We start from the raw sequence: 143,562 nt of genomic DNA on the forward strand, positions 1-143,562 counted from the left end.
TTTTTTTTTTTAAAGTAATTTTACCACACCTTTCTCAGCGATGTTTATGGTTTTTTTGTTTGTTTGTTTGTTTGTTTTTTCTCATTTATAAATGCATGTAAAACTTGAATTGAAATTGCTGTGCTGGAAATTCACCTCGTCCTGGTACGGGAATCCCCGGCATTCTGCATGTATTACCACAAACCTCACTCCGTGCCGCCTCGACACTTTCCCTGCACATCGTTTGCATTCAGAGCGTCCCTCCCTGCTTCTCAGCGCACGCCGAGCCCGTCCCGCTAACAAGGGCCGGCCCCCAGCTCGTACTTTTCCACTTTGACCCCGAAACGCGGATTTTCGGGACGTCACGGAAAGCCCCGCCTCGCAAAGGGGCGGTGACGTCACGCCCAGCTGCGCTCAGAGCCCCGTGACGTCACGCCGCGAGCTCCGAGCGGGGCGGGGGCCGAGGGGCCGCAGGTGGGCACGCGTGGGGCTCGAGCCGTAGCGTTGCGGCGGGCGGAGGCGGCGGCCCGGCCCGGCCCCGGGGCGGACTCAGTACCGGGCGGGGCGGACGCGGCGCTGTGGGCGTGCGGGAGCGGCGCGGCTCGGCTCGGCTCGGAGCGGAGCGGCGGTCACCTCGCGGCTCTCCTCTCGCGGCGGCGACGATGCAGGCGGAGTCGGGAATCGTGCCGGACTTCGAGGTGGGAGAGGAGTTCCACGAGGAGCCCAAGACGTACTACGAGCTGAAGAGTCAGCCGCTTAAAAGCAGGTGGGCGGCGGCGGCCGGGCCGCGGAGGACGCGCTGTCCTGGCGTGGATCGGGGCTTGGGGGAAGGGAACGGGTTGGGAGCGGCTGCGATAAACGGCACCGGAGGGGAACGTCCTGCGGAGCAGCGCGTTAAAAGCAGCTATTGAGCCGGTGTTTCCTGCAAGAATGGCAGTTCTGTTCGGCCTGCGCGGGGCGGGCCCGTCCCCGCCGTGCCATTATGTAAAGGGCATTGTCGGCGGGGCACGGGGCCGGCTGCTCTGCACTGCTTTGCTCCGCACTGCTTTGCTTTGCTCCGCGCTGCACTGCACTGCGCGGTCCCGTCGAGTTCCACAGCCCCGGCCGGGCGGGGACAGGCGCTGCGATGCGCTCCGTGCTTTGCGCTTTGGCTGCGCGGTCGCCGCAAGGTCTCGCGTTCCGGGCCGATCTCTTTCATTTGACTTTGAAAGCAGGTGTGTTGTGTGCGAGCGAGCGCTGGGGATTGGAAACTTTCGGTGGTGTGTCAGCTTCTTCCTGAAGTGTTTTTTTTCTTTTTTTTCCCGCAGATTATTCTTACCCAAAGCGGCTATGTCGCTTAGATTTATTTTTTTTCTTTTTAAGAGGAATAAAACCACACAGAGTTCTATTTCTTTTGGTGTATTACTGTGCCCGATTTCACTCGTGGTGCTGGAAGTGCCCCCAGATGCCCTGAGCCCTCCTGCTTTCTGTGTGTCTCCACTCTGAGCTCTGGGCCAGGAGTGAGCCCTCACCACAGCACCAGGTTCTGCTATGGGTGGATCTCTTTGCAGCCGGGGCTGTTAGCTTGCTTTCACAGTCACGGCTTGTGCTTCTGAACAATGCTCTGCGTCCGGCTGTGTGTGTAGCTGGAAAATGAATGGGAAGGTAAATATTAAAAACTGCTGGAATGAAGTTGGATTGCGTTGCGTGTCAGACTGACTTCAGATGAATTCTTGATCGTGCTCTGAGTGCTGAAGAAGCACGGCAGTCTCATAGTGAAAGACGTGAAGGGTGCAGAGGAGGTGGACCTGCTGCTGTGGAGGCAGCTGGGGTGGTATGGGGTCAGTGACCGTGTTGTAGCAGTCACCGTGCAGGTCACCAATTCACAGCTATCAGCCTGGATTGCAGCAGCTTCAGGTTCTGGCTGGTGTGCGCTACAGTTTTGTCCCTTTGCAGTCATCTCCTCTGTAATCTGTAAGTTGTCTTGCACAAATGTTACAAGCACTCTTGGCTCTTGTGATGTGCTGCCTTGCTGTCACTTTGGGCTTCCCTGACTTTCCCCAGCATGTTGGCTGATGTGCTGACCTTGCTGTGTCACCTGCCTTGTGTGCAGCTGTCACCTTCAGGTGAGTCCCAGCAACTCCTGGCCACGCTGGAGCTGAAGAGCCAAGGACCCAGACATCCCTGCTAGGTCCATGTGAAGCAGAGCCAGACTGATGGAACCTGATAATGAGTGGCAGAAGTTGCTCATAAAACTGCCTGCTTCATAGTGTGCAGATTATAATCTGTGGGGGTTTCAGTAGTCCTTCAGCACTGCTCAGGTCTGAACCAAGCCTGACAGGTGGTCGTTGGGGAATCCAGCATCACTGTGCTGCTTTCTTCTGTAATGCAATCAGAGTAATAGCACAGCACGGGGTTCAAATGGTGTCATGATGGGGCTGTAGCCACAAAAACTGCTTTCTTACAGTCCTCTCTACAGCTTTACCCAGCGGAACAGGTGGAACAGAGGCAAGCACTGGTATTAGGGGTTGGGGCTTAATAATGATCTGCTACTTTCCCTGTTGAGAACTGCTGATTTCCTAGCAACATTCAGGGCTTTCTCTGATGCTTTTTAACAATAAGAAGTGAGAAGCATCCTCGGCTTACTCACAGCACTGAAATTGTGAGTAGATAGAAAAAGGCACACCGCTCAGCAGTACATAGCAGTGCCAGTGGCTCTGACCCTAGAAGAAATGTTTTATTGGCACTTGAACTTGGTCCTGGCTGCCTCTTGTTCAGGTCGTGTTCTCCTCGCATCCTCCCCAGTTGCTTGTTTTTTGGTGTATGACATCCAGCTCGATATTCCTTCTTTACAAGGAGAGTGGTTAGGCCCTGGAACGAGCTGCCCAGGGAGGTTGTGGATGCCCCGTCCTTGGACGTGTTCAAGGCCAGGTTGGACGGGGTCCTGGGCAACCTGATCTGAATGTGTGTGTTTGGTGGCCCTGCTAGGCAGGGGGGTTGGAACTACATGATCCTTGAGGTCCCTTCCAACCCGGGTGATTCTGTGATTCTGTGTGATTCTGTGATTCCTCCTTGTTGATGTGCTGTCTCGGTTAGTCTATCCGTATTTCATAATTCAAGTCTGCAATCCAAAGCTGCCAGGGGTCCAATAACAAAAGCTTTTTGCTGTAAATACTGTACGAAGTTAGGCCAAGCCACAACTGAATACTAGAGGCCAGGGAAAAATGTCAGCAAAAAGCTTTAATCACAAGGGACGAAAAGAAGTCATTGGACAAAGATGCATCATTTCCAACCACGTTTCCTAAGCTCTCCAGGTCTGTAAGAACCTAGCTTCTTGTACAAAGCGCTAGATACACTTAGGGTTCTCTGGAATTTGGTGTGGTTGAACATCTTTGAAAACTAAGATGATGGTTTGGTTGCTTTGGTTTCTCCAGAGTGACTCCTCGCTGTGGGAGGAAACTGGATTTGAACTCATGTCTCAGTGGCTGGGCATGGTTTCCTTCCCCCTCTTCACATTTGTACTTCATTCCTCTGCTGCCTTATTTTTGGAGACCAATTTGTGAGTACACACTCTTGAGTACGTACGTGCCTGTGTAATGAGCAGGTAAATAAGGTTTCCTTTTTGGTGTAAGCAGTGCACAGTGAAATGGGTGGAGTTTTATTTTCAGACAATCAATTGAAGAAAGTAATCAGTGATTGCCAGAAATAAACACAGATGTCACCTCTGCACGCAGCCACCAGAACACAGTTACAGTACATCTGTCACAGTGCTAATGTGGTTTCTTTAGAACGTTTGACTTTTTAAAGCTCTACTTTGGGTATCAAACTGGGATCTTCAAGGGAGGGCCTCACAGCCTACTGCTGTTGCTCGCAGTTGCTATAGTATTTACTTTGTCCTCTTGCCTATTCTGCATGCTGTTACCACTTATTGACCCTGCTCCTGCCCTGTTCTGTACACGTTTTCCTTTGGGTGGATATTGATCGGGTACCACTGAAGGCACAGCTTGACCCACTGAGGTGCACACAGTGCACTGAACTGACCCAAATATGGCCAAAAATAAAAGACAAAAAAAAAGAAAAAAAAAGATTAAAATGATCTGTTTTCTTGAGTCCCTGTAATGTGTGTGCATTGGTGTGAGCTGCCTCTGAAGTGCCAGGACATAATTATCAGCTGTTGTCATTTACTTCCTTGCTCTAAATAAAGCCACATACCTGCAGTTAGGTTGCTGCTGGTTGTGCTATTTTCTTTTACCCTTTTGCAGCCAGTTTATATTCAGACTGGTTTGGAACGATGGCAACTACTGGAGTTATTTTTAGTGGAAAAAAATGATTAGGAAATGCTTTTAAGTTGTGTGTTAGTTGTAGAGGAAGCTTGTTCTTGCTTTATGAGCAATAGCATTGAGCTGTAGAGTTTGTCATTGCTGCGGCAGTGATGTAAGCTGTCGGTACCTTACTTCCATCTGCTTGTACCTCCCCTATGCCTGGCTGGGATCCCCTGGAAAGCACTTCACTTGCTTCCTCCTGGTACTGTGCTGAGCACTGAAGACCAAATTTAATAGCAGCTTTCCTTGTAACGCCCTGTGTTTGTTTAGGAAACGTTAATGTGACCAGAGGCAAACGTTTCTGAGATGTGTGCTTACTGTGGAGCCCAACAGGATTCTTCTGAAGTGCCTCAATCTGCAGATGATCAAATTTAATTTTGCAAATGATCTTTGCAGCGTGATTAAGTTTAAACTTGATTACATTGAGGCTTCTCAGCACTGAATTTGTGCTTTACTGGAGGTAGTCTTCATAGCACTGCTATTTACGGATCTTATTTGAGTGTTTTATATTCTGGTTAGGTTCTGCAATGCAGTTTGTTCAGGCTACTGCTTACATCTGTTCCAGTTGTGCAAGAAGTGGAAAATAGACTTTATTTAGAACTGGTCACATGTGCTCCCATCCAGGAACTGTCTCAGCGTGCTTAAAAAAATAAAAATGTATCTTGGAGGAACAGATTTAAAAAGTTCCTGAAATATTTTTCAGACTGTTATGAGGATCGTTATGTATTTTAAACTGAAAGGTAATAACGTCTGAGTTGGAAGTGGTATGAAGCTGGTGTTGGCTGAAGGCAATGGTAAGGGCAGTGGGAGCAGAGCTGAGCTGGAGGTCTGTGTCTTTGAAATGTCTTCCGTGGTGTTTCTGTGAGTCAGTAATCCCACCTTTGTTCTGCACCTCACATTCTCTTCATTGGAAGGAAACCCTGTTAGCCAAATATTCTTGTATTCTCTTACTTTGGACTTGAAAGGAAAGGCTGTAATTGGCGTCTCTGTTGTGTAAACATATGGAGACAATAAGAAGTTGCACAGAAAAATGGTGTTTCTTTTGTATTAGGAGCTGGTACAGATCTGTGTAACAGAGCATTTTCCATTGTGAAAGATTCCTGTGACCTTTTCTCTTTAGAGGAGCTCTCTCTGCTATTTGCAGTAGGCCTTTGCTGTTTAGCATGAAAACAGAAATAGCCCATGAAATTCTGTTCAGCATTTGCTTTGATAGGAGTTATTAAACGTTACCTTTTCACTTCCCCAGCTTGCTTTTCTCAGGAGAACTGTGCTTGGCTGCCAAGCTCATCATGCAGCACGCAGATATTTTGGGATGGAGATGACTACACTGACTCTGCACCTTTGGGCAGATGCATTTATCAAACTATTGGCTGCATTCGTTCTGAGTACACACTCTACATGAAGTAAATCCGTGCCTCACTGCTGAGCCTCCCTCGCTGGCTAAGACTGATTTCGACAACCCAGGTTACAACTGGAATTGGTCTATTCTTCCATTTTTCATTCTGTGCTGTGTGTTTGTATGTTGCACTCTTTGTGATGGTCTCAGAGGGCTGTTCCAGAACTCTTGGAGGCAGTGTGACCAACTCCTGCTGCACTGTGTGATCAGGATCTAGAAGAAGAGAGCGAAAGATACCCTTGGATGCATTATCTTACTAACAAATTTTTCCCATCTGTACACTGCAGGATTAGAAGTTTAATAGGAAGAAATCAGTACAGCTGTTAAAAATGAGGGTACAGGAGACAACCCCTGTTTCTTTTCGTGTTCCCTAACGAGCCACTTTGAGATGTTGGGAGTGAAATGAGAATAATCTTCTGTTTACTTTTCTGCTAAAATTGAAATTGCACGCTGACTGCTAATTGTCTTTGGAGCACAGTCTGCCATTTCAGCTCCGGGAACAAAATGAGAGTCCTGCTTTCATTAAGCTGCTCGGGCCCTTGGCCATTATTGTCTGTCTCTTTCTATTTAAGATTCTAAAAGTTTTCAAAATATATTATGGTAGTGTTTGTTCTTGATAAAATTTATTCTTTTCCTATCATTTTTGCCGGATCAAAGACGATGTGATGAGGCAGGGTAGCCTGGCAGATCTTGCTGTACTGTTAACTACTACATCCCTATATATTATACTGGTTACTGTTTTGCTGCTGGGAAGCACGAGGCAGTTACTGATTTGCATATAATTTCACACTTCATTTCATTTGGGGGGGAGAACAGCTTAGGAAAAAAGCATCATATTCTAGACTCATGATAAAATAATGCTATTGCTTCACCTGCAGCAGCTGTAAAGTGCTGCTGCTGATTTGAGCTTCAGGACCTAAATAGTGCATTCCCTATGAGGGCTGCAGTGTGCCCTCAGCCTTCGTGCCTAGGGATGGCAAGAGGCACAGCTTTGTGTGCCTTCTCAAAGCACTCTGTCCTGGTAATATTGGCCACAGTGTCACCTTGTGACTCACAGGAGCCTGGCTGTTGATGTCTATGGGCTTCATCTGAAAGTAAGGATTTTAAAGAGGCCGTTCTTCCAGCATGGCATAGGTATTGCTGCTCCACGTGAAAGAGTTGTGAACGTGGATAAGAAAGGCTTAGAATGCAACTGCTAGTTAATACTTCAACCACTAACAGTGTGCTTGGATGACGCTCGCTTTTTCTGGTAGCATCTCTGCTGCAAGGGCTGCTGTGTGTGTTTGTGCTAGCAGCTCTCTGCTCAGCATGCAGCCATGGCCGGGTGGGTTGTGCTTTTTCCTTCAGTGCTTGGTGGTTCTGAGCAACTAACATGCAGCCCCTTGCCCTGCCCTGCTGCCAGCAGCTGCTGCGAGGACCGGCCAGGCAGGTTGAGGGCAGAAATGTGTTGCTGCTGTATATAATTACAGCTTCCAGCGTCAGCCAGCAGGGCTGCTCGCTGCGATGATTGGTGCCTGTACTGCTATGTAAAGCAGAACGCGAGCTTAATGCCGGGTTTGGGCTACTATTTTAATATTGTAATTAGCAGCCTTTAGCAGTAAACAAGTTTTTTTTTTTTTTAATCAGTTCCATGAAGATTATGCTTTCACAATTTAAGCAGACGTGCGTTTGCAGACGTGGGGAGTTTGTTTCGGGAACTGTGTATTACTTGGAGGAGAAGAGCATTAAGGACAAACAAATACCCTGTTTCTTTTTCTTTTTTCTATACCCAGTGTATTTTGGGTTTGGTTTTGGGCAGCTGGAGGGTGATCCTGTAGTCACTATTCAATGAGGATGTTTCAGCTAAGAACAACTGACACGTTTGAGGCAATGTGGCAATCTCTTGGATTCATCCTTTTAAATGCTTCCCAAAAAAAACGTGAGCTAGTTTCACAGGTATGTTCTGTTTCCCTTCGTGGCTGATCTTTGGACACAAAATGAACTTAAATCTCTCTCAAGCTGCTGCTTTCATTGGTTGCTGTGCGTCAGGTTGGATATTAGGAAGAATTTCTTCTCAGAGTGGTGAGGCACTGGCATAGTGGTGGGATCAGCATCTCTGGAGGTGTCCAGGAAAAAGGTGGATGTGGCACTGAGGGATGTGTCAGTGGCCGTGGTGGAGGTGCATTGGCGTTGGATTAGGTGATCTCAGTGGCCTTTCCCCCCTTAGTGATCCTATTATCAGTAGAGTTGTGTGGCTTGTTGGGCTGAGCCAGCCTGGCTTTCTCCACCTACTGGTTGCAAAGAGTGAAGAGACAAGAGGGCTGAAGTTGTACAGAGCAGGAAGGTTTGTATCTGCTCAGAATTTCATCGGTGTGCATGCAAGGGTGACGTGCCTGGTTTGGCCTGCTGTTCCATTAAATGATTTACTTGAGATGAATTTGAAGAGAAAAGGACTTTGCATGGGGAAAATTAGTGTTTTGGGTATATGGAAAGATGCTAATCAGCTTTGAGATATTTTAAGCGCTGGAGGCTTGCCAAGTTGATGTGTCTCTAAGCATTAGGCCAATAAGAGGTACTGTAGTTTCAAAGTGTGGATGCTATGACACCATTCCTCTTCTTCAGCACAAAGTGCTATGCAAAGAGTAGAAACCTGGCAGGGCAGGGATTTTGGGATCAGAGAAACCAGAGGAGTAACGAGAAAAAGAAGTGGGAACCACTGGAATGTTCTGAATGAGGGATGCTTCAGAGAATGGAGAAAGGGATGATTAACGATCTTTACTAATCTTACTCCCAACCATCCTGTTGTAACATGTAAACACATACAGAAAATAGGAGTTACTGTGATTCTTTCCGGGCTAGAAGAAGGCAGCTAAAAGACTTGGGATGGAGCTAACTCAACTGTAAGCTGCTTCAGGGTGAGGAAATGGGAGCAGACACTTGGAGCTGCCAGACACTGAGAGGTGAGGAGTGGGGGCAGGAGGGGGCTGTGGTCCTGGAGCTTCACACTGCCAATCTGAGATAGTGCCGGGAGCTGAAAGGGGATGGTTGAGAGATCTGGAGTGGGAGAGCCGGGCTCAGCCGTTGTGTACGTTCATTGCTTTTCAGGATTCTTTGAGGTTTCTCTAAATAAAGAAGGAGAGTTTGTGTAAAGCAAGATTTATTTTGGAAGTGCTTTTTCTGGACGTGACCCTGCATGGTGATAAAAAACAAGGCTGTAAAGTCAGAGTAGCAGTATGGAGGGAGAGGGCACAAAGCAACCCCTTCCTTCTTACAGTGCCTGTGTACTTCACTCTAAATAAATAAGTTACAACCTCGGGGTGTGAAATCAGAGATGAGATATGCCAACGTGCAAGAGGGAGATCTTACAGAGAAGCAAAGGGAGAAACTTGCTCTGGGCTGCTAGGAGCACAGAGAAGCATGAGGTCTCTGCAGTGGGTCTCTTGGGATGCCATTAACTATTGTTTGGGTTTCTGCTCTGCAGTCTTTGTTTGTACCAAATATTTACAGTTTTAGCAAGCTCATCCTGGACATCAGTTTGCCTAGTGAAGGAATGGGCACGGTTATGAGTTGTGGGGATTTCTTGTTTATTTATTGCTGCTGTAAGACGAATGTCACTATCTGATATTCTGCCCTTGGAGAAGGCACAGTGTAAATCTGTTAAGCTGCTCCTTTGTTTGTTAGTTTTGTGCATAATGAGTTTGGAATTTAAGATTAGTGGTGTGCTGTGTAACTGCTTATTTTGTGACCTCATCCTCCCGTTCTGCTTGCCTGCTTGTCCACCTGTCACATCCTGTTGGGCACCTAGGGCTATGTTCCTTTGGTTTTGCATTGCATCATCTCATTTTTGTGTGTTCTGCACCTTAGTGGAATTGGGGGGGGGGGGCAGGGAAAGGCAACAAAAAAATAACAACCAAAAAAGAACAAAACCCCCCCTGCAAAACCAACAGAAAATACACCCATGTGAAGTGGGTGTTTATATTCATTACAGAATGTGTGGGGAAAATGTGGCTTCAGGGAGCCATGGAGTGGTTTGTGCTGGAAGGGAACTTTCGGAATCACCCAGTCTGGTCCCTGTGCTCCAGGCAGACACATCTCTCATCGGACCAGGCTGCCGGTCTCACCAAACCTGAGTCAGCCAGTGGGGGATGTAAGGATATATACTGCAGACAACCAGTGAGCCATGGCTTTTTCAACGTGCGTCTTCAACAGGAGCTGCTCCATTTTGCCTTGTGTAATGTTCATTGGGCTGGTAGGAGCCGGAGTGGCTTAGGAACACAGTGAGCATCCACCTGGGATTGTTCTCATCCTGCTTCAGAAAATGATTTTTTGGAGTGGAGCAGCTCTACCAGGAAGCATGGAGGATGTGCTCACAAATTAGATCTTTTTCAGCCCCATCTGTTCCTTAAAGGCTGTTAGCCAAGTTTCAGCAATTGGGGTCACAGCTTGAAGTACAGGGAGCTGCGTGAGCCCTGAGTGGTGATGTTTGCAGCACAGGCAGTGGGATGAAGGCAAGACATTCCTAGAGTTATGGGAAGCAGAGGGGTTAGCAAGGGGTGAGGAAATTAACTCTGAAATTGGTGATTGAAGGGCTTCTCTTAGTGGTATGTATTAGTAGAGAAGAATATGAGGAGTGAAGGCACATACAGGTCACTTCTTGAAAGCACTTCACCTTTTAGGAATGTGCAATAGTGTGTAGTGCAGCAGGAGGAGCCAGAATCTGTAAAAGCAGGTAATTTCCAAGGAGTGAAGTGAGCAAGACAGGAGATAGACCATAATCTTGTTCTGTCACAAAGTTGTTGTTTTTTTTTTTTTTAATTTAGCTTGTTGCACAATTTACAGTTTCAATCTAATTGCAAAACTGTTCTGCAAGTGATAATTTGGTTCCCAGCTAACACAGCTTTTGTATTTACCACACAAAGTGGCCCCTGGAGCTGCCGGCCCTACTGATGCTGGGGCTGGGCTGACTGTTTTGTGTGTCACAGAGATCTGCATGGAACCTTTGTCCCTTGGGATCATCTGGGAGGTAGCGGCGCTGCCTCGTGGTGATGCTGCAGGCAGAGATGTCAATCTTGGAATGAAGTTCTGCTGTTGGATTTGAATGATTTTAGGTGCTGTCGTAGCATTACCCGATGCGTGTTTCACATCTATCATTTAATACCTTTGCACTGAGGAAGACCAGGTTTATGAAGTAACACGATGTAGAAAGTCACAGTATCTGTTTTTGTTATTGTTTCCAGTGTTTTTATTATTTATTACTGTGTTTACTTCTTTCTTGTGGCAAGGACTCTCCCATCTCTTGAAATCCCAATTTTGCAATCGCTATTCCCTGTATTGAAGTGCTTCAGTATCAGGCTGTGCTTTTGGGAAGTGCTATATTTGGCTGCTTGCAGACTCATCCCAAGTACAGAAGACGTTCAGTAGGCGCCATTTGACTTCATGCAGTGCTATCAGGAACACTTGGCTTTGGGAGCTCTGATGGAAATGTAGTTCCTATCTTCTATATAGGAGAAATCAGTGATGAAATTAGAAACTGCATGCATTTGGTGAGATTTTAGTAGCCTGCAGAGCACCCTTTGCAGCAGAAAGATAGGTGCTCTGGAGCTGCAAGATGGTACTGATTGTATTGCATTTCTGCTGGAACAAAAATATAACTGGTTCAGCATTTGCACGTTCCACTTGTGTATTGTTTTCGCTTTATTTTGTGCATTTAGAGAATGCTGTGCTCGGCAAACTGCTGCTTTAGTATTTTCTGTGGAATGGAAACCATCTGGATAATTTAACTGAATTTTATCTAAGGTCTTGGTAACAGGCTCTGTTCTGTTTCTTGGCATCTTGCTTGATGAAGATGAGAATTCAAGTTAAAATTCAAGAAGTTAAATATGGGCTGGTTTATGACCCGGAGTTTTAGAAGCAACTTCTGCTTATTTGAAATCTTAAAGGTATTCAACATATTAAAATAATGCTATACGGTCTCTCCCAAAAGCGTTTTCCCTGAGCAAATGCCTCCTGTAAGGCTTTTTCTTTCTTTCCCTAATGTACTTTGAATCTTTTGTGTAGTGGGACTTGCAAGTTAGGAAAGTGTTCAGCATTTGTGCTGCGGCTGCTTTGAAAGAGAGCTGTCATAAGCGCATGCTAAAGTTAAGCATATGCTTAAAGGCTTTTCTTAATTAAACTGCAGTTCAGAAAAACCCTTCCATGTCTTCTTTATTTCAGACTCCGAATTAAATCAATTGGCTTTGTACTCATAGGTTTAAACTTGTTGCAGCCCTCGGGTAACAAATATGTTGGAGTCCCCCACCCCTGATCCAGCAAACCTGTAGTGCAGGAGCTGTGCTGCTGTGCTGAGGTTTCAACACATGGCTTAAAAATGGTGTTGGATTGGAAGATGAGTTTTCAGTGTATGGCAGGTTAAATCCAATGGACTTCTGGGCCTGACACCATGATTTGGTGTGTTCTACTTCCATGTGTAAGAAGGAGAAGTAAGAAATCATCCTAGGTAAAGATAAATGCATTACCTTTGTGACATGAGATGCTCAACAGGAAGACCACCATCAGTCAGACTTTTTTTCCCTACAGAAAGAGTTAAGCACCCATTTAGTTTCTGATGTCCTGATGATAATGTTGGCTTGTGTTATTTAATTTTATTTTGAGTGAGATGAAGGGAAGAGATAATATTCTCAGCGTTGGTAGATTGTAGGCGTTGGGGGGAGAGGCAGTTAGATTTGCCTAAATGGTGATGAATGATTCTTTGAATGCTTTGTGTGCCCATGATATTGATACATTCTGGTGTGGGGTTCATCCAGTAGAAGGAGCAGTTTGTGACTGCAGCATTCTGAATGGGAGCTTTGCTGCTGGCCTACTCTCAGATCTCATATGGAAAGGTTCTGCACGTTTGGAATAGAGCTATTTTCAAGAGTCGTCAGATTTTCCTGGTGGCTGGAGGAGTCGTTTCATGGAGTCCAGCTTGGAGCCACATCTTATTGGCATTGGGTTCTTCCAAAGGTGGAGACCTCATGGCTTCTCTAGGGAACCTGTTCCAGCATTTGTCCACACACAGGCTATAGAACTGGTGTATATTTGTTTATTTATTTTTGCTTCTCTTGTGCCTATCTCAGGTAGAAAATACTTGTTGAATTTTCTGTTGCTGTATTGAACTTCGTAGTACTGTAGGTTTGAGGGGGCTGAACCATTTCACCTCAGTTGTGCTGTTTTAGCTTTGCTTTTGTAAGCTGGACAAGGGGAGTTATTTCTTAATCTAAGCTGTTGCATTTGGTCATTCAATGAAGCTGTTGTCCAGGCATTGGTAAGGTGGGCAATCCTTGTACCCTTTGCCTCACCTTGGAGTGGCTTCCTTGTTTTGACTCCATCTTGGTTGGTTCTTCAATGTGTTGTTCTCCTACATGGCAGAGCTGCAAAGCATGCAATGAGCACTTCAGCTTTGATGCAGAGGTGTCCAGTGCACAGAGCTGTGCCTCAGTGCTGTTTGTGCAAAGCTCCTGACAGATGCTCATTGCCTGTGATGTTATCAGCACTGCTTAACATGTGTAATAATTCCACAAGGTTGTTGACTAAAACATTTCAGCTCTTTGATGCACCAGCACTAACTTGTCTGTTATGAATTCATATATGAAGTTAAAATTGCTTTTAAAATAGTAAACATGAACTTTGGCTGTTTCTTGCTTAAGAGATAATTCTAGAATGTGTTCTTCAGTGCCTTTTGTAACATGGAGCTGCTTCTGTGTTCCTCAGGACAGCCTACAAGCTTTGTTCAACAAATAACACATGCAGTTGAGTATCTTGACTGTTCTGGCATTGGTTATCCTGTGTGAAACTATCCAGGGCTGCATTTTAGTGTTTGGTGCCTTGCTTTTGGCAGCTTAGGGACCAGCAAACTGGAGAGCTTGCAGAAATTAAGTGCAAATCTTTAACAGGGCTGTTGATCACAAATAAGAGCCGGGTGCTGCGCCATGCCATTGCAGTCTTTGCTTGGTATCACAGCAGCGAATGTGTGCTGACTGTAAAGGCTCCAGTTAGTGCTGTATTGTCAGGCTCTGGCATGTTTTGGTAACTGTAGTTGACTGGGAATAGCAGAACATGGAGTATGGAAAATAAACCATGTTTATTGCTCCAGTTTTTGTTCCTTCTGCATTTCCAGTAACTGTTGAGAAATGAGCAGAAAATTCAGGGTGGGTGTTTTCCCAGAGCACCGCATTCTGGGAGAGAGGGCTGATGTCTTTGTGCTGCTTAGAAGCTCTGAGGCAAGCTGAGACCCTGAGCTGGGTGGGCTCAGTCCTTGTGTGAGCTGCTGCTTAGTAAAGCTGTCTGGGCAGTTTAACTCTGCAGTACTGAACTTCAATTAAGTTGTCAGGTGTAGCATTGCTTTAGGCGTTAATAGAGTTTTACTCTCACTTAAAAATCTGGTTTAGTAATTAACCTCCATGTTATTCTGAAGTTCAGAAGTCGTTTGTTTAGTGCAGCAAATCTAGTGCCGTGTGAATTAAAACATGGAAGATGTTCTGTAATGAGAAATGGAAACAGGAAAGTGCAGAAATTGGATAATACGCAGTTTACAGGGAACTGTGCTAGATGCTCAGTTTTTAATTAAGAGTTTAATTCTGAAGGCACTGCTTCGCTTCTGCATTTGGATAGTTGAGGAATATTCTGTTTTATATAGGAACTGAATAATGGATTTCACTTGTTGCACACTGACTTGTAGTTGCACTCAGTCAGTGGTACAGCTTTTTCTGCAGTGTGCTTTTGGTGACAGCACAGTTGCCAGGAGGTGCAGTGTGTTCAGATGCTGGATGCGAAGTGCCAACAGGACTGTGGAACTGCTCCCACAGTTCTGACTTTCCCCAGAAAATTCCAGGCTTAGAGCTGGCCTATTATTGCAATAGTACCCATGGCTCTATGCTTTCCAGGACTGGAGGGATAACATCTCATTGAGTTGCTTTCTTGTACCCCAGCATTTCCCTCATACTGTTGGCAGGCAGAGTGAGATGGAGAGGAGCTGGGGGGGGCAGGCAGTAGCAGCAAGCAGCTGCCATGCCAGTGCAGTGCTCAGGCTGCAACTCTAAACGTGCTCCAGAGCAAAACATCCTCGTGCTAAATCTCCTCCAGTACATTTCAGAGGTAAACATGCTGGAGTTGGAGGTTCAGTGTTCTCCCAGCCATGTCCCGTATAGCATGGATACGTGGAATCCAAGCCTCAATCATTTCTAACTTCTGAGTGATTCAAGGAGGGAAAAAAATATAGCTTCATATCTGTTACTTAACTACTTTACTTCAAAGCAGTAATTTGGGGTAAAAGTTCATCTCCTGCTTGCCAGCAGGACTCTGCACTGCTCGGGGCGTGACTTTGGGCTACACCTGGTGTCCTGTAGCTATGGGCTGCTGCTGGGAGGGATGGCTGTGCCCAGCTTTGCCTCCAGCCACAGGTCTGCTCCCTCCGTGCTGAAGAAGTGAGCAGCTGGGGCAGCTCCCTTCAGCTGTTTATCTCTCCGAGGCAGTCGGAAAGGTCTACATGTGCCCAAAAAAGCTTTGTTTTCCTTCAGCTCACAGCACTGTGCTGTGGCTGTGCAGTGTTAAGACCCAACCTTCGGAGGATTGAGGACCATACATAAAATTATAGAATGGCCTGGGTTGAAAAGGACCACAGTGACTATCTAGTTTCAACCCCCCTGCTATGAGCTGGGTCCCCAACCACCAGATCAGGCTGCCCAGAGCCACATCCAGCCTGGCCTTGAATGTCTCCAGGGATGGGAGAGTAAGTCTTCTCCTTCCATAGCAGCTTGCATTTACATACAGTTTGGGACATAAAATTGTACCACTGATTTAAAATCAAAGCAAAAGGGATCTGTGGTTACAACTGGCCTGTGCTTGGTTTGTACATGGCTGAGTGTTGCTGCCTTAAAGCCAGTATTCCTGTGGGAAGCATGGTGTGTATCATGCCTACATTCAATGAAATGAATGAGTTTGGTTTGATGGCTTTGTCATTGATTTTTAATGTACTGAGTCTCCTAAATGAGAGAGTGGTAATGCCAGCATTCTTGGTAACCTGACAGGGCTCCCTTCTCAAGCTTTATGCTGCTCTATAGGCGTCACATCCCAAATGCAGTGAATCACTGAGCTAATCATCTTATGGCTCGTGCATAGTTGAGTTAATTCTGTGTAATAATTTACTGATGTCAGCTATGCTGTGGTAGTTATCTATGTGCAAAGTCCTGGTTCATAGCAAATATGATGTAATGCTCGCTAACACAAACCTCTCTGGCCGTAGGCTAAGCTGTCTTAGTACACGTTTGCTGTGATCTAACAGCACACGTGGCTGTGCTTGCTCCTCAGCTGCTGAATGGTAACTTGTTAAACCAAGGTGTTTAGATTGGCTGCTTGAGTCTCCCTGCCACCATCCAGATTTGGAGTCAGTTGCTTCGATTGTAGCTGTGATGTCCAATCCATCCTGTGTTAATTTGTTTTCCACAGGAGACAGAAAATGTGTATAATGGATGAAACAGGATTGAATTCTTTCAGTGTGTAGCCATGGCTGGTAACTGTGGACTAGTTTAGCAGGGTTCACATCTGTGTTAGCTTTCTGAAGACAACATGAAGCTATTATGCAGTTACTACCCACTCCAGGATTTGCACATCAATTAGGAGAGGCTGCTTACTCATGCTCCTCAAAAGTTGTGCCAAAATAGCAGTTACATTATGTCAGAGCCCATATTTTCATCCAGGACAATTAATCAGGATGTAAACCTTGTTACTCCTCAGTAGCTTTGTGTATGTGCCTGGGACTTTGATACAGGGTGCTTCAGAAGGTTCAAGAAGGCTCCTCTGCAGTTGGCACACATCAGGGAAATTATGATGAAATGTGATGTTATTTTTCCAGCAGTATATCTGGGAAGTTCCAACAAGAAAGTTCTCTATAAACAGCTTTGCTCTGCAGTTGTAATTTATCCTACTTTAATACTCAGGATCCCTGCTTGGGGACACCTGTGTTGCTGTGAGGTGTATACGAGCCAGGGGTAGGGAGGTGCTTCCCAGCAAATCTGCAACCTGAGAGGAAGGAATGGGAAACAGATGGCTGCAGGAGGACAGCATGAGGCAGTGCTGCCAGTGCAGCAAGGAGTCCTTGCTCCCTGAGTACCTGTCAGCATCCCATATAGGTACCTGGCACATGTGTGCTTGGCATTCTGCTGCTTAGATCCTTCTTTCAGCAGCTTTTATGTTCCAGGTTGCCCCACGATCCCTTTGGATCTTGTGGTTTCCTGGTTGTTCCAGGAAGTCATCCATGGTGATGTAATGCTCCTGCTCTGCTTGTGTGTGCCGCAGAACCATGTCTGTTTACTTTCTTTATGCAACGCTGCATATAAAAGTTCTGCAGGCAGATCTTCAGTGCTGCATGGACCTCTTCAAATTAATAAAAGCTGTGAATCAAATCCTGGCTTTTGCTGAAGCTGGTGACTTGCTTGTAACGTTTCTTCTCAAATTTCAAGAGTCTGTGGTTCTGGATGCCAGCCCTGTCTCCTTGGGCAGTCAGTAAAACTCACTATGGTTCCGAGGCTGATGGTAGCAGAGCTGAGGACAGATGCAAAATGTCAGTTCAGATGTGATGCGACAAGGCAGTAGTGCATTTGGAGAAGTGTCAAAACCTGTTGTAATGGAAACAGGAAAATAGTGGCTTTACTGAGGCTTCTGGCCTTAGACAAGAACCTGGAGATCTGCCTCGTGACCTTCCGGGCTCTCTGCACGTATGACCTGCCTTATGTGCTGTATCAGAGCTTCTTCCAAAGAAAAGGAGAGGCTCAAAAGTAATCCCAGGAGCTGTGTGTGCCGAGCCGTGTGCAGCAGGACAAGGGTTCTGTAGAGGGGAAAAAAAAGCACTGCCATGCTGAAAGCGTGGTCTGAGGTCTGTTCAGTAATTCTTGATCCTGATTCAGTCTTCTGTCTGCTTTGCCAAATGCCTTGTAACGCAGGGAAAATGATAACTCAGAAAAGATGATGTGCAATAAAAATAGTAGCGCTTGCTCCAAATCCTCCATACGCTGATGGCTGGATTTTCAGGCGGTAGATTCCAGTGAGGCGTGCCAACAGGCCGCATACCTGCCTGTGATGTGGCCCTCTTTCCATGAAAAGCCATTTGGGTTAGAGACAAGGGTGAAGTCACCAGGAGTCTGTGGTATCTCTGTGAATTAGATCCAATCGTGTAGCTTATTAGAAGAAATGAAGCAGCATACCTCCTGAGGTCCTAGATGAGATTCTTGCTTTAGGAATCCTCTCCTGTTTCCATTTATTTCTTCCTGGTTGGAAAACTCATAGTGAGTGTATATAAATTCATATCATTAGAGACCATCTGGAAATAGCTATAGCAGACTAAATTATGTCTACTAAAAACTTTCTAAAGATCTTTTCTCTGAGGGAAGGGAGGATGGAAGCCTGGAAAAAGAAAAAAAAATAAAATAAAATAAAAAAATCCAGACCATTAGATCAGGGTTCAACTATATGAAATTATGGTAATGTTTTCATTTGGAAAAAGCACAGAGAAATTGAATTATGATTGAATGCAAATGCTGAAACATTAAAATTCTACTTAGCCTGTGGCTGTTCACTTAGTTTATTCTGTCCTGCTACCTTCAAAATGCAAACAACCATAACATCGTTTGACCTATCAGAATAAAATGAAGTATAGGAAATGCAGTAATACAGGTTTGCGAGGGAAGAAGTAAATTTAAGCAAATAGTCAACTCCTGGATTTGGTTGTCCCAGAAGGCTGTGGAGGTATTAGTAGGTTCCAAAAGGGATTGGGTGTTGGAGAGGCACTGGGGAGCAGAGCATGGGCAGCAGGCAGGTTTGTAGAATTGTAGAATGACTTAAGGTGGAAGGGACCTCAATGATCACACAGTTTCAACCACCTCTCATGGACAGGGTTGCCAAGGTTGTGTGCTTGTCAGTTGGAGGCAGGGTGCTGAGCTGGGTGGAAATGTGGAATTCTACTTATTTTGTGTGTTGGCCCAGCATCTGGAATTTGGGTACCAATTGACTGAGCTCTGGCAGGTTTGACATCTGGTTCCTTCTTTCTTCAGTTACTTCAAAATCAGGAACTACTCATCGAAGACTGGACTTAATGAATCACTGCGAATGCCTGATTTGTTGGCAGCTACATGCCACCCAGCTTCACATTCTGTTCTGCTGCCATAATTTTAACAAAATATTGGAACTATGCTCCCCCACCAAAAAAAACCAAGCAAGTCAAACCCAAAGTATTCAGAGATCTGGGAACTAATATGCAATCCTCCCCCAGTTTATTTGTACCAAGTGTTTGGGTAGGCCTTGGTAGTACTCTCAGCTGCAGAGCAGGTTTTAGTCAAGAAAAGCTTGGCTGTCATTTATTCTGAGGAGGTAAATGAGCTAGCTAATCTGGGACTGATGAGAAAGCTCGTCTGAGTTGAGAACTCAATCAAAGACATCTGAATCTCTGAGTCCGCATGGAAGAGGTCTTAGATGCCTTGCTTTAGTTGGGGGATTGGTCATTATCTTGTCAGTCATGTTTATTAGTTTGGGTTAGAGTTTATTGAGATGGCTCTCATGCCTTGCTGTGCTCATCATTGCATGCACAGGAGGCTTGTGTTGTCTCTTAGGGTATTATTTCCATTGTAACTGAAATCTTTCCTTTAGCTACCCGTCAGATTTTGACTCTCAAAGCCCACTTCACTGTACCTCAGCATATATGTTAAAACAGCTTAGCTCAGAACTTCTGAAAGGCTGTGTGTGGAGGGAGGTAGAGGAGTAGAAGGTATTTTGTGAGCATCTCCTGCTCCCCTCAGCTTGGTTGAGATACCTGGAAGGAATTTTTGCCTTCAGTGGAGAAGAACAAAGGAGTTAAGGTGGGTTGGCCTCTCTTGGCCAGGGATGTGGTAGATTTGGTGTTGATATGCTGTGTCCAAGTCCCACTTCAAATTTCAAGAGCATAAACTTTAATGGAGACTTAGAAGTAGAACAATTAAACCTGAACAAACAAAGTACATAAACAATGTCCAATCTGTTTAAGCTTCTCTTTGAGAAGGAAAGATCAGATGCAGATAATGGAACAGCCACGGGTGTATTCAGGATGTGTAATAATGTTCTCCAAGAAATTAAACCTTTTCCATCATTTGAAAAGCTGCCTTGCAGTTTGAGGTGCTGCCCCATCTTTTGTCACTTCCGCAGCATCAGGGAGAGAAATCAATCTGTAATCCAAGTAATCTAAATATAGCACTGTTAGCTTACAAATGAGACTTCTGATGGCTTCAAAATGGATTCTGTAATAAAAGGAAATGTATTTGACGCTGCCAGAATGTACAGTCCCACCACAGGCTTGTGAAATAACTGTTACAACAAAAAATTCTGGGCTGTAACAAAGCTTGTTGACATGTGCAGGTTACTGGAGGGTATTTCTGACTGTTGCCATGAAGATGAGTTAGCAGGAAAAATACTTTCTTTGCAACTGCCGTGCAGCCTTGTGTGTACCATCAGCTTTTGCAAAGAGGCTTTAAAAATGGTTAAAGAGGGAAACTGCCTTTAAAAATGTGTACCAGAGTTATGAGCTGTGGGGGCCAGAAGGAAGGAAGTGTGAGTTGGTCAGACAGCCAGAAGCAGCGTTAGCCTGTGTCACTCTCAACTGACTAGAAACTGTTTTGCTGGAGTACCTGGGTTGTTTTTTTCCCATCGAAACCATAGGTTTTGATTTCCCGGCAGTTCTACAAGTGAAGGTTTCAGTTACTCCAAGCATGCTGGTAACACTTGCAGCTGGTCACTTAATAAAATGTTGCAAGAAGAGCTCATGGCGCTCTTCATGTAACTTTCAAAGATGCGACTTCCAGCCATTGGGTGAGATTATAAATCCAGATTTAGAGGTGAGGTTTGCGCTGCTCACAGTTCTCTTTTTCACAAAACCTTGGCCAAGTGCTGAGTGATTGTTCTCCTTCCATCTGGCAGTATTTTCACAGCCATTGTTTGTAAGTGCATGGAGGGCTCTGGTTCTGCTCAGTACAATAGAGACATAACCATAAGAAAAGGCATTACAACCGGGCATACAGTGCTGTGGTTTCTGCTTGGCTTGCCTTGAGAGGCACTGGAGATGCATCAGGGAGAGCTTCTGCCCAGCATTGCAGTGTCCAGAAGTAAACTGCAGTGGGAGAACTTTGAAGACCACTAATCTTAGAATGAAGAAAAAAAAAAGTCTGCAACCAACTTTTTATCCTACCTACCAGAAGATGTTTTTCAGGTTGAAATGATGTAGTTAAAAGAAGTACTGAAACTAAACTCTGTGCAGTCTGTTTCTATGGGAGATCAGGCTGTGCTGTGCCTTCTGCTGTGCTTTTAACTTGCACTTTTCTGATGCCCACGCACAGCCCTGGATGATGCTGATGAGCCCAATGCTAGAGACCACTGCTTGGGCTCTGCTCCTTTTCTACATGTGTCATCATGGCCTGTTGCTGATTTGAGACACGGTCTTATCTCTGGCTGTGGCAGTCACATTAATACAAGAAAACGCAATGAAAATACCTGCTTGAGTTCTCAGAGATGTTTCAAGTTATGTAAAACTGAATTTAAAATAGTAGCCTTTTCACAACATTTGGGGCACGTGTTAGTGAATATGAATTTTCAACGCAGTGCCGGCAGAGTTACTTTAACAGATGCAGAACTGCATTGCTAAGAATAGTTTCTGCAGTTATCTCCCCACACAAATTTTCTCCTCAGGCATTTGCAATGTGCTTATCTGCACTGCAGAAGGCTGCATGCATCTTCAGATTTCTTTGTTTTGTTTTGTTTTGTTTTTGCAGAAACTAATCTGCAAGCTTTCTGCTCTCCGAGGGTATCAAAGCATGCTTTTCTGAGGCTGCACTGAGTTCCAACTGATGAATCAGAACTCTGCACAGAAGAATTTGGATATAAACACAATAAGGAAGTTTAGCAATAGCTTTTTTATTCTTTTTTTCTTTTCTTTTTTTTTTTTTTTCCCCATTCTTGCTTTCCCTTGGTAAACAGCAACACTTGCTGGCAAGAATGGGAATAACAGATCAGTCTGGTTATTTTCAGTTGTTTGGTTCATATATGATAGTCATCCAGCTCTTCTGCAGCTGTTAGCCAGTGCAGAATTTACCTGGTGAGGAGGAAAGTGATGCCTTAGCATGAGATGCAGCCTTCATATGTCTCCTTAAGGCCACCGAGCAACAGAAGTCAAATCTGCAGCTTGTTTGAACACAGCTGAATTCTGAGTTTTCCCACTAAAAGACATGGAGTGCTCTCATGAGCGAAGCAAACAGAACTCCATCCCAGTAATTTCACAAAACTGTCCTTAAACAAGAAGGGAGGTGTTAATTGAAGGCTGCCTCTCCTTGTTCTCTAGGCAGCAGAACGTTATAGGGTGTGAAACTGTGGTTTTTAAGCAGAGTTAATGAGGATAGACTCGGTGGTTACCAGGTGCTGTTGGTTCAGGCAGTGCTGCTGTTTTCCAAGTGCTGTAGTGGGGTCTGAGTGCCTTAGTGGGGGTAAGTGCTTTGCTGTGAGCAAAGAGCATGTGTGAAGAAGGTTATCTACTTATGGGCCCCCAAATGCATCTGTGCTCTTAGGGGAGCATTTTCTTGCTGCTACTGCTTTTGAAATTTTTTTTAAGGTAGTTGATGATAGCTGGTTGAACTGATGATGCGATTTGCTCTCATCTCCTCAGTCTGATATCTTGTTTGCCGGTATCATCAGCTGTGTGAGGCTCAGCTTCCTTGCCTACCTTCCCTTTCTCCAGGAGTTTCACTGAGTTTTTTCATCAGTTTAAAACTTCATTTTTCCCAAAGGTGGGATTGGCACAGGCTGACATGGGAGGGGATGGAGTCACTGTCTCTTGGGGTGTTCTGTAGATGTGGTGTTGAGGGACGTGGTTGGTGGAAGTGGTAGGCATTGACTGACGGTTGGACTTGGTCATCTTACTGGTCTTTTGCAACCTTAATGATTCTATGATTTATCTTGCTCAGTTATTACACGCTGCAACAGCATTTGCAGCAAGATTTCTTAAAAACAGAAGGAAAATGTGCTGGAACACTTACAGGATTCTCTAAACTTAGAACCATACCCAATCCGGCAGTAAGTGTTACACCCTCTTTGCTCCATAATAAGTGCCAACTTGCAGACCTACCCTTGCATCCAGATTTACCTCCCAAGTCACTTTACGCAATGGCTTTGGGAGCCAGGTGTGGCTGGGACAAGGAACCTGGGGTCTGCTGTGCCCAGAGCTGCTCCATGAAGGTCTGTAGGACTTCCCCCATTGAAACAAGGGAGTAGGAGTATGGGGAAGCAAAGGGAAGTTTGGGATTTTCCATATTCTTGTGCTTAATTTAAAACAGTGATTCAGACAGCTGAGCAAGACTGGTTATCTGCTCAGCTGTAAGAGAGGAGTTGCCTCCTTTTGTGCCAAATACCTCTGAAGATGCATGAGATGGCAGAAGACAGCAAGATCCTTCTGGAATCCAGAACAGAACTTCGGTGATTTTAAAAAATTTAAAAATAAAATTCTTGTAGACTTTGACTTTATATCTGCTAGGAGAGATCAAGGTTTATGATAAAATCCAGAAAATAAAGCCTTTAGTCAACGAGTATGCCATTGTTGAGGGATAGCTCTTTAATTTCTGCCTGATCTGGGTGATTTGGTATAGTGCATCCAAGTGTGGAGCCCCCAGTGCAAGACAGACAGGGAGCTGTTGGAGAGGGTTCAGAGGAGACCACAAAGATGAGCAGTGGGCTGGAGCACCTCCCCTACGAAGACAAGCTGAGGGAGCTGGGCTTGTTCAGCCTGGAGAAAAGAAGGCTGCAGGGTGACCTCATTGCAGCCTTTCATTGCCTGAAGGGAGCCTACAAACAGGAGGGGAATCAACTCTTTGAAAGGGTTGATAAGTGCAGGATGGACGTCAGGGGGAAATTCTTTACAGAAAAGTGGTGAGGTGCTGGAACAGCTGCCCAGAGAGGTTGTGGATGCCCCATTCCTAGGGGTGTTCAAGGCCAGATTGAATGGGGCCCTGGGCAGCCTGGTCTAGCATTAAATGTGGAGGTTGGTGGCCCTGCATGCGGCGGGGGGTTGGAGGTTCATGGTCCTTGAGGTCCCTTCCAATCCTGGCCATTCTGTGGCCATTCTGTATGTTTAGTTCCATGGGAAGGTTACTATGCTTGGGTTTGTTCCTTTCAGTAGCTGTGGTAACCCATAATGATAGAGTGCTCTGTCCTGTAGGTCTGAGATAAGCATTGAAAATCTTCATCTTGCTCTGAAACATGATACAAATGTAATAACTTCAGAAGATGGGCTATAGATTAGCAAATACTTGGTGAGTCATACATTCCCCTTGCTGCTTTCTTCTTTTGCATGTCACAAACATTGAGGAAAGCTCATTCATCCTAGATAGGCGTGAAATCCATCTCTGATGCATAGGGTTGTGACTCAAGGAATGGAAACAAAAAGGCCACTTGGTGTAATGTCTGCTGCTGTGCTCTTGCCAAATGCCTTGAGCAGAGGGGGAAATCTGCTGTAGTTTGTTTGGAAGATGCTTTGAAGATTATAGATCTCTTGCATATAACATACCTCAATTAAACGTGATTAGGAGTGTGGTAAGTAATAACTCTGCTATGAGGATGAAAAGAGGATGAGAAAGGTGAACAGCAGGATGTGAAGGTATTGGTTGGATACATGGGAGAAGGCAGCAGAGTAATGGGAGCCGTGTTTCAGAGGAAGTGAGGCAGGGCAGCAGCTGGCAGTCTGGTCACACAGGAGCATTGGCTGGGGGGATCTAAAGCAGATGTGAGGGATTGATTGAGAGCTGATGTCAAGGTGAGTCTCCACTTAACCTCCTTGTGCTATCTTAGTCCCCCTCTTTGCTTTTTATGAGACTTTGCCCCTTTCTAATACAGTAATTGAGTATGTCAGATATATCTGTGGCCTGGAGAATTTGCTCTGTGACTTCCCTCTTCTGAAGCCCAGGCTCCCTATGCTTGCTGTTCTGTCCTGGAGGGATTCTTGCTTGAAGTTAAAGGCATGTTCACAACTGCAGTAGCCAGTTCACCTTCTTTCCTATTCACCTTCTGAGGTCACTTTTCCACATCAGTCTCCCTTCACAGCACTTCTGAGGCTCCTTCCTGAAGCTTTTGCTGTGTGCTCACCCACCCTGTCCAACTTTTTCATCATCCTTATCCTCATGAGCGTTTCAAAATGGTCGTGTTAATGAACTGTGCTGGGAGCTGAGGGGCTGGCAGCAAATTGCTGTCGTGTTTTAGGGCTGTCTCAGTGGTGTACAATAACACGTTTTCTTTACCGAATGAACCCATGGTGTTCTCCAGTGGATGCCTTTTACTCCAGCTCTTGCCTTGCTCACCTCTTAATCTCTTTCATCCTGGCAACAGAGGGCTGCAGGAGCAGCTCTCAGGGTGTTCTTGCATGCTGTATTGTTTGAGCAGTGGAGATGCTCTTGTAATTTGCGGGGGGCAGACAAACAGGCTGCAGACTGCTGTGATTGCCCAGGAAATGTTCTGCCAGCTCCACCCTTTCTTCCTGATGCACAGCACTGCCCACTGATCCAACACTGGGCTGAGGTGCAGAGAGGAGCAGAGACGTGGGTGAGTCATCTCATGAAGCCTTCCGACAGATGCAACTCCCTGCCTCTGCCTACCTTGCTTGCTTTTCTAGCACTGCTGCCTTCTGCCCCATCTCTTCAGTACCTTTGCGTTGCTCTTTCTCTTCAGAGCATCTCATCAGTCTTCCATTCTTTCCTTCAAGGATTTCTGGTTGCCAGCAAGGAGGGTTAATTGGCAAGCAGAGTTGCTCCTGGACTTGTTGCAGCAGAAAGCATTGCACAAAATCAACAGTGCTGATAGAAAACAAAGGGTGGGTTCTGTGATATAGAGTGTAGGGAGGAAGAGTGAAAAGATAATCAGCTACAAAGCTGTAGAAAGCTTCTGTCTGTTGATCTTGTTGCATCATAATGAATTTACAACTGATTTTAGTATGGAAAAGGTGTAGCTGACTATTCCTCTTTCCTTCCAAGGGAGGAAGAGCTCTATGGTAATAATTTTTGACTGAGTCTGAAAGAAGAAAGCTGTATTAAGAGGCCTTCAGCAAGTCCATTTTGGCTTTGGCTGCTCCCTCCGACTCTTCCATCTCTGTAAGGAATGATGTGTGGTTTCTTTTTGCAATGTAAGTGTTTCAGGGGGATGCAACTTCATGGTGGAAACTATCTAATTAAAATTATTAGGAGCTGTGTTTATTTATAACATGTATGAATAATTATTACTCAGAAAGTCTGAGTGTTATTTTCTTGGGAAGTCCCTCATTAGAAACTCTGCATCATCGAGGGTGAGCGGTACTGTTACTTAACTGGTTTCGGTTCACAGCTGGGCGAGGAGCAGAGGGAAAGCTGTAGAGGCAAATGTAACACGCTGCAAATAAGAAAACAGATCTTCCAGCATCTCAAATATATGCTGTAATTATTTTGCCTTGTAGTCCGGAGCTTAAGCTCAGCTAGTGCTTAGCATTTAGGGCAGTGGAATGCTGAGTGTATGAAGATGCTGCTGGGGGGGAGGCAGGAGCAAGCTGGGGGCCTGTGAGTGTGTGTGTGTGTGTGTTGTTTTTAATGCCAGTGTTGCTGGAGCACCCTGAGCCTGCCACGCACTTTATACCAGACTTTGTACTCTCAGTGAAGCTATGCTTGGTTTATATATCCAAATAGTTGGCCTCTTTCCATTTTCTTTAGAACAGGGACCATTGTTTGTGCTTGGACAACAGTGGCTGTGTTTTCTAATTCAGAAAGTGCCTTTATCATTATTTCTGTTTTGCAAATGTGGAAACAAGCAGCAAAAGGGAGCACTAACCCTCAGGTAATATGGAATGGCAGCAATCAGGAACTGAGCCCTTGTCCTTGCCAAGTCCTGTTGTTATTTCATCTATTAATAGAGTCACCAAGCAAAACTCTCCTGTGAGCCTCTGTAAATGAGGGTGCTATTACAAAATGTTGCAGAACATAAACAACCCTTCCCCTGCACCGACAGAGCTTACTTGATCCTGCAGTGCAATACCATTACCAGTAAGCAGGTCCTTAGGCTTACCAGCAGTGACCAGCTTTGGTGGGTAGGAAAAGCTGAGCTGGAGTGATGGGGCTGGGGAGCCAGAGCAAGCAGCACAAACATAGATCAGGCTGCTGCTTATTCATGGGGACACTGGGGAAGGGTCTTCCTGTACTACCTGTCTATGGAAAGTTCTGAGAAGTGCTTTCCTATGTGGTCCTTTGCCCACAGTGGATAGGAAAGTAAGGTGTTCTGACCTCTCTCCACCTTTATCCTCTGTCAGCCTGTTTTTATGGCCACAGTACAAACCAGCCATAACATGTGCTTGTAGCTGGCCTCTCTCTGTGATTTATTTGTGCTATGTACACCAAGAATTGCTTGCTCCTGTGGCTAGTGGTGGGATCACTAGCATTCAGCATGAAGACATGAGTGCTCTTAAAGCCTGGCCATGCCTCTGTAATAGAAAGGAAGGTATTCAGATGTAGTAACTTCATTTAACCATGTTTCCATCATACAATTAAGGAAAACTTGTCAGCTGGATTGTAAGTGAGGGCTTGATGGATTTAGGATTATTTTTTTCTATAAATGATCCATTATTTCCTGCCCTCCCTTCCCCCCCCAATAGAAATCAAATTTAAGCAATGTTGGTTTTGCATCTAGGATCTGAACTTCTGCAAAATATATTGAGAAGGCCTCAATTAATGTTTTTATGGCTAAATTATTAGTTCCTAATGAGAGTTCAGTTGTTTCATAAGAGCACCTTCTTCTTAGCTTATACAGCCAGTGACAGGTGAAAACTCTTGGCATTGTTCATACTGGTCCATCTGTTGATGTACTGTGGAACAGCTGCCTGCTTAACAGTATTTTAGATTTGGTCTACCTTTAAGCAAGCATTTTCTGATAGTGTTCTTTTAGTTATATGAACAAGTAGATGCCAGAGGTGGTAGACCTGCAGTACGACTATGCTGAGCTCACGATGGAAAAATAATGTTTGTTGTCCTTTCCTTTTCCGTGCCCTGTTTCTGTCTTCTGTGAGAAACAGCAAAATGAAAAGGGCTATTTTGGAACTTGGATGGTAGTACCTGTGGGCCATAGGAAGAATTTGCCCACTGGAGGCTTCCTTTTGCCTCAGACCCCTCCCCAGAGTGCTTCTGTTGATCTAAGAAGCAGTCTCTGGGATTGCTCATATCCTGTGATTATCGGGGCTGTGAGAACATTGCTCTGTGTTATTGCAAGAATATAACTTCTGATGGTTCAGGTGAGTGGACTTATTCATCAGCTGCTCTTAGGAAGTGCTTTGTAGATGTGTCCCATGGCCATCTGACCTGCTTTCTTATGTATTTGGGGAAGGTGAAGGAGATGTGTTGAACACTGTTGAGATTGAACAAGGGCTGTTTGCTTTGAGGCACTGAGTTCTGACTGCAGACTCTTGAAGCAGTTCTAGTTGTGGATGCTCATGTTCGTTCCATGTTGCCTGCAGCCTGCCATCCTCAGCTTGGGGCAGAGAAACACAGAGCTGGGAGAGCAGAAGGGAAGGAGAGAGGAGGGTGGGCTTGTTTTTTCCTGATAAGACTAAGAAATAAGACACATGGTTTGCATGGGGTTCATTTCTTCACCGGTTTGTGGTCTATCTAAGATGAAACCAGCTTCAGCAGCGTGCCACTTCTGTGTTGCTATGAAGTACTGAGCAGACACGCTCTGGGTTTGACCTTGTCTGCCTGAGGACATGTTGCTCTGGGTTGGATCATCCCCCTGTGAGCACCAGAACTATGCTTCAGCCCTGCCCCAGGATGAGCTGCTGCTGGAAGGCTCCCATGAGCCTGGGAGCAGCTGTCCTTGGGGAGCAAGCTCTGCTGTCTTCAGCAAGGAGTTCTGTTTGGTTTCTGCATGAAATTGGAACCCTCAGTATTGTCACAGTGAATGCACTTTTAGCTTGAAGTGTGTGTAGTTTGCAAGAAGGATGCTGGGAGTTGTGCTTGGTATGGCAGTGCATGCTGAGCAGAGATCAAGCAGCTAAATGTCAGTCGTCCATTCTTAAGCTTCCAAAATTTAGACTTTATTTGTAGTCTCAGTCCAGAGTCTGATTGACTTTGTCTTTATTTTTTAAATCATCACTAATATTGGCATTCTAGCCAGCAGCAGTGCATTGAAATCAAAGGCAAGTACCAGGACAGCGGTACCTCCCTCAGTCACCGATGTGCTAAACAGTAACCGGAGAGATGAGAATGTTGTTCTCAGGAGTTTGAGAAGACTTGCTGTCAAGACACGGAGCTGTGGACCGGGTGGCTTGAATGACATGGCCAGATGGATGCTGGGCTCAAGTGCCCCTGGCTGCTGGCAGGGTGACTGCATAGCTGAGCACTTGGTCACCTTGTAGGTGAAGGCTTTTTTTTTTTCCTTCTCATTTTCTAAATGAGGCTTGCTAAATTATTCTAAGTGTATGAGGTATTGCTTGGTTTTTGTCTCATAGGAACAGTAGTTAAAAAATGCTTAACAACAGGATTTCTCAGTATATACTTTGGTCTGTGCTGACCTGGAATTGCTTACTGAGTCAGTGGTGCACCAAGGCTGGCCTCTGAAATAGACTGTCTGATGCACCCTCTGCTCCGGTCCCTGCTGTGTGTTTGTTTCCCTTAAAATGCTGCAAGGAGCACAGACATAGCTGGAGTCAGGGACAGAAATAACCATGACATTACATTAGACTTGGGCACCGTTCTGACTGGTGGGCTTTGATAACTTTGACATCTAATATTTTTAAGCAGACTTCAGTGTTTGAATTCAGAGAGCTGTAGCCTCTCTTCACTCAGCTTTTCGCTCTGCGGCTCTTGGTTCTGTCTGTATCCTCCTCTAAGGTCCCATTACAGAAAGGCTGTGCTTTTCCATGTTCATGCAAAAGTGGTGGCTGTGCGTGATGTCTGAGCTACCAACTGCACGTGCACTTCTTGCAGAGAAAGGTCACGATTGCACAGATTTTGCACTTGATTGTAACTGCTGCCTTACTAAAGCAATTTTGCAGCTCTTCTACCTCCCTTCCTGCATTGAAACTCCTAAATTTAGTAACATTACAGCCGGAGGATTAGAATGGTGCTGTGAATTTGTCACAACTCATTTCATTGGTATTGTGCAGATGCAGGCTGTTAGATGGCTGTTCCCACTCTCTGCTTGCATTTAGGGAGCTGCCAGGAGCTTGCTGGCAGCATTGGATGACCAGTGCTGCTCTGGATCCACATTGCTTCTGTGCCACCCACCGCACACCGGAGGCTGGATTTGTGTTTGCAGTATCGCTAGCTGCAGCCTTTCTATTTTAAGCATCCCTGGCATGCTGTAGCCTTTCCAGAACATGATTTATAAGCTTAGGGAAAATGAAAGATGCATCCACCAGAAAGTAGCAACCTTGCGGAAGTTTGGATGTACATCAAGTTTCTTTGAGGTATACCCTAAAAGAACTGACTGCTGGTTATGAATTATGACTGCTGGAAGATTTATAGTGCTTGTAGAAAGGCAAGAGGAGATTCTGATTGATTCTGCTTAACAGTTCTGATGTATGTATATTGGTGAAGTACTTCTGTTTTCAGTGCTCTGTAGCTATTAACTCAAAGCCTTGAATGCAGTGCATTGATGATGTGGAGTAGCATTTGGTAAATGAGATTCTCTGCCATGCTCTTGGAACCTGTAATTTTTTCTTAAACTTGTTAAGGGGTAATGAAACAGTGATCTTCAGCAGTGGCACTGATGTGGCGTATCAGCATGCTGAAGGACTTGTGTGTTGTTTGAGCAGGAAAAATGCTGAAGGCTAACTCACCAGACATTCATTTTGAGTTGGGGGTGGTGAGGGAGGGGTCCCAGCAGTCTGTCATGTTCTGATGCTCAGCTCTGGCCTGTCAGTGTTGGAAGGAGGCAGGCAGTGGGAACTGCTGTCTGCATGTGCTGTTCTGCACCAGGTCCTGGTGGTTGTCAGCAGTACTAGAAGTTGAGATCACATCTCCATTTAATTTCATTGAAAATGTTTGGATAGCAGGATCCTTTGACCTCTGGATGTCTGAAAGCTACAGTAGTTCAACAGGCAAACTTATGTATGAATGGCAATGAAAATATGATAGCAAAGACCCTCGGAGTAGATGGCCTGTGTGCAGTATGGTTAGTGATAAACTCCTGGGTCACCTATGGGCCATCAGGGAGTCTTGTTGCAGCTGTGAATGTTTGTGTGTATCTCCCTAGGGGTGATGTAACAGCTGTGCTACATTGTTTTTCATCCCTTATGCCACGGGTGAAACTTTTGTAACTTGTGTTAATAAAATGTTTCCATGCTTCTAAGTAGGTGATCTGTTACTTAAGAGACAAAGGCTAAGCTTCGGTGCCAAATGTAGACTCTTACAGCATCGTAGGTAGGCTGCTGGGTCAGTTCTGTGCACAGGAAAATGTTCTTATCAGAAGGAGTGGCGAGGCACGGGCTGCCCAGGGAAGTGGGCTCACCGTGGGAGTCATGGGGAGAGGTGGCTCTGAGGGATGTGACCAGTGGGTGGGTTGGTGTTGGCCGTGGGGATCGTAATGGTCTTTCCCAGCCCTAATGATCCTGTGATCTTCTGCTCTTGGGCACGTTCCCAGCGCAGAGCCCTGGCTGTGGCAGTGTGTGAGCAGTGAGCTCACACAGCAGGGCCGTGCGGCGGTTGTGCCCCAGCTTGCAGAGGGCCTGGCAGCTTGCGGGCTGCGCTGCTGCACCCGAGCGTGGATGTACAAGGTTTCAGAGCACCTCACCCGTACTGATACGTGCAAAAAGAGTTTGGTTTCCTATTAAAAAAAAATTAATTGCCGTGCAACTTTCCACATTCTGACTTCTCAGTTTCGTCACTGAATATTTTCCAGGACCCATTTTTTTTTTTTTTTCCGGTAACGATTTTGGTTGGAAAAGCTATCGCCTGTTTTCCTTTGCAGCTCAGTGAGAAGTAGTTAACGCTGTGAGGAAAAACTCATTTACATTGTTAGAACTTGCGGCTGATTAAGTTTTCGGTAACAAAGATTTTTTGTCTAAGTGCTCACAAAATATGTGTGCGCACTTCAGCTGTGTTTGAGTGCACAGAGATTAAGGCAGCTATAAATAGCATCTTCTGTGACCCTGCTGGAATTTTTGCTAAGCTTGGAAGCACTGAAGTGTGTGTTTTGTCAGATTCAAATCGTGAACCCTAGAGAAGAGCTAATGAGTTCTTATTCTTCGGCCCTAATCTCTAACCTGAGCGCTCTCGATGCGAACAGTCTGAAACTGCAGCCCCAGCTCCTGCTGCCTTATTTGCTCTGCTTTGCTTGCTTTGCTCATTGGGTCATTTTCTGCCCCAGTTGATGTGTTTATGAAAATAATTAATTTCAACCCATATTAGCAAACCCATGCCACCTGTTCAGCGGGAAACAGTTCACAAAACCTACTTTATTTCCTGTTGCACAAGCTTTTCCTCTTGGATGCCTTGTAAACCATCCGAGTGAAATGAATGGCTTTCTCCTGTTGTTTGCTTAATGAAGAGGTGCAGCTGGGAATGAATGGTACCTGATAGGCCTAAGCTGTGCTTTAGCAGCATTCTGGTTCTGGTGAAGCATTTCTGTGCTTGTCATACCCACGGGTTGGCTGAGGACGTTGGCTCGGTTCTGCTGCTTGCATTCAGCAGCACAGGCAGCAAGCGCACGGAGAGAAAGCCCTACTTGTAGAAAATGGGTGAAGGGGCATGGAGACCCTCACCTAAAGGTCATGCTGTTACTGTGGGGCCGTTGGGTATGGCTTTGTATCTCTGGTCTGGCAGCTGTCCAGTGTTTGTGGGTGAGTTAATCATTTCTGGTGGGGCAAAGCCAGCCAGCGTTGCTCCCTGCGTGGCCCCGGGTGCGATGGCCGTGCCCTCCTCTTGCTTCCTTGCATTGCATTGGGTTTGCATGAATCTGTTCGTACTCATGTTTGTTGGCTCTTCTTCTTTTTTTAGAAACAAATCTTACCCACAGCAGCTCTGTATCCACAGTGAATGATGGAGACATCAGTGCTCGTTAATGATTCACTTGCACGTTCCTGGATTGCAGTTGCTCAGCAGCTTGTGTTGCTGTTATCTGCAGGTGTAGTTCTGAGAGCCATGCTTAGCCCAGATTGCCATGGATCCAGTAGGATTATTGCAGTGAAGGGCTGTCTGGGCTCTGCCTCTGTGATGGGTAACTTGAAGTATGTCTCTGCAGAGCTGCTTCTAGGGATCTCTGCAGGCTTGGGGAAGTCGTTTGCCTCTGAAACTTGCAACTTAAACGATAGCTTAAGTCATGTTGGTGCTATTTGAAGACTACTTTTAACAACTGAAAGCAGACAAGCAGACTTCAGTTCTGAAGTAACTCAGTTGCTGAAACCCAGGCCTGAAAGCGATGTGTGGGGTGACTGAGTATAGCCCTTTGTCCTGGTTGTGCCCGTCATATCCTCTCTAGATTGGTGGAGTTATGCAGGCAAGGCTTGCCTAACAATTGAACTTCCTATTTTGTAACAGGCATTGTTGTAAGCTCTTTCATGGTGACACTGTTCAAATAAACTTTTAAAAAAAGAAAGAAAAGGGCTCTCACAAGAACAAGAGGATGCTTTTGCTGCCTCTGCCTTAGTTGCTTCCTGTTTAAAAAAAAAAAAAAAGAAATCATTCACCGTGTGATGCTCAGTGACAGCCAACCCAATGGTAGAAAATAATCTATTGGGGGGAGGGGGGGGAAAAAGGGCGAGAGGCTTCAGGATGCTTTTCACAGCATGGAGATGCTCAGGCCTAATTTCAGAGCAGCTTCCCAGCAGCACAAAACCAGGTGCAGAGCGGCCCTAGAGCTGCAGCTGCTGTAGACAGGGAGAAGATCCTGTGGTGGAGGGCTGCAGGAAAAAAGGCTTGGCAGACTTTCTGATAACAGAAGTGATTTGCAAGGCGGTTACTTTTACTGTAGCCAGTTTTGTTGTAGGGAGAAAAAGTTTGCAGAAGGGAAGGGTTTTCAGTGTCACTTGTCCTCCTGAGTTTGTTCATCCCTAGCACTGGGGCTTCTCACAAGAAGCATGAAAATCTCTTTAGATGCTTTTTATGGGGAAAAAAACCTCAAAACCGTCAACCTGAAACTCCCTACATATAATGACATTTTATAAGCACAAAAGCTGATTATTTTCTTCCTTATTTATTTTGCTCTTTAGGTGAATATGAGATTGCTTCACATTGTGTTCATGTGCAGGGTTTGAAAGCTCCATGCTAAGCATGGAGAAACCTATGAGAAACCTTTGGCCCTGCACGTTTTCTACGAGCATTTAAACTCCTTTTTGTTTTAGTTTAGTGATAAAAGGAACAAAGCTATTATTAGTGACCACGGGCATGGAAGTTTGCTATAGCAGCAGCACTTACTCATCTGTTTTCATTTGCAGAAGTCTTGTAGTGAGGACAGGCAGAGGTAGCAGTGGGGCGGTGGGGTGAGTGCTAGCAGTGGGAGCACAGCTGGGTCTGGGAGCTTACTGGCACCTCTTTGCACAGCCCTTTGGTTTGGTGGCCATCAGCATCACATCTGCCCCTCGCCAGCCCCTGCCGTGCCAGATTGTAGAGTAAAAGGATGAGCTCTTCAGGTAAGTTCTCGGTCATTTGTTTTTTCTGAGCTTCTGTGTTGTACAGCAGGGTGCTGCTCCTGGCTCTAGTATGCCACTGGGCTTACATCTGAGCTCATGTGGTTGGCTTGCAGTGTAGACAGAGCTGGAGTCCTCTTGGTTTGTGTGATTTCTATCTCTGTACTCTCATCAGAAAAGAAAAAAAAGTGAAAATTATCTGACATAAAAGCACCAAAACCAACAAAAACCAGACCTTGATAAATGTTTCCTTGCTCCTTGCTTTGTTTCCTCTCCGCAGAAGCTTAGCAAGCATGCACATGGCCTTCTTATGTGCTTTAATGTTCAGCCATTTGGTTCCATGGTTCAAACTGTTGTGTGTGCTGTGAGCTGCAGGGCTGATGCTGCCCATGCTGGGGATTCACCTTGCCTTAAGACTGGTGCTCCAGGTGCTCCAGTGCAGTTTTCTCAGGTGTACTGAGAGCAGGTGAGTTGGATGCTGAAAACACAGAATTAAGAATGAAATAAGCCTACTGATTCCCTCAGTTTTGGAACAACGTCCCCAGTTACTTGGTTATGATGTGCTGAAGTCAGCTCGAGTTCTGCATTGTAATTAAACGCTTGGTGAAAGTTTGCTGCTTAATAAACATATTTAAATCAGCCTCTTTGTTTCCCCAGTCCTTCACCAGTTAAGAATCTGGTCTTGCAACCTGACTTTAAATCCTCAAGTTACCAGGACAAATACCTTGAGAAATGTATCTTGAAAAAAGGGCAGAAACTTTTCCAAGCAACTCTTGAAAATTGGTATTTGCTCAGATGTCTGTGTGATGAAGATGCTGAATTCCCAAAACGCCCCTTAAATGTAATGAACCTAAACAGAAAGCAGGAGTGGAGGATGAAAACTATTTGTGCGTTGAGGTCTGTTGGGATGGCTGAGCAATGGCGTAGGAAGTTCCAAGTGTTTTTCTTGTGTCCGAGATGATACTGTCAGTGGTTTTAGATAGCAGATAAGCAAGGGGGAATAACAGCTGTTTTATCAGGCTGCTTACAGACACTTGAAATTTAGCATGATAGCTGAATGAAAGGTTTTATCTTGTATTTATGGTTGTTAGCTGCCACGTAGGGGTATAGATTAAGTAATGTAAGTAACTTTTGTTTTATTTTTATTAAAATTGTAGATGTCTTTTTCATGCCTTTTTTTTCCTACAAAATATTTATTCACAAAACATGCCTTCTCTCTTGCCTCTATGGAATAATATTTTGCTCCCAGGTGCCAAGATTTCTGGGAGTAGACTGATAGAATGGGAAGAATGTTACATTTGGTGGTGTATTTGCAGAGTGTTTAGCAGGGCTTTGTGATTTTTTTCAGGAGGATTTTCTTAATCTGCTCAGTTTTTTTTTCTTTTCATTCTTCCTTTTTTCTTTTACGCAAAAGATTTTGAGATCACAACAACTTCCTCATCTTCTTCTCGTGCATCTGAAGGTCCCCAGCTCCCTTTGAAACAGTTACAGTTACCCCCTGTAGTTGGAATGGGGAAAATATCTGATGTAGGCATTCTAAATGGCTTTTGCCTTGTTTGGATGCTTTAAGTTCTAAAAGGCTTCGCTGCTGAATGAAAATTATGTGGATGAACCTTGGTCTAGAATGCATCACAGTTATCTGCCAAATCTTTTGTTTTGGGTGGGGAGAAGGGGGTTGTTTTGTTTTCTTGTGGTGATGGAAAACGTTATTGCAGAAAAGCTCTTGGGTACTGTTTCATGAAGGGTAGTACTCCAGCAGTTTATGAAATGATGGCACCGTTGAACAGTGCCATGAGAATATGATAAATTGGTTAGAAATCTTGCGTTCTGAAGCAGCTGCAGCTGAACTGAGAACGTACAGGCCCACTGAACTGAAAGCATATAGGCCTGTGTCAAACCAAAGTGACTTCTTAGGGCTTCTGGAGCACAATTGCTGTGCCCCTCAGGTGGGAAGTGATCCTACTGCCTGCAGTCTGGCACTTACATGGGCAGGGAAAGAGCTTTCCAGCCCCTCACGCTGTGATCATCTGCATTTGTTGCCGTTTCAGCCTTTTATCGCCCTTTGTCCTAGCATTATATTGAGGTTTTCCTTAAATAAGGAAGGATCCAATTTATTTGATGTAATAGCTGTAGCATGGTTTTATTGATTGTAAGATACCTGTAATCAGTCTTCAATGCCTCCCTTGCAGGTGCTTGATAATGCTTCATTGTAATGGTTCTGCAGAAGTGTGTGGTGAAAGCTGACTTTTGCCTTGGGCTTTTTTGCTCTCGTTTAAGGGGAATTTTTGACTCTCAGCCTGGAAAAATTTAATGTGCTGGCTCTTTGGTAGTGCTAAACCTGTTTGCTTTGGAAAATTTGCATCTAAACATTCGTATGTTAAAGACTAGTTTTAAGCAACTCGTATATAGGCATAATAGAACATAAAGCAAATAAAACGCATTTATTTCAGTTTAACACTGTGTGTTTTGTAGGTCCTGTCAGTTTGAATTAATGTCAGTGTTCTAGGATAGTGCTTGCTCTACCAGACAAGAGGATGTTACTCAGATTGTGTAGTGGCATTTTGTATACTTCTGAAAGGAGGAAAAAAAAAAACAAACCAAAATCCAAGAATAATTCAGATTATATTGAAAGAGCATTGGAAGCTGATGTTATTTGTTCCCAGACTAGAAACAACATGGCCAGTGAAGCTGTTCATTCTGTTCTGACATTCATTTCAAATCTTGACTGCAAACCTGGTATGTCCAACAGAAGGGAGATGTTAAAGATTTGGGGTTTTGTGCTGACGTGGAATAGCAAATGAAAGGGGTGTGGTAAGACTCTTGAAGGTGAGATGACTTTTAGTTCTCCTTGCAAAGCTAACTTCCTAGGAAGGAATTGAGAGCTTTCTCCCTCTATCAGAAGCTGTAAGTCAACACGTTTATGACGTGCATACAACTTTTAAAAAAACATCTGACTGATTTTTAGCTCTCCAGCTGGCTGTTAGAGGTGCTCCTGGCCTGGCTGATGTGTGGAAACCGGGGGAAGCCTCAGGGAGAACAAAGTGTGGTTGGAGTGCTTTTGTTGTTGTGCTGTTCCTCGGGTAAAAAAAAAGAAGCAGATCTCTGCCAAAAATGGGTGACCTATGTGAATGTTTGGTTTAGAGAAAACTTTCTGGAGCTGACTTGGCAGGCCAGTTAAACTGGGTGGTGTGGTGGGGTTGACAGAAAGAAAATAGGGACTGAGACAGCTAGCTCCAATGTTAATGAAATCAGATTCTGATTTGCATCACCTTCTCCCAAACTTTTCTAACTCTAGCTTCCTTTGTGCACTCTGATGTCAGTGCCTTGTACCTCTTGCCGGGCTTTTTTCTTTTGTATTTAAGAAATACTGACTTGGAGAAATCTTTGCATGACAAAAAATGACCATTATTTGTATTCCGTTTTCAGACCTCTTTTTTACTGTTTGTGCTTGAAGTCGGTCTTATCTTTGACTTAGTCATTTTAAATGTGTGGCTGCACCAAATTATGGCAGCGCTGACCAACCCCCCCACGTGTTGTTTGGGGCAGAAATTGGGCAAAAAGCATACCAGCCAGCCTTAGGAAGTGCAGTCAGCTGAACTACAGGCACTTGTTTGCAAAGCAGTGATGTAGGTACTCAAGTTGTTTCCACATGAGCCAAAATGAAGCGGTTGCATTTTTTTTTTTGAGACATTTTTTTATTTAGTGCTGCAGTTCCCCCACTCCTGAACTCTGGCTCACTCGGCTGGATCAGTGCATGGGAGAATGTGGGCAGTCCCAAAGCTGATGGCAAGAGTGAAGAGGATGGTTCCAAGAAATTGCAGCACGAGGACTGCTGACGCTTACTTTCCAGCCTGTCCAGCATGCCAAGTGAAAAGAGTAGTATTTAATTTAATTAATGTCTGAAACTTGCTGCCAGCTCTAGAAGAACATCTTTATGTTGGTGCCACCTGCTAAGAAGCCTGCTCACCTTCCAGAAGTACAGCGTTTGGCTGTGCTGATGTATGTACAGGCTACAGTTTAATACAGTGCTAAATTCCAGCACTTCTTCTCTGTAAGTGTGCTTTGTCCTGTGTCTATCCCATTGTGGCCTGTGGTCGGAGGGCATCTTCTATGGCCTGTGGTTGGTTACTGGCTGCTTTGTTCTGCAGTAAGATTCTTGAAGCAACGCATGTTGTTCCTTCAATAGTCCTCCAGCTGAAGACTGTTTCAGGACTGGACTTCTCAGAATATAACTGGTTCTAGTTTAATCTTACTCATAGCTGGTTCATATCACTTGGGGTAATGCCAAGGTTGTTCTTTTCTGGGTGTTTGTTTCTCTGCAGTATTTATAGACAGCAACACTCATTCCTGTCAACCTCCCTGTTTTGTAAGATTAAAATGCCAAACTTTTCTTTAGCTTCCCACTATAAAGTGGGCTCCGTTCCTCTCGTTCCTTGTTCTTGAGCAGAGTGCCCGGGCATGAGCCTTTTTGCCCATGAAGCCTTACACAGGTGTCATGTACCAACAACGCCAATGTTTTGCTCTTCTTTCGTGTGACCTTGCCTGATGCAGCCTACAACTCTGTTTTTGATTCCGGTGTTGCAGTGCTGGACGTTTATGATATTAGGAATTATTTTTTCTGTCCTATTGAGTTTAAAATTCCTCATTGAAATACTGATGGTGCAGCACAACCTGGAGTGCTTTGGAAAACCTGAACAGAGTTGTAGCAGCCCACCAGAAGTCAGGCTAGTTTTCTCATACTGCTGTTTCAGAATAAAATGCATGGTGGGGTTTGCAAAGGATTAACTGTTGCTCTTGAACAAATGTTCCAGATATCAAAGATGTAAGTTAGGGGGAGTTTTACTGTGATTGGTGTTCCCGAAAAGTGTCAGTGGGTCCAAGGCTGGAGCCTTAGCAGTGGTGTTAGATGCAGATGGCTGAGGTTACTAGTGAAGAGATGGAAGAGCTTATGTTAAAAGAAAATAAGTGGGAATAAAAAGGAAGATCAGGGAAAGCTAGCAAGCAATTCAGGTGTGTAATCTGGTAAGGAGTTAAAATACTGCTCCTTTATTTGGGGAGAGAAAACAGCAAGGTCACTCCAATGTTCTGGTGAGAAATCAAGGTAGTGGCCAGGGAAGGGGCTGGTGGGAGCTGCAGCATTTGTCAAAATGTTTTATTCTCTGTAAAATGAATAAACATTCAAACCAGGGAGAGGAGAGCAGAAGCAGGGAGGGTGCAGTTAGAGCCTATGTGCCCAACTTGATGCCATGGTGCTCCTGGGGCAGTTATGAGTGCTTTGTTTACTTGGGGTGATGAGAGTGCTTCACCCTTTACCTCTTTACCCTTTTTATCCACGCTGCATAAGACTGCAAATAATGCAGTGCAAGCTGACAGGCTGGGGGGAAACAGGGGACAAAGCTCCATCTAGTGTATAAAATGAGACATCTGAGAGCTAACAGAAGAAGAAATCCTGCAGAAGATGGCTTTCCATACTCCTGTTCTGTGGTTTTTGGAAGTCTGTGAAGTAGGATTGCAAGCACCTTAACTGTGCAAGTGTTAAATGAGTAACTATGGTGTTCTACAAGCAGATATGACTTTTGCATGAGTGTGTTTATATACCCTGGCACACAGGGAGGTTCGTATTGGATTTAGTAGCATTTTAAGTTGTCTGTAACATCATTTCTCAAATATGTTCCTTCTATTAAGGTTAGGAGTTGTGAGTCTAGACTATACGTCTGCCAAGAGAAGGAAGGCAAAGAGATGCAGAAGTATAACAATATATAAAGACAATACTACTTAAGGAAAAATATATTTTGACTCTTCCTGACTTGTGCAATCTTAAGTCTACAGCAAATGGTAGATAAAATGTGTTGTCCATTTATACTTGCATTACTGTCTGCCCTTAAAGACAAAACAAGAACGAGAAATCATCTTGTTTGTTCTAGAGGTTGCTAAAAATAGGCATGTTTTTTTCCCCCTGAGTACTTGGAAATCCAATTGTAATTCCTGAATGGGACTCTGCAGCAGCCTTTAAAAGGATGGGATAGATATCCTCACAGAAACCAAATCCAAATGTACTCCTCCATAATCACAGAATGGACAGGATTGGAAGAGACCTCAAGGATCATGAATCTCCAGCCCCCCCGCCACAAATATCCTCCTTGTGTTAGATGCAGATTTGGCAACTAACCGTCAGTCATCCACTGATGTATAGTTAAATTGAGCAAATAGATAATGGCTAAAACAGGCTACTGTGATCTAATCCAGATTTTCTACTGTAGATAGTGAAGGAAACATTTTTTTTCTTAATTTCCCATGATGTTCCATCCTTATTCAAAATCATGTTTCCTGTCCTGGTAAAGAGTTGCCAAAGACTGATTGGCCAAACGTGTCATTATGGCAGCGGTGGCTCTTTGAGGTCTGTGGGAAATTCTGAACCCTTCAGGAACCTGTGTGTTTTCTGCCCCACTGTCAATATCCCATTGACTGCAGGGCTCAGGCAATTCTGGAACTGTCCATAATCTCCAGGTGACTTTATTGCAGGTTTGTAAAACTGGCTGACTTATGTAATGTTCTGTAGTCCTCTGTTGCAGCCTAATATAAGAGAAGGTGAGGATTGCTGCACAGTGTTGGTGTGTTCTCCCACAGGTACTTTGCCAAGGTCATAAGCAGTAAATACACTAGATTAAGCAAAACCCTCATGCAAGAATTCATTATTAACTATAGTCTTTGCAGGATTTATTAGTTATAAACTAAGTGCCTGCCTTTAATATTCTTTGTCCTAGTAAGTAAGGCAGATGTGGACTTCATGTCCAGTGAAGCATATTCTGGCACTTACCCCTGCTTGCATGATTCAGGAGTTTGCAGTAGCTGCACAACAAATATAGCTGTATCTTTGAATAGAACTAGCCATTCAAGTACTGTGCTTCTGGCAGTGCAGAAGGAATTAAGAAGGTCTAAGAAAAAGCTTGTAAATAATTTTGACTTGGCAGCTTTTTTTCAAGAGGAATTCAGTCGCTGCAGTTTGGAAAAGTGAGAATTGGTGTTCATGCAGCAGGCCTGTGAGCACGTTACACAGGTGTCATGTCTTAGTTGTCGCAGGACTGCAAAACTCAGCATCTGCTGAATGGTTTTAATATAATCTTCTTGTAGGACTGCAGCTGCATTAATTTCCAATAATGTATTTGGTTGCACAGAGTTGTTTCTGAGGATCTTTTCTGATGTCTCTCATTAGGTGCAATGTAAGTCGCTTGCAGAACAGAAGGAAAATACCAAAATAAAATTAAGGCAGTGCAACAGCAGGCTGTATTTATCAAGTTCTCAAGAATACTCCTGAATAGACTGGGGAGGATCTTTTCCTATATATATTGGCACTTTCTAAAATCAGGAGGTATAAACATTGCTTACATGTTACTTTGAATGAGACTTCATTTTTAATTGATTATTTCTTATTTCTGTTATTTACATGCCATGTGAAGTATAAGAAATCATCTTCTTTCCCTCTCCTTGATGTTATTCATGAACAGTTTCTGACTAGAAACAAGGTGCAGAATTTTTTTTTGAAGAAGTTTGGGGAATTGGCTGAGCATTCCTGCAGATGCCCATTCCCCAGTAGTCCAGACGTTCACAAAAGTCTTTAGTGTTGATTTAAAGGCTGTGGTTCATCTAGATGCCATGAACTTAAAATAGAGCTATGGCTGTTAGACAGCAGATGAAGAGGTCCTCTAGTCCATACTTCCACTGCCTTTTCCCCAGCCATCTTGTGCCAGCTGCAGAGCAAAACCCGAGGTGAGACTGACATGACCTACAGCATGCACTTGAGGGCTGTAAGCACACAGAAAGGATGCCCATTTTGGGAAATCCCTGAGCTGGGAGTGGTTGGAGCTCCTTGTTTAAGGAGGCCTCCTAACATTCTTGACTTGTTCCTATCCTGTTTCTGGTTGCTTATCAAACGAGGTGCTCTGCTAGACAGACTTGGAACCAGTCCTTAGCAGGGAAGAAGAGGTGGAGCAGTGGATGTCATGCTGAATGTGGTTCTAATGAGGATGCTGCTGGATCCCCTGATAGTATTGCAGCTTTAACTGATAGACTGATGGCTCCTGCTTTCTACAGGAGCCTTGATTTGAGATCACCTCGCATCAGGGGTTTTGCTGATTGCATTAAATAACCTGCACAGAGGAGTTGAAGGCCATCTTTTCAATAGTTGTTTGCAGTTTTGCACTGCTTCCAGTGAATGAGTATGGCAGAATATGCTTCACATCTGCCTTACCTGGCCTCAATTAGCATTTGTAAACATCACTACTACTTTTTTTACGTGGACAGCTAGAGCTTTTTCCACCTTGCTGTCTGCACTGTGAATACCCAAGGCAGCAGGAGTGGTACATCTGTCCTGCTATTGCAAATTGCAATTGCAGTGTAAATATCCAAATGATAAGTGAAGCAAATGTTGCTGAATGAAGGCCTTTTTTCCCCTCAGTAGTTCAGCCTGTACAGTAAAGTAATCCTCTTTGTCCCAGTAATTCTTCCACAAATAGCCAAAAAATGTAGAACTATAAGTAATTCTTAAAGACTGCAAAACTAAGTTTCTTTAAAACAAGTGGACGCTGAGAAATTGTTTTCTGCAGTCTTTTTAGAAAGAAGTTGCTGAATGCACTCCCTGATCAGATCCTGTAATGACCAACTAGCCCTGTGGCTACAGATTGAAGTGGAAGTTTGCTTAATATCTATCCAAGATGATTTTAATGCTGGAGTTCTCAGTGATGTTAGGGTTTTTTTCTCTTGCATTTCATATTTGCTGTAATGAGCGATTCATACACGCTGATAACAGACCTGTCACAAGCAATGAAAATTCACTTTGTGGTTTTCATTTTGAGCGTTGGGGGTTTTTGATCATTTAAGGCAAATCTTCCATAAACACTTTCTCTTTTGCTTCTTAAGATCCTGTTTGCTCGGCATACCAGAAGGAGGATGTCATCTGTGCGAGATGAGATTTTAGGCTGCCCTCTGCATTCTTTGGAAAGAATTAACTAGTGCATTGACAGGCAGAGTCAGTAAGAAGAAAATCAGGGATGAGCTGCGAGATGTTCAGATTGGGAATGATTGAGTTCCTGCAGACCTTGGAAAGCCTGCTGGGTTCTCAGCTTGAAGAGTTTCTGAGCAGGTGAACAAGGTGTACAAACTGTGAGCACAACGTGTCTGAGCTTTGTTTGCTGTGGGTCTTTTGTATAAGCCTGTGGGCTGACTGTGAGGTTTATACGTCGTTGTCTAAATTTAGATGCAATGAGAAAAGAATGTGAGGTCTGATTTTGGGTCTATGTAGTTAAAAAGTATCAAAAAGTGTGGTGATGTACTTCATCTTCCCTATTGGCGACAGTGTTATCTTCTCTGTTTACCCAGATAAAAGCAAGCAAATTCTGCATTGCAAAATCAAGAACTACAAAGATTATTAATGGAGTGTTATCTCCTGGCTTTTTATTTTATCACTTTTTGGTTGTTGAAGCTATCTGTTTTTTTGTTGTAAAATGTCTTGCGAATGTGTGCAGAGTTCTTTAGAGAGGTAATACAGATAAAAGGCAAGCAGTGTCCGAAATAGCTCAAAAAGTCTTTTGCAAGGTGACTATTCACTCTGTCAAGCAAAAGGTAAATCTGCCTTCTGCTTTTTTTCTTTCCCTACACTATCTTTCCTGTTTGTGATGAACTTCAAAAGTTTGAGAAAGAGAACCAAACACAGCCTTGTAGCGATAGGACAGGGACGGATCGGTTTTAAACTAAAAAAGGGGAGATTTAGATTGGAAACTTTTCACTGGGAGGATGGTGAGATGCTGCACAGGCTGCTCAAGGTAACTGTGGATGCCCCATCTTTGGAGACATGCAGGGCTGTATGGGGCCCTGGGTACCCTGAGCTGCTGCCTGATATAGGGGTTGGTCAGCAGGAGGTTGGAACTTCAGGGTCTCTGAGGTCCCTTCCAAACCTAGGTGCATCTTCACTGAAGAGAAGTTTGGATGTGCAGGATATCCCCCCTCAGAAAGCAGGTTGTCATGTACCCATCTGTTCCCTTTTGATGATAAAGATCCTGAGAAAACCATTCTCTTGTCCACCCAGCCCTCTGATGGTGTTATTGCCCTAATCACGCTCCTTTTAATTAATGAATGGGCTGAGTGCTTTAGCACCAGTGCATATCTCCTGCTCCCGGGGATGGGTGTGAGGGCAGGGCAGGCCCCAGCTCTGTGGTATGGCCCCACAGCACCGCTGGGCTTTTCCTTCGGCTTCCCACAGCCCTCGTTGGAACACATCTGTTCCTTGCCTTGGGCGTGTTGGCAGTTTGTGCAATACCCAACTCAGAGTGCCTGGGCTGCCTGGAGCCTGCTGGGGCCATCTGAAGCATCTCCTCAGTAGATGCTTGGTTGCACAGGCTTGCCTGCACTGATCCCAGGGGTTGGTATTACCAGGGCCTCGCTTCTGCCTGGTCCCCCCCTCTGGTGGGGATCAAGTTTCTAAGCTGTATATATACCAGAAGCTGTATATATACCAAAAGCTGTGTCCCCAAGTAAATGGGCATTCGAGCAGATCAACTTGTGGCATTTTATTAAGTCAACACTCATGTGAAAGCTACCTCCAGAGCTTAATAATTATTTACTGAGTGGTGCTGGGTCATGAGTGAGGTTTTCATTAAGTTCAGAAAGCATTATGCTCAGCAGCATGTGAAAGTGTGTTTTAAAGACAGGAAGAAAAATGGAAAACTACTAAGTGGTGTGCAGCTACTTAAAAAGGTGGAGGGTTAAATTATCTTTACGTTAATAAATGAAGGAACACTTGGAACCACAGACAAGTGCACCTCCTAAACTTAATATGTGTGTAACTCAGCCTTGAGCTCCTGGTCATGGACCTGCATGGAGGGCAGTTGAGGGCTTCACTTCAGACTGACTGCTTGGGGGTGGGCATGTGATGGTGGGCAGGCCAGGGTTGGAAAGCTGGAGGGAGAGAAAAATGTTGGTGTTGATGATGATGGAGCAAAACCAAGCAGCGTGTCTCTTCACACAACTAACCTTCAAATGCAGAAGCCCTTAATAAAGAGGGTTGAAACACAGTTGTTGCTTTACTGTAAAGGCTGATAAAGGCCTCTGTGCTGCTTATGTAATTGTCAGGCTTTCTGCTCTGCCCTTGACAGACAATGAAGGACATTAAAGGGTGCCAACTTTTTTTTTTTTCACATTGATACGTTAATTCAGTGCCAACCAATTGGCTTTCTGAATGAATTGTCACTGTAACAATCAATTATTAAATTTTAGGAGTGGAGCATGAAGCGGTGCAGGGAAAATGCTGTGGTACTTTTCCTGTAAGTAAAGTCCATTGTGATGGCTGAAGATGGAAGAGAAGAGACTTTTCTTTTGTATCAATCTGCTTCCCCTTACGTTGATTTTGATTTTGTTCTCGTATGGTATCTTTCTTTTTTCTGTTACCTGTGTGGCAAACAGTGATGCTGACTGACAGGTTAGGTTAGGTGCTGCTAACATATACACTACTGGCAATTGTGTCCTGAGGTGTTTGCTGCTAGAGGGACTGCAAATGGTATCTGTATAGATAAACCTAGTTTTGAGAGAAATGGTAGCACTCGTTGAACAGGAGTGTTGGAAGGGGAGCTGTGTTAGTTGCTTCTGACAGTGCCTTCTGTAGGTCAGGCCAGATGTTTGAGTTGTGTTGGTGAGCTTTCATCTGCTTGCTGGAACGATCAGCCTAGCCTTGAACTCATGTCAGATACTTCAGTGTGGATGCCTTGCTTTTCTTTGTAAATAGTGATGAATGGAGTAAGGATAAAGGCGTGAAATACAGGTATTTAAATCACATACTGTTTCTGCTCTGATCTCTGGGAGATGGTGCAGCTCCATGGGTTTCTGGAGGTGCTACATCTTCTGCTTTTCTCGGCTGATCTCAAAGATGAGAAATCATTACAAAAATGTCAGATCTGGATGTATTTCATGGTGCCTTCAGAACGTCCTTTACTGAATATCAACTTCACTGACACATGGGTCAGCTGTGCACACGCTTAGCTGAAACATTTCAGGTATTTATTTGTCAGGTCCTGTCTGGAGCAAAATATCCCAGGCTGTTGCTAGAATACAAGAGAATGATGGGAAAACAGGTGTGTGGGATTTATTTTTTTTTTTAATAAAAAATAATTTGGAAAAGATTTGTTTGAGTAGTTGGCATATGTTTTTAACTGTTGTAATGTTTTATTCCAACTTAAGGGCCTTAGACAAAACTCCAGTTCCGGACTTCTTAACAAGTACATGGATAGTGCAAAGTATTGTGTGTAAACCAGTAGAGTAATGCATGTAAACTAGAGATCCTGTTATTGAATTTATAAGGATCTGAAAACAAAACTGCCTAACAAGAGACCAGTTTGGTGTTTTGTCCATGGGAACAGAAATGAAGTATTCAGTACCCATCTGGAAAGAGGAATGATGCTTTAAAATATATGGTCTCTTTAATCACTTGAGTTGATAGCAGTGAAATTAAACTTGATTTTAGTCTGACCGGTTGCTTTTTATTATGCAACAACTATCTGCATTATAATGTATGCATACAGTAACTAACATTTCCCAGGCATCTATGCAAAGGATATGTAATTAAGATTTATTTGTTAAAATGTTATCACTTAATGATTAATTGAATTGGCATATGACATTCATAACTATTAACTCTGCCTGTATTACACTATGCTTATTAGACTGCTAATAGATAACTGGTTTAATCATACGTCAATTAAAAGGATGAGTCGGTTTCATTTATTGCAATTAAAGGATATCTGTAGACTGTGTTTGCAGGAAGTATCTCAATCACACTGAGTATCAGTTGCCCGTCTGGGTTCTGTTACTGGCTGTGTAATGCCCAGCTGAGTCAGTCCATGTATGTGAGCTCCAAAGCCACGTGTCTGGGTTCTGCATCGTGCTGCGCTGTATCTCTCCGTGCTCAGTACTGAGGGAAGATCTGCTCGTGTGGCAAAGCTTAAAGGTCAAGTAGCTTTCAAAGTATGATTTTTTTTGGTATGCTTTTGACTATGCCTTTGACACCAGTATTGAATTTTGGTTTATGGCTTTTTTTTGTTGTTGTTAGAAAACTGATTTTTCTGAGAAAGCTTTTCCTCTTTGCTTTCCAAAGAATACGTGGTGAAGAAATCCTGACTGCCTTCCATTCAGTCGATGCATCATGCTGCTGAGAGGAGTGGATGGAGTGGGGGATGAAGGCTGAGTTTTGCATGGGATGGGCTTAGAGAATGAAATACTGGGGGAAATTTCAAACGCTTCTGTTTCCACATTTCTCCGTGCTGCTCTTGCTGATTTGCAGCAAGTAGAAGGAAAGCTGTGTCAGCTTAGTGTCTAGGGGGGACCCTGCATAGACTAGAGACTTCCTCAGGTGATACATAATGGCAAATCTGAACAGCAGGAGCTGCTTTGTTTGTCCACTTTCCTCATGAACTGGGCATTCTGTCTGGCAGGCAGTGCCTGATAGCAGCACAGGGCACTTCATGTCTGGAACAACTCGGTTGGTCTCTGTGCCATGTAACATTGCTGTGCACACACAACACAGTGATGTGCCTGCTGAGCTCACTAATGCTGTTAAGCTGCATTGCTTTCTGGCTTCTGCTTTGCAATAAGGATGAACAGGACATTCCGTAATCTCACAAGCTTGTTTTCTCCCTCAGCTGGCCCCAAAATCTGGTGGTTTGGATGGAAGATCAGACTCTTCTTCCTCTGGCCAGTGTCTGCTCTTATTGTGATGGTTGTTAAAGAGTACATTGCTCGTTCTTGCGTTACCTGTTAATTACACCTATGCTATTCTTTTTTTCCACTGAATAATTAGAATGTTGAGCAGAATTGCAGTAGAGCCTGGAAAAGTATTTGTCTTTTGGGGAAGAATTTGGCAAAACAATATCTTCTGGGATTTTTTTCTCTTTTCTTTTTAAAGACAGTAGTTATACTTTTCTTTTTAATCAACGATTCAGGGGTGCACTATCTGCAGGAAGTTGTAGGGATGGCTGTAGACCCATGTGACATGAGTACAGTAATCATCTGAGGGAGGTCCTCACAGGGATTATTGGAAATGCAGTAGAAATCCCTTGTGTTCCCTAAAATTTTAGATACAAGAAGTAGCTGCTGAGGTGGTTTTATTACTCTGGGCTTTGTTAGGCAGAGAAGCAGTTCAGAACAAGAGAAGCTGGGAGGAACTGTTGGGTTATCAACTTTGCAGCATTAGGCGTCTGTAAAAAATGCCAATAGTACCCTAATGAGAAGTGTGCTTAAACTGACACAAAGTTTTTATTTAATGTGAGGAATGAGTCCTTACTTAAAAGCAGCATTTCAGCACTTGTTTTGTGCTTGTCAGTAACAGTGGACCATTAAAGTGAGGTGTGCGAGCAGAACCATTGGGAGTGCAGGGAGGAAATGTTGGCACTTCAGTTATACATGTATATAGTCCATAAATATACCTATACTGGGGGGTGCAGGCACAATATCGTTTTGTTTTACTGGTTGGATGTATACAATCAGAATGATTTGGAGACCTTTTTGGAGCTCTGTAATTCTCCTGGTTAGGGAAATGCATGTTTCCAATCTGGACGGGGACTCTGAGTGGCTCTGATGTTTGCTCAGATGCGGAGTAGCCAGGAAACTGGCTGCAAAGGTTCTGATGGGAGAATGCTGTGTATTAATTGGGAGGGTGGTGTTTGTGCAAGTATCACAGTCGTTGACTTGTCTTGAGCAGCTAATTAGTGCGATTATTCCACAGCTGCATTAGTTTCACCACAAAGGTTTTCTCTTGTTTTATCAAAAGGATCAGTGTCTCTGTGAATGTTTCAACCTGACAGGTCTTAAATAGTGAGGCTGTCTCCTCCCTCTGCTCCCTCCCTGCCCCCAGAACGTGTGCTCTGGAAGAGCAAAGTTTGATCTCTGGTGAGAGTAAGCATGGGTCCTCCTTTTGCATTTTCACTGTGAGCACAATACTGATCCTAAACAAACTGCACAAGCTTTCAGCAGTGCTCCTGTTGGCCAGGCTCTCAGTGGCCACAGTCCTGAGATAAGAGCTGGAGGGATGCTGGGCCCTGAGCTGCCCTGTGAAGCTGCCACAGCAGCATTGTGCAGGTAGCACTGAAACTCAGGAGCCAGAGGTAGAGTTTCCCTGCTGGTTTTCAGGCTTGTTGTGTATCTGTTTGGTCCATGGAGTCATGGTTTCCTAGGTGCTTCTGACTCCCCTCCCTTAAAGGATGCGTAGATTGGTGTTTACTTGCCTTAAGAGTTCCACTTTATAGAAATGTCTTATAAATGGAGTCTTCTGGGGGTGAACAAAATGATTGATTGTTTAAGAAGATGTCTCTGCATTTACAGCAAAGTGCTGTGCTTGCCCAGAGTTGGTGGTGATAACCTGAATGGCTCAGCGGGCTTTGGGAAAGGTTGCTGCTTTCATGGAAGAGGTAGATTTATTTATTCTGAGCTAGATGATTAGACCTGGAGTATTGTCTGTAACTCTCAATGAATGCAATTAATTCTTTACATAATTATTTAAAAAATTATGAATATGAGTGCCATAAAAAAATTATGAATATTTTTCTCATGGTTGGTCGCTGTAAAACTTGAAATAGTGAGGCATGTTTTCCAGCTGGATATTCTGGATATTGGTGTTTAGAAGTGGTTGGTTGCAGTCAAGTTAAGGCAGCACAACGCAGCTGCTAAGTACCCTCAGTAGGTCAGCCATGCACCCGTCTTAGTGCGGCATTTCCGTTTGGATTCTGCTCTGCGGTTCTGCAAACCCTGAGGCTGGGATCAATGGAGCCACTGGTAGAAGCTGAGCCATCTCTCTCTGCTCTTCCCACAGCAATTCCGAGCATCCTGGCGCTTCCAAGCCTCCCTTAAGCTCCTCCAGCATGACCTCACGGATCCTGCTACGGCAGCAGCTCATGCGTGAGCAGATGCAGGAGCAGGAGCGTCGGGAGCAGCAGCAGAAGCAGCAAGCAGCCCAGTTCATGCAACAGAGAGTTCCCGTCAGCCAGACACCTGCCATCAACGTCAGCGTGCCCGCCAGCCTGCCCCCTGCCACGCAGGTACCCATGGAGGTCCTCAAGGTACGTCGGGTCCCCGCACTCCACACTCACTCTCTCCGAAATGGGCTTTATGCAATAGGGATGTGGGAGAAATATTTCCAGCACCAAAATCTTGCAAATAAGTTTCGCTTCGGCTTGATTTGCACATTGGTTTGGTGTCCCAGTATTCAAGATTGAAAATCTTGTTAGCTTGTGGCCTTTTTCTTTTCTTTAAACTTCAAGATCTTGGGAAAGAGGTTTTGTTACAAAACTCCTGTTTCTGTTGTTTTCCCATTGGAAGCCATTGTCCGTTCTTTCTGACGCTCAGTGGTTTTCAAAAGGAAGAAATTATTAATAAATACTCAAGTCAATATTTCATTTTACAAATAATGAAAAATATATACGTATGCTTTTAAAAATTGGAAAAAAAAACCTTGCAAAAAGAGGTTTCCCAGAAAGCCTTAATCTGAAATATGGTGAGTTTCCAGCCCCTTGCAACAAGCCTTGGTAATCCTTTTTTGCTTAAATGACTTGTTTGCTGTTAGTAGCTGTGGGTTCCTTGTCCTACTGGAAGCTGTAGGAGCTTGTTAGTATCTCTCTGTCAAAGGGGATGTAGCTTGCTAATTACTCAAAGGGAAATCTTGAACAATTAGAAGAAAAGAGATAACTTCTTGCTCAGAGTAAGTTCATTTTGACTAAAGCAATGTGGAAACATGTTAGTAAAAGAGCATAAAAAGTAAAGGGAAAATATGATGATAGATTTTGTAAGAGTGAAATTTTCATTTATTTTCCAAAGTTATCTATTTGCTTTGCATTATTGCAAATATGCAAATGCAAATATCTCTTTTCCAGTATCTTTTTATTGCAGTTTTATATTTAGTAATTTTTTCAGCCAATAAGCATACTTTTACCAGATAAGTTAACTGGGTTGCAGTACGTTCTTTTGTTTTGCCCATCACTGTTCTATATTAGCGATACATATTCGAAGATTTAAGCTTAAAACAGAGTTGCAGGCTCAGTATTTCAAGGCAGTCTCAGTGTGACTGTTTTATGGAGGAGCTGCAAGTTGTTCTCATTTACTGAATCCGCATTGTGGTGTTGTGTTGACAGTGCTGTTAGCAATACTTGCAGGAATATCAGAATATACTCCAGCACAACCCACAGTGTAGGAGTTAAACTGATTATCAATTATGTATTTAATTTTTGAAGGAAGTGCCTGTACTTTGTGCATATGTGCACATATCAAAGAGTCTGAAACTGACTGGGAGAAGCTATTTTGTTTTAATGTTTGTGCATCCTGAAGTTGCTAAATTTCTTTCTTGGTTATGATCCCAGTTACAGTGTGAGAATCTAGCAGGTATGTAGGTGATATCAGTTAGTTCTGTTCACAATATTTTTGGTTAAATAATTGTATTTTTTGATAATTTCATCCTAATTTATCATAACACAAAATGTAGTTGTTTTTTTTTTTTTTTTTTTTTTTTTCCTACTCTAAATCTCTCTGAAAGCTTATAGGAACATGTGTGCTTCCTGATGCTAGGTGTGCAGTAGCTTGAAGTTTTAGCAGTCGTTTACATTGTCCATTTTACTGCTACCTCTTCACATGAGAGAGAAGGGAAGGATGCAAAGGATTCAGACTTGAATCTTTATCTTTTGGGGTCCTAGAGGAAGCATCTGTCCCCACTTCTACCACTTGGCAGGAGAGAGGGCACCTCCTTGGCACTCTCCTTGTGCCCCAAAGGCGATGTGCTTGACCTCAGAGGGAAAAACTAGCAAATATATGCTTACCTGGTTTGTAAATTGAAAACAATGCCTTGCAACAAATGCCTTTCGGAAACAGAACTGTGCACTGAAGTAGTGGTTGGGGAAATGTGAGCTACCTGATGGAATAAAACAGCCTCTGACTGCCTGTCACCTGCATTTACATAGCTAACAGGCAACAAGAGTGAAACCACATCACTGTCATCTCTTGCACAAGGCAAGAGGCTGCTTTGCTGCTTGGCTCAGAAGTTGTGCCTAACAGTAAATGGGGATCTCCCTGGTGCCGATAGGCTGCCAGCCAGCTGTGCCTGAAGTATGCTGTGCTGGTGACATCACTTCCCTGGAGCTGCTTCTTACACTTCAGTTGTTTTTAGCTGTAGACAAATTGTCCCTATGAGCCTAAACAGCGTTTTTAATTAAATGAATAGGGAACTACATGTGGTAGTTCTAATATCCAGATGGTCTGGATTTAGTGACCTTTAAAGAATGAGATAGTGTAAAAAATGCCCTTTTTGTCTTTCAGAAATGTTAATCTGTGAGGCAGTTTCCTTTGAGAGAGCTTTTCCAATGTTACTTCACAGGCCAATACCGCCAAAAGTAGCAGCTGTTTTATGTAGTTGGCTTTGGTTGATTTTTGTAGAACTTAAAATCACATTAAAAGCCCTAAGCAATCAGAAAAATCACTTGGTAAATTTCCTGTTTGTATTCTGTAATTACACAGTGTGACTTGCTCTGTCTCCTATGTTTCCCAGTATTAGGGGAAGAGTACTTGCACATCTGAAGATGGTAGTTTGGGATGACTAGCATAAAAAGAAGCTGAAACTGTTGATGAGCTTGCATTTTGTATTTCCATGATGGTTATGATGTCATCTAAAACAGCACAGAAAGAGTAATTCATATAAACCTATGTCACATTGCATAGGAATCTGTACATTACGTAATGTGGTCATTACGTTCAAGGGTATGTGAATAAATAGGATTTTATTTTATTGAGTAATGACTTCTTATTGCATCATTTCTCTGCTAAGTAATGTAGCTTGGCAAGGTAGGAAATAACCCGTTGGAATTTAAATTTTGTGTTGCTTTGTAAAATGTAATTATGAGATGGACTAGGAGCAGGTCTATTTCATCTGAAATAACATCACTTCTGATAGCAGGAGGAGGGTTTGTTAGGGCTTTCAGTTGTCCTTCTTCACTACTGATGTTAGTTTCACAGGCATAAAGGCTAATTTATCACTAAGCAGCTTCCTCATCCATATCCTAGTGGTTGAGGAGTGATGCCGCAGAAGGATGTCACAAGGGGTTCTTTGTTTCTCCTCTGCTTCTGGACTTCCTTTTTGCTATCACAGAACTGTTTTTTCACCTGTAGTCCTGGCAGCTGACACTTACATGTGGGGAGCATCTACCGTTGCTGCTTTTTGCTGATGATAGCTTTAATGCTCCCTTCTCACCCATTCCCCATCTCCTTTCTCTATGAGCAGCTTATTCTAAAATTAGTGATCTGCCTGCTGAGTCACTGGTGGCATACAATAATGCTTGTAATATGCTAGGTACTTTAAACGTTTATCTGTCACAGAGGACCTCACTTAGGATTCGTTCTGCCTTGCAGCATAGGTGGGTTTCCTCATGGTGGATGTTAACTGCTCCTTTGGTGCTAAAAATACAGCTCTTGACTGCTGTGTGTTGTCATTGTGGCTTGTTTTCCTTAAACATCTTTTCAAATACTGGACCCAGACGCTCTTTGTTGTGTTTTTGTCCTTCCTTCATCATTCCAAGAGTGTTTGCCCATTGTAGGGCAGTGTTTGTGAGCTGACCAACACAAGTCTATTCATCTTTCCTAGTGCCATCCCTGCAATCACTGTAGTTCATTTTCTCTTTTGCTCTTGCAGCAGCTTTTCCAGAGCCAGCAGGAGCCCAGTGGTGCAGGAGCCCACTCTGGCCTCTTGCTTAACCCTCGTGGCATTTTGCATTCAGATTTTAAATGCACCATCATGAAAAGCTCTTTGCATCAGACACCCTGTATTCCTTCGTATTTGAAATGCCAAGCATGCCTTCTGAGTGGTGATAATGATCATGGATGTATATCAAAAAATACCACCTCCTCATCTTTTTTGTAGTATGCTCTATTGCAAACAGTGACCCATGGTGTTGATATTGTCCTTCTGTTACCAGAGAAGGCTGAGCAGTTAGAAATAGTGCTCCTTGTATAGTAAGTACCATGAAACTCCATTGTATAGCAGACCTATCTTACAGTTCTGAAGAACAGGAACAATGGGATGTCAAGATAAGTGCATGGTAGCATCTGCTACAGTAAGTGTGTGTTTGTGGGAATGCTTATCTGATTCCAAGTTAATTTAATCGAACCTGACAATAGGAGATAGTGGTGTGTGCCAGTATGTTAAATAAGTATGGCTTGTATTTGCAGTTGTAACTTAGAGAAGTGATTTGCCAGAACAAGCCTTGGTGAACTACAGAGACAGCATTGCAGAGCCAGTGAGCATAGCTGAAGCCTACAACAAATTCTTTGTTAGGAAAAACCAGCTTTTAACTACAGAACCTCTGAAGTCTGCCTTGCCTTCTAAACCTTTATGTAAGTAGAAGCATCTCTTGGGCTTGCTTAGTGCGTTGTAAGCTATTCCAGAATAAGAACTAATGATAATGTCTGTAGTTTGGACAAGACATGAAATGTAGAATCTTTCCTAATACAGAGGTTACCAGATGTGCAGGTCTGGGTGTTTTCTGGGAAAATAGCACAGTGAACAGAGCAGGAGCTGTAAAGCTGCTGCTCCTCATAGGGCTGGTGCCTTGCACACAGGCAGCGTGTTCCAACAAGGCAGTATGCTGCTGTGAGGATTTAATTGGCACTCTGCATGGGTGTGCTGAAGGACCAGATCTACTTGGTACTTGGTAGCTTGAAATAACGCTCCTGACAAAGATGAAGCATGATAACCTCTCCAAAGGTAAGGGAAACTTGCCAAGTTGGTTCTATTACTTCTTCAAAGTTTTCTTTCTGCCATATTTTCTGATGTCTGAGTTACCAGGCTTTGGGAAAACTGAGGCTCATTATGTGTCAGGGGCTGCTTCGGAACTGCAGATGAGTTCTGAATGAGTCTTCTCAAAGTTTTGTAGGAGCTCAAAGCTGTGGCTGCTGGAAGCACAGAGGAGTTTCTGCAGCCCACCAGCAGGTTGTAGCAGGCTGTACTTTTTCAGCCAAAGTTAATTAAAAAACCCATCTTACTGCACTGTACTGGTTGAACCCAGATCGTGGAAAGGGGCAGTGCTGCTCAGTGCAGTTGTGCTTTTTGCCTCCATGGTTTCCTTGGGCAGAAAGCTGTGCCCAGAGCCCCCAGGGAGCTGGAGAACGGGCAGAGTCATGTGGAGGTCTGGGGAGGCCTCTGTTGACAGCTTTGATAGACATTAAATGTTAAAATGTGAAAACTTAGATCTGCTTAAAGTAATCTTTAGGCATTATGTATACGCACAAATATTTCAGTTCTTCAGCTAGTTTGGCAGCATTATTCTCCGAGACGCTGAACCTGTATAGTGAATGAATTCAAAGTGACAAGCTAGAGACATTCCTGCCATTCAAGAGAGGCTTAAGGAATTTCTTATTGGCTAAATTACAAATATGTAGCATTTTGCCCAGCACTGCATGGCAATTTCAACCTGCCTGACCGTGACAAGATTAGCACTTTTCCTCCCCCTCCCTGGCAGTAATATTAAGGAAAAAAAAAAATAGATTAAGAAGTACCAGGCAGAGATGCAAAAGCTTGAAAGAGCAGAAAACCAGCCTTACCTTGAATGATTCTGTCTGTCATTGGATTGGTTCCTTAATTAGCCCCATGTCCTTTAACCTCTTGAGAAATAAGTAAGGGATAAATTTGGGGATAAAGACAAAGACGTCCAGAGATTTACCACACACCGCTAGGTAATTCATCAAGGAATGTTGGTAATTAGCCCTGCCTCTTTCCTTTCTGGCTCATTTAATAAAACTAGTTGATTTAAAATAATGCCTGCTGGTTCATTATAACTACTTTAAGAACCGAGTTATGAACTTGAAACAAAACCCAGCATTGTGTTGTCTATAAAGGACCTGGCAAGTGTATTTTGCTTTTTGAAAACAAAATAATTCCATTCCTTCCCCCCCCCTCCCCTTCCTTCCCCAGATTATTAAATATTACTTTGCGTTTGGATTACCATTTGGCTTTTAGGGTGTATTTGTTTCTAATGTCTACTATTGAGAGACAGAGAGGAGAAAAACATTCCAAGATCGTGAAGAGGAATATGTCAGCTTGTGTTAAGCAAGCATGGCCTGATGGAATTCGGCTGAAGATTGACTTTACAATAGTAGTAGGCCAGCTGAGGAAATTAGTAGTTGCTTTAACCCTTTATGCCCCTGAGATAGAGGCCAGGTTCATGACTTGTTCTTAAACCAAAAGGTCAGTTGCTAGCCAGTGAGTCTGGTTAGGTCGGTCTGTCTGTCTGCCTTCAAGAATTAAACCATTGTTACTGTAAATCTTCAGTTAATAATTAATGGCAGACCAGGATTGCAACACTCCTGAAACTGTTGTGGGCTTGTGGAAAAGCAGACTGTGCTAGCATTCTGCTTGGATGTTGAATCTTAGACTTGGCAGATCAGAAGAAGGAGTTAAGATGAAGTTAAGGAGTTAGAAGACCTTTGCACCTTTTATCATAGTACCTTTGGGGGCAGAATTGGATATACTGTTTTAGTACAACTATGGAACAACACCTTCTTTGCTCATCTGCCATGCATGCCCTGGGCTGGTGCTTGCTCCTGGGGAGCTTCCACAACTTTTTGTTTCGACCCAGCAAAACAAAACGCCTGATTTTTACATACTTGGCAGATTGTTAAATTAAATAATATGGTGGCCTTTGTAGAATCATTACCATACATTTCCTTGATTCTCAGCAATTCTTTCATTGCCAACTACAAGGTTATTTTGTTGCTTTTGAACACATGGGGAGAGTTGGCTTGTTGGGATAACAGCTCAGCCCTGCAGGCTGTCCCTAGAAGCACTTCCATTGGGTGCCAGTTCCACACTAACCAATTTTTTTAGACTGTTAATGTACATCTGTTGTATAATCAGCCCCGACCCAAATCCAGTTTTTCAAGTTTGTAATGAGGTAGAGCTCAAAATAGAGTATCTTAGATTTTATTTTTTATTTAATACCAGTGTTTTAGAATGTATAGGCCAAATTAATAATTTGGGCGTCCCACATCGTACCCTTATCCTTTCAGCATTTTGGAACAATATTTGTATTGTGGACCTCGGTTATTTAGTGTCTTTGCCTTGTTTAATTATCAGTAGGCTGTGATGTTTCAGTTCTTTGAAAACTCTAGGATAATTTTTCCAATTTAAGCAATTTTTCCTTTTGAACTTGACCCCAAACAGCATGTGTTTCAGCATTGGTATTACAGCAATTAAACTAGTACACAAAAAGCTCTAAGCACTGCAGAACACTTCCAGGAGTCATTCGTTGCATTGCACTTTCATAATCTCTCAGCAGATGGCATTGCTGTTTCCAAGAGCGTCTATTGGGAAAGCTTTCAGATGGTTGTGAAGTTGCCTTTCTAGACTGTTCCTTTCTCTGGCGAAGGCTAATAGTGAAGTGACAGCAGCTGGCCTTCACACGATATTCTGATCATGATGTTTGTGTTACTGTGTTTTGTTTCCACCAACTAATGTCTCAGAGGTGTCTTTAAGCTGTTAACTGATTGAATGTGGAAAGTCTGTGAATTTCTGCTGTTGGCATCCCATTGAAGCAGAAAACCTGTTCAGCAAGTGCAACTTGAATGCTTAAAGGGAAGAAAAAGCAAAAATGATAAAGCAGGAGTGCATTTTCCACTGAACATTTCCTGTCCTCAGAGCTGTGTATGACATGATTGTATTGCATTGAATTATTCTCTTTCCTGCTTTGTGCTACAAATCGTGTTTTGTTGGGTGTTTGTTTGTTTGTTTTTTTATAGACAATGTTAGTGTTAAGTTTCTTTTTAGCTAGTTTGGAGCTTATATGTTGGACTGTGTATCCTTAATGGTAGCATGTTGTACTTGTCTCTGATCTGACTTCCAGTGCATGTAATAATTTTCATTGCTTGTTTCTGACACTGCTGACACCTTTTTTTCCCACCTACCCAGTAACTTCCAGCTTTTGGTGGTGTCAGATTTCTTCTTTCTACTTTTTCCTCGGTACTGGATGTGTGCTTTTCATTTCTAGTTGCATTTAGGACTAAGGACCGAGGCCAGGTAAAACAAACATGTTATGCTAGCCTGTGCTTTTGCGTTGCTGTTTGCTTTCCATTCTTTCTACGCACACCATCCCTTTTGCAAGGTGAATAGAAAATCATTTAAAAGAATTTATAATAACATAACTTTCTGGAAAAAAAAATGAGCAAATATTTCTGTGTTCAACAATTAATGTAGCTTATACAACCCAAAAGCCACTAGACATCTTCAGGCAGCTCGTTTACTGAAAGCTCTGGCTTCTGACAACAGAATTCTTGTTCTTGACTTGATTGGAATCAGCATCATCTTAAAATGAACACATTGACATCAGCAGGAATATGTCTTCTGTGATCAAAAACCCACTAAGTTTCAAAGAGCAATTTTTCTGTCTTGAGGCAATGTAAGTCTTGTATCTATCCATCTGTCCTCTCCTTTTCAACAATGACATAGGCATATCTGCTCACCATAGGACACAGGAGTGTGACAGACTGCTGAGCTGCAGCGGCTTGGGAAGCAGCTGCGTGGCTGTAGCTGGATGGGGCTTTGGATCTCAGAAGCTGCTGAGCACCTGAGCTTCTTTAAAAGAGTCAAGTTCCTTGCTGTAGCCTCTAGAAAATCCTCACATCAAATTCAGAGTATTTTTCCTTCTCTGACACTGAGTTCTTTTCTTTTTTTTCTTCCTAGTTATGATGAAAGGCCTTCCACTGAATTACTGTATTAAGCTACACTTGCAGTGATATTAGAATCATTTCTGCTCTTAATTCAAATCAGAAATGAACTGTGAATGTGAAAGGAAGTTTGTATATTGAGTGAATGAAAGCTTTTATTTCAGACTTTCTTCCTGAAAATCACCTGGAAATTCCTGGTTGAAACAACCAAAGCATTGTGGACTTCACAGATGATTAGGAAGCAAATTTCCATTTGTTTTCAGAGAAAGAGATAAACAGGCAACGACTGGAAGCCCTGTTTTTCAAAACTGGTGGAGCAGAGCTTCTCTTGCTGCTGCTGCTGCAGCCTTATGCAGACTGGGGCTGTTTTATTGATGCTGTGCAGTGCTCTGCTGTTGTTGCACAAAGTTGGTTCTTCTCCCATCGAGAGAAATTCTTAGAAGTGAGACCTAAGTTTAAAAGCAATGCAGCAATCATCTTTATGATCATAACTTGTTAATTGAGAAATCTTCATGTTGAGCAGTCTAATGCTAGTTTACTATTTAACTGATTATTGTATGAAGATTAGGCTTCTTGGAATACACTTGATATCCATATAAAGATTTGTTATGTCGGTAAAAAGCACTTTAAAAAGACTTTGTAGGCTTGTTTAAAATGACCCAGTGAAATGTAATAATATCTTTTCTGCAACCTGGTATTTTCACAATAAATAGTACTTTCAGAAAAAAATATTTCTGGCTGAAGTTTGAAGTAATTTTGAATCCTTGAAGTGTAGCACAAGCTAACAAAATTCTGCTTCCTTGCTCCTACTGAAATAACAGTCTTCTGAAATACCACGGTAGGCTGGGACTCAAAGAAACAGTTTGTTCAGGGAAGGAGTAAAATGACCTTGAATGAGTCAGCAGTTATGTGCAGCAATTGTAAGCTTTCTAAAACGAAATGAGTCGTGGCCCACAAGCACCATTTGTTGTGCAGCAGTTAATGGGCTCCTTTCACATGAAAGTTCATGTATTCCTTAAGGGTTCAGCCCTGTATGGTTTGTTGTGTAAAAGGAAAAATAGTATTTAATCACGCTACTGTGGCTTTTCAAAAGAGTTTGTGCTTTTCTGATCTACGTTGGCTTTTGGAGGGTAGAAGAGTGGTGCCATCTGCTCTAGAGTGCTTCTCACTAAACAAGTGGTTGCTCTGTGCTAAGTGCCATTTCCTATGGGATTGCTGCTCAGAATTGGCTTTCTGCTTTTCCCAGGAGTGTTTGATGTAAGCAAAGAGAGAAATGCTTCCAGACAAGGCCTCTGCCTGAGCTCGAGTTGCTCGCAGCACTTGCCTTTAGAAAGCCTTTATCTCTGAGCTTCCACCTTCTCCAGCAATTGCTATTAATTCCTCTTATCTGCGTTGACTGAAGCTGGTAGGACAAGTTTAGCAGACTGCCATGAATGAACCCATCCTGATCGCTTAGTGTGATGCAAGCAGATCATCTAGATTCTCTGCTTTGGATGCAGTGTGTACAAGGGAGTAGGGGCAGATAACTGTTTGAGAACCACAGCTATTCTAGCATTGCACTTCTCTCTCTAGTGGCTGTAATTCCAGACAACGTGTCTCAGCTAACTATTGCTTCCAGTTGTCTATAAGCATTAGGCATCAGCTGGAGTAAGGTAGAAGCAGAATTGGCAGCCCTTAGCATGAAGGGCTTTTGCAACCTGCTTTTGCAGTAAATTTCCCGTTGTCCCTGCTTACTAGAAGTTTGTTAATTCTTATTGATGAATACTGGTTATGTTTGTGTCAGAGGACACTAAGCAAGGAGCCCTCCTTCTCTCCAGTCAGGACTAGGAGTCCAGCCCGTGAGACCAGTCTGGAGCCAGCCTGATGTGAACATCTTTGCAATGCACGTGGTATCCTCAGCCATTTCCCTGCACAGCTCTGTGTATTGCATTGTGTTACAAATGTACATCAAGCTATGGGGTCCTGGGTATCGGCTGTGAGTAGATCTGCTGGTGTACAGCCCCTAGCCCCTGTTGGCTGTTATGGATGTGCTGGCATCTGCTCTGGTTCCTAGTGCCCTTTAGTTTTCCTGTGTTCAAACTTTCATGTAAAAGAAACTCAGTTCAGTGTGAGCTTATTTGCATTTTTAAAGCATTAAGATCTCTAAAAACTATTGTATCTTACAAAGTAGTGACATACTTAAATGGGTTTATACTTGAAATATAAATAAGATAAGGAAAGTGGGGGGAGAGAGAGAGTTAGCATCTAGTTAGTCCACATCTAATCTCTAATTACATCCATCTAATTGTCCAGGGCCTGCTTGCCTTCTGTTGGGCTGTGTTTCCATCCTGTCTCTTGGGTAGCTAAAACTTCTTCTTATCCATCTGTAGTGAAAGGTATTTCGTGATGTACATGCAGTATTACCTGTATTTTTCCAGTGGCAAAAAGTGTATTTTTCACATAAATGAGGTTTGACTAGAAGATACTGTCTGTTTCCCTTTGAGAACATGGTTCTGTTCCTGTGATAGCATTTCAAGGGTTAAATTAGCATGGGTCAAGTGTGATTTAAAACAGGATTCTTTTGAGACCAAGCCTGGAGGCCCTGGATGTCTCAAGAGACATTTTGATCTTCTGACAAAACCAATACTTCTGAATTTCTTGGCAGTCCTCCTGCAGCTAACCTTTGGAGATCTGGGCTGATAGCACACACCCAGCTTTGTATCATGAATGTGTCTCTCCTGGTGAGATGTTGACTTGAGCTTTTTTTCTTGAAGTTCAGATGAAACCATTTAAAAGAGTTTTCTGTAAAGTGCTTGGGAAGATGGAATTTGTGGCGCTGTTATAAAATTCAGATTCATGTCCTGTAAAGAAAGTTGGCACCAGCAGTACTCTGCAGCAGGGCATTGAGACCTCACAGGCCCTTGCAAGGCTGCAAAGGCTGCTGTTCTTGTAGGGCATGTCTATGTGCTGGAAATGCAGAAGTTTTGGACATCTTTTTTTTATATAACATTATTTTCACAGTCTTTAAGTATTCCTACAGGGAATGTTCTTGTCTAATATCTGTTGAAGTAATGCTTCCGACTGCAGTTTCTTTTTATGGTTGGCTAAACAAGGCTAATGACAGCTAGCTGAATTTTTGTCAAAAGATTTCACCAGTTCAGCTGCTTGTGCTGCAAGTTCTCCTTCCTTTGGCCTGAGCAAGGGTCACTTCTGTGGACAAGAGCTTCTCATTCCACTGTGTAATGAATTATTTATCTACCATATGTGAAATAACACAAGGAGAAGAGTTTTCAACAGCTCATGTCTGCAAGACATGGGAAGGCAGGTGTGGGGAAGGTAACAAAAGTGGCTGAGTGGCTGGATGTTGTTTTTGTCATTATAAAATAGATCATGATGTTATATCTCTTACATATGCCAGGCTTGAGATCTTCAAAGGGTGAAATGTTGCTGTCCTTTATTGAATGAGCCTCTGCTAGTCTGTCTTTTCCTGGGAGCTAGGAAATAACTACCATCTAGCTGTTACGAGAATAAGTTCATGGAGTATGGAGGTGAGCTCATGCAATGTAATAGCTATGTGCCATAAATACATCTTTGTGATACAGAAGTATTATGGCAGTATTCTTTTAGCTCAGATTGAACCCCCCCCTCCCCCATTTCTCTGTGGCTTAAAATTAGAGTGCAATAACAACGCGATTTCTTCTTTTTGTTACCTTTAGTCTCTTTTTAGAGCTGACATCACAGTAGGTGCACCTTCTCTGTGAGTGAGATGTCAGGAAATAGGAAGTGTAATATTGCTTAATGGAACTACCAGGGACATGAGCACTCTGCTCCCTTGGAAAAGTAATGCCTACAGAGCAGGTTTTCAGTTTTGATGCTCTATGGCATCAACTTGGCTGATTGGGTTAATTTTCTCCTTTGGAGCAGTGCCTTGCCTCTCGGTTAGGCCTGCACTCATCTTTGTGTGTCTTGCCAAAGTAGCAGAAAAATGCCAATTCTGGTATTTAGCAGAATGCTTCAGATTGCAGACAGCTGAGTTTGCATGAAGGTGACTTGGATTGTCTTACATTACTGAGTGTGATGATTGAGCACTCTGAGCTACTGAAACTGTTTTATTACAACCCAGTCGATTTTAATACAGCCATAAATAACATTGCACCTCGTTGAACAGAAGGATAAAAATCAAGCAGTTTAGTGGTAAGCCAGCTTGCATTTCCTTCACTTAAATGAAGTCAGCTATTTTTTTTTATAAATAATTTTAGACTATTTCCAGTGATCATATTAGTAGTGTGAATAAAATGGATGCATTTAGACTGCTTTATTCTTTGGCTTATTCAAGTCTTCCATTCTGGGCTGCCATGAGACATTGTAGGCTGTAGGCAAAGTTTTATAGAGCCCAGTAGAGTCTTTCTAATTCTTTATTAACTGTGACATGTAGAATCTCAGGGCAGTTTATCACTTAAAACCGTTTTGAATTAACAGAATCTTCATTCTCTTGCTAAGTTTTTCTCATGGCACTGTCATAAAGCAGATAGCCTCTAAACAAGTGCCTTCTAAAACAAGTGTTCTTTGTGCTGTGTAGCAGTGTGGTACGAAGCAATTTGTTAAAAGAAGTGGTCCTTTCAGAATCATGCAAGTTTCAGAAGGAAGGTTTTTCAGTTAATGGTGTAGGCCAGACACTGCATGCACTGTGCAGTGTTTGTTACCTTCAGTGTTTTGCTTTCAAATGTTGATCGTGATTAGTGACGTGCTCTTGACATTTGCTTTGTAAGTGACCTTGAGAGCATGCTGCCAGCCCTGAAATTGTGTCAGCAATGAGTGTAGCTTCACCTAGATCATTTTTAGCTGTGCGCAACAAGTGGAGATCTCCTGATGTGCAACGTGTCTACAGAGCAGGTTTTTCTTCTTGAATATAATAAACCAAGAATTGTGTCTGAGTTTACAAGTAACTTCTATTCAAAAAAAGAGGAAGATACAAGTATGATTTTCCTTGTTGCTTTTGGCTATTAAATGAGTTTTCATCCAGTGCCATCTTTACATCTCTCTATCTTGCATTCCTTCGCTGAATGTTGAAATTCTGCAAGTAAATACTTCAGTAGCCTGTGGGCAGTATTCTGAACTTCATTCTTATATGCTAGATTTGTGGATTTGTAAGACCTGTAAATCAAGCACTCTCCTTCTTTAACTTCAAAGAGCTGAAGATAATATTCCTCAAACTGTAAAGCTGTCTTGGCTTGAAACTGCATCTTGTAGGCTATTAAACAGAGCAACTTCTCACAAACCTTGTAGCGAACTCATAAGATCAGTGTTGAGGATATGAAATTTTTAGAAAGCAATTTTTGTTTAGTGTGGTGTTTTTTTTTGTTGTTTTTTTTTTTTTTTTTTTTTGCTATCATATACGGTTTGAGCAAAATTTCCTGTTTTACCTTTAGTTTCATCTGTGTGAAGTCACAGAATGGCAGGGTTTGAAGGTACCTTGAGGATATGAATCTCCAACTCCCTGCCACAGGCAGGGCCACCAGGCTGCCCAGGGCCCCATCTGGCCTTGAACACCTCTAGGGATGGAGCATCCACAACCTCGCTGGGCAGCTGTTCAACACCTCACCATCCTCACCACTCTCATAGCACAGAACTTCCCCCTGACGTCCAACCTGAATCTTCCCTCCCTCAACTTCAAACCATTTCCCTTTGTCCTGCTGTTATCTACCCTTTCAAAGAGTTGATTCCCCTCCTGTTCGTAGGCTCCCTTTAGGTATTGAAAGGCTGCAATGAGGTCACCCTGCAGCCTTCTTTTCTCCAGGCTGAACAAGCCCAGCTCCCTTAGCCTGTCTTCGTAGGGGAGCTGCTCCAGCCCACTGCTCATCTTCGTGGTTTCCTCTGGACCCTCTCTAACAGCTTCCTGTCTGTCATGTACTTGGGGCTCCAGACCTGGACACAGTACTCCAGATGGAGCCTCACAAGAGCAAAGTAGAGGGGGACAATCACTTTTTTGTCCCTGCTGGCTACCCCTCTTTTGATGGAGCCCAGGATACATATCATCTGCTTTCTGAGCAGTCAGTGTTGCACGATACATGTTAAGTCCTTGCAAAGACTAAGTAGGTTCACTGGGTTAAAATTTGTCATCTTTACAGCTGATCAACCTTAGAAGAACAGAGCCGATAGGGCAGTGTGCTTCTCACCTGAACAGAATGTCTCCTCACAGCATTCTGGGATTTGAGAGTGATGTTCTTCCTTCTGTATACCTTAAATACGTGCTGTCTCATCTGTGGGTTTTATACTTCCATCCAGGATGATCTCTGAATTGCTTGTACATACAAATGTTCATTGCTTTAAGTTATGTTCTAGTTTGTCAACACACTTCTAAGGAGAAGGGTCACGATTCTGTGTTTCTTCCCTGCCCTGGGAAGCGCAGTAGAGTTAAGCAGTTTAAAGACGTGCAGTGAACCAGAAACCTGGGAGTGCTGGGGTGTGTAGGTCTAGCAGGGATTACTGGGGGCTGGGGGGATGGAGTCAGTAACTGCAGTGCCATGTAACTTGATAGTCTTGTTCAGGTTCTAAATATGTGACTGCAGGTCAAAGCTGGCACTGTGCTTGGCAACCTTAGGAGGAAGATAAAGTTAGACAAACATTTTAACCTCTCTGAAGTGACTCTTTCAAGTCAATAGCAAACTACGTTAGTGGTCCAGATAAATCTTGTGTTGGTCCTGCTGTTTGAAGGGTGGATGATATTGCTTTGGCTATGAAAGCCTTTCCAAGATAAAGAACAGAGGTGGTTTCAGACCATCTGTACTGGCTTACGGGCAACTGAAACGTCTAGTCCTATGGTTCTGCTTCCTTGTAAGCTAATGTCCTGCAGGTCTTGCAAGAGAGCTTATGAAACAGCTTTGTTTCTATCCTTTTGTATAGGGGAGGCTTTCACACCCTAATGTGTGCAGCAAGCAATCTCAAAGATTCTAGTGCAGGTGAGAAGGAGGAGGGCAGAAATGGATGTAGATCTGAAGTGCTCGAATCATGTTATTTTTTTTCTTTACCTTGGCAGTAATTCAAGCTTGCTTTTCAGATGCAGTCTTGCCACTGATACTGTTTTCTGTTAGTCATAAAGCACTTACACTCCAAAGCATGTGGTGTATGTGAAACCTATTGGTGTCTGGCATTTGATGGAATCAATTATTTGTTTGTCTTGAAGTGTAAAATAGTTCCTGATTCTCTATTAGAAAGTATATAAAATAAAAATATGTAGCACATACATCCAGAAGTAAGTAGCAGAAATGTTTGTTTCCTATCAGAAAACTGTTGCTGTTCAAAGGATGAGGTTCTGTCTGAAGACCACACTTGTGAAATGGCAGCTAGCATGTCACTAACCTGCAAATTACATCAATTCCAGTTGTCTTAGGCAGATTGGTTAACCTCTCTTTAATTTCTTTAGATAATGTTGTCATGTGCTTCTATATCTAAAGCACAGTTTTTAAATACTAATTCACAAAATACTTTGTTCTTTTCATCTGCTTCCATGTCTTTCCCTTGGAGGAAAATGTCAAATTACACAGAGGAATTTTTGGTGATGGGCAAAACAACTCCCAGTTCATTCTGGACAATGTGCCTTTTCATTTTTATAACTGTGTGTTGGAAGATGTCTATTGGATGTACTTAGATTGCAATCATACTGCTGGATCTTAAATAGTCTTTTTGTACCTGCCTTGAGTTTTCATGTTCAGAGGGGTTTTATTAAGCATTAATTGATGTCATTTCTTTGCACTGACTATGTCCTAAGATAAAATAATCTTTTTACCTGTTAATAAAAGTAGCTTATCAGGTTTCTTTTCTTCTTGGGCTTTCTGGTCTGTGTTCTTCTAGTCACTATACCTGCATTATAGACTGAACAAAAGGGAACAAATATCCTCTAAAAAGATGGGGGGAATGGTAGAACAGCAGCCAGAGAAGTTATTTAATAGATGTATCTGTTTCTGAATTCTCAGCAACTCTATGGGCAATAATGTGTACTGCGATACTATCAACTGTGTTTTGATTATATTTCAAGTGAAGTAGCTGTTCCATCTTGGACGAGTGATAAGGTTTCCAAAGGCCAGTGGACTGAACTTCTAATGTGAAGCCGCTTAGAACACTGATGTCCTTATAGGGGAAGAAGTGTAGCTGTTGCTTAGAATTTGAATGCTGTATGTGGGAAGACGTCTTTGAGGCTTGTCTTGCTAGTTGAGTTTTGGAGCCAGATAGTGTTCTTCCTGGTATTTCAGTGAAACCCATGATTGGTATTTTAATGAAATAATTGAGGTTGTATATGGTATTGAAGATTTCAGCAGATCAATCAGTGGTGGATATTACTTGCAGAATATTGAACTTGGATTAGAGGCCTTAAGGAAAAGCTAACTTAAGTGCTACAAGAAAACCCATAGGAATGGTTATATATGTTTAAGACTGATTTGCCAGCTGCTCAAAATTGAGTTAACCAGGTATACATGCTTCGAATCTGAATGCAAGAGGCACTGATTCTTGTGTTGTTCTCAGTCTTCTTCTTGTGAAATGAGAGGCACCTGTTAGGACAGCTTTCAGTTTCTATTCATGGTGCTTGAAAAGGGTTTGCTGCTGTTAGTTTTTGTCACCTCCAAACGTGATGGATCAAAGCAGCTTTAAAAAGTAACTTTGAAGGACTGGCCCACATGTTGAGCTGGCTTTCTGGTGCAGTGCGCCTAGCTGAAGCCTTACAAAACATGCTGCTGGATGTGGGTTTAGATAATTTTTCTTTGTGTATCATTGATTGTTAACGCAGATTTTTAACCTTTTTTTAAAAATCCCGTGACATTTAGCTGTCTAAGCAACAAAAAGTTCTATTGAAGGGAGAAAATTGTTCAAAAGGTATTTTATTTGTGATTATTAACTAAAAGTCCTAAGGCAATTTACTTGAAACAAATGGTCTTTTAATAAAATAAAGTAAAATAAAGAAATGTGGGGATGAGGGGAAAAATTCTTCCTCTCATTTGGTTATCTGTCTCCTCTAAATCTCTGCAATGTTCCTGTGCCCGAGCTTGTCTCTACGTAAATGAAGCATTCAGTTGTTTGGCTTTGCTCTCACAGAAAGGTTTAGTGGTGTTTTTGATGAAGGATCTTCTTATGTATGTGATTCAGGCAGCTCTCAGATGTGTTCCTTCCTTGCTTGTGGGGTACCAGGGAGATGTAGGGCATCCCGGCAGATTACTGGCAGTCTCTTGCAGCCGTATCTCACCAGTTGAGAGCTGGGAATCCACAGCTTTGCTGCTTAATTTCTGTTTTGGATTTTTACCGTCTGCTCTTTAGAATGGGTGTTGTGTCCTAGTTCGAATCGGCATGGCCTGAACTCTCTTGAAACACTTCTGCTGGATGAGCTTTGCCCAAATGTCGTGCACTGGGTCTCAGTGTAAACCCGACCAGGCGCTTTTTGGCACAGGGACTGAGTGCAACTGAGGGTTGTGTTATCTGCCAGCAGAATGTGGGAGATTAAAGGAGGAGAAAAGAGGTGACAGAGGAAGGCCTAGGGCACAGCCTGCTACAAAAAAAAAAAAAAAAAGGCAAAAAAAAAAAAACCCAAAAAACCCACACAACATGCAGTTGGTGTTTTCTGTTGGTGGACATCTAGATCTTGGAATTTTTCTGGTCCTTCTCCTGGGAGTGTGAGCGATGCAGGTTTTGTTCTGTGTTGTGCTCTCACCCTGCCTAGGTGACAAGTGATGTCTGATCCTGATAGAGGAAAAGGACTGTGCAAATGCTGTCAAATGAGCAGGGTCTATTGTCAAAGTAATACATTCTAAGATAGGAGTTACAGAAATTAACTCATCTACTGGAGCTTAATTTTTCATCTTCGGAGTCAATAAAGTGAAAAATAGATTTATCTGGGTAGCATAACTCTTACTGGTGGTGATAGGAAAATTGATTCTATAGCTGGGGATCAACAAAGCGAGTGCTGTTCTTATCACAGCAGACTTGTGTGTTGAGTAGTGTAGCGATTTAGCGATCAGATTAAGCTCTCCAGAAATGCTATCTTGAATATGCTTTGCTGTGCAGCAGACTTTGGAAAATAACTCAAGTGGAGTGACGCTGTGCTTTGGCACAGTACTTTCTGTTGGGATAAGGAAGGGCTGAAAGGTCTGGGACTGGGCTTAGTGATCCTTGTGGGTCCCTTCCAACTTCGGATGTTTTGTGACTGGGGGCAGTAATGGGGCAGTGTGGATGAAGGTGTGTGCAGGACGTGGTTTAGCCTATTGTCAGCTGTTCTTAAACTGGGAATCCTCTTCCAGCTGTATGGTAAGATAGAGTTAATGTGGAGGATGAGGGAGGCTGAAGAAGTGGCTCAGCACCTTGAAATCCTCCTGCTGAGCTGCAGGTCCTGTGTGAAGCCGGGTGATGGGTGGCTGTGGCTCCGGGCTGAGGACAGGCCTGTGCAGCCCTGCAGCTTTTCCCAGTGTGCCCCATGGCCGGTGGGTTTGTGGTTGGCTCGTGGGGTTTGTTCAGTTGGTTCCTACTCTGTACTTAAAAACTTTTAACCTTAGTGCTAAAGAAAAATACCATTGTCTATTAGTATGACTGGAACGAAAGATGAATTGCGAGTTAGCCTTGAGCGAACTGTCAATCTGACTTTGATAGCCCATCACTTAAAAGGTCCTTTTATGTTTATGAAAAAGCATGACGTCAAAGCCAGGGGAAAAAATACCAATTCTTAGGGCTAAACTTGCATGGCTCCAAGAAGAGCTCTTGTGAACTGTTTGTTTCTCTACATGCGTGGCTAATTAGCGTAGGTTACTATAAGTCTGGGCAGTGGCATTCAAGTGCTTCTGGTTTGGGGCAGCTTTTTCATGGTGCTTCCGTGCATGAGTCTCTGACTGGAGTAGCATAAAGCAAAGGATACTGCAGTCCTTCTCTCACAATTGTCTAAGTATTATGCTGGAAATGCTTGAGTATAATCATTATCAGGTGAGTTGTTACTTGCAGACTTACTTTAAAATCTATTGCTAAGAAGGCTTAAATATACAGGAAATCCTTTTCCTCTGATGTCTAGTATGCTTTATTGAATTTCTTCCACAAAAATGAATGGGGGACATGCATGGTCGGTTGTAATGGCAATCAAAGTCGCTTTAATAGAACTCTTCAATACAAAAAGCATTTCAGAGTATTATTCTATCTCAGTTTCTCTAACTTTTGATATAGCTGTTAATGATAAAAGAGACATGATAACGTTTCCAAGATATAGGTGAATTTTTTTGCATGAAAAATAAAAGATCTTTCTTCTCTTGCTTACTTAAGGTGAACGAGAATAGTTCAGTGTGATAGTTACATTTACAGATATAAAATATGGAATATTCTATGTTATGCTTGATTTGACCTGAGACACTTCTTGTCTTGCATTGTATTTGTATAATGTGTTGTCTTAATGACTGTATATGATTTAGGCCATATATCTGAGAGATGAATAATCTGGAGGCAAAAATTCTTTTTTTTTTTTTTTTTTTTTTTTTCCAATTAATGCATTTGATATTTAAAAAAAAAAAGAAAAAGGAACGTAAGCTAAATAATGTAATTTGTTCTTCAGTTCAAATTTGGTAACAGATAGCAGTTCATCCAATTTGGTTTTAGTTGGTGGCTGTCAACGAGCAAAACGAGTCCTTCCGTGCTGCTTATTTCTCCACATTTGTGTAAAAATAAGTGTTGTGTATCTGAAGGTCTAAACAGAGAAGTGCCATTCCTGGAGTATCTGTGTAAACTGGGAAGCCCAAGCATGGATTTTAAGTGATAAATCTTGTTATGTAGAAGAGCAATTGGAACTTGTTGGTTTACCATTAAGACAGTTATTGAAACATTATCTCGTAAACTCATTCTTTGCCGCTGAATGTGAATAAGCGAAGCGCTGAGTTCCTTGGAGCGGCACAGGTTTGTACTTTGAATCAAATGCTGCTGGGCTGGTGTGTGTCACAAACATATGGCCAGCTTGGTTCCACATGTTATTACGCTGTAAAACAATAAAGCTCTCTTAACTCCTGTCATAGGTGCAGACTCACCTTGAGAATCCAACCAAGTACCATATTCAGCAAGCCCAGCGGCAGCAGGTAAAGCAGTACCTCTCTACCACTCTAGCAAATAAACATGCCAACCAAGCCCTGAGCTTGCCATGTCCAAACCAGCCTGGTGATCATGTCATGCCGCCTGGAACTGGAAGCAGCGCACCCAACAGTCCAATGGCTATGCTCACCCTCAACTCCAACTGTGAAAAAGAGGTAACGCACTCTCACTGTGTATATTCTTCACTGAAACGGAATCTCATTCTGCCTTCTTTCTGTTTCAAACCATACTTGCTCGTCATTGGGTTATGTTTGGCTCATTTTCTGAACTGTTTCACTTGAAAATGCTATCACTACTTCCCTGTCTCCCTGGTCAATACATTTGTATACAACGTTTGGGCAGAAAAACTATCTGTAACTTCATCTTCTGTGAACTACTTTATCTAGTTTATGCTTATTAAAACTTTTTCTTCTCGCTTGCTTGATGCACACAATGAATAATTGACCTTTGGAGAGTACAAAGCAGTTTTGTAAGCTGTCTCTTTCTGGAATAATGTTATTTATGGCTCATTCACTATAGAGAGAGCAAAGAACGTAACAAATAATAACTGAAAAGTTCAGATCTTTTTTGGTGAGATTGTTAAGGAGTTTTTAGGAAATTTTGCAGTAAAACCTGAACGAGTCTCTTGCTTAGCTGGGATGCCAGATGATCTCAGCTAACATGTCCTTAGATGTTACTGATTTGCTGTTTTGATGCTCAGTGCTGCAAATATGAGACTTCTCTAGCCTATGCGCAGAAGTCATTCTCCATCTTAATCTTTGCTGACAAAAACTGAGGTGGATGTTTTATATGCTCAGGTGCAGAAGGGAGATTACATGAAAGATAACAGCAGTTACAAGAATCATGTTCATAATTTTGCATTTTGACAAACAAGAGAACTGTAGAGTTGCCTTTGTCCTCAAGCTTTTATGCTGGAGTTTTAATACAGATGCACTCTGTGCTAAAGGAAAACGTTATCCAGCTTAGAAAAACACTTATTGCAAAATTGTTTTCACACATGCGAGAGAATGTACTTGTGCTCCATGGCTTCAAAAGAAGTGAAAATCAAAGTTCCATCTCAGTTGTACCCAAATATATTTATTTTTTCTTCAAGTTATTCACAGCTTTGCTTTACTGTGTCATCAGGCCCGTGTGTGCATGACAACAATTAAATTGTGCTCTTTTGGGGACTGAGACTGTGCCATGAACTCAGATCCATGCTTTGCTTTTTTTTTTTTCTTTCTTTCTTTTTTTTTTTTCTTTTTTTCCTTTTTATTTCTGCAGGGATTTTATAAATTTGAAGAGCAAAGCAGGGTCGAGAGTGAGTGCCCGGCTCTGAATACCCACTCACGAGCATCATGCATGCAGGTACTGGATGACACAGGACTTGGAGCACTGAACGCTTTCTGATGAGAATATTTATTTGAAGTGACGATAAATACTAAGCTGGCCCAGTAATGTTTTTAAGAGGTTGAATGTAAAACGACAAAAAGAAATTCTTAAATTACAAATCTGCTGTATCCTTGCATATTAGCATCAACAACCTGAAAAAGCTTAATGCTTTTCTAGAACTGTAGTGCTACAGCAGAATAACACTATCAAGCATGCTTTAGGATCTCATTCCAGGAAGTCTTTCTAAATCAATTTTCCTAAAATTGCATGTATGTGTTGCTGCCTTGATAGTTTGGAAGACCCCATTTCTCTGTAATTTATGTACTTATGGGGGGAGAAGACAGAAACAGCTTTAATTAACAGCAACAGATAAGTTGTCTTTTTTTATTTTACTTCTTATTTCTAATTATTATTTTGAGCAGAATGTTTTTTATTCTAGTTGCAAGACTTCAGATGGACTGTGCATATCGATTCTTTTCTTGCCCTCACTTCCAGCCAATGTTATTCATTCTTGGTCATACCTTCTTGAGCTGATTAGAAAGCCCCCTAAACTACTATTTCAATCATCAGTTTTGCTTGTTTTATTTTTTACTGTCATTTAATCTCCTTTTTCTACATTAAAAAAAAAAAGAAAAAAGAAATAAGCATTCTGTAAGACAACTCAGAGCATCTCAGTGGGTGCTTGGAAGACGATGTTTCTCCACACTGTGCAGGATGTTGCAGAAGAATCTTCCAGAAGATTGCTTGCATCACATAGAATTATCACTGAGCTGCTCTTGGATGGTGCTTCCTGGGAGGGCATATTATGCCAAATAGACTCCACTGTTGAAGAAGGGCAGCCTTTCACCAGCAAGCCTCAGTTTTAGTTCCTTCCCCCTGAGGGTACTGGGGCCTCAAGCATTGCTGTCTGTACATGGGTTTTTACCCCACACTTTGGCTGAGACCAGAGGTGGGCAGGCAGAGCCGTAGGCCTGTGTTTGGTGATGGGAAAGTGTTGGGACTTGTGCAAAATCAGGGAAGAGTGTTTCACACTCTGTATGACTCACACGGCCCTCAGTATTCTGTGCTTTTCCTGGTAGGAACAGCTTGTATAATAATCTAGTAACTGCTGATTGGAGAGGTGGGTTCGATCACGAAGCCTCAAGCTTTGTCGTGGTCTGGCTCCCTGGCTGGATAGTGGGATTGGATTTGGAGTATAGCAGAGTGGCAGAAACCTCCTCTGCTTTGGCCCAGACTGCAGAGAATCAGCACGTTGCTGAAGTGCTCTGTTAGACCTTTGTATCTTGGTGGTTAACGATTTTGTAAGTTTTATTGTTTGTGTGTAACTTTTATTTTTTCATTGTTCCCCTTTCCTGCTGCAGATGGACGATGTGATCGATGACATAATTAGTCTGGAGTCAAGTTACAATGAAGAAATTCTTGGCTTGATGGACCCAGCCTTGCAAATGGCAAATACGGTACAATGGTCCTTTCCCTTTGCTTTGCCTGTTAAGCCTAGCTGCTGCTCCTGAAGAGAATGCGCAAAACAAGTGCAACTTCTTTTTCTCAATTTAGTAGTAGTTATCGTGCTGGCCTGTAGCAAGGTTCTCTTTGAGAATGTTAACATACACAGTTGCAGTGAAAAACATGAGTTTAAAAATGCAGGCTGGAGTCAGGAAGAAGGAATACAAAGGACAATTTTATTTTCCTTATTTCGAATTCAAGTTAGCCAGTGAGAAGATTATAGCAGGGGAGTGAATTGAACTAACAGAAATAAGCTTATATCCACTGATGTTAATGGATGTGTTAATGGACATCAAAATTGACTTCAGAAAACCTGGAAGGAACCTCTGGTGTCCCATGTGTGAACGTAAGAAATTGAATGCTACACTTAAGCATATTTTAGCGTCCTTGTCCAAACCTGTTGTCATGCCACTGTGAAGCTTCAAGATCATATTCTTAGCTTAGCCTGATTCCAAGTGAAGACCCTAGTTAGGTGATGACAAACATGGTACAAAATTCAAACAGGAAAAGAACAAATTAACATACACACAAAAAAAAAAAGGCAAAGAAAAACCTCCTCAAAACAAGTCAGAGGTGAAGGAATAAAGCTTAAAAATTGAACAGGGGAGGAAGGGGTGTAGGAAGCCTGGGATGAAAGGCAAAAGTGCAGAGATGTGCAGGTTGGTGAGCAAGGGTGGTTGGCATGCTACCTCCAAGTTGCCATTTCTGTTTGCTGTTTCACATTGCTGCGAGCATTAACATAATCGTACTTCTGGCATAATCTTATTTTGATCTTTTGGAGGAGGGGGGAGCTCTAGTAAATTTTTTGCCTTCGGCTTAAGTGCTGTTAGATCTGGCTGAGTAGATGTCTGCCAGTGCTGGCGTCTGGTTCTTTTTTTTATCTAGTGCCAAAATTTACAGCTCACCACATAGCATCAATTTAGCAGCACAGGTTTACATTTGCTGACAGTACTTGTCTGATGTCATGTAGCCTAGTGCCATGCTCCCACAGATTCCCACAGCCCTCTTGGAGGCATGGGACATACCACAGGAAATGACCCACCAGCCTCCCTCATTAAACAGTGCTCTTTGAGTGGACTGAGAAATAACTGCTGTGTCCTACTGGAAAGAAATACTATAATTTAGGATGACTTCAAAAGACCATAAGTCCAGGCATTTGAGAGGAATACTTAAAAACCCATGAAAAGGAAAAATTTTCAAGATGCTCGTTATTTTCTCTAAGGGTTTGAATTCGTCTGCAGTTCTTTCTCTGAAGTTCCACTGGATTGGGACCGATTAAATGAGAGGAAACTCAAACTTGTTTGTGCTTCTCTTCCCTTCTCATTTTACAGGGACTTCAGCAGTGATTCTTTGCTTCCAGAATAACACAGAATAATCAGTGCCAGGAGCCCATGTAGTCAGTATTTCGGATAGTCCTACGTCTTTCCTTCGTGCCGTATGACAGCAAACATAAAGACTTCCTGATCCGTGTTTGCTTTGTGTTTTACCAATCCACATGCAAGTTTGCTGTCGGATTGTTTCTCTTTTCTGTTGCCAACCTTTTCACTTTTAGAAGAGGTGCCGGTCCATTTAAAAGAAGTTGAAGTGACTTTTAAACTTGACGTGCTCAAGTTATTTGAATTAGCTAACAGCAGCATTATGCTTTTTCCACTTAAATTAGTTAGTCTTTCAGAAATTGTTAATGTGATGCCGACGTGTAGAAAGGATACGTAATAGCGGGACTAAATATACTAATACTCTTAAATTGCTGGATTAAAAATATATGTATATATCATATTTCAGTCCTGAATTAACCTGGTACGAGTCCTGAAGTGGTGGAAGTAAAGCCATGTTTCTGAAAATAGGTTTGGGGAAAAAATAAACCTGATGCAACAAACACTTTTCTTTTGGAATAGGATTTAGCTCTTAAAACACAATATTTTACTAATGAGGAATAGATGTCTGTAGACTGAGCTAAGCAGAGGTAGAAAAAAATCAAGAGGAAATGGTCTAGAGAGATGCAACCTATAAATAGCTGTGCTGAGACTGCAACAAAGGCTGCTATTGTTCTGTAACCAACAAAGAATGAAAGGACTGGTTTGTTACATTTGGTAACAGTACTTAATTGATAAGCAAAATCAGGGGTTTATGTGTAGAACAAGCTGAGGGACGTTTCCAAGTACCTCTTAATTGAAGAGGGCTCATTGCAGTAAACTGCCTATGGATTTATTTGTAAACTTCAGTACTGGGTCACAGGTTAACCAGCTTTGCTTCTGTGCTGAAAGGTGTCACAGAGTGGTCACTGGTTTTGCTGAGGGGGTTTTCTACTTAGCAATTCAATTACTAAGTCACATTAGGTAATGTATAAAGTACTTGTGTACGTTGAGTTGAAATGGCAGCTTGTTCATCCAGCTGATAATTTCTAGCACGTGCATGCTGCTCCACTTCCAAATGTGACTTCCTAATGGAAGGTGAGCCCCAAAAGTAGCAGTCATATTTCAGAAACTGTCACTGGGCATGTGCTAATAGGTAAATAAGGGAACAACACACTACATCCTGGCTAACAGAGTCCTTCCAGTGAGTACTTTACAGAACCTTGCACAAAAATCTAACAGTGTTAACAAATATGGTGCTTGCATGGGGAAATCACAAACTTTTTGTAGCAGGCAGAGTCCATCTTGCATCAAGTCAAACAGCTTGGTGACCTTGATTGTTCTCCATGTTTCCCTATAATCTGAATGCTTCACCCAGGGTTTGAGATGCTAATTTCCATTTTTTTTTTCAGCGGATTTTTTTTGCCCCCTGAAATTCCTGATTAGATTTCACGTCTTGATCTGAACGTCAAGTTCTGGGCCTATAAACAAGTCCTTTGTGCTCTCACTGTACTTAAAAGCATGAATAGAAAAAGTATATCCAAGTCAGAAGGCTGTATGACGCTGTTGCTGCTCCTCTGTCACGGATGTATTGAGGGCCCAAAAGATATGAGGGTGAGCCTTGTAGAGCAGCAAGTGAGATTATGGTTGCAGTGGCATTAATGGAGATGTGCCACAAGTAGAAAAGGCCATTATGAAGGACAGCTGGGACCTTAGATTTATTTGCTGTGTTTTTAATACACAATTCTGTTTTGAATTCAGAAGCTAAGGGAGCTGATGGATTTGTAGCATAGCTCTTGGTGAGAATTTGGGTACGTTTTCCCTCTGATGCCTAAGGGTTCAACCAGAGAACTTCATTTTTGCAGTTGGCCACTGTCTGCTTAGATTTGTCTTGACAAATCTCAGCGTGTCTTCTAGGTAATGGTACTTTAATGAAGGTGTATCAGCTTTGTTTCTTATGGCAGCTCTAAATGGTAGATAAATTTTCTTATGTCTCGGTCTGTCAAGGACCGTCAGTAGGAGTTTAATAGTCTATGTGTGACTCACTCCATTGTATTCCACAGAGTTATTTACATGGGTGTAAAGTTAATAGTCTAATCAGTGCAGGATCAGTGTCTCAGAGGGACTGGTTTTCTCTACAGCATAGATAAGTGTTGCCACTCAGATAAGATATGAAAATGTTTTACACCTGTCTTCTCAAAAGCTAGTTTGAAAACAAAGAGTAGACAGGTAAAATAATCCACTCAGGATAAATGTAAATTTCTTTAGGTTTACATTTGAATGGAAAGGGGGAGTTCTGATCAGCCTTATTGGAATGATTTCTTAGTGTTTCTTCACAAATCTTTGTTCAGACACTCCTAAATACGAATAACGGAATGAATGAGTAAGTGAAGAAACGCAATGTCAGAATCATCTTCTTCCAACTGGTGCTGGTTTTTGTTAAGCAAGGTGAAAAGCAAATTGACTTGAAACTTACAAAATGTTTTCTGTGCAAGGAGCTTTCAAGTCTCATGAAGAATGTGATTGATGAATAGTGTCTTCTGTCAAGCAGTAACAACTTGCTAAGCACATCAACTCACATGGTGCTGGAAAAAAGAAGGCATCTTCTGAGAGCTTTCTGCAAGCTCTTTCCAATTTTTTGCACAAGAGAAGTGATGAGGGCAAAGTACACTGAAAGATAAGAGGGAACAATACTGCATTACTGACAGCCAGTGTTACCTCTTCTTTTTTAAGACTTTGTAACTTCAATTGAGCTGTGCTTCCTTTAAAAGAAAAAAAGGAGTGATGTCTGCACGTTCAAAAGAAAGAGAGAACAGAGCTCTCCCGATGTAGGTGGTTTATTCCGCATGCCCGTGCATTATGTATAACTGTTACTGACCTTATTGCAAACTCTGTTTGCACAGATTTCTTAGGAGAGGTCAACTCATTTCTTCCGTGCAAAGCTTTTTATAAGGGCAAACTAAATGATCATTCTCCTTGTTTATCTTTTCCAGTTACCAGTGTCTGGGAATTTGATTGACCTTTATGGCAACCAAAGCATGCCTCCTCCAGGACTTAACATCAGCAACTCCTGTCCAGCTAATCTCCCTAATATAAAAAGGGAGCTCACAGGTAAATACATCTCAAATACCACCTTGGAGGCATGGTGTAATTGTTTCGAATTCAAGTGATCCTGAACATCATTTCTGTTAAAATAAAGAAAATATGGACGAAAAGCTGTTTTCTTTTGCAGCCAGTTCCTTAGCATGTATTACCTGGTGATACAGTGTATGTATATTTTTGTTCGGTGTGGGTTCACTTTGACAAATTAAGACAAAATTCTTCATTATTGCAGTCAGGTCTGCTCATTTGAAGCGTGTCACAGGAAACCTGCATGCAACTCTTGCAGAGCTCACTCCTAGTCTGAGCCTATATCTTTGCTCAGTGTTAAAAATTAACAAGTTGACACCTGAAGTCTCTCTGGGATTCATGCTGAGAAATACAGCATGGTGAGGCTTTCTTCTACTAGGGGTCAGCAATGAACAAATAACTTGTGAAATCTGGCAGTCAGTGTCCTACGTGATGTGAAATGTGGCACGTAAAAATATTTGAAATTGAGGTGAAAACGAAGTGTCCTCTGAAGTTCTTGTCACGTCATTTCTTCCAGTAGTGAAGTTGATCTCATCTGAATAAGCTGCAGGAGTTAAGAGGAGAAAATGGGGACATTATTAACGTAGTTTAAAGCATTAGAAGGGAAGTTTCATGTTCTCAAGCCTATTTTATTTTTACTGTTTTATTTTGCCTGTAGATAAAAAGATGTAACCATACATAGGATACAATATACAAAGCAAACTTGCCTGCAAAAGATAAATACAGATCTGTTGTAGAAACAGTTACAAAATCACCTTAATATCCACAAATAGTTGTTCTTAAGCCCAGCTGAGGTTGTGCTGTATGCTGATGTGAAAACTCACAAGCTAACTCAGTTGCAAAGCAGGTTCTGGTCAGGAATTAGTTTAATAGAGCCATTTTAATAACCCAGGAGTCAGCTTCTCAGGAGGAAATGCCACATTTCTGAGCTGGTGGATATTTGCGTTTATGTAACTGCACAGAATGTGAGTTCAGCACCAAAGGAAGATACACTAACTGCACAATGACTTGTGGCAGTTAGAAAAACTTGGTCACCATATTAAACTATGTTAGGAGGAGGGTGGGGGTGGGGTGGGGTGGTGAGATCTACTTAAGGTCCTACGTTACGCACAGCTTAATTGCTCCAGTTATAAAAAGTTCCAGGCAGCTGTAGGCTGTGAGCTAAGCGCCCAGCTTGCCAGATATCTAGTCTGGTGGATTCACTGCAGATGATTCTGTAATACTTTGGGTGAAGAAGGCTGAAGAAGAAAAGAAATCAATGGGTAAAATGTTTTTATGAAAGGTCCTCAGTTAATCAAAATAGAGCTGAACGTCAAATGTCAACATTCAGCCTTTACCTGTAAACAGAAACAGTTTAGATGAGTTCTTTTTTTTTCCAAAACAAGTGGTGGCAGATTACATTCAACTTATAAGAAGTTTAGTAATTAAACTCAAATTTAACAGCAGTTGCTTTGACATTGATCTGGCCAAGCCTTTGACTGTTCGTAGTGTTTTCTGACAACTAGTGACTTTAATATCTGTATGGTATTGCAGGCATAAATCTGGGTAAGAGATTTCTTCTTATGTACCACAGAAGTTTTCTATAGAAACTGTAGTTTAATCTGTACACTTAGAAGTGTGGAATAGTTTTTGATTCTTTATTTCTTGATAATGCCGTAGGAACTAAATTGGAGCTAGCTTGCAATATTTAAATCTAGCATTTGTAAAAAATCTTTCTTCATCCTAGTGTGTGAACATCAAAATGATAAAGAAAAAATCAATTCTGTTATCCCAGCATCTCATGTTGGTGGTTGTTGTGAGTTGTCAGCTGTAGTTATTGAAGCACTTAATGGGAATCCTGCTCAGCCTCAAGTGCAGTTTCAATCAGTTTTGTCCTTACAAACCTCTTGTCTGTTTTCCTGTAGCAGTGTCAGATTAAGCCCAGATTTCTTTAAGACATGTCATTACTCTTTCAAGCTTTTTTGGGATCCTTTGAGAGCGTTTCATTGAGAAGCATATGTCTTGTTACAATGCATGGAATGCTGGGGTAGCCAACTTTCAGTACTCCCAGGGAAATGCCACCAGATTTTGTGGATTGTGAGACCTAATTCATATTCCATTTAAAAAAAAAAAAAAAAAAAAAAAGTACAGGAAAGGATCTCACTTGAATGAAGTCTTAAGGATTTCACGTCATCTTTTTCAAAAACTTAAAATGAATTAGAATAAATGTTAAAGTAGTTGAAATTGTTGGAGAAATGTAAGATCAAATGAGAACTGAAAATACAGCATTTTTAGTAAGTCACTTAAGTTACACCTTCTGTGTTGTGGTGACGTGCACATATTGCCATGAAAGGGCATAGTCTCAATTCCAATGAGAAGAGCTTCTGACTCCTGGCTGCTTCACATCCTGTGCTGGGAGCAATGCAATAAGCATGTTGTTCCTCTAGTTCAGCGTGTGCGTGTGTTGTCTGCGTGTGTACAGAGAGTGTAGGAGAAAGGTATGTTGCATTCCAGCAACACGTTGTCTTCAAATACCCTGCTGAATCAGGGCCTCCGTGGGAAATGTTCTCATCATGAAAGTCAGCATAGGAAATGTGGGAACAGAAGGCTCTGCAGGTTAAGCTGAATACCAGCACTGAGTTTTAGTAAGCACAGCTTGTGTTACAGGCCCTCCTCACTTCTTGGGGAGGGTGTAGTGATTCATTTGATAATTATCAATCCATCTTCTTTCTCTAATGTTTCACAAACTGAAGTGTTGTGTTTTGAAGTGCTTTAATTCTAATTACTTCATTCACATGCACAGCATGTATTTTTCCTACAGAGTCAGAAGCAAGAGCGCTGGCTAAGGAGAGGCAAAAGAAAGACAATCACAACTTGAGTAAGTTGAATTCTTCATTTTTTACTTTTAAATTTTAGTAAATATTTCAGGCTTTTTTAAGTATTGAAGTGCTAGATTGATATATTCCAATGATGTCCTCCGTGAAGTTGTAGTGGTTCATTATGTTATTCCCATTAATAAAATATCTTTAATCCTCTTGGATAATGTGCTTAAAACTATTATTCAACTTCCACTTTTTTTTTTTTTTTTTTTTTTTTGAGAAAAATTTAGTAAGTGGTATCATTCGAAGTAGGATTCTGTTTATTTGGACTTTTTCAAAGCATGCACCCAAAGGTGTTGCTGTCAGCAGAGACACGGAGAGCAACATTTAATCCAATTACTTTTAACAAATTCATCTTGCACAATTTGACTAAAAAAATATCTGAAATTTAAGATATGTGGTCAGTTTATAGTGTTACACTGAGTATGCTCACTGATATTTGACGTGTGTACTCACAGAGTACATTTTGTGGTGTCCCTGTTCACTGCAGGGGTGTTGGGCTTGATGGCCTTCGGAGGTGCCTTCCGACTCTAAGGATTCTGATTCTATATAAGCAACTCTATATTTTGAGTTTTGGGATTAGGGATTTCCTTGAGTGTATAAACTTCTGTCTCTGGATTTTGTTATACTTTTCCCTTGGAAAACGTACACTTCTCCTCCTTCTTGGAGTCCTATGCTAACAACCATCATATTTTCAGTCTCCTTTTAGATTTGCCACTTCAAAAGCCCCACACTTTTAAAGTACTGATAGAACTTCTGCTTCAGTGTGTCCATGCATAGGAGAGCAAAATAAATTACAACGCTACTGGATTTTAAGCTTCAGGCAACAGTTGCAAAGGAGTTTAAAGAACTCTTTAATGGAAAGCTTTCTACTTTGTATTTAAGTGAATATTGCTTGTAACATTTGTGCTGTTTTTCCTAAAGTTGAACGAAGAAGAAGATTTAACATTAATGATCGTATAAAAGAATTGGGCACCTTGATACCCAAGTCAAATGACCCGTAAGTATAATGTGCCCCAGGGGTCTGTGGGAGGGAGGTGTTGAAAGAAAAAAGAAATCTTAGGGGAGAGAGGAAGAAGTTTTAAAGCATGAGAACCCAAATAATTGTTTGCGGTAAGTTCCCAGACAGGCAGGTTGTAGTTCCTTTAGGTAATTTCAGTGTTACTGACTTGTCTTAACTTTTAGCTAATGCTGGTTCAAAAGCAAGGAGCCCTTCTCACTCCAAAGCTTGAAAAAGCAGCACTTGAATCTGAATCACTGAGGCTTGGGGGGAGAACTTCCATTATTTTATAACTCATAGCTACTTCCTTAGAGGCTCTTTAGCTTCCTCTTAGGCAAGACAGTATTATGTATAATCAGCCTACAGAACAAAGATCCTACAAGTGGATCTTTGGTCTGATAATCAATACTAAACTTTATTTTAAAAAGTCAGTGTGGGGAAAAAAGGTGATGCAGGCAACCTCTGTGTGAGGTGGGAATATGTGGGAGAGGCAATATGGGAGCCATGTGCCCCTCACTGGAGGAGCTTCATACCTAGGTTGCAACCTGACATTGGTGTTTTTAGTTAAGTTTAAAACTCTCAAATTCTCTGCTGTGCTGGACATTTTTCTTCCTGCTATAACACAGCTGTGATACAATGCCATCAGAAAGATTGCTGCAAGCTCGAGGACCTCGTGCCTCTTTCTACAGGAGCACCAGCTCATAAATGGTTCTTATGAATGCCAGAACCCTTGCAGTCTTTTAATTACCCAGCTGAAATCAGGCAATCACCCATAGAGCAAGCAGTATGATTTTCTTGAGTACTATTATGGGTTTATTTTTTTTTTTTTTTGGCTGTGATTGTGCAGAGAAAAGGGGAAGGAGCTCAGGACTTCATCCCTCTGTGCAGTGCTGTTCCCAGAGCACAGGGCATGGGCTGTGGGAAGCCCAAACCTCCTGCAGTGCTTGGGCTCTGCGTCCTTCACCTGGGACTGTGCTCCCTGCGATTTGCCTTGCAAGAGCTGTGCTCTGGCCCCCTCTAGCGCATTTCAAAAGCCTTCTGCATTCATCAGCTTGACAGGAATATTATATAACGAGGGATGTAATCCTAGCTGCTGGTATGAAGGTACTGACTTCCACATGAAGTCTCCCTGAGTGTCTTAGCTTTTCCTTTTGTGTTGATTTCAAAGGGATATGCGATGGAATAAGGGAACTATTCTAAAAGCATCAGTGGACTACATCCGTAAGCTGCAGAGAGAACAGCAACGCACAAAGGAACTTGAGAACAGACAGAAGAAGTTGGAACATGCCAACAGGCACCTGCTGCTCAGAATACAGGTTTGCTGATAAATAATGTGCGAATTCTCTTGGTGTTGTAGTGTGTGGCTGCAAATAGTTGTGACTGAAGCTTGTTAGTAGGAATTTGGGCTGGGGGAGCCATAATTCTGATTAATGGTAACCAGTGCTGAGATGGTTGCAGGATTTTTATGCAGTAAAGCAGGATCCATTAGTTTTCAAAAGTAAAAAATACAAATCACGCACACAAAAACCAAACACCAAACAAAAGCTGAAGCCCTCTGCAGGCAGATTGCTGTATGCCAGGCTGGCTACAGGAGAGCCCTGAGCCACAGCTAATCCACAAAGCAGATAACGAAGCTAGAAATACCTGAGGGTCAAGTGTGGCAGCAAACAGCTTTAAAATAGAACAGCCTGGCATGAGCTTCAACACAGCTTTTGTACTTCACTGAGCAGTCTGTTTGCTCGAGTGAGAAGATAAAGAAACATGGCCCTTCTGCAGGGCAACATCAAGCAGTGGTATTTCAAAGCTAAGTCAGATCACTTTTTAAGCATCTTTCATCTTCTTTTCCTTTACCCATGTGCTCTGGTTCCCTCCTCAATCAAAATAACGTTTAAAAAAACAACAACAACAACAACAAAAAAGACAACTAACCCTTGAATAATGGGAAATATATCTTCCAGCAAATAACCTGAAGTCTGTATTTTCCCTTTCTGTGTTGATTTTGATGGAGTGTGGAATAGGGAGCTCCTGTGTACTTTGATTTTGGCACATTATCCGGTGGAATTGCTGCTGCTTCTACCTTCTCTGTTTCTACAGCATGCCATTAAGAGCTCGTTGTCTTAGTGTGGAAATGGAAAGAGCTGTTAATCAGCCTCGGTGATAAGAACAGGGCAATCACAACAGTGACTGTGACTGCTTAACGTAACGCATAAATAGAAGCAAAGCATCTCTCTTACTGCCATATTTGAAAAAGGGCACTTATTTCATTATCTGCCTTCAGTCAAATGCATTTGTGATGAAATGGGAGAGTGGGCTTTAAGCCTTATACAGCTGGGACTCTTTGAAACTTTGTGTGAACTCCAAAGCCTTTCTATGACTTTCCTGTATATTTTTAGTGCAGGAGTAATATTGCTCAGTTCTGACTGACCTCTTCACTTTCCCCTTTATGAGAGCTTCAGGTTGAGAAGCGTGCATTGCAGCATTGCAGCAGGAAGTAGCCACCTCATATGGACAAACTCTGCTTTCCTATACAACTTTTAAAAAGCACGTAGCCTCTGTTTCTGCTATTTCAGTTTTTTTTTCAGCTCTTCCAGTGTCAAGCTTCTAAAGCATGACGCTGGTTTTAGAAGGGGCCTGAGGGAGGATGCATTTGTTCTGCAGGGCGTTGAGGTAGGTTCTGAGAACTGTGAGGGACCTGTATTTGGTAATATTCATCCACCTCTTCAGGAGAATATTATTTGGATGAAAATCTGCAGGGTAGGAGTACACAATGTGCAAATGTTTGCTACTATCAGAAAAGGAGGCAGCAGTTTGTGTCCAACAAAAGAGAACTGCAGGTCACGTTACACAAGATCATCAGATGACAGATTTTGCTTTCAGATTGTTAACTTCTCCTTTTATCCTCTTTCCCAGGAACTTGAGATGCAAGCTCGGGCACATGGACTGTCCCTTGTTCCATCCACAGGCCTTTGCTCCCCTGATATGGTCAACAGGGTGATCAAACAAGAACCTGTGCTGGACAACTGCAACCAAGACCTCATGCCGCACCACACAGACCTGTCTTGCACTACCACCCTTGATCTCACTGATGGTACCATCACCTTCAGTGACAACCTCGGAAATGTGACTGAACCAACTGGCACTTACAGTGTTCCTCCAAAAATGGGATCCAAACTGGAAGATATCTTGATGGACGATACCCTCTCCCCTGTAGGAGTAACTGACCCACTGCTTTCTTCTGTGTCTCCTGGTGCATCAAAAACGAGTAGCAGGCGGAGCAGCGTGAGCATGGAGGACACTGATCATGCTTGTTAGCAAAAGCTTGGCACACCTTTCATAAACTGCTTTGGTTCTTGATCAGTAGATTAAATATTTTGCCTTTTGTAGAATTTTTTTGATTTTTTTTTTTCTTGTGCTTCATCAGTAGCCCAGTGTGTGCGTGTGTGTATATATTATATATATAGGATTTTTTTTAGAATTTTTGTGAAGAAACTTGTATATTCTATTTTAAAACTACCAATGCCTCCGATCATATTGTACAGCATATGTACAGTATCTGTGAACTGGATTCGACAAGAACTTTTGAACTGGTCAAATCTACTCAAAGCAATAGAATTACAAATGACGAGTCTGCTTCTATTCGGGGGGAAGGAGGAGTCATAGAATTGTAAATGCAACCTATTTACGTGGAGACAAAATGTAAAGTTACAGAATGTAAAGATACCAAAAAAGTCCACTTTGTAATTGTATTGATTTAATAGTGCTGCCTTAAAGATACAGTGTCTCTCAAACTTTGATCCTTATAGACAAGTGTTCAGAGAAGAAAAAAAGCAAACCACTCTGTTCCATTCGGAATACAAGAAATAACAAAAGTGTTAAGAAATCCTCGTTGTGTCGATGGTGATATAAAAAGCTCTTGCTGAAAATGAAATAGAAATTGCAGGGAGATGTGAGACTCTTCCTCAGAGTGCTCTGAGCTGATTTGGGTTTTCCTTTTGATCACGGTACGACTTTCTTTTAGATTTTAGTTCTGTTTTGTAACAGGCATTGATGACTTGCCACCAGTAAACCAAGGAAGGAGCACTATGGGTTGGTATGCACTCTTTGGACGATAATAATTGATAGGTTTTAACAGCTGGGCACATTACGTTGTACATATCTAATTGGCTTTATTTTTTTTAAATTGCGTTGTACAGTTTATTCTGATTTGCATGGGTTCCTCAGTTACCTTCAGCCTTTCGTTTTAAATATGTTTGTATTTCCTTTGTAAGAATTTGCCTCTTAATATTGCAACATTTCTTTTTTGACATTTTAAAAACTCATTGGAAGTTTTCTGCGTTCTTTGTAAACACTTGAAAGGAAGCTTTTATGCAGGGTTCTGTGTTTTAAGAGAGATTTTGAGAATATTTTGTATATTACAGTCTCACTTTGAAAATGTTTTTAAACACGTTTAAGGTAGAGTTCAAATGTAGATTAGGTAATAAACAAAACTTGTAGAGAAACTGAACTTACGTATTTATTTTTAGTGATACAGAAGAAGTAGTAACATGCTTGGAAACATAACTATGTAGTAGATATACCCGTCATAGTAATTTGTGTTTTATTTCAGCACTGGCGCTGACAAAAAAGAAAAAAAAAAAGAAAAAAAAAAGAGTAAATTACTGTATCTGCAAATAACTGTTACTTGATAACAATGTTATTAATTTTTAACATGCAACAATGTTGTAAAAGTAGTTTGGTGCATTATCTACTCAAGTGTAGTCCTATGCAATAACAGTAGTTATACTTGTATTATATCAAGCCTAGATGTTTTACAGAGATGACATATGGTGTTAGGAGCTAGACTGGTTGAACGGATTTCTCAATAGCAGCCTACAAATGACTTGCAAGTGGCAGGCAAGCATATCTCATTCAGAATGAAGTGCCTTAAACTCTAGTTGTAGTCTTCCCCGACTAGCACTGACTGAAGTGTGACAGAGGAGAGAGCAAAGGGTGTTGTTTGTAGGAGGTTGAAGTACGGCGTGGTGCCTACGTGTAGAAAACAAGAGCTTCCCATTCTCCTTTGTGCTACACTGGAAATGATAGAGAATAAAAAACAAACAAAAAAAAAACTAAAATAACATAGCAGAACAGTTAATGACTTGAGCGCCAGTTTGGCAGGCTCTGTAGGAAACCATGGTCACAACGGTTGCGGTGTTCAGAACTTCAATGTGAATTGACAGGGATGGGGCAGCACTGTAGCTGGGGAGTTCTGTAGCTGTGCTGGGACTCGCTGAGCTCTCAGGTGAGCATTTTTCCTACGAAGGCATCCTTGGAGTGCCGGGCCCCATGACCCCTGGTGCTGGCAGCAGTGGTTGCGGGGCTCGGCAGGGTTGCAGCTTTCTGTGGTAGTGCTTTGGGGGTTGCTCTGTCCCTGCCTTAGCCTGGATGCAGCTGCTGGGTTGTGGCTTTTTTGAAGGAGGATCTGGAGTTATGTGATAACGATGCCTCACCCCAGATAGATTTTGGAACTGTGTCTTTCCTTTGGTGGGTGAAGCTCTGACCCGGGGAGGATGTGCTACATTCATCTGGGTACTCAGGGCAGGAGGTGCTCTGTTTTTGCTGCTCCAGGGTGAGTGTACAGGTATGAGCTTCTGGTGTTGCTGTTTTCTAATGGTGGCAGGTGAAGATCAGGGCTGTGACATGACACGATTGTGGCTGTAACACAGGGCTGCGTTGCCTTTCCTGATGGTAAACGGTACCTTAAAATGGAGCAGTTCTGTAGCGTTATGCAGTGAAATCAGGGTGTGCTCCCATGGGTGTAGAAACTGAAAACCACTGAGTATATTAAGGCTTTTAGTTTGATGTCTATGCTGGTCATTCAGAAACTGAAGTCTAAACTGTGATATATAAATACCCTTCATGCTTACATGAAGCCACTGGTACTCAGTGGCAGCCCTGACTTCTGAATTTTCGACTCTGTGCTGTGTGGAGGTGAGTTAGGACTCCACGCTGTTGTATCGAGAGCTGTGTTTCTTGCTAAAAGTGACAGTGACAGCAGCAGTGGGACCATGTGTTCTGTGTGCTGTGTTGCTCTGGGGTAACACACAACTCAGCTGTGACAGTTTGTTGTTCCCCCACCCGTTCCTGTAGGCCACAGCCCTCTGAGTTTTCTCATTTTTGAGTGGAGACGACGTTCCTTGTGCAGTGGGGACATCTCCAGGAGATGCAGACCTCTCGGGTACTTGGTGATGTTATTCCCCTTTTGTGCATTGTGGGATGTGTGTGACTGTGATATTTTACAGGGGATCCCGAACAGAGGGCAGAGACAGCAATTAGAGGCAGAGATGGAGCAAGATGGACAGTTGTTGCCCCTCTGCCTCTCTGATGCCATTGTTGTGTGTGACACTGGGCCCCAGGGGCTGGGGTGCTGACCAGTTCTCACTTTGCCAAAGCTATGCTACCACCAGGAACGTGCAGAGCACCGTGGAGTTCTTCCTTTCTGCTTTTGGCCTAGAAAGCAATATTTAACTCTTACAATCTGTAAAAGCAAAAAAGGTACGCAAGGAAAGCACAAAGCACAAAATAATGCACTTACGTTTATATTTGTTTGACATAAAATGCACTGGGGGGGAAGCTGATGTTGATAATAGTATAAATACCTATATTTCTTGAAGAAGTGACATTAATTACTGCCTCTTGCTATAATGCTTGGTACTGTAATGTTGATATTCATCTGCTGTTGACTGCAGCAATAATTTGTGTATGGTCCATAGCACTGTAAATTATGGATCAATATTAATGTATCCAATGAAATAATTTGAACTGTTGTTCTTGATAGATGGATTAAAGCATTTGGTTTTTCACATACGTGTGTGTAAGCCACTCGTTTTCTGTGTAAGTGAACCTTGTTGATTTCTTCGTGCGTTCGAAGTCCCAGCCGTGCTCCTGTGTCCATGGCCTGGCAGTGAGAGTCTCCATGTGCCTGGTGTCACCCCGCAGATCTGGCTGCACCAGGGCTGTCCAATTGTGTGTGTATTGCTGTAGCACCAGGGGCTGGAGCCATGGAAAAGATCCCGCTTGGGAAATACATGCTAAAAGCAATGTTTAACTCTAAAACCTGTCTACCAGATTGACCCAAAATTGTGGCCCAGTGTAAAGAACAAAATGTGGACATGTGTCATTCTGTCTGTCCCCTTCACTGGGCTCTTTGGCCTCCTACCCCAAGGGACCATCTGCCCAGACCACCACCACCAGCTCCCACATGCCAGGCATGGGCTTGGCAATGCCTTGGGACACCCACATCTGTGGGTCAGCAGCACTGTCACTGCTGCTGGGCCACATCCCCTGCACAGCCTTCCTGCTGCTCACTCCCAAAGCCTCCTGGGTCACGCCTGGAGCTACAGCCAGCGCTGATGAGGAGACAATATTTGTTTTGTCTTCCACCCTCGTGGCTTTCCTGTCGCAGATGTTGCTCTCATCCATCCCAGTCCTGTTCCTCCGCAGGCTGTGCTCATACCGTGCAGTCCTTGCCTTCTCTGTGGACGTTGCTGTAGCAGCAGGTGTAGTTAATGTGTCATCTCAGGGCTTTCGAGCCTGAAATAATTACAACAGAATGAACAGAACTTTTGAAATTGGCCCCATGAAAATCCGTTGTCTATTGAGGTACGCAAAATGCTTGTTAACTCAAGTTAATTTAATCTGCAAACAAATCGATCCACCTGACTTTGCTAGGAAGAAGCAGAAAAGTGCTGCACAGTCTTTGCAGAGGATATTTGAGTTAGATGATGCGAGTGCTTCCAACAGGCTTTGTAGGGCTGCCCCTTTAGAGGTTCAGTTCGCTGTTAGGATGTGGTGATGTAGTTCTGCAATGGTCAGTTTGGGTGTCAAACACAGGATGGCTTTTTCTGAGTTAAGTTGGAGTAGTTTGGTGTATTTTAGCTTGCATGGAATCAACTCTGTCAGTATTTTGGGAGTTCATTTCTTGCTGGTGGTGGTGGGACCAGCTCTGCTATCTTCATGCATTGTGGCTGGATTGCAGAGCCGCGAGATGAGTAGGAAGAAAACTTGGCTGGGTTAATAGCTGTAAGAAGCTGGTCAGTCTATTCCAGTGGAAGATGGCATCAGTGCTCCTTAGGAGCCTTTTATTTCCTTTGGACAAGCCTGAAAAATTCTGTACAGGAGATGACGATGGATGAAGTTGCCAGCACAGGTAGGTTCTGGCTAGCAAGGAAGCCCAACTGTGTGGGCATTGGGATTCTGAACTGCAGGGCTGGACCATGCAGTGCTGCATCCCCATGTCATACTTTCCTCCCAAGGGACTGCCTGGTGTCCCCCTGTCCTATCTGGATGGAACATTGGACATTGATTAAAGCAGAGGGAATAGTGGGTGTGCAGTTTTAATAGGGGCAGCTTCCTTCAGTGGGCTCAGAGCTCAGTAACGATGCTGGCTGCACCTCAGTGCCTGCAGACCCACAGCTGCTGTGCTCGGAGATGTTTGCTCAGCCAATTTAAATACATTTAGCCAGATTCTTTCTGCATCTGTTCCAGATCCCTGGCCTGAACCCTGTTCTACATAGGGTACATTGAGTACTGCTATTGATAGTCGCAATAACTGTTGTACAGTTGGTCATTAACATGTACCAGAGCCCGGAGAACAGCTGAGAAGCAGTTTGCAGAGCAAACAGACGGAGCAGAAGTGGCTTCGGAACATGCAGGTAGTAAAGGATCCCCAAAGGCTCTCTCACCACCAATGCAATATCGTGCAAACAGCTCTATGAAGAACTTGCATTGGGCAGAGTGCAGCTGGGTCCCGCATGACTTTCTGTATCTTGGAGCAATGCACCATGGAAGGTAATGGGAAAATAAGACATTTCTAGGCATAGTGATGATAGTTCAAATTGAAAAGCAGGAATTAAAGCTGAATAAATGAAAACAAATAAATTCATACTAGACGTGAGCGCACACAAATGCATTCCATGCAATGAGGTGTATTTTAAAAAGCTCCTGCTTTATTAATAATATTTTCTGCCTCCTTTCCCTGATCTTTCAGTGACAAGCCTGGCAGAGGCACTCTTTATCAGATGCTGAAGCAATTTAGTTGCTGTCACATGCCTTTCTAGATATACACATATTAGTCACACAGCCTTTTTATGTTTCTTAGCATATTTTAGTATGTAATTAAAAACATGGCTGTCTGCTGCTAAGCAACCAAGCGTGTCAGAGGTTGATTGTATTCTGTCACCTGCAGGAGGAGGATGATAAAATAATAATTGGTGTTGTTTTTTTCAGTCTTAATTGAGCTCTGGCTCCTGTGATGTGTTGTTACAGCTGTGTATGGGGACAGCTGGCAGTGACCCACAGCTGTGTCCCCATCACCAGCATCAAATGGCTCTTAGATGTTGGGCTTCTGGTAGGAATGTAAGTTGTGGCTCTTTGGGTTCCTTCCTGTTGGGCTGTGCAGAGTTGGCCTCCCATGGGGCCGAAGTGCCTTCAGGTCTCTAAGTGTTCACAATGAGTGATGAAGTGGATGTTCATCAATCTGTCTCTTGAGCATGTGCACATATACAACAAGTGTTGCATGCAGCAATGGAATCATTATTCTAAAAGTTGTCCAGTATTAATAGCTTTTATTGCTTCAGCAAAACAGAATCCAGTACATCAGCACAAACTGATAAGATAGAAAGAAAGAAACAAACAATAACGCTGTAAATAATTTAGAGGCTGTTTGTAGATTGTGATTCTTTTGATTCAACCTCCAGAGAGGAGGATGACATTGCCTTTACATTTTCCACAATCAGCATGTGATACATTGCTTGTCCAGTGCCTGCCAGGACCCTTGATGTGGTACTGAGGCTGTGACAAAGACGGAAGTGACAAACTGACTGGGTGTCCCCTGACTTCTCTTGGCTGCCCCAGGTGATCCTTCCCACCTGCAGTGGGAAAAGCCCACTGCTACACCTATTGACTGTAGGGCCCTAACGGGCAGCAGTGTGACAGCGCTGGACAAGGCCATGGATCAACCAATGGAGGGACCAAGTCCCACTTCCTACCAAAGGAGACACAAAGCTACTAAGAACTACAGAATGGGCATTGTTTTGACTGTGAGAGATCCCTCTGGGAGCACAACACAACTCTAACAAGTTCCTTTCCAACTACAGCAATCACAGTAGGCAAACTAGGCTGATATACTTGCTTCAGAGAGCTCAGAGGCTTTCATAATTCTGCACAAATTCATGCTGCTGTATTCATTCTGCCTTAAATTCAGCCCTGCCCACCCACTCGTGGAGCTGAGCAGCTCCGGGAGCAGGCAGGATGCTGGGCAAAACTGTGCAGCACTCACAGGGTGGCTGTCTCCTCCTCCAGCACCGTCCTGCAGTCCTTAACCCACAGCTTGTAGGCACCTTTCAGTGTCTCCTCGCTGGTGTCATTGAATATCTCTGTAAAACAAAGCTTGGAGTTAGCTGGGTAACCAGGGAAGCTTCTCCTGCTTGTTCATGATAGTTTGCTAGGAGGAGGGCAGCTCCTCTGAGCAGTTTATAAAAGCCTGGTTTCTTGTGAGTGCACAGGTTGGTGGAAATATTCTGGGTACGGGTGTAAGGCTGCAGCCTGGTCCTATGCATTGCTTCTGCATTAAGATTTTTTAATGTCTTATAGGCAAGAATATCTCACCTGAGATGCTGAACAGATGTTTTTCTTTCCAGAATTAGTTATAGACATTAAATTCCTTTCAGCAAGGACAACTTAACAACTATTTTCAAATGTAATGAAGGGTCTTTTTCCTTGTATGATGGTTTGTCTGTCCCAGCACTGTGTTTAGGCTGTTGGTTTGCAAAGCAAAACAGGTCAGTATGCATCCAATTCCTGGTTCCATACTCAAACCCTAGGGCTGAGAGAGATGTCCCAGCACTCCCAGAGCTCCGGCAGCTTGGGGCCGTGCCCACCTTTCCGTAACACCCAACCAGAGAGAGCAGAGATCAGTGCCTGCCTTTATGAGGGACCTGTGGGCTGCCGGAATGCCTCCCCTCAGACGTGACCCACTGGGTCTTGGTCCATTCCTAGGACTCAAGCAGGAGGACTCAGCCTTCCAGCAGGATTGCTGAGATGCCAAGGAAGCATCACAGACGCCTCCATCGCGCTCTTCAGCACATCCCCATGCTTCGTACCTGCCACGCCGAGGCCGGTGGGCAGCGGCATGCGGGGCTGCCCCCCTCCGTGCCGCAGGCGCTCCCTCAGCGCCGTCTGGATGAGGGCCCAGCTGCAGGCGCCGTGCCACACGGGCAGCTCCAGGCCCTTCATGCACTGGATGATCTGCTCCTTCTCATCGGCCGTGATCAGCCCCCGCACGTGGGCCACGTACGTCATGAAGGCCATATCAATGGTCACGGCTTCTCCGTGCATCAGCGATGGCAAAACCCTCTGGAAATGGAGCAAAGGGGAGGTGGGAGAAAAGGGTTGGGTTGCCAAGTATCTGAATAACTACTTATTTCCTGAAGAACCCATGAAAATTAACGTTCAGCTCTGAGCTGCAGTAGCATGTGTACTCTGAGGGTCAGTACTTTGTGATTTATGGTTTGCAAAGGATGGTCTCTTTTACATGTGATTAATGGCATATTATATCTCCCACAGGGATCCAATTCTCCTCCTGTTCAAATTACTGATGAAGTGCACAGTAGGATGGAGGGAAGAGCTCTGAATTTTGCATAAGCTCTGGATCTCCCCACTCATTTCTCAGTGGCGATTTCCCCCCCAGCAATATGGGCTGTGGTCTCTGTGCCTTTGCACTCCTATAGTTAGTAGGTGGTTTCTAATGGATCCTCTGAAACCTGGTCACCTCTGTGCCTTGGTAAGTGCTTGGCAAGAAAGCAATAGCAACTTCGTGAATAGAAAACACAGCTGGGCTGTGAGGGAAATGGGGAAGCAAAATGCATTCCCTGAGCCAGCAGGACCAGGCTGGTTGCATTGGGTGCTCTTCCATTGTTTGTTCAGTTATTGTGTTTGGCTGAGCTACATTTACACCAAGTTTTCATGTTGCTGTTTGGATATGACTTTTTTTTTTTTTTCTTTAAATGAAGTAATGCAGCATGAAGCCTGTCACTCACCATTTCCAGCTCTGGGCTTATAAGGTGACCAAAATCCACCAGTCTGTCCAGGTCATCTTCCCAAAGGTTGGGAGCCAGCTCCTCCAGCATGGTTTCAATGGCAATCCTGGTGGTCTGCAGTGCAGCGTCCGCACGGTTGGCAGAGCCACTGTAAGACTGGAACTTGGTGTCCAGCAGGTATTTGCCATGGCTCTTGAGCAGGTCAAACAGCCCTTTGTGCTTCATGAGTGCCATCTAGATTAAAGAAAAGAAGAGGTAATCATAAACAACTACTTGTATGTGCTGCTGACAACAGAGTGTTTCAATAGAGTGAAGTACAGTTGTATGTAATTACATGTTAGCAAAGAAATACCTGTGCATTTGGCACAAGGGCAAATTCTACTCTTTAGGGAATAAAAGTTGGGAAAGTACTGCTACGTACAGAATATGAGGGTTCAGAAAGGATTTTTTTCCTCCCTTTCTGACTCTGCCATTACAGCTCTCCCGCATTGGAAACTGGGTTTCCCAATGCCTGCCAAAAGTTTCCAGACATCCTCAGGGAGTTCCCACAGTGCAAACACAGAAAAATGCTACTGATGAGCTTTTATTCTAATACACTTGAACAGCTTGAACTCTGCTTTATCAAAAGTTTTCCAAGCTCTTCAGGCATAAAGTCATTTACAGTGCACTTCCCAGGTAATTTTAGAAGTAGAATTTGTCTCGTCGGAGATTGATTGACCCCAATCATCATACCCCTCGAGGTAGGTGCGAATGATCTTGCAGATTATTAATCCCCAGAATAATGAGCCTCAAATCGTTTGCGAGCAGTTCATTTAAATGTGCTATGGATCAGTCTCCTTCTTACCTGGTTGTGCCTTTTGTCTGTCGGGTTTTGAGTTTGGGAGTTTGTTTACATTGTGTATAAAGGAAAAATTTAGCAAATTTAGTGGCTGTAACTGTGTAGGCACATATAGCTATGTAGATATATGGCTATATGTATATATAAATATACTATATGGATATATAGAGAGAGTTACAAGTACCATTGCAGACTTGGTGGCCCACCTTGGAGTCCACGAGGCTGCCTAAACAATGCTGTAGATGCTGACAAATATCTTACCATTATTTCAGGTTTAAAAGCTGCAGTTGCAGGAGTTCATACCTTTAAGATTTCCCCAAGGCCATTGGAGATGTGTCGCCGGGGAATGCTCTGAATGAAGGATCTATCCAGAAAGCTAGCTACTGGGGGGGTATAGCCCCCAAGCTTGTTCTTGCACTGGAGGAAGTTCACTCCATTCTTTGCTCCCACACTGGCATCAACGTAGGAGAGGAGGGTGGTTGGGACGCGGATGTAAGGGGTGCGTCTTCTATAGAGGGAAGCAGCTAACCCCACAATGTCCAGGCAAACACCTCCTCCGATGGCAATGATGGGCTCTGTTCGCCTGTCAATGCTGAAGTTCTGAACTTCTTGCAGGATGTTCAAGACCAGGTCCATGGATTTCGTCTCTTCTGTGGTAGGCAGGGCGAGGATTTTGTGCTGCACGTTGTTCTCTTCAAAGTAATGCCGGACTTTGGTGCCATAAAGTTCATCCACGACTTCATCTATGACGATAAAGCGCCTCAGCCTCCTTTTGCCACCAGTGGTTAGCTCGAGTTGCTGGGTGTCAGTGGTGTGACCCCAGAGAAGAGTAGTGTTAGAGGGATCCAGAATGTTGTTTGTTTCTACCACTTTGTAGCAGAAATAGATGGGAGCTTCAACTGTCCAGGAAATCCCACCTTCAGAGACACATTCACCTCTAGCAAGGATGAGAAAACATAGCTTGCAATCATTATATTTCTCTTTTATACCCTGCATGTCTGAACTGGTTTAAGGAGGTAACCAAAGGTGGGGAACGCGTGGCATCTCTGCCTGTGCACTGCAGAATCGTGGGGCCGCAAGATGGATAAACCTCATCACATCTAAGTGAAAAGTCAGATGGATGAAATTCCATGTGACAACGACAGAAAGGAACCATAAGGGTTGAAGAAATAAGAAATTTCCCTTCCAGTTCTCGTCTGTCAGCAAAACAGCAGAAAACCCCAGACCAATAATTTCAGCTTCCCAGAAGGGAAAGGAGAAGTGATTTTCAACAATTTTCAAAGATTTTATCAAGGAAACCTTGTCTTCCTGGTAGATTTTGATGGTAAGAATTGACTTACTCCCATCTACCTTCTCGCACCCACACACAAACCTCCACAGAATGTTCTCTACCAAATATTGGTAAAAGTGAATTGATGCTTCTCAAAACAAACATGATAGAAAAAGGAAGTGCTGCTAGACAGGGAAAGAAAGCAGGGAAGATTTGAGAGTTACTTAATAATAGCAAGAAAGGACAAAATGAAACTGTGAAGTGTATTTTATGAGACTCTTCGTCTGCAGATGGAGAAAAATTGAAAGTTTCTGTGAAACTTCAGTTTGTTTTCTGAATGGATGGCTCATTGGATAATCAGGTTTCTCCACATGCCTGATTTCTTTCCACATGCCTGAGCATCCTCTTGGATGGTGTCTTGGGGGCACTTTGCTTTCTTTGATACCAAACTCCCTCTGAATCTGACTCTAACTCTTTTAAGTGTTAAAGAAAAGCAGTGTGGATTTATACCTTCCAAAAAATTCTTCTGACCTTTTAAAACACAATATTACTGAAAGTATTACTGTGCACATTTTAATGCACAAACTTATGCCTTCAGTTTGTAGTTTTGCTTCACCTGCATTCATCTCCAGCATGTGACCCTTAAGAGACATGGCAATTTTGGATGTTACTTGGTGGAATTGGCTTTGGATGGCACAACCAACACCAATCACAGCCCCTCAGCTGTATGAAAACAGCAGAGAATTTGCAGCTGACCATTCCCTTGTTGAAAGAGAGCTCAGCTGAGGTGCATCCCACTGGGGACACAGCACACTTTGCACAGCCAGAGCTGTCCAGCCCTATCACCAATGTACTGGGAGCAACGTGAGCTCCTATACTTACATTTTTGCTTCGGAAAGAATGATCTTGTCCTCGAGATCAGAAAGGGTTTCTCCTTTCTTGACCCGGCACCACGTGCTCTTGACTCGCACCAGTTGGAAGTCTGTCTGCTGGGGCTCCTCGGGCGCTGCAGCCGCTGCCATCGGCACAAAACCCTCTTCTGACACTGGCATGTTTCTAGGAAAGTCAAACCTCTGCTAAGAGATCTCACGTAGCTTGGTGACTTTGAGGTGCTTTTTAAAGTCTCCAGGTGACCAGATGTTGGAAGGGGAGGTGGCACGGAGAGCAATTACAAAACCAAGATTATCTAATCTGAGACGTGAGTTAGGAGTGTGAGGAGCATCTGAAGACACGTGCAGGCTCTGGGATGGGGTTGTATAATCAGCTAGTTTTATAATGCCGGAGGAGTACAATGGGAGACTGTAGATTAATACCTAACATGATGCCCTACAGCAAATTTGATCTTATGAAAGCAAATTCTGTGATCTTCAGTGCTGTTAAGGAACTTCTTTCTTTTTGCATGGAGACTCTGGGGCTCTGACCTGCTCTTATGAGAGGGAGATGGGAGCGGGAGCGCAGGGATTGGTTTGACACTGGCTGCTTTGAGCTCCCATTCCCAGCTTTTAATTAAACACTGAAAAGAGTTTTTTCATTGTTTTCAGATATAACTATAGGTTCCAAAAAGCAATCAGAGGCTGTTTGATCCCTGAAGGGCTGTTTGGGGGATGAGCAGAGTTTTGATTCATTTGCCCAGCTTCCCTGGGACTCTAATGCACTGAACTTTCCCTACAAAGGGATAAATTAGGTCTGAGTTACAGAACCTTCTCCTGATCTGCTGGGCTCATGCTGCAGTTTTCACTCAGCTGTGTTAAGAGAATGCCAGATCTCCTACTACTGCCCCAACCCAAAGGCACAGGGGTGCTGTGGGGAGGGCTCCAGTAGATGGGTCCCTACGTGGATTCGACAGCAAGGCCTGGAGGTGCAGACTCAACTTTGCCTTCTCCTCAGCGATTTCTTAGAAATCTGTCCTCCGAAAGCAGAAAGAAAACCCAGGAAAATTGATAACAGGCGTAAAAGCAGGGGCTGGGAAATATTGTTCTTCAAGAGCCTGCTGAGCAAGAGCTAGGTCTTGTTGCTTTGAAGGCTTAATGGCAGCCAAACTCATCAAGGAACTTAGATTTATATCAAATTTCAGTTTGGGAAAGAGATACAAGAACAAACTCCCCTGAAGTCGTGCACTGCTGCTCCATGGAGGGAGTACCACCTAACACAGAGCTTCTGCTGGCTTCCTCTGCAGATGGCAAAGCACTTCACAGAAGGGATAAGATGTTATCCCCATTTTATGGAATAGGAGAACAGAGTCCACCAGAAGAGAAGCACCATGCTCAAAGTCACCTCCAAAGCTAGAGGAGGGAGGAATAGGTGGCATGTTAAAGCTCTTAGCCTGTTTATCAAATACTCATCTGAAATTTTAACTCCCAATACAAACACAATTTGCATCTCTTTCTACAGGGGCTGCAGGTTTAATGCAGTTTGTTGTTTACTGAATTATAAACTGGAATAATCTTAAGCATGCAAGGAGATCTGCCCTCTACATCTTGTTTATTTGTTTTGATTAATAGCAATCTACTGAGTGTTGGGACTTCTTTTATTTGCTTTTCTTCTACTCTTTTGTCCTGAGCATTCACTTATTTTCCATTTATATTTTTTTAATCTATTTAGGCAGCATCTAAATGACTTGTATTTCATTTCAGAAGGTGACAAACATATTTTCCAACGTTCATCTGTTTGTTGTGGCCAAAGGCCGCCACCTCCTTGTGCCACCCCAGCTGTAGCAGCTGTGGCCCATAGAACAAACTTGGATGTGAGTTGTGTTTCTCCCAGGCAGGAGATGCACAGGTTGCTGTGTGGGGTAACCTCCTCTACAGGCCACTTGTAAGTAAGCAGGGGTTCAAAGTCCTGGGGCATTTGCAGCTCCACACCTGATGGCTTAGCTGGGACATGTCTATGCTATATTATGAAATTGCTGATTATCTCCTTGAGAACCAGCAGCTTTTCCAGGTCCGGATGTGAACACTGCTGTTACATAAAGCACAGGCACTGAAAGTTGCCTTTTTTTTCCCTCTTCTCCAGTGTCAGACACCGTTTGATCTCACAGCTGTCCGGGAGCAGCCCAACGTGGTGCAGTGCAGCATTGCAACAAGAAGCTCAAGAGCTCACCTGGTGAACTTCAACACTGCCACATCAAGGGACAAGAAGCAACATGCAGTGTCCTGCAGGTAACCTTCCTGCTTGGGGCTTGCAGCCCTCCATGCATGCTTTAGCCCTTAGCAGCTTGTGTTTGCAAACCGGTGACTAAGATGGTCCATGAGTGCTTTCTGATTTCTCCGGCAGAGAGCAGGGAGAGATTTTTACCTAACAAGCAAAACTGGCATGAGTGCCATAAGACAGCCAGAGTGACAGTTGGAGTGGGTGTACAAAAAGGTTTTGGTGCCTTGAGTGAGAAGAAGGGCTTAGGAGACTGGGTGGGTTCCTCCAAGAGAGGAGGTGTGCCAGGAGGGGACACCATGGGATGTGTCAGACCTGGCTCCTGGACTGCCTCTCAGGCTCTGTGGCTTGGCAGAAAGGAAGAGAGAAAGGTATGTGTGGGGAGAAGTGTTTGGAGCTGAACAGTGGAGGAAGGTCTGTGTGGATCTGAAATGGGAGGAAAAGGTCTGAACTGGGAAAAAGGAATGAGGAAACGGGAGAATGGTGAATTGGAGAGTAGACATTGCAGTGCCAAGAGGAGATCAGGCTGTAATTTTGGATGGATTGAGATGCTTGTTTTATACCAGTATGTTTTCTGCCACCTTAGCCTCTGTGCTAGCTCTGGTAACTGAGTACGCTGGGCATACTCCCAATTGCTTGAGAAGATAATATGAGGCTTCCATGTCCAAGGTTTTATCAGATTTGCAGCTGTTTGGTGCCAGGCAGCTCCTACCAAAGGCACCTGGGGTGCTTCAGTGCTCTGCATGCCAGGAGCACTCTTCCCAATCGACACTGGGGCTGCACAATCAATGTGAAGACTGGAAGGATAGCCCCAGATGGGAAATACTCAGTCTCATATCTCTGAATGCAGCATCTTTGCTTAGCTTTTATCAAATTCAGACTCGTTTTTTGCATGTTTGTCACCACTCCATGCTTTTTACTGGGCAACTCCCTGCAAATAGTACAACATCCTCCTCTTTCCTGATTGAGCTCCCCCCATCCAAGTAAACACCATCTAAACCCATCCTGGAAAGGTTTGGTTTCACCTGTAGAGAAGATTTTATTCCCTATATTCACGAAGAAGATGATGCACAATTAGGTTGGGAAGATGTCTGTGCATAGATAGAACCACGGGTAAGAAACCAGGCGATGTAATTTAGTGCTTATGATGGTCCAGCTGCAGAGCTGTGCACTAAAACAGAAGGACTTTCCCTGGAGTTACGCAGGAAAAAAGCAGTTGCAAAAATTTTCCTTCACCTTATTGCTCAGAACCCTGAGAGCAGCCAGCCCCAGGCTCTGCTCCAGCTTGTCTGGCCCTTGTATAAACGAAGGCAATTCTGACCTCTGCTGTTGGCCCTAAGCATCATCAGGGCTGTAAAAAAATAAATTAATTAAAAAAAAAGGGCAGCACTTCTTGAAAAGATTGTATAATCCTTGGCGTGGAGGTGTGGAGTTGATTTTGGCATGTACTGCATGTTGCTGCTGTCTGGGAGCACTTCGTGATGCTTGCCGTTGGTGTTATAACACAGGTTACAAAACAGCTGGAGGTAAATCTTTTCCCCCTCCCTGAGTGACAGTGCACCCTTGTCAGTTACTCACCCAGGAGTGAAACATGATGATTGCTGAAATCCGACATGGATTATAAACACGTGTTTTTTCCGCTAAATTAGCAGGAAGCCTCGGAGTGCTTGGCAGGGCTGATGGAGAAGGCAGCTCCTGACACCCAGCATCTTGCAGACACGTGGCAGGAGCCTGGAGGTGGTGAAAATGTAGCAGAAAGACACTACGTTGTCACACAGCACATAGCTGGGCTGCGGGGGGTTTGCTGAAGTCAACAAACTAGCAAGGTCTGGGAAAGCAGCCGTTACTTCTGTACTGACCATTAATTTAGATATTGCTGAAAGAGGAGCGAGCTGCCCCTGATGGTGAGACACCAACATGAGCTGTAAGTCAGGGGCTGCTCTATCTACTCAAAATCTGCTTTTCTTCTGTGTAAGGCTGGGCTGCTGCCAGGAGTATGGTGCTGTATAGGTGACCTGCAAGTCTTCTCTATTAGGGCAATTCCCGTGTAAAATGAACATGTGTTATTTATTTTCCTAGTCTGCATTCCTATTGTTTGTAACTTGGGTAATGAAAATAAGTTGAAGGTGTCCCAAAAGACGGTGTTGTTCTTTTAATATCTACAGAAAGCTGAGATGCCTTGCTCTGAGAAACAGCCCTTTGGGGAGGTTTAGACCTTTCCCCATTTCCAAAGATGTGAAGTAGGAGACGCTCAATGTTGTTCCATCCTTAATGAGAAGACCTGACTATCCCCATATCTCTGGTTGAGAACGTGGAGTTGCTCCTGTATCCACCTCAGATTTTTCCCCTGAACCCCTCAGACAGAGAAGATATTAAAAAGATAAAATGACATTCCTCTGTCCTGCTCCCATTTGTCTAGAAGTTAACACAAGATCGTCAGCAAGGCAATGACAGCAGGTAGGACACCAGTGAGACCCAATGTTTGATGAGTACATCCAGGATGGCATTTTGGATAGATAGAAAAGAAATGGAGAAGAGAGAAATCAGAGGTATGCGTCGTGGATGGCCCCACAGCTGCTGGGCTGGTTTGGGCCAGTCCTCCTGAGGAAACATGTCCTTTATGGTGGCTCTGGCCTGCATCACTTTGTTTTCAGCAGCTTTTCTGCCACAGAGAATAAAATCCTGCCAGGGGCAATTTCTCCACCCTGGGTGTGCATACAGCTTGTTTGCCATGTGCCTCAGAGCTGCTCTCACCGGTGCTTTCATAACCCCACACGTGCTCTGACACTTGAGGAATTTTTCAGATCTCACTCTGTGTTGTCACAGCTCACTGGGAGCCAAAGAGAAGTGAATTAGAAGTGTGTATTCTTTTCAGGTTGAGAAATTTTCCATGGCTGTTTCCATATTCATTCAAAAACCTGTACTATGTATGACTTCTGGTTTAAATGTCTGCTGATTTGAACAGTTATCATTCTTTCTTTTTCCATTTCAGAAACCCCAATGGGAAGCATTGCAGAGAACCTTCTTAAAGCCCGAGAAATAGCCCTCAATGATCCTCATGTACCTGAACAACTCAAGAATTACTTACAGAAAGCTCTTCTTGTTGCCCTTGGACTGGACCCTTATTTGGTTGCAATGGCAACTTCAAAGAGGTATGGATCCTCTTTTATAACTTTGTGCTTTTCTTCTCCGATTGTATGAATATGTTTCTAGATTCTCTGTTCAAAATGTGCCATAAATGTGGAGAGCAGAGGAGAGAAGGAGAATGAGAGTTGACTGTGTCCAAATATATCATGACACTTGCACTGACACGTGTGTCTGAGTGCACCCATGCCCTTGAGGAGAGGAGGTGAGAACAAGAAGTCTAGCTGTAAGTTGTGTGAGCTGTTTTACCTGACTGCTGCTAACTATGGCAAAGTATTGCACCATATTCTTGGAAAAATAAGCAAGCCAGCTTCCAGAAAGGGCTGGCTGAAAAACCCAAGGAAACCCTGGATTGAACCAGTGCTGGGATAAATAAAATATGACGAAAAACTGCATCACAATCTCTGACTGCCCCTATAATAACAGCCTTTAAATGCAGCTTTTATCTCCAGTGCTCAACAAACACTAATTAATCTGCTAACTAAATAACTCTGCTAACTAAACTAATTAATTAAACTAATTTAAGGTATCATTAATTCAGAAGTCCATCTGAAACCCTCATTATTCTTTTTTCTCCTTTTTTTTCAGTATATTACCCAGCCATGTGGGGTCTGCTGAACAATTCCCATTTATCAGTGTACATTCTGATATGTGGAAAAAGCCAGTTCTGTCTTAAATTGACAATGTGTAAACTGTTCCAGGCTGTGGATTATGGGAACACTGAGTGTTCGTTCTGTTGCTGAAATAATAGCTGATAGTTGTTTGACTTACGCTTGCTGTATGATAATAGCTATACATTATCTTATTAAAGTTGTTAAAGCATTTGTGAGGGGCAGAAAAGAGGTTATATGAAATGTTTTACTCTTTAAGACTTGGATTATCTGAGTGTGGCTGACATGGGTTATGAATTCTTTCTCATTTTACTGGTGAGTGGTGGGAGGAGAAGAGGGAAGGATAAAAAAGATCAAACGACTCTAAATTCTGGCCTGCAGAAGTATCACCAGCCATTTCTGGTGGTTGCTTTCTTCAGATACGGTAATCTAATCTGTCTCCAGGCTATGGACTTTTTCCAGTCATCTTTTTATTTCCCACTGCAATAGGCAGTATCTCACTTTATCCAGACTTCTCTCAGACTTGGGTTCTGTGAAATAGTGTCTGGAGGTGCCCTGTTCTCTTTGCAGTTTGGGAAGAAAAGATTTTTCTTTTCTCTTGCAGAAAATTTAAGGTTCTACTTCTCTTGCCCCATTCTGAGAAGAAATCTTTTTTTCAGCTGGAAAACAAACACACCACCAAACAAAAACTGGCCTTGGAAACTGGAGCAGTTTACTCTGAAACAGACAGTAGGCATTTGCTTGGTACCAATGGGAAAGATTTGGATTTGAATGCAGTGCTCCTCTTGGAGTATGTTCTTCCTTGGACACACAGCCCCTTCTTCCCAACCCAACACAGAAAGGCCAGGAGTCATGGCCAATCTGCTCTTGCTTATTACAGAGCCAGGCTCCCCTAGAAGTTTAATTCAGTGATATTTGTGATGTCTCTGTGCTGCTTTTGCATGCTCCTAAGCAGAGGTACTTTTTCTCCAGGAGTTCCCTCTTTGTTTCTTTTATTCTCTGTGAGATATTCAGATTTTGGTTGCCACCATAACGCTGAAATTTCTTTTTCCAGAAAAGTGTCACCTGCCCATGGCTCAAGGGATGGTGGAGGAACCAAAGCCAGAGTTAAGCCACTCCAAGAGGACACTTCAGGCTGTTTGAATGGCAAGTTGATCAAACAAAATGATAAAATGGCTCCCAATCAGTGTCAAAAAAGTTCCTCATATTCTAGTCCGTTTTGAGTGGGGATAGGATGAATGCCATGGAAAAGTTCAGAAAATGTGAAAAAATTCTTAAAAAGAGAAAGGAGATTTTCCTGTCGGTGCCTACCTTCCTGTTGTATGCATTTTGTCCCTCCCCCACCCCATACCTTTGTGCTCATTCATATATGCTCACACATGCGCTCATGAGTGCTCTCTGTCTTCTCTACTTCATCATGCTTCGTGATGCCCATCCCTTATAGAGCAGCAAGGAGATGGTTGTCCTCATTGCAGGGAGGGGGAAAGCCTTGGTTTTGTTTTGGTGGTGCCTGCTAGGGTGTTATGTGCTTTAGTGTTGAAGGTGGTCTGTGGCCAAGCACTTCACCTTTTCAAATAGTACTCAGGCTTGGATTCTCATATAAAGCTTATTACACTAAATCTATTCCTAGATTCATTCTTCCCAGATGTTCCCATCCTTTGAGTAATACATCATCACAGTGAAGTACTCTTATAATGTATTACACTAATACATTGTTCGAAGGACACCACTGATGATAAATTTCTTAAATGATGGTGCTGTCTAGGGATAATGACTCTAAGAGCAAACGCAAGGTAATGTAGTGATTTTTTTTAACCGGGTTCCAGAAAGAATATGGAGACGTCTTAAAGCCATTTTCATATGGGGGGAATGTTAAAATATGCAATATTTCAAGCACTATTTAACAAGCACTTGAACAATAGCAGCATTGATGATAAAGGCTCTACATTTCAAACTAGTCTGTTGTCTTCTTGCTGCATTTTAGATAAAATTTGGAACGATTCTGTTGTTAAACCCTTATCTGAAAGTGTTTTAAGATGTGATTTTATTTTAATGATGACTTAAAAGGTACGTCTAATTTTCATCGTGAACAAAGAACTGTCTTTCTTAGAGCTTTATTTTTATATTTTCACTTTTGTCTTTCCGCAGGCCACATTTTTAGGATGTTTATTCATCTGATCAGAGCCAGGAAGATTTTATTAATTGGCAAGCTTAAAGGTTACAGTATCCTTGCTATCGCAGAAGAATTGCCAGATGATGGCAAAATCTTTGCATGTGCAGAAGTGCCGTATCTCGGAGTGAACAGCCAAGAAGCATTTGATTATTCTTCAGATGGTAAAAAGATAAGCATGCGAGTGGGACCGATAGCAGACACGTTGGAGGTAAAGTCTGTTGGAAGGGGAATTTGGGAGCTCTTGTTCAGAGCAGATTAAGGAGGTTTGGGCAGGGTCAGCTTGTCCTATTTCCTGCCCGCAGGTTTCTGAGTGGTGACCCTAATTCACTCACTAATATGTGAACACAACCTTGCACTGGAGTTATTTCTTATTCATGATAATGCATGGTGAGGCTCTGTCACACGAAATAGCTTGTTTTCCTTCTTAACCAAAATACTACAGATTTTTGACCACAGGAATCCTTTAAATTTAGGTATGTAGGCTTTGGTGGCAGAGTTTTATTTGACTTGGCTGCTCATTGGATTGGGGTCTCTAATTCCAAACATAACTGTGCACTGCTGGAGGTGCCCCAGTGCTCCCAACAATGGGAAAGTCCTGAAGAAGTCTGTAAATCACCACAGCCCATCATTGTTTTCCTCCCAGTGATAACACCACGAGGAGTTGGACCCTGGGTTTTTCACTTCCAGAGCAATGTGATAAGCTTAAGATGTACAGACACATTAGATAAATGTGTTTCATTCTGAGTAGTGACTTTGTCCCAAGAATAAGAGAATCTTGTGGATCCTTGTGGAGGAGTTTCACATTTAATTCTATTTTATGGATCTCCATGCCATTGCTGCAGGTCCAGAGTACCAACATGAGAAGCCAATACCAGGTTCATTAAATACAAGGCATTTCTATCATCATTGCAAACCAATTTGAGATGATTCCATCTTCAATCTGGACGTGTCATTGTGAGCCTGATTGTAACTTTATTTCCATTAACAAGTATCTTAATTTTTTTTTTTCTTCCAAAATGAGGTGGCCAGGAGCTCCCTAGCCTCTGGCTTTCATGACCTCCAAGTTTGATAAGAAAGAAACAAAGAGCTTTGCCAAGTATGTGAATAAATGAAATGTTACAGATCACCTGCAATGTGCAGCATTTAAAATCCCAGCTCCCTGCAGTGAGTGTGAAATTAATTGAATTGCTGTTGCTCTCTAGTGCCCATTCTGTGCAACTGACTTACTGTGACTGAATTGAAATATCTAGAGGCAGGCAGAGTACATGCTGTGTAGAGATTAAAGAAGGGAGCAAAGACATGAAAATTAAATCCTTAACACACGATGTTGCAATTGATTTTATAGCCTCTGATTGCAAAGCGCAGGCACGTCCTGACCCCGGTTCTACAGGTTCTTGGGGCTTCCAACATCTCTTTGAGGTGCTCATGTTTGGCTGGTGAGATCTCTGCACTGGGATGTTTCTCTCTGGAAGGATTTCCACGCTGGCCTCTGAACTTGTGTTGCTTAATCTGACAGATATTTTATCATTGGCACCACGATAATCAGAATTGCTTTACTTGGACTCTAGGGCTCTGGTCGCAATGACTGCAAATGATGAAGGGACACATTTGGTGGCCTCTCTGGGGCCTTTATGTGCTGGGGTCATTGGGGTCTGTCTGGTGCAGGGCCACCATTGTGGCAACACATGGAAGAGGCTCAGGCTGTGAGTAGTGCTCTGCTTTCCCCCTAGAGAAGACCAGATTAGATGGGAGAGAAAGCAGAAATAAAGCAGAAATGGGTAATGCTGCCAAAAGTCATGGAGAGATTAAAGAGATTTGATCCCAACTGCAGGTAGTGGGGCCAGCATGTGCTGAACCAGAGTGTTTAAAATCTTCTCCCTACAAGCTGCTTAAATCTGAAGTGCTGTGCCTGAGCAACATGCCTTGCTTTGCATCAGCTGTTAGCAAAGGGTCTGATCCCTCCCAAACAGCTCCCTTTAATTCCCAGTAGACGTTTGGTGGAACAGTGAAAGCAGGATTAAGCCCGTGGGGAATGCAAACTACCAGCAAATTATTCCCATCCATGATTTCAATCCTTCCACTTTAAAATTGAAGCCACAACACAGAAAATAGCACTGTGTTTGCAGCAGATTCTGCTGATTGCAAGGCATTGTGTAAGCATGCTGGGGGTTTCTTTTTTCCTTTCTTCCCTCCTTTTACCAGACAGAATAGGTGAAGAGGTTGAGCTGCAGATCTCATTTCTCCTGTTTTGCTGCTTGTGAAGTCTGCCAACAGAATCCACCTTGACAAAGTCAAGGACTCTGCGTTTAATGTTGAACTGAGTGAATAAATTATGCATGAAATTGTGTCGGAGTCTCTAGTGTGCAGAATTGCTCCTTTTGATATGAAAGGTTAATTCAGAAAGGAGTCCAAAATAGCTGGAAATTGTGGGGATAAGTGGATAGTATTCACTGTTGTGAGCTGTTATTACTAGAAATTGCATTCCCTCTCTGGCTTCCCCAGAGATTTAGCTTTGCCGGTGAATATAAACTGTACTCAATAGAATAGCATTTAGGAGTAACAAGAGTGTATGTCCACATACAGTAAAATATTCTAATGGTGTTTTAAAAGGAAGCTGTACTTCTTCATGTATTCTGTGTACTCTAAGGATGGATTGCTATTGCATTTAGGTCAAGAACACAGCGTAGGGAAGGTAATAAGTTTTGAGTACGTCTTTATTACAAATATGCTGACTGTGATCCATTTCAAAGGAACTGGACAGTCGTTTGTGTCTGATTGAGTTTGTATGTGCCTTATGAGAGCACGTTGTCTCTGATCTGAGCTGCAATCAGGTTTTCTTTCAGTCTGCCAGAAGATTCATTCATGTTTTTATTCAGGATGTCCTCTCCCTGATCTTTTGCTGTATCTGTCAACAGTGTTGCTGTGCCCTTCTCGTGCTGGCTTTTGGTGTGTCTCTTCTGTGCAATGCAGTGCTACAAGTTCTTTTTTTTTCCCTTCTTTTCCAATCCAAGAGGAAGTTAATGATTCACTGTAAGTAAAAGCATTAATTTTAGCCAACTTTGCTCTGAATTAAGACATTTCTTGTTGCCATCTGTTACCATCTATGATGCCTCTGTAGCAAGGAGCAAGGATTGCACTGTAAACATTCAGGAAATTAGTTTCAGCAGGATATTTTGCAGGCAGATTATTTCCTTCTGGATCTCAGTTTTCCTCACAGTTGGAGATGTTTGGGCTCTGCCTCTCCCTTAGCAAAGGACAAAGGGACCTCTGACGTGCTGTGAGGTCCCAGGCAGGAGCAGGCACTATCTGCTCAGTCCCACAGAGAAGAAAAAGATTGTCAATCTCATTTTGAGAGGAGTAGCAGTGAGCTCTCCTGCTCTCTCCATCACTGCATTGCTGCTTCAAGCTTGAAGCTCTGCACTTGGACCTGCTGGGAGGTCCCAGTGTGAACTCAAAGGGAGTGTTTCAGGCATTCATATGTAAGTGTCTAATTCTGCTTCAGCTGCCTTAGACATCTGACTTTTCCATACATGTTTGGGGTATATGAAACAGGATACTTGGGGCTGCACGTGGAAGCTGTGTGGTATAACTTAGGCTAAACAAAATGGACCTATTTGCCTAAATCTTGGCATCTAAAATCCACCCCCAAGTTGTCACAACACATATTAGTGTCTTGCAAAGCTCTGCAACACACAAAGAATGTAATTAGAGTAGGAGACTGCAGAGGGCTTGATTTGGAGGAAATGGAAGGTGACAAGTGAAATTTGAGGCTGTTTCTTCAGGACTCAAAGCGGCTGAAGTGAAACACCTTCCAGCAGTGCAAGGATAACACAGGCTTGTGCGAGATGCACACTGAGCACAGGGGTCCTCCTAGGCTGTGATGCTGAAGGATGGTTTGGCTGCATGAGAAGGTAGGTAAGAAAGGGATAAGCTGTCAGCAGGTAGACAGTGCAGAAAGAGGGTTGAAACAAGATGTCCAACAAATATCCTAGGAGCTACACAACTCCATATGGACCTAATGAAGCCATTGCAGAAAAGTGAGATTCTTTTTCATTAGGGAGCCATAGCACAAAGCAGTAGTAGCATATGTTTAGAGATTGCCACATCTGCTTCTGAAAACCTGCCCCCCACCTCCTCCACCCAGGAAGGTTACAAGTCAGAAAGTAGTGATAAGTCATGGTAATTGCTTGAATTTGCTTTGGCTATTCTCTCTGGAGAATGAGACCTCTAATCTTTCTTTCCTCCTCTTAGCTTCCATCCTCTGACCCCTCCTGAAGCAGTGACATTGAGCAGACTGGCTGAGTTGTGGTTTGATATAAGATGTTCTTCCCCACACCAAAAATGTCTCTGCTGCTTTCCACCAGTATCGCCCAAGAGGGAAATGAGCTTCATTTCTTACCCACTAACAAGCTCATAATGACACCAGTTTGCAAAATAGAATAATTCAGAGCTTCGGTGATCCACTCCCTGCTATTTTCTCATCAGAACAGTGTGCACTCTGTTTCTGAAAGGTTCCTGAAATCTCTGTTTGGAACTATCAACCTCACTCCTGAAAACAAATTAGTTTTTCAAATATTCCATAGCCATTTGTTCTTGATGCTTTCTCTCGTACACCTCAGGGGATCGCTCATCACTCATTGTACACAATGTCTCCAAACACAAAAGGGAAATCTGGACTCAAGAACTGCTGTTAAAAGTTGTGGTAGAAACAGTGAGTTCTGGAAAACATAATTGTTTCTCTTTTCACTTGAAATGCCAAGGCTTGAAAGCATTTATGCTTGCCTGAGATAGGTGGATGAGCCGTTGTTTCATTGCAACGCACACAGATGCAGTTAAATAGTCCCAGATGGAATCTGAAATATTCCATAGCAGCCTCTTGGGCAGCGAGTGCATTAACTGCCACAGAAGAAGGCTGTAAAGGCTCCCATCTGGTCATCCATCAACACTTTTATACATTATCATCAGCAGCCTGCTTGGAGGGAAGGTGTGCCACATTTCTGAAAATCCAATTAGATGATAGAAGCCAGTTCTCTTTTATCCTCTGTTGCTGAGCCACCCAAAGCATTTTTTTAGATTAAAGAAACATCATTTTCCTTCACAGGAGCTATGCTGCTTTATCTCTACCATGACCTGCTCTTTTATGTGCTTTGTAATTCTATTATTAATTGGGATTTCAACCATTTGCCTGTTACTGAAGTGGGACTCGCTAGTTTGCAATTCCCAGGATCAGCCTGATGTTTTTTTCCCAAAGACTGTTACAATTGCCACTCTTTGGTTTGTGGATAGTTACTCTTTGGAGAATAGAGAGCTTATTGCAGCAGCTCAGCTGCCACATGGTTTGATGTGAGTCTTCTCCCTTACCCTGATGGCTCAGTCCCCTTTGACTCAATGTGCAGGTGTTTCTGCTGTGATTCTCAACAAGACAAGCTGGGATGAGCAATCATCTGTTATATCCTGATTGTCTGTGAGAGGTTCAGAGATCTGGGCACCGGGGCTGCTGAAGAATTCTTTGTGAACCATGGGAAACTCCCAAGATCTCCAGAAGTAATTTCAGCCAAAAAAAAAAAAAAAAAAAAAGTATATATATAAAAAATAAAGACGTCCAGAGTTCTTCATATTTGAGTTTTTTATATAAAGGACTTTTAAATGGTAAGTTGAAACTGGTATTCAGACAGCAGGTAAATAATTAGTGTTTTCTCCATCCTCATTTTTTTTCCAGGCATTACATGCTGAGGATGAGCACTTTGATATAGTCTTTATTGATGCTGATCAAAGGAACGCTGTTAACTACTACAGCTTTGTCATGGATAACCACTTGCTGAGAATGGATGGAGTGATCTGTGTAGAGAATACACTCATGAAAGGACAAGTCTACCTGGAGAACATATCTGAGGAAAATGTACTAGCTGTCAGAAAATTAAATACAGTGATTAATTCAGATCCTCGTGTTGAGCAGGTTGGTGCAATGCAATTGGTTAGGCTGCCTGTGGTACTGTATCCATGGATTTTGCAAAGTACTCGTCAGAATCTTTCTTTCGTCGGTGTCATTTTTCAAGGAACCTAAAATGAACCCAAGTTTTATTATAGTTTACCTTTCCTGAGTTTCTATATTCAGCAAAAGTCCCTATTCTTTGTCTACATCATCTCCAGTGTTAAAGGAAGTTAAATTTGAGCACTTAGAGGTGAATAATCAGCTCTAAACATAACCAAGGAACCACCACTTGCTTAAGGCCTCTGGAGGCTACAAGGCATTTCCAGCACAACAGGAGTCAGTGAGGCTTTCAATGCACTTGTTACCAATGCTACCCCAACACAGTGGCACCAGCATACAAGGCTCACACTCCTGTACCCACTCTTCTAAGAGCCTCCTCTCAGTTGCCATAATACAGGATTTGGGCTTTGTGCCCCATAAGCTCATCTTTGTCTATCTGCAGGACAGAGAGCCTCTAGAGGTGCCTCCTGTCATACCCCATTATTCTGTCATCAACTCAACCATCAAACACCAAGAGCAATGACTTTTCTTTGTAGAAAAGGGAAAGACTCACAGTGGATTTCCATGCCCTGAATATTACCATTAGCCATTTAATGAGTGTAAACAGCATGTTGTTTCTGTATTTAATTTTGTAATAGTTTGATCCCGGCGTTGAACCTCCAGCACTGAGAGCCTCTTTCACTGAAGTGTTATAACAGTATCAGAGGCAGTTGTCAAAACCCACTGAAATTCACCTATGGGTTCCTGTGAATAGTGATGAACACTGAAGTGTTCATTGAAGTGAAGTTATTATGGTTTGCTAAGTTCTGAGAATGATTCTGGAATGTCTTCATAACGGCATTAGCCAAGCAGTGGAAACCCAGAGATCTCAGCAGCTGACACTCATTTAGGAAATGGAGAGGCAAAATTGCTTTTTTTTTTTTTTTCCTGGCATTTGTGGAAGTTGGGAGTTTGGGAGAAGAATGTGAGCAAATATAGATGCCTGACATATTTGGGTTGGAAGGAATTTTAGCTAAAGAATAACAGTAGGAGAAAAATTGCTCTGGCCTAATGAAGGAAGGACTTTCCTTAACTGTTTATGCATTATGTCTGCAGATAATTTTACCTGTGCAAAGCGGGCTGAGCGTCATTCGAAGGATCCCTGTACCACCAGATGCAGTGATTGAATCAAAGGTGTGTATTTTCTGTGAACATTTCTGGGAAAGTTTTGACTTTGCTGAGAACAGTGATAAGAGCAGGGATTTGCTGTTGAGGGCCCAGACTTATGCTTTGCTGTGCTGTTAGTGCCATACAGATTTAGCTTGTCCTATGGAAAAGATGGTGGGTTTTTTGGTTTGTTTTTTTTTTTTTGGTAGGAACTCCATTTTATGTAATGGGTATCATCCAGCTATAATGAAATTCCCATCTGGAATTGTAATTGCCCAATTCTGTAAATCCAGACCCAAATGTCTTGATTATTTGGGGGTTTCTGACTGCTCCCACAGCTATATACACTAGTAATTCCTGGCATTTCAAAACCAATATTTTAAACATCTTGTATTTTCCATTGTGATTCCAGCCAGGGGAAAATGATGTATGGCAGCTGATCAGATGACAGCTTGGTTAAAGTTATTGGCTGATATCTTTATTTGCGCACCAGCCCTGTGAAGATATTTTGACTGCACAGCATTTGAGCCAAATCCTGCTTTTGGAAACAGGTTCTCAGCCTCCTTCTTCCTGGAGGCAGCTGAGCTGGAGGGCAGGACTTGGTCCAGGGAGTGAAATAGATGGAAGACTTAATCAGTTCTTTTCTGAGAGATCATACCTGCTCATGTCCTTGTTCTTAACAGCAGAGGTAGTGAGGTGCTGGAACAGGCTGCCCAGAGAGGCTGTGGTTCCTCCATCCCTGAAGGTGTTCTAGACCAGGTTGGATGGGGTCCTGGGCATCCTGGCCCATTACCAGACCTTGAGGTTGGTGGCCTTGCCCGTGGCAGGAGAGTTGGAAGTGGATGATCCTTAAGGTTTCTTCCAAACCAAGCTGTTCTATGATTCTATAATCTCCCATGGGGAGTTGGGCCAGGAAGGACTGCGCCCTACTCTCATGTATTTGGAGTGGTCAGTGCATCTTCCCAAACATAGCCCTTCTGCTACATCACCTTGCACCTTGGTGTTCCCGTTGAGAATAATATCAGTAGGGGTAAGGATTTTTTTTTTTTTTTTTTTTGCTTTAATTAATCACATCTTTGCATTAACTAATGGGTCAAGAAGACACGGATCCCTGTACACGTTCTCACTTCATCCTCACAGGCAGAGCCCATCGCAGCAGTTCTGGTACTGAGCTTTGCCCCGGATTGTGTTATGTGTATCTGTCTTCATTTCAGAAAGAAGTGATAAGGGATGATGTTTTCTGGGGTTATAACAAGAACCGCATCCTTGACCGGCTGCGTTTGGATGACAAGGTGGCCTACGTCACCGGCGGTGGGCAGGGAATCGGAAGGGCCTTTGCTCACGCGCTGGGAGAAGCTGGTGCTAAAGTGGCTGTGGTGGACCTGGTCCTCGCAAAGGCAGAAGCAGTGGCGTGTGAGCTCAACCTCAAAGGTAAGCATGACACTGCCCTCAAACTGGGGCAGTCATTGTTGAAAACTTCCGCCTATAGTTCTTTCAAACATGAATATGAGGTCAGACAAGGAACAGAATATTAGTAGACATAATAACTGAAGTCCAAAATAAGAGGTAAAATCCTCTACAAGGCACTTCTATTTTAGCAGTAAAAACACAAAATGTAACATAAAATTGAATTTCCCCCTAGAGTCATGCTAACCTGCAAAGGGGAAAAAGAAAACTGGAAATATAATTTTAATGAGAAAAGAAAGGAAGTGTTACTCATTTTATAATTCCATTTGTGGGATTACAACCAAGCTTTCTTCAAAGTTCACTACTTCATCACCTCTGAAGATGGAACGTTGCCGAGGAAATTTTCACAGTCCCAGTTGGACACAGACAACAGAATTTGTGTCCACTCTGGTTTCAGAAAGGGTTTGGTCACCAGTAGATGATCTGCGCATTAAAATCTGGAGTCTCCACTCTGTCTTAAGAACTGTAAAGCTTTTTTTGCCAAATGGAAAATATTCATGAAAACTGTGTTTGTGCAACTGGAAACTGTATTATCCAGCAAAACAAGCCCTTGCAGATACACTTCTATTACTCATCATTCTGCATCTATCAGCTTTTTCCTAGGGAAGGGGCAAGGGATGGTTCGTTTCTGGTTTTGACACCGTCCTGAGCCTCTGCAGAGAATGCTTGAAACAACAGATCCCAGACTGTATGATGCCAGCTTTAGTAAGGATAGGGCACTTCACAATGAGGATTGGTGCAATGGTTAAAGCTTTGATTGCTGGTCTGATCCCTAACAATGACACAGACTAGAGTGTCTCCAGTTCCTATTACAAATTCTTAAATCATCTAGTCCCTCTTTCCCTGAAGCTTTTCATTTTCTTATGCTCTGAAGCCATATGGTCTTGGCACACAATAGCTGTGCCCTACAAGTTAACTTGCCTTTTGGATATTTTTTTACAGTGAGATCCTGCATATCAAACAGAGCTGTTCAGAAATAAATGAGATACTTGATAGAGCCGTGAGACTTTGGATGCCAGTGGTCCATTTGAAAATGAACTTAACTTTTCTCCAGGGCACTTTCAGTAGGAGTTTGATCATCGGTCCTTCAATGGCTGTCCTATCTCTGCTCTTTTGCTGGTGGGTTGCAAGCCCAAAGAAGGTGGATGTGGTGGAGGGGTTATGCAATGCAGTTGGAGGGGTCATGAGGCACTGCAAATATTATTGCAGCCTAAAATAAAGAAAGTCTCACTTTTCAGTCTTCACATATCTTTATCTTTCAAGGTCAAATACTCTCTGTCAGCTTGACCAGTGCAGCTGGTCAGGGCACATCTATTCCATCTCACGCGGGTTTTTAAGGTTTCAAATTTATTGTCATTCCTTGTTGGAACAAAATCCAAACTTTGTAATGCTTTTGTGAAAGAGAATTATATCCAAATGCCCATTCTTGGAAAGGATCTGGAAAGGTCAAATTTTCAATCTCTTTCTCCCCAGACATAGAGTGCCTAGCCTGGACCTCAGAAGCTTTTCCTTGAAAACTTTTGTTGAAATCAATATGTTTCCATGAAACACTTTGGCTTCAAAGAAGCAACATACTCTGTTGGAAATAAATTTTGACAAAAAGGTTCAGCTAGCTTTACTCTCACAATATTCACATGTGTAAATTAAAGCAATACTTGTAGTACTAATACATATTTTTCCTGCTATAATAGATACAAAGGAGCTGTGATTTTTTCCCCCCCACACTCTTTGTGGATCTCTTTCTCAAAGTTGGAAACAGCGTGCCCCAAGTCATCCCTGTACTGAATACTTATTCAAAACATTTTACTTAGCTTTCTTAAATCCACTTTGCTTCTTATACCAAGGAGCCCTTTGCTGTCTTCCGGGATGGTGCCATCATTTCATGATGGATTTTAAACATCAGAAACTCTGTGATCTCAGTTTTAGCTTTGTTAGACATCTCGGGTGTATCTCCCTTGGCTACAGGGGTCTTTGTTTTTACATCCTGAGTGAATACCTTTTTCAACTGTTGCTAATGGATCCTGACAGAAGAACCAAAAATGATGAAACAGAACCAAAAACTCCTAAGGGTTACCTTCCTATACATACTCCTCTGTCTTCAGGGGGAACCCTTTCTTCTACCTTAAGGGAAGAATTAATCTGATGGGATTTTTAAAATGTGCATTTTCACTGTAAACTATGCAAATGCCTTCCCCACAATGTCACCTCTGATCTTCTTGTCTGTATGCAAGGTATTACTTCCATTTATGCTGAGAGCCAAGAGATGGAGCCCCGTGGCAAAGGGGCTCCCCTTCAGAAGGGCAGATTGGGCACGCTGGGGCTCCTCTTCTGCTCCTTTCATCACAAAGCTGCCCCCACCAGCTTCACAGAGACAAACCGAAGACTAAAGAGGTGCTTTTGTACCATCATGCGTGTAGCTGCAGGGCTGTGTGTTTCTTGCTTCTGGTTGATACTACAGATTTAAGCTATTTTTCCACTGTTTGTTTTGTTTACTTATTTAATCAGAAGGTTTGGGGTAACAGTGGAGAGAAAGAAGCTGTTTATTTTCTTCTGACAGAGTGCAGAGATATCAGCTGATTAAGGTCAAGCGTGGGATTGTTTGAAATGAGCATGCCTTCACTAATTCTTCTCTAGACACTCAATGCACCTTTTTGTCTTGTTTTTGTGAACTATCATGTAGGATGAAGCTGTAAATGGGGTGAGAGTTGGAGGACAGGTGAAGAGCCTCGTTCTGTTGCCCTTAGTTACACCCATTTTGCCTGTTGAATAAGAATGACCACGATGGTTTCCTCTAAGTCTCAATAACAATTAGGAGGAGCGAAGTGGGCTGTCCAGATATTCTTCTTCTTCCAGCATGTTTATCATATAAACTGTGATTAACTAAGAGGGCTTGTTCATTTTCTGTAGGTGGTTCCCTGCATGGGGAGATTATCACAGGGCTGTTATTGCTTTGCCTCCATCTTAAGACTTTGTCTGGGGGAGCCTTCTCTTCTGCTCAGAAATATTTTTTTTGAGGAGGGATCTGAACTCCATACATGTTCAAGAGGGGACAGTACAGCAGTGCCCATAGCCCTTTGGAGACTGGTTTCTGAGCATTCTCGTGAGGTCTGAAGCATCATCTGGGAGTTTAGATACATCTTGAATGCTGAAGAATGCATATGGTATTCATCAAATGGTCTCAAATGTCCATGAAAAATGGGTAAGGTACCAGTCAAATGGTCTCAAACATAGACAATCAGCACTGCAAGTAATGAGCCAGCCCTTCCTGTCTGCAGTAGGAATCACCTTTTCCTCTTGCTTCCTAGGAGAACTGCTTATAACACACAATCTTTCCCCAGTCCAGTGGTTTGCAATAACCTTGTTACAGTGGCTTAATAATAAGGATATTTAAAACAGAATTTGGTATTAAATTAAATGAAGCTAATTACAAATCAGCACTGGAGCAATAGTCAACATCTGGATTGTTTTTCTAGGAAAGGAAAGCACAATTTTTACATAATTTCATATCCAGCAAATCTTTTCCCTTAATAATGTTTGTGCTGCTTACACTGACAGTGTGATTTGTAGCAAGTAAGGCTTGGCACCACGACCACCACACCAGTGAGCCTGCAGGTATTTCCAGTTAGCTCTCACCTAAAACTGGGTTAGTTTTCTCTGAAGCTCCAGGCTGACCTCGCACCACAGTTCAACAAGAAAACACTTTTTTGGACAAATTGGTTGAATTTCTGTAGCATCTGGAGATCTGCTGTATATGTGTATGTATTTGCATTTGAGCAAATGAAGGAACCCATTGCTTTGTCTTGTTCCAGAATTGCACTTTCTGGTCCCCAGCACCCAGGAAGTGCTGGAGTTGCTCCCCTGCTGGGAAGCTGCAGTTGAGTGTTTGGACAGAAGATGGTGCAGTGTTCACAGCTTCGTCCTGCTGGAACGCTGAGCTCTGCTTTCAATCTCAGTTTTATGTTGGCTACCAGCAGGCAAACCAACTCCAGTTAGCAACTTAAATTTCATTGCAGTAACAAATGCACAACTGGCTATGGTTTGTTAGCAGCAAATCAAAGTGGCAAATATATATGTAATACATACATACATAGAAAATACAGATATATAGTGCATGGAGATGAATTAATAAACAATCATAAGGCTGATTTCTTTTTTCTCTCTGAATTCCCATACTGATTTCATCACCTCTGTTTCAATTCAGGGATTAAAAGCATTGCCCTTGCAGCAGATGTGAGCAAACCCGAGGATGTGCAAAGGATTGTTGATACCATTGTAGCTCGATGGGGTACAATTGACATTGCATGCAACAATGCTGGAATCAATATGAATTCTGCAAGTGAAGATACTTCACTAGAAGAATGGGACAAAACTTTCAATGTCAATTTACGAGGACTATTTTTGTGCTGCCAAGTGAGTGTGAAATGCTGTACAGGTTTGATATGTGAATGGGCAGCAATGTTCTTAGTGTTTAATTTACCAAGATTTTATTGGTTTTTGGCATTATTTATTAACACCATTTTATTGTTAATGTCATCATAATGGGGTTGACTTCATGGGATTAATCAACTTACAGATTTTGGTCAATATTTTCAGAACAGCTGGTCATTACTGGCTGTCCCAGCTCAGGTGCTTAAGAATGGCCTGATTCTGGGAGGGTGATTATCTGACACTTCCTGAAGAGCAGAGAGCTTTGGGGAGCCATTGCCAGCATCAGTGATTTAAAAAAAAAAAAGAAAAAAAGAATTGCCAAAAGCAAAGTGGGTCCAAAATGGCAATGGAATTTTTCCTGCATCAGCCATTTTTATACCAAGTTTTTATATTGAGTGCTTAAAAAAATGTGCGAGAGCATACACTCTTCTGAAAAGTGAAGACTAATTTATTATCATGTCATTATTAGCACAATCACAAAAAGGGTCACTGGTCTTTCCTTTAATTTCTGTCACAGGCTGCAGGCCGCATTATGCTGAATCAAGGATATGGGAAGATAATTAACACAGCATCTATGGCAAGTTTAATAGGTGAGTGATGAGAGCTAACAGTTGTGCTTCAGAATCCATATTTTAATTACTACCGATGCTATTTGAATCAATTAAACCTGTATTGGGAAGGAGTAAATCACTGACATTTTGTATTAGAGGAAATGTACTACAAAATTTTTATTGATATCATTTTTCAACATTCGTCTGTCCTCTATGTTTTAGAGCACTTACTGCTTTTTATAGAAGAGGCGGAGTCACCTCTGTTCCTGATGCAGGGATGGCATGGGAGAAGTGCTGGTGCATTCCCCACTAATTTCAGGAAAATGTGTTTCAGTGCAGGAAGTGGTGCCCTGCTGATGTTTACAAGACACCCAAAAGCCATTGTGCCATTCCTTACCACGGTACCATGGTTATATTTCATTGCCGTTGCCAACAGGTGTCTCCACCGACGCTGCTGAATCAGCAGCGTCGTCAAATGCACCAATAAACCATTGTAACATATGGAATGAAATCCCTACTGCTGAGCTAATCTGGAAGGCAGTTACATGCTGGTGAACTGAGGCCCATGTAACAAAAATTGATCAATTACACAAATTAAGCATAGCCCTTTAGGAATTTATTTTATTGGTCTGGACATCTGTTGCAGTATTGTCCAAATCCAAAAATCAAATGGTGCCTTGGGTTGCCAAGTTAGGCAAGAAAATCTAGTAGCTATAAAAGTACAACTGAAAACCCCTGTATTAATATCATGTCCATCTGCTGAACGTTACATAAATATGCAGTCTTTTTATTTTCCTTGGGAATAACATTTATTTTTACAGTGCCCAGTTTGACTTTCTGTGACATTCTGTTCAGTTTATTGCGTAGTAACTTTAAATGTTTCTTCAAAAGTGCATTTATAATATTGTTGTTAATTTTTGTCAAGTGTCTTTACCAGCTGTTTCACTTATGCTCAGGCGCAGGCACCATACCCCTGCCCCAGCTTTGTGTAACAAAACCTCCTGGAACAAAAGTAGATTTGAAAAGACTGCAAAGATTTCAACTTCAGGTGCCCTCATGAAGTGCAGCTTTGAGTGCGGCCCAAAAGGGGCATTGTGCATCCTGTTTAAATGGCACTGAAAGTTAATGCATGTGGGCATGGGTAGGCCAGAAGTTAGGAGACAAAGGGATGTGTTTACCTTCTGAACCTGTTTGGATCTTGGCATGAGAAAAATCTAGTAGTTATAAAACTACAACTGAAAACCACGATGTTCATATCATGTCCATCTGCTGAATGTTAAATAAATATGTTGGTTGGTTGGTTATTTAAGTATGTTGGCCAACTGGCATAGTATGAAATGTTTCTAGAAATAGTTAGGGGATATATATATATTTTTTTGTAGGTTGAGTCCTTCCTGAGAGATAGAGGAAAATGAGGAGACTCTTTGTAGGATAGAAAGGTTTTTGTTTGTGATTTTTTATTTTCCAGATACTTTGCTCAGAATCGATTTTAATTAACTGAAGATAGGCTGCATACATTTTGCATATGTGCATGTTGATTCTGGTGTTTGACTGGAATTATTCCAGACGTATGCTTCAGCAGCAGAGAGGAGGCTGCTGCAGCTCTGTCATTTGTACAGGTGGAACTCCGCTCTAATTTTTACAGCAAATATCTTTAGTGGGAAGTGATCTGTTCTTCTCTCTGTGTGTGCTTCTCATTAACATTACGTGGCTGCTTCAAGGTCAGGCGAGAAGCCTTAAGAACAAGGTAGCAGAAACATTGTGTCAGATGTTTAAAATGTAATGCAGCTGATCTTGGCAGCATTTTTATCTGTTCGCCTCCTGCCTTCCCCATGCGAAACAGGAGCGAGTGTTCTCCCTTCATGCAGGCCTTATGAACTCAGAAATCCTGATGACACCGCTTGAGGCATGGCTTCCTTCACAGGCTCTGGTTTGGAGTGCTGAAGATTTGTGGGTCTATGAAGCATTACCCAAACATGTGGCTCGGGGAATGGAGGAAGTGGTACAGATGCTCAGCAAAGTTTTTGTGTGTCTCAGGAGAAGAATATCCCATCTTGGTTACCTTCTTTAGCCATTCCTATGAAGACAAAAGCACTGACATGTAGAGAGCCTTGTAAATCCTAACACCTCCGCCCCAAATCAGAGTGCTGACTGCTGGCAACCACTAGCTGCTCTCACCCGTGTGGGCAAGAGGTGCAGAGACAGTGCCAAAACTCTTATCCTCTGAGCAAACTTCCAGTGATTTATCACAGACAGACGTGTTTGGAAAGTTTAGCAATGAGATGCTTTGGGGAGGTTGTGAGGTTAACTACCCAAGTTGTACATAACTTGAAGCTGATGTGCAACCATTAATCAGGAAATTAGGTGCCACTCCTGCTCGAGAGCCCACACAGAGCACTGTGTTTGTGGGGTGATGGGGACATGGATAGCAGCAGGGTTCTGCAGGTTGGAATGGGAGTCATTTGGTACAGAACAAAAAATTAGGGCAGAAGAAATGCTGGCAAAGCGAACAGTGTCAAATAGTTTTAATTCTAAAAAGGCCCAGTTCTCAGCATACCCTCAGCAAAAGGAAGCACTAATTCTTGCCACAATTTTTTATGTTCTTCAAATCCATTCGTAGATATCGATCTCCATTCGTAGATACTGCAGATATCTCTGTAGATATTCTGTGTTCGGTGAGGCATTGGCACAGGCTGCCCACAGAGGTGGTGGAGGTCACTGTCCCTGGAGGTGTTCAAGAAAAGGGAATATGTGGCACTGAGGGCCATGGTTACTGGGAAGGGGTTGATGGTTGGACTAGACGATCTTTTCAACTGTAATGATTTCATGGTTCTGTGACCCAAGGCAAAGGTGCTTACTGGCTTGCTCAGCACTTTGCAGCAGGGGTCTTCACTGTTTCAGAGCTTGGTTAACTCTGTCACTGTCTTCTTTTCACACTTGAAATCAACACACTTGGAAATAATTGTTTTAGACAAAAAGTAGTTGTGAAGGTGTTGGGGTACCCTAGACAGTGGTGGTTTGGAACTTATTCACCAACTTCATAAATTCGACAAAGCTTCATGAGTTAGGCCAGTGTAACGTCAACTGCCAGTGACTCCACGTGCTTCTATCCATGTATTGTGAGTTTCACCAGAGGCTCCCAGGGTGCAGAGCTGCCTAACCGTATAAGTCACCAATGCTTGTTGCATGTTTACTGACATTCAGGCTGATTTTCCCCGCTTTCACAAAGTTCCCTTTGATGTCCCGTGACATCAGTGCCTTGCACCAAATTTGTTTAAGGAGATCACGATAGCCAGCAGGTCCTCAGTGAGACAATGTACAAGTGGAAATCCCAACAGCCACACTGACTCAGGTTGGTTCTGATGGGTTTAAGGCACTTTAAACCCACTGTGGATTTGTCCTTAAGCAGCTTTCTGGGAACACTGCAAGCATGAGAGCTGGCAGAGGGGCAGAGCCACCAAGCACACCACACTAACGAGCTTGAACATTGTAATTAGCAAGCCGATCATCTTCCCTCCGTGACTGACATGTGACATCCCTGAAACATCTTCAGAAGCTTTAGACTCTGAAAGTGGTGGGTGTTCAGGATTTTTGGGACGCACCTGTGCTCACATCCATACAAACACTGATTAGATAATGTGTTTGCTTCAGACTGTGGGTAATTTAAAAATTAAAGTGAATAATTTGTTCCAGGGAGATATATAATATGGTATGTTATATACAAATCTGTAATGCATGCGTATTATATCATGTGGTATGGTTTTATATCAGTATTGCACTGTATGCATATTTTCCATAAAATATACATGTGTATAAAACGTAAACGTGCAAACATCAATGTGATTATTTATCCTTCTTGGAAAAAGTCAAGCACTTGCATATATGCTTAGCACACTGCTTTTGGCTTTGCCAAAACACAGAATGTTTTGAGTTCATTTCTTTTATTTTTTTTTGCGTTTCTCCCAGATGCTGAAGCAAAAATGTGAGGTGACCACAGATTCAGTTTTGCTGTGTGATGGCTAAACTCTTGTTGCTCCCTGCCTGGTACCAGGGAAAACGCCAAAGAATTCATTTCAAGGCAGGGAACGGCGCTGGAACTTCCCCACACGCCTTAATTTGAGGAGAATAAATATTTTCCTATTTCTGAATCTCTTCCAGTTCCGCACCCGCAGAAGCAGTTGGCGTATAATGCCTCCAAAGCCGGGGTCGTAAAATTAACACAGACGTTAGGAACGGAATGGATTGACAGAGGAGTAAAAGTCAACTGCATTTCCCCGTAAGTAAAATGTAGTCTCGTTCTGAAGGTACAAAGGGAATGAAATGTTCTAAAAAGCTCAAATGAGCAGTATCTTGGAAAATAAAGTTTCTAATTAGTAGGTGGATTGCATCCCTTTTTATGTTGCCTTTTCCTTAACAAAGGTTTAAATACTTATAACCGAGCCTGCTCTGTTGCTGTGTATACTCAGGGATTTAAGAAGAGGTTTTAGCATTTGATAATAGGTTTTCCAATAATGTGAAGGGTAGTTTTTAGCATTTCTCTTCCAGATGAAATATTTCCTTAGTCTGTCCAAGCCTTCCGCGGTTAAAGAAAAGGCTTTTGACACTTAATAGACAATACTTCTTTCCCCTTTTTGCTTGAGACAAATATATAGGCACTTAAAACGCCACACTGCAGCGCTGTAATTGAGATAGTGTTCAGCTCTGACAGTTGCAGGAGGCCAGGTGTAATTTTGTAAATATATATCTATATTTATTACAAATTACATTTTCCTTATTTTTGGAGGCTTAAAGCTGCATGTTGTATTTCACTGTGTTTATTCACAGAGCAAAGTTTTCTTGCCATCTTTTCTCTCCCTGTTTCTCACAGTCATGACCAACACAGTCTTTTTATTAAACAATTAACAGTGCATGATAGTGCTAAGCAGAAACCCAAGTGGATAGCACTAATTGGAAGCGGTCAAATTCCGTAGACCGTTGAAGTCAATCAGAGTAAGTAAGAAGGGCAGGATTTTAACCCAGGAGTTAAATTGTAATAATGAAGTTATAATGTATGTCAAATTAGGAAAAACAAATTACATATTTTAATCCACAAAGTGGAAAAGAAAAAAAACCACGGAGCTCAATGGCAAGTGCCCGTGTTTTTACTGTCAGTTCGACTCTCCACTTCCTTGTGCTCGCTGTCTTCCTTATGATTATTTATTACTAATTATAGCAGTGACTCCAGCCTTTGCTTGATGTGATCCATGGATTCTTTAAACAGCATCTCACTTGCTAGTAGGATTTTCCCCATGCCAGTACTAGCAGCTCTGCTATAGCATTCTCACAGCTAGGTCTGCTGAATTTACACAGGCTTTTGCGAGCCAGGGGAGATGAAGGGAATTAGGGAAGCCCAGCAGGACCTGGCAGGAATTGTGCCTGCAAATGCACAGGTAATCGTTACCAACAGAGATGGGATAGTATGCCACATTTACTGTGATCACAGGTGAGAAGGCTCTTAGAGGAGGAATTACCTATTCTTAAGGGGTTTACATAAATTTTAAAAGTCTCCACTGAATGATCAAAACTCATTGTTTTGTGTAAGTTGGAAACTTACACTCTTATTTGAAGAAGTTATGCTTTTAAAGGCAGTTGTCAAAGCATTGGGAAAAGAGAGTCATGCTTCTCTTTTTCTACTTTATAAGCCAAAATGAGGTTGCAGTTTTATCATCATGTCTTTAACTCTAACTCTAGCTCAAAATCCTACGATAGCAAGTGGGATTTTTCTTTGCAAAGTAATAGCCAGGAAGGGCACAGAAAGGACAAAGGTTTTGGCTGTACTGAATGTCTCCAGCTCTTTCTCTCCAATGCAGTCCAATGTATGGACTGAAAGGCTCCCAAATCCTGGCAGAGTTTTACTTCAAAGCTTTGGTTGAGCCGCTCCTGTCCAGACACATGTGGAGCTCTGGGTCAGTGTTTAGTGAGATTTGGTCAGATCCCCCTCACTAAAAGCAAACTCTGCTTATGCTTCTGCCTGTATGAGAGATATGAAGCTTGTTTCTGTGATGCCATCAAAGCACTTTGCTGGGTTGGAAGAAGTTCCAAATGCACAAGACTATCTGAGTGTGGATGTCCAGTGTAATGTGCAACATTTTGAGATATTTTGAGGGCTATGAGAAACACAAGAGCTGGATATAAGCTGTGATGGAAGACTCACTCTGGATAATCTATGGAGAAGTAAAATATGTAGGTGTGCCCTTAAGTCCTTTGCTCTCTCCACACTTGATTTCTTTAATGCTTTAAGGCATTTACAGCACACATCTGCCTGAAGCTCCATACACTCCAGTCTGGCCTTGAACATTATTTCACCATGCAAATCTTTTGGCCTTTTTTCCTCTTCCTATCTGGTCACTTTTTATCAACTTAATTTCTTAACGAGTGCATAAAACTTATGCAGACCGATGCATAAAAGTTATCAATGCATAAAATGTTATGGCAGAGTCCTTAGCATAATTTATTGCATTTATAAAACTGAAGATCCTTTTCTCACTGACCAAGCAAGTCTCAAGCCCATGGGGAGAAAGTGACTGAGGTTCCTTGTATCAAATGGGATCCAAGGAACCTGATGGATGCTCCATCCCTGGAGGTATTCAAGGCAAAGCTGGCTCTGGGCAGCCTGGTCTGGTGGTTGGCGACCATGCTTATAGCAGGGGGTTGGAGCTAGATGGTCACTGTGATCCTTCTCAAGCCAGGTCATTCTATGATTCCATGACTTTGCCTCTTGTTTCATGCAGAGCAAGCATCTCTGTGCTTAGTCCTTTTGCCATTGCCTATTCTGTTGCTTCCTAGCTTGTTGCACAGCTGGTGCCAGGCAAAATAAAAGTGCTGGACTTCATCAAAAGAGGCGTGCAGTTTGGGCCACAGAGGGGACTATGTGTAAATGGGGAGCTGCTCATGGTGAGTGTGTTTGTCTCTTTCCTGGTCCCAGCAGATATTTCAAGTTAGGTGGGTGTGATGAAGCAGGGAACTTTGGGGACCTCGGTTCTCAGCTCGCATGGTGTTGGGATGCCTCATTCTGCAGCCAGCATGCTTGACCAATGGGCACTGTGTGAACAGGATGCTTTCAGCCCAGTGGGAACAAGGTGTGAGAAAGCAGGTAGGGATCTCCCCCAAATTTGGTGTCCCCAAATTTGGGGTCACCAAATTTGGGGGAAGGAATGGCAGGAGAATGAGCAACCCAGAATCATCTCAAGGCATCCCAATTAAGAGGCATTACCATCCCCATTAAGCAGCAGTCATTGCTGGTAAGTATCTTTGGACTTAAATCTAATTCCTTGGGAGATGTCCCAATTAAGTGGAGCTCTTGATTAAACACTTCCTCATTAAGTGGAGTGTACTTAACTCATTCAAATTAATAACTCATCTGAAAGAAATCAAGTTACACACAGATGGAATCTCTTTTTGCTCTCATTTGGGGATTGAACGCACGTAACAATTCCAGTTAAGTATCTGGTAAGTGATATTTTTCCTAATGTGTCTCTCGAAGTGGAAATGTTTTAGGCAATTGTTTTTTTTTTTTTTTTTTTTCTTTCTTCTTCTAATGTCTCAAATTGTCCTGTGTATCAATAATTAAATATTGATGCTCATGTCTAATGTTAAGGAACTAGCAGTTTGATATTACATTGACATGCAACAGAAAGTACTGATAGGCTCAGCACTGCATACGAGATGAGGTAGGGAATTAATGCATTGGCAGTTGTCTTTGCTGGAACTGGTTAGAAGCCAACTAAAATCTGCCTAAAAGGGTTCAACAACATTAAATTGCCCAACTTGGCACCAAAGCTTTCCCAGAAGATGTGTAGTATCAATGACATGCCTAATATTTATAGTGCCATCAGTATGTGTGTTTGCAACTTTAAGTTTTGTGCTACGTTTTTTTCTCATTTACGGAACAAAAAAATTTGTAACGAAGTTTTGTCACACATCAAAATTTTTACTACTCCATGTGAGCTTAGGGAAAGGTCAACCAAGAGGTGCAGCCCCTGGCTGAAATCAGACCAAGGATGGTTTTTCCAAACATTGGAAAACATCCTCTTTAAGTGAAATCTGCTGTACTGGAGGAATGTATGCCGTATTTCCTAATCTGCATTCCCTTTGGGTTAAAACTAAAAAAAAAAAAAAAAAAAAAAAAAGCAAAAGAATTATAAGGATTTAAATTTGATGTCTGATAGTGTAAAGCCAGAAATGATTATGCGGGTGGTTTTGTGAGCACAGTGAGAGGCACGTGGGGGGACGGAGTGCGATGTGTTCTGCTGCTCATAGCATGGTTCTCTCTGAAGAAAACCAGCTCTTGAGGAGCTTGGGTGAGCAAGGGGAGATACTAGGAGCTGCACTTAGGGGAAAGAAGTAAAATATGCAGCCCTATGCTGGAATGCATTTGATATTATTACACTGCCAGAGCCTAACCAAGCTGCGTTGCTCAGTGCTGTGAACTGCTGTAGTGTTTATTGTCAATTACAATAAAAAATAAAGCTGATCTTTAAATCCTGCCTGATTAATGAAAGCAGAAATGTTTGGAGGAAAGTCTGAATTAGTTCCACTTTGTAACAGAGTAAATAGAAGATTTCAGCCTTCATTTAAAACAAAAGGTAAATCTCGTACCCAGAATCCAGCATGTCTCAAAAAATAATTTCCTTGGAAGTATAAATTGGGATGCCGATGAAGTTTCAGAACAAAACGGGTATTTTTATACTTTGTTCATTTCATATTTATCACTAGCTTGTTTGCTAATTTTCATTTGCAAGAGGCAATTCTTCCAGCTAACTGGCTGCCTCAATGGGCCACTGATTTCTTTGAAGTGACAGTCTGTAAATATGCATAAAAAAGAGATGCAATTAGCGTGTGTGTGGTTCAGTGCAGCCTGATTTCATTGGCAAGTTTACCCACAGTGTTGATAAGCTACATTATCTAGAAAATTGGCCGCTGAAAAACAGCACCTCTGATTGCCAGCAAAGGTTCCAGATAACAGGGTGCTGAAGAGAAATATAATTGAGGTTGAATATGTTAACCAAGGTGTCACATGCTCCTTAGAAGCGCTAATTTATCAGCATGTTGGAATTTTTATTAACATTTGGAATGCATTTCTACCACACTAATGAAGTGGAATTGGCAGTTCAGGTTTTAGTTATTGTCATTTCTGAGAAGTTAAATGTAATTTCTCGTTAGACACAGTTATGTAAATATATTTGTTCAGGGGCTGAAAAAATTATACATTTCACAAAATACAAATATGTTGTTAAGGAGGAGTATGACAAATCAGTCGTAGTTAAAGTCATAAAAGCCAGCCAAACATTCACCATGCATTGTGCTTTCCGGAGCATCACTCATTTTTAGGGCACCCAGAGAAAATGAACTTAGCAGAGTTTTAATAAACGGTGTTGTCTCTCATTAATGTAAAGCAGGCAAGACAGGTACGTGCTTTGCTGGGGCATTTGTTTGATGGGATTCCACTGTGATGTGTCTCTCCTTTTTTGTATGGAAAGAGTTCAGGGCTGAGAAAGGTGCTGGCATTTGCTTTCCTTGTATTTAATGTGTGGGAAGTTGGGCTGTTTTCAGTTTCTGGGCAGGATATGAACATACTGTGTAACATCATGCTGCAAAAAGAGAAATCAGAATAAGGACAGCAGTTCCCAAGTGTAGCGACAGACCTGGTTGGAGGCACTTTTGATTTGAATGCCATGTTGTCTTCCATAAGAAAATGTAAATTGGAGTTGATGATGAGTAACCCGAAAGTTAGGGGGTCTTGCTGTTAGCTAAGATGACAGTGTGAGTGTGTTCTCCTTTTAAAATAAATTCTCTAAGCCTGCCCAGTGGTAGTGCAAGGCAGTCGGAAAACAGCGCTGCTGAAGTTTGCATTATGAGCTTCGTTCAATGCCAAGGCTCTCCATGCTACTGCCCACGGCTTTCCTTCTGAATTAACACCTTGCACTGCCTTTCCACTTGGGCCAACAAATCCCTAAACCCACATCGTGTGTGCTCTTCACAGAGGCATCGTGGACACGCCGCTCATCCACTCCCCGGAGCTGCAGCCATTGGTGCAGCGCTGGCTGGCAGACATCCCCGCTGCCAGGCTGGCACGGGTCACCGACCTGCAGGCTGCCGTTGTCTACTTGGCCTCCGAAGCTTCAGACTACGTGACGGGTCACAACCTGGTCATTGAGGGTGGCCAGAGCCTGTGGTGAGAGCCCACCAGCCTCCCTTCTTGGAAAAGTGTTCACTTAGAGTGGTAGAGTTAAGTGCAATCACAGTTTTGGCCCCTGGATGAATGACTGGCTAATGGGTGTTTTCCTCTTCTGGGTGTTTCTTTGGAGATTCATATTCTGGGGGAGGGGAAAGCCTTCATTTTCAACATTTTCATGTTTTCTACTATGCAATCATATTTCTGTTATATTATACTTAATCATATAAGGGTACATTTACTGTAGTGAGATTTGGCTATTATTTAGCTTAATAGAGGGCATTTTTAAAGCAATTAATATTAACTGCTCTGTGCAGGATATTGTTCTTAGGCTGTTGGTTTTTTTGTTTTTTTTGTTGTTTTTTTTTAATTCAATTTGTTCCAGTGACATCTGCGAGTGGTGAAAAACAGTTGGATGTACTGTTGAAAAGAATAAATTAGTTCATTGCATTTGAACCTGAATGTTGCCATTTTATATTTACTGGTGTTCTTAGTTTTTGACAGTGTTTTTATACAAACACCCACATAAATGCCCCTAAAAGAAAAGTATTGCATTTAATAGAGAATCATGGTTGGCAATTACAATGGCTGCGATCCAAAGCCCTTTGAGGTAAGTGGGGGCTGCTCGTGTACTTTAAATACACATATAAGTGTTGATATAACTAGCTCTGCGTTCTCCTTGATAAGCAGAAGTAAGCAAAGGTCTTTTACATTTCTTTTTCCTCCGTAAAATTCTTCAGACATTTCCTGATTATATATCAGGGCCATTTCCAATGGTCTCATGACAGCTGTGCTGGCTGAGGAGCCCATCCCTGCTAGACCACTGGGTTCACGACTTACAGGCAGTAAAATGTGGCACAATAACAACACCGGTGATAGCGCTCTGAATTTATACAGATTCCTGAGGGCCTTTAAGCATAACCTTAGCAGAATTTACGGGAAGGAATTCACTTGCAAGTCCTCATGTCATTTGTTTTGCATTTGGCAGCTCTTTGTTACCATAACATAAATAATTGTGGATGAATGTCATTACTTTGATTAAGTGCTACAAGTCCATACATTGGCTAGCCATTATTGTGGTGAATTGCTATAATGGCCACAGACTTGACATTTCACCGCCACATTGTAAGGTATGCATTTCGCTGACGTACTATCATAGTTATCATGGATAAAGTGCAAGAAGATAGTTGTCTTCATTAAATTTCCTATTAGACCATTGATAATTAATACATATCTTGTGCTTCATCTCCAGTCGTTTTTCTGGGGAGTGTTGCTATTAAGCGACTCACGGCTGGAGCTTTTTGGCTTGAAATCCCTGCCTTGTGTGCATGATCTAATTTATTGACAATGCTCTGCAAACTCACAAGCTTAAGGAGAGCTCAATTTTGGATAAATCTTCAAGAAAAACAATTAAGGATTTAAATGTTTTATTATTTTTCTGGGCTCGCACAACATTTTCTCTCTTAGCTCCCACACTTGCATCATTTTGTGTCATGCTCTGGAGGGCTCGGAGCAGTTCTCACATCCCTCTGGCTGGCTTTTCACCCAGAGGTTAATGTATAAACATTGGTGAACTCATCAGGAGCTCTTCCAAGGGATCCTAGAGGGGCTTGTATACTATCGCTGGGACTGCTGGTGAGCAGTTTGTTGCAGCTCCTACTTAAAGTGTAAAATAACAAACTTTAGCTAATTTGAACCATGAACTGGAGTTGGCACTGTGACTATAACCAATGTTCTTGCTTTTCTAGCAGGAAGACAAAGGGCTGAGCTCCCTCTGGCTGCCTGGTGATGGCTGCAGGTTAGCTCCAACAGGTGTGGGCAGGGTGATGCAGGAAGCCAAAGTTCATTGCCCTGGTGCTGGGTGTTTTTGGAAGGTTTGCAGTTGGCGAGGGTGATGCTGTGACTTCGTAAGCTCCAAAGTAACTTTAAAAACAAAACTCAGACGAGAAAAAAAAAAGAAAAAGACCCAGACTTAAAAAAAAATGATTATATCAAAGTGATCTCTTAACTGAGCAACCTTCAGTGTTTGGACTAGAATCCGTCTTGTTTCAATCTGTTTACCCCCGGGCTCTGCCTTTGAAGGGTGAGTGGAGTAAGTTTATCTGCACACAGGCTGATGTGGGGCTTGGCCCCTGTTTGGGGGCACAGACATGCACCCACATGGGCCTGGCTCAGAAGGGTTGATGCAAGAGACTGCGCTCATTGGCAGTGGCCCCATGGGACAGGATGGGTTCTGGTCAGCCAGCCCAAGGTACCAGGTTCCCTCTGCAACTGGCAACTGCACGTGATGTTTTCAGCTTGAATGGCAACCTTATGTTGGCCAAATAAATGAATCCTGGAGGTGTCAGAAGACGTGCTCAGCCCCATGCACACGCTGAGCTGCCCTGCATGCTGCTGAGGATCATCTCTCTCCTTAATTCTGCACACCTCCACCCTAGAATTCACGGGTTGAAATAGCATCGTGGCTCTTCAAGGCCTCATATGTAATTTTTAGAGGGGTTGGGGGGATGGGTTTACTGGTTTCCATTCAAAGATGGTGGTGATTTCTGCTACACAGGGCTCCTCTGGCAACACGGCCCTACAGCAAGCGGAAACCACAATTTCCCCTAATAAGGGAAAAGTGCAGCTCCAGAGGGATGGCGGAAAAAAAGCCATTTAGAATTGAAGACCTGGGGGAAACAAAAAAAAAAAAAAAAAAAAAAAAAAAAAAAAAAAAAAAAAGAAAAAGAAAAAAAAAAAAGGAAAGAGGAAAAAAGAAACATGCTTTAGAAAGAAGGCACCTCTGTGGGCTGCGCAGGCGGCAGCGAAGCCATTCCCGGCGGCACCTCTAGGAGGAAACCTCAACCTGTGCTGTGCCTGCAGGAGCTGCGTTTCCCCCGAGCTGCTGCTCGACTTCCACACTGCTGCTAAGTTGGTACTTTTGATATTTCTAAGTTTTTCTTTTTTTTTTTTTTTTTAACATTTATGTAGAACACCACATAATTGCAGAAAAGATAATAGTCACATACCCTAGGGCTTGGTGTACACTTATGTTAAAAGTACAGCTTTTATTGGCAACTAAAGTAATAACCTTTCCATGTCAAATTGCTTTAAATTAAACTTAAAAAAAAAAAAAAATGCTGGCTGATACCCACACTTAGTAATTGTCAAACATTAGCATAATGTGGAATACTAAAGCTGCCTAAATCTTGGGTTTAAAAATAATTATTTACTTAGGTAAATTCTCTATTCTAAAACATAATACTAGGGTGTTTTTTTAAGGCAGTCTCCTTGATGCAGACTTAGGCTTGACACTGGAAGTGGGTCTGACTTTTACTGTGGTCTCTGCAAGGAAAAGGATGGATGTTATTCCTTTAGCTCACCCTTCCATCACTGGTCACCGCAATGGAAAGGTGTGAAGGTGACATCTCCAAAGGATCAGGTGCTGCAGATGACTGGTGATGATGCAAGACTGACAACCTGGCACAGCTGCTGGTCGAAGCCCCCCTCCCACCCTCTCATACATGTCATGTGCTGGAGGACATCTGGGAGACAGGTGTCTCAGGTATGTCTGCGCTCGAGGCCAAGGGCAGCAGGTCAGGAAGTATTTCATACAGGTGATTTTTGCTTATCTGTTTCAGCGCATTGCAAATACAGAAGGCACCATGCAAATTTCTGGTGTAGAAGAGGGGAGGAACTTAGGAGATGTCAGAGGTAGTTTTCAGGGTTCTCTGCTGCATGTGATGGAAACCGGACCTTCCAGGTGCCACAAAGATGCAAGTCCTCATGGTTTTATGAGGCCCAGAACCTGAGTGCTCAGCTGAGGACATCAACCTGTCTTCCACCCAGCCCCTCTTCAGCTTGCTGCCTATTTGTCAGTGGGAGTCCACCAGTGCTTCCCGGAAACACATCAACATTTTGCTGGAAGTTCAGCAAAGCCCCCTTTGGAACACTGTTTTAGAGAAATCAGCAATTTCCACAGAATTCAACGTTTGCAGTAAATTCCTGGTCATCTTCAACTAGCAAGGCTGAAAGGTATTGCAATTCCCAGTCCTTTAGCAAGCTAGAAATTTTGTGAGGCTCTTGTTGCTTTTCCTGCCAGAAAAAGTAAGAGCAGAAGAGGTTTGTGACCTTCATTGAAAGAGCATTGGGCAGTATTTGGGAAGGGAAGTACAAAGAGCTGGGACTGAAAACCAGATACCTTCCCCAGCCTTGCCTAATACCATTTGTGTTCTGTACTGTGCTTGTAAATCTGAGCATGTATTAATTTCCACACTGTTTTAACTCTTTAAAGCAGGGAAAGAGAATTTGTGTCCTTCCTTGAAGAGCCTTGCTGCCAGACTTCTACCTATCTAGTCTCCTTTCTGCTTTCTCCCTTTCTCCATCCTCTTTGCTTTTGCCCCAGAGCTCTCCCTTCCCCTGCTGCCTGCCCTTGCTGCTGTAGTCACTCCATTGCACAGAGGCAAGTGATAAGAGTGGAGAGAGTCCAAGCAGAGTTTATTGGCAGTACATGTGGGCTGCCCAGAAATATCTTAATGCTAAGGCCTAGACATAACCTTCATTTACTTGCCCTCCAGTAACAGGGACATGAGAACCACTTGGGGATGCCTGTCGTGTGCTGTATCACCACCCACAAAGCTTGTGGTACCAGGACTTTATCAACAGGAATGAATGTGGGAAGACTCTTGTTCCTTAGTGAGTACAAGAAACTCCCACCTCAATGCCTTTCTCATCTGAATATGTGAATATGTTCTTGAATGCAGGGAAGTATATAGCTCCCATTCCCACTTTTGCCAATGTCCTTTCTCTAACTTAGGCTCATTGAGGACTACTTCAGCCCATGCTGGCTTGGTGCTGGGGACTATGAACCCTCCTCTGGGGGATCTTCAGGGCAGAACCCTGCACTGGCAGCTGCAAGCTCTTTTTGCCGTGCTCTGCTTGCTCTCCCTTCACTATCACCGCATGCTGTGTACAGACACAGTTTGTATCTTTAGGAAGCCTCATTAATTCACAAGATACATATTTTTTGTTTGACAGTTTGTAACAGCTTCTTAAATGTGTAAACTAGCATTTTCAGATCTGTATTAAAATAGCGACATGTAGATGCGTATTTCGATAGGCTGCTTCCTATGTCCAGACAGACTACTGACACCATCTTACGTGTACATTTGGTGCATGAATGATATGTTAACGCATGAAAGGAACCATTCATTTGAAACTGTTCAGAATGATTAAGGGCTTTAATTACAGCCCTGATTAAAACAAGGCTTTTGGTAAACAGCAAAATGGCAAATACAATGCTATTTCATTACAGACCTCTTTTGATGATAGCCTGGTTTGTCTCCGTTGCTTCTCTTATTGTCATATCACTCATCCAGTTCCAATGTTCAAACCCCACCTAAGAAATGGTAGCAGGCTTTGTTTCAGCGCTGCATTCGGTGCTGAAAACGTCGAGAAACTTTTGTCACACTGCACAGCACCTATGCTGTAGTAGATGGCTCAGTTGTGGGGCTGAGTTCACTGCCACATATAACTTTTTCCAGATTTCAGGTAGTTGTACTCACCGTCTTGCTTGAAACCAGACTAACACTCCTCGGCAAGGTTTTCCAGGGCAGTGCAATAGCCTGGGAGATCAGTTTTCCCCCTTTTTGTGGGGCATTGTTGCCCCTGGTGGTAGAAATGTTGGTGATATTTAGAGCCTCGAAGCAGGACCAAGCAGAACACAAGCTTCAATGAACTACAGCATCTTTCTGTCCAAACATTTTGCATGCTCCTTGATCTTCTACATAAACTTTATCGTTACTTCTGACTTTAAATGGATCTTTCACTGCAGAAATGTTGGGAAGTTTCTTCTGAGCGGTAGAATGGCTTGAGTGGGTGACCAGTGTTGGGAAGTCATCCTCTCTCCTTCTCTCCCCTGGTATTTTTCAGAGTTTCCAGTGGTCCTGAATGAAGAAGCAAATCTTCTCTCTCCCAGAGCTCCTCATAAATGTGCCTGCAGTTAATATGAGTCCTTTTATATTCTCTCCTTTCAAATTCTTTGGATTAAAACAAATACCGTCTGGTTCTTCTAGCTCTTTTGATTATATATTCAGTACTATTGTGTATCCTGGAAAATGAGTTCTTTTCAGTTTTCACTTTTCTTGACAACAAGCTGAAAAATTTCCCCAAATGAAAATTTTCTGCAAAAGTCTTGGTTTGTTCCAAGACCCATTTTTCAAATAAGTAACGTTTTGATGAAAAAATGCCAACCTGTTCTACTTAACAACTGTTCGTAGAACTGACGAGAGAAAAACAAGGAATTGGAGAAAAAAATTACTGAGTCTTTTATGTAGAGTTAATCTTTGAATATTCCTGTTGTTTCAGTAACAGACAAGATGTTGGTACAAGTAGATGAATATTTAAACATTAGAGTTGACACTGACTTATCTTCTCGATAACATATTGATCGCATTCTTTCTGTAGACATTATTATGGACTTCCCATAGAGTCTGTGAGCATCTAAATGAAGTCACTGGCTGGATGTTTATGCAGATATTTCCTTAGAGGTCGGTTATACAATGTGTGCAGTGAATAGCCTCCTCCTCTGTTTCCCCCCATACATCTCCAATGTAAATCTGGTCTGTGCTTCCATCTTTTTATTGCCACTACTATGTATGATAAGGCAGAAAGGTTGGCACTGTGATGCAGTTTTATCTTGATACCTGTTATTAGCTGCTTTTTAAATAACCACTAGGTGTTCTCTTTACTAAAGCTGGTTTAGATTGTTGTTTGTTTGGTTGTACTGAAACAAATGTTTTTCAGACATTAAAATTATGCCTGGGAAGTGGGAATTTCTTTCCCGTGGATTGGGGGTTGGACTCGATGATCTCTGGAGGTCCCTTCCAACCCCTACAATTCTGTGATTCTGTGATTCTGTGATTCTGTGATTCCTGCAAGCCTGTGCCTGTACCCTCAGTAGCTTTGTGTTCACAGTGTCCCAGCCCATCCCTGGCACTGTGGCCAGGGAGGTGACTGCTGCTGCTGCTGCCATAAGGTGAGAGGATGACTGACAGGCAGCTGTCCCTACTCTGAAACCTATCAGTGTTGCAAGTATGCTGCATGGATTAATGTAGGGTCTGTGTGATGTTAGTGGCACCGAATAAATTCTGCAGTAGATGGAGATGTATGGAATGGGAGGTTTTAAAATGGAAAACATCTTTAGCACAGTAGAATAGATGTTAGTGTCTTTCAAGAAAACATTAAAAAAAAAAAAAAAAGAGCAGCACGAGGAAGGAAAAACATAAGTACATAATAAATTCATGACTCAGAGCAAAATTCTCATCTACTTTAAAGGGAAGACAGTATTTAATTTTCACTGGAGTTATTAAGAAATGCCTCTCATTGACTTGAGGAAGGGAGGTGAACAACGTTGTTCTGTGGGAGAGTGAACACTTATTAATTGCTTTAAGATTTAAACTGGACAATAGGTTTGGAGCAATTCTTGTTAGTAGGTGCTTTCTACAAGCCTTGCAAAGCTGTACAAATGCTCCAACTTTTCAAAGATTTCCAAAGAATAATGTTTGGGCCTCAGAGTTCTCAGCTTGCAACTCTGCACACCGGAGGAAGAAGTGTGTCGTACAGATAAAAGGACTCCTGCAGGTGCTCAGAACTGCAGCAGTTTTGGGCAGCTGATGCTGGTTTTGCAGGGAAGGAGCGCCCCTGTAGGTGGGCATCCTTTCTCCTTATCGGTGCTATGATGCACAAGTGTGTGTGGGGGGTTAAGCTAGGTAGCATAGATTTATATGGTTCTCCCAAATCTCACCTTGCTGGTATCTCATGCTGAACACTGCCATAAAGTGATCTTGGAAATGATCCATTCCCCAGGGCATGTGCTCACATCTCTGAGGGTGAGTTTCAGGCAACAGCAGAGACTTTGTGTCATGGTCCTGCTCTAAATATAGTTAGCCAAACTGTCTTGCTTGGCTGGGTTCCGTGCAGACTTTTTAGGTTTCAATCCATGTAGGTTTGTCCCTAATTTGGACTCCAGCCGTGAATGAACCCTAGATTTGGAGTCGAGCTGGAGATGTATGATACCATTTTTGACAGTGTGAGGACCTGAGATTTGGACGGTGCCAGAATAAATGCATATATTGATCCAGGGTTGTTTTAAATTAAACTGGGCTCTCTTAAAATATTCATGATCTGGAAGAGGTCAGTTAAAATCTTCAAGCTGTGAGATTTATAACAGGCTTATCAAAGCAGATGCGTTTTGCATCATTTCTAACTTATGACTGGTGAGAAGTTTGGAATTTTTTATAAATACATATACATTTCCCCTAGCAAATGTGTGTGTATATTTATATATATATAATTTTTTTTTCAAATGCATCCCCATATGCACCCTCACTCTCAGAACATTTTGCTTTTACTCTCCCTGCGATTCAGTAACTTGCCTCAGCTGTGCACCGTGTTGCCTTCCAAACGCAGTGCATCATAAATTCACCATGGCTTGCCAAGCAAAAGAGGGCATTGAGCTTCTTTATGAAGAGGGTATTTTTGCAAACCGGACCTCATATGTATCCCAGCGGAATTTTCTGATGCTTCCATACTACTCTTGCACAAAACTTTTAGGCAGTTATAGATCAGACATCAAAAACAGTAATTAAAGTCCAACTTACTCTTCTTCAATATCTGTCTATCCTTTTCATTAGGGAGCAGAAACATACATTTCCTCTCCTATAATGGCCAGATACAGGCAGTCAATCTGATGATCAGCCTGGATATGTGCTTCTGCATTTCCAAGCCCTCCTGGCTGGATGCTATTACTTATAACTGTTGTGTGTTCCATTAGGTGCCCATTGCGCAAGTCCCATGTACAGAGCTGGGTGCTCATAAGTATTTATAAGTAAGTTCACAATGCTGAAATAAGTCTTTTTCTTTTTGAGTACTGGTAGAGCATCACTTTGATGAATGCCACCATCTACCCAGATGCTTTGTCTGGTTTGGAGTCTGCACTGGCTTCTGAAATGCCTGGATAGAGATGCGCCCAGAACCAAGAAGCAAGCCTTACCCCTGGTACCACTGCAGTGCCTTAAGGAGGAGAAACCACTCTGTAATGCAGGTTTGATAGATCTGACCTTTCTCACAAACAGAAAGGTTTGGATTTGTAAAGATCTCACAAACTTCTAACAGCTGCCTTTAACTTTGGGGATAGATCTGGGAAATGCATTGCTATGGCATTATCTGTACTGGCTCCAGAAGGAAGCATATGAAGCTCTCCAAGCCTGGGTCTCCCTGCTTCAGGAGCCACATGAATCTTTATCATCAGCACATAACAGCTCATGGGGAATATAGCTGAGGACACTTCAGTAGGCTGTGGCCTCTACTTTAATGTCCTCAGGCGCATAGAATCTCCTGGAGCTCTTCTGGAACAGTGGGCCTTTGCAGAGGTCTTCCTCTTTGCTGCTATTCAATCCTCAGAGGGGTAATTATGCTACAGCTGACTCATAAGCAAGAGAAAGCTTGTAGGCTTTCAGCTATCTTTAATTTTGCATTAGACAAAAAGTGATAAAGAATTTGTTTTCTGTAATCTATGGATTTAACTTTGAATAGCAGGTGGTAAATGTTCCAACAAATATGTACATATCTCTCAAATCTGTGAGTGCCCAAATATTTACATCTTCAGCCAAACAAAGGCTGGAGACTCTACATTGCCTGAGGGGAAGATTGTTTTAGAGAAACAGGTTGAAAGGAAATCAAGAACGAGAATTACAAATTTTCTTCCAGAGATGGGTGGTTGTGTTAGGGAGGAATCACGTTCCTGATAGATCGCTGGCTTAGAGATTGAAGCCGGCTTGCAAAAAGGCGTGTCCTGTTGTCTACTGCAACGTGGTCTTGTTTCTTTGAGTACTGCACACATTTGAAGTCTGCACAAGGAACACGCCAACAGTAGTCATAGTTTGTACTGGCTTTCCCAGCATGGGCTGTCAATCTTGGTATATGGCAAGGATGCATGATCTCTAGCTGATGTATGTATCCATATTGGATGGCAGCAACAGTGAGTTTATCAGTTCTCCATTGCTAGGGCAGGAATATCAGTAGATTGATGGTAATCAAGAACATTAGCATTCTGGGAACACCATTTGTGTTGTAAAATGCAACAACAGAACCCAACTGGTTCTAATATTCACCAGGTTTCGTTGTTTTTTTCTCCTAAAGACTGCTTGAACTGCAAATGCTGAACTTCAGTTGGATTTACAGGACCCAGCAGTGTAAGGCAGCTGTGTATTTCTCTGCTGGGAAACTCCATTTTTCAGGCAGTATTGCACATTTTTGTCACTAGACTATTGCTAGCACATAACAAAGATTCATCAGCGAAGAAGTGGGAAGTCTTAGACTGAGAGGGCAATCTTCAGGAAAATTTTCAAGAGTCTGGAGAAAAACATCTCTTGCATAAGATGCAAAGAACGGAGGTTGCCTTTGACTTTTACTTGTGGGTTATTTACAGCAGAGCCATACAGACTCTATAAGCTGTACCAGAGCCAGGGTGAGTGCTGGATAAGTGCCAGGGCAAGCAGGTACATTTTGCTAAGCTTTTGGTATGTTCAGTGGCAGATAATGAAACCTGGAGTTTTGCATGGGTATGTAGCACTTGTCATGAGCTGCAGTAGGTTGTGATGTGTATTTTTCTTCAGCTTATTATGATGGTATAGAAGCTTCCCCATACTTGGGTCAAACTTTCCATAACAATAGGCAAAATCCATTTTCATCCTCCAGATTCATCCCTTGCACAAATAGAGATGGCTACAGTTCCATGTTACCTACCCTCATTCCAGGCATGAATAACTGACACAACACTTACAGAATTGATAACTGGTCCTTCTTGACTGGTACAGCTGAGGCAATGATGAACGTGTTAGAGGTCCAGACATAAAAATAGCAGTTGGAAATGCAAAAAATAAACCTAGGATATCTGCTATTTACCATGTCACGTGGAGAGAATTCTGAATAGCTTGCTAGAAGAGAAAAGAGTAGATGGAAAAAATGAAATGATTAACTGAACGAACCTGAGATACAAGTAGAACTTAATGGTGAAGTTAAAGGGACTTTTTTTTTTTTTTTTTTTTTTTTTAATTAGATTCCAATGTGTTCATCTCCTTATGAAAAGAAAGATAAAAACATTCTGGAATTCAGCTTTTCAGTTTGCTACATTTTACCATATGATTGAGTTTAAATGTATTGATGTATTGGATATGTTTTTCCATTTAAAAAGCTCTTGTAATGGAATTATTTATTTACATGGAAGAAAAGGATTCCCAGAGCAGCCCATGGTACTTCTCCGTTCAAGCTTGCCTTGAAAGAAAGTTGCCCTTTCTTATTTGGATCCAGGTTTCAATGTTCTCCAAATTAAAAAATGTATTCTTAGAACTAAATAAAACATAGATATCAGTATTTCTGGCTGAATGAATGAGCACACTTCCTCTGAATAGACCTATTTGAATGGCTCTCGATGTTTTGTTAGGAAAGTATATTAAAAAGTCGAAACAACCTGCTGAATGGAGGTGAGGGACAGAAACAAAATGTAAAATATGTCATCTGAGAAAGCAGTCCCTTATCCAAGAAGATCTTGGTGAAACTTTAAATGGAAAAGTGACACTCATCAAACGATTTCTATATCATCTGCACTGAATAATTTACTTTTGGGTGAGATTCACTAACATCACTGCAGAGGAAGTGTAATTGAAAATTATGAAAGCTATATCTTTATTGTGTATTACAGCACATGCCTTTGATACGGCGTTATGTCTGCCACAGCGGGAAGTGTTTTTCAGGAAAAGTAGAATCTTTGGGGCTGATTCTGTGTGGTGTAAACCAGTTCCTCCACTGACAGCATCCTGTGTGAGCAAGTGTGCCTGCACACCCAGAGCCCTGTATCTCTAATCAATGAGACAAATTAATGACCCACCTCAGGGGAAGTTTACCCGGGCAGAGCTAGGCAAAGGCTCTGCTATTTTGTTTCTAGTAGACATCTCCAAACTGATTTCAAATTTTCAGGGTCTTCTGATAAAGAAAGTATATAAATACATGTTTTCTCTAAGGGCAATTTAAGTAAGTTTTGTTAACGTTGGCTGCCTAATGTCACAGGTCCCCGTGGCCATGTGTACATCCTCCATCTAAACAGCCTACTGTTTGAGGTCTTGACCAGGTGCTTCCTTTGATAGAATAAACCCTTCACCTTCAAAATGTGCTTCAGAAGCAGGAGTCAGTAAGAGCTGGTCTGAATACAGAACTGTTGTTGTAATCAATGAAGCTGTTCTAGCTGAAGACTTACTAAATGTCTCTCACAGTGTACACTGCAAGTCCTAACTGCTTATGAAATTTGTCCACGAGTATCTGAACAGCTAAGGTTCCTGCCCCAAATGATTTATCCATCCCTTGCCAAGGGCTGGCACATGGGCAATACTGTTATATGCTGCTTACATGAGCTCTGAGTAAAGGGTTTTTGTGTGGCCAAATGCATCAGGGTGAGCTCCAGTTGGGCAGAGCCTGGTGCCCAGGAGAATGACCACCAGCTCCTCTGAGCTCAGACATTTCCCTGATGACTTGTGCTGGTGGAGAAATTCTGCCCAAAGTAGAACACCATGAGTGACATTAGCATTCAGAGAGCATCTGTTCAGCCATCCCCAGTTAGCATGTGACTGTCAAACTGAGACACACATCTATTCCCCATCCAACTCCTTAACCCCTGCTTTGCCTAACCCGCTGCCATGTCTCCCATGGCCATTTCTATGGGAGAGACAGTGTGCTCTGACCATTGGTAGGTATGTGAATTAATTATGAAGTCTTGACTACTTTATTAGCAAGCATTTTTCTTGCCATTGCAAAGACAGTGTGTGTGAACCCTCTCTGGACAGGTCTTTGATGTACCGCATATATGTCTTCTTGGCCATATGCCCTACTGGAAATACTGGTAGCTTGATAGCAAGGAGGTGTTGACCACCATATGTGAAAATGTGTCATTGTGGTTTAAAGGACCTTCAGATTTCTTCCTGATCTCTTCAGATGAGTCTTGGTTAAAGGAAAGGCAAGCAACCACTCTTGTAGACATTGTGAAGTACTGCTTGAAATGGACAAGGATGTAGAATAGAGCACCTGAATTTCCAGGTTTTACCTGCATTTTTCCAAAAAGGGAAATTATACAAAATGCTTTTTAATGTGGGCTTCCACGTCTCCTCAGTGCAACTCCATTTCCATTGCTGAAATCTGTTCTCCCCTCCTTGTGTATCTGTGTGTATGTGTAGATGTGGTGCAGAATTTAAATATTAATCAATGTTTGTATAATGCTTTGGGGCTTTTTGCACAGCAACTGCCTGTTTAGAAGAAAGGATGGGAATTTTGTTTCTTTGAGAGACTGATGGAGAAGACTTCTCTTGTTGGCTTTGTGTCAGAAAAATCTCCAGAGTCTTCACCATTAAATTGTCAGCACTTGCCAAGAGACACCACACAGTAACCACAAGTTTTGCTGTGCTACCCTCTAGGGAGTGCTGGTTCCCTCAGTGAGCACCATGCAGAAACAGGATCTGTGATATTAACCCAGAGAAACTCTTGGCCTTCAATCTCCTTTTGATGGCAGTCATCGCCAGACCTGTGAGATGTTAACACCCTGGTTCCCATCATCACATAGTGGGTTTTGTCACTAGGCCAGTAATGATGTTCAATTAGCAGCAAACCTTGCGGTAGCAGTATTGAATTGAAACTCCTGGGCCTGCAGATTTGACTATCCTTGTGTGACCGTGGGCAACAGCTTAATATCTCTGCTCATATGGCCATCAGCACCCCAGCCAGATGTGTGAGGAGGTCCTGGCACTTCTTCCCTGATCTTCTTCTAAGCTCCTGCAGTACAACTGCAATATGAATGTCCAGGGTGCACTACATGCTTTGCTTCCCTTTGAAAGGCAAAGAAATTTTGAACTTTCTGTGAATTCATGTATTTATTTGCACAAAATGATTTTAAATCAAGTTTGCTACTTAAAACTTTGCAAGCAATTATGTGAGTTTGCTCAACAATGACAAATTGTTGTTTTCCAAGAGGTGAAAAATGAGTTTGCTTACGTTCCAGTCCCCGGGCTGTTAAAAAACATTCTCATAGGTGTTTTAAATGTAATTAATTTACAGATACCATTTATAAATGTCCAGTGGATGGAATTTTTTT

At 42.7% G+C, this 143,562-nt stretch overlaps 2 protein-coding genes across 6 annotated transcripts; one reads left to right on the forward strand and one right to left on the reverse strand.

Moving 5' to 3' along the window:
• The first annotated feature begins 529 nt into the window (after positions 1-529).
• MITF (melanocyte inducing transcription factor) lies at positions 530-89,176 on the forward strand. 5 transcript variants are annotated; one of them, XM_052679258.1, is made up of 10 exons: positions 530-745; positions 50,163-50,409; positions 71,047-71,274; positions 72,383-72,466; positions 73,852-73,947; positions 78,339-78,456; positions 81,257-81,331; positions 82,257-82,332; positions 83,501-83,648; positions 85,243-89,176. In XM_052679258.1, the coding sequence occupies exons 1-10, from the start codon at positions 642-644 to the stop codon at positions 85,642-85,644; spliced, it is 1,578 nt and encodes a 525-aa protein (XP_052535218.1). In that variant the 5' UTR covers positions 530-641; the 3' UTR covers positions 85,645-89,176. The 5 variants fall into 5 exon arrangements, with proteins under 5 accessions (XP_052535218.1, XP_052535219.1, XP_052535221.1 ...); XM_052679259.1 differs by having other exon boundaries at positions 531-745; positions 81,275-81,331; XM_052679260.1 differs by lacking the exon at positions 530-745 and adding an exon at positions 45,613-45,630.
• Positions 89,177-92,646: 3,470 nt separating this feature from the next.
• On the reverse strand, positions 92,647-97,539 carry LOC128078648 (2-epi-5-epi-valiolone synthase-like). The gene is made up of 5 exons (XM_052679037.1): positions 97,400-97,539; positions 95,551-96,184; positions 94,410-94,643; positions 93,474-93,726; positions 92,647-92,747 (listed from the first exon to the last, which is right to left on the reverse strand). The coding sequence occupies exons 1-5, from the start codon at positions 97,537-97,539 to the stop codon at positions 92,647-92,649; spliced, it is 1,362 nt and encodes a 453-aa protein (XP_052534997.1).
• Positions 97,540-143,562: the final 46,023 nt, after the last annotated feature.

The sequence above is a fragment of the Tympanuchus pallidicinctus genome, unplaced genomic scaffold (genome assembly GCF_026119805.1).
Source record: "Tympanuchus pallidicinctus isolate F22 unplaced genomic scaffold, pur_lepc_1.0 scaffold17, whole genome shotgun sequence".
In the NCBI taxonomy this organism is placed as follows: domain Eukaryota; kingdom Metazoa; phylum Chordata; class Aves; order Galliformes; family Phasianidae; genus Tympanuchus; species Tympanuchus pallidicinctus.

Coding starts and splice junctions, on each gene's coding strand:
- MITF (XM_052679258.1), top strand. CDS start 642: ATGCAGGCGGAGTCGGGAATCGTGCCGGACTTCGAGGTGGGAGAGGAG. Junction 72,467..73,851: donor CACGAGCATCATGCATGCAG/GTACTGGATGAC, acceptor TTCCTGCTGCAG/ATGGACGATGTGATCGATGA. Junction 82,333..83,500: donor ATACCCAAGTCAAATGACCC/GTAAGTATAATG, acceptor TTGATTTCAAAG/GGATATGCGATGGAATAAGG.
- LOC128078648 (XM_052679037.1), bottom strand. CDS start 97,539: ATGGCAGCGGCTGCAGCGCCCGAGGAGCCCCAGCAGACAGACTTCCAA. Junction 96,185..97,399: donor ATTCTTTCCGAAGCAAAAAT/GTAAGTATAGGA, acceptor CATCCTTGCTAG/AGGTGAATGTGTCTCTGAAG. Junction 92,748..93,473: donor CACCGGCCTCGGCGTGGCAG/GTACGAAGCATG, acceptor TTTGTTTTACAG/AGATATTCAATGACACCAGC.